This window comes from Nycticebus coucang, unplaced genomic scaffold (assembly GCF_027406575.1).
Source record: "Nycticebus coucang isolate mNycCou1 unplaced genomic scaffold, mNycCou1.pri scaffold_49, whole genome shotgun sequence".
NCBI lineage: Eukaryota > Metazoa > Chordata > Mammalia > Primates > Lorisidae > Nycticebus > Nycticebus coucang.
Genome location: NW_026515580.1, coordinates 371,594 through 478,195, shown reverse-complemented (window position 1 = coordinate 478,195; position 106,602 = coordinate 371,594). Strand labels below are relative to the sequence as shown.

The window sequence follows — 106,602 nt, the reverse complement described above, 5'->3', positions numbered from 1 at the left end:
TCTTTCATTTCTCAGTGTGGTTATTAGAGATCTTACTTTTCTGTTTCTAGACTAGCCAAAGTTTTATCAATTTTTTTATTTTTATCAATTTTATTTATTTTAAGGAACCAACTCTTTGTTTTCTTAATCTCCTGAATGGTTCTTTTGTTCTCAATTTCATTTTCTTCTGCTCTGATTTTGGTTCTTTCCTTCTGCTAGGTTTGGGATTGGATAGCTCTTTCTTTTCCAGTTCCTAGAAATGATGCATTAGATTGTTGATTTGGGCTTTTTAAATTATTGGCTGTGGGCATGTAATGCAATAAATTTCCCTCTTATGACTGCTTTCTCAGTATCCCAGAGGTTTTTCATCATCATTTTGTTAGACAAATCTAATGATTTTTCTCCTTTGTCTTCTCCTTGAAATAGTTGTCTTTCGCGTAAGATCATTTAGTTTTTATGATTTGGGGAATGAAAGGTTTTGTTGGAAATGAGTTCGACCTTGATTCCATAGTAATCTGTAAGCTACAAGGTATAATTTCTATTCTTTTAAATTAGGCGAGGTTTGATTTCTGTCTTAGGATGTGGTCAGTTTTGGAAAATTATTCATGAGCTAATGAGGAGAATGTGTATTTGGTAATATCGGGGTGGTATGTTTTGTAGAGTCATGTTAAAGTCGATCGTTTCTTTGCTCAGTTTGTGTTTGGAGGGTCTGTCCAGTTCTGTCAATAGGGTGTGAAGTCCCCAGAAATTATGTTGTTATAGGATATTATATCGTTCAGACTTGTTAGAGTTCATTTTGTAAATCTGGAAACATTTAATTAATTTGGGTGCATAAAGACTTAGGATTGAGATGTCTTCTGGTATTGTTCCCTTGACAAGAAAATAGAGTACTTTATTTTTATCATTCCTTACCTTTTGTGGTTTGAAGCCCAGAGTATCTTGAAATTGTGACCCCTGCTTTCTTTTGATTTCCATCTGCCTGAAATATTGATTTCTAATCCCTCAACCTGAGTCTTGTTTTGTCCTTAGCTGTTAAGTATGTTACCTGAGGACGGCATATAGTTGGCTTGTGCTTTTGATCCAGTCATCTGGTCTGTGTCTCATCAGTGGGTAATTCAAGCCATTCACTATGGCTTGACTATGATGGATTTGTGTTTGTCTTTTGTGAAGGTTGCCACCTACATTTATCACTTGTACCATTGAGGAAGTTAGGCTATGACCTTTAATTTCTGTGTGTCTTTGCTTGTGGTACATTGTTATGTTCGATGTGTAATATTACTCTGGAATACTTCCTGGACAGGTGGTCTTATAGTGGCAAATTTCTTCAACGTTTACTTGCAAGGAAAACATTCGATGTATCCATTGAATATGGAACTTAGTTTCATAGAATACAGAATCCTAGGCAGGGAGTTGTTGTGTTTGAGTATATTGAAAATGAGAGTCCTATCTATTCTAGCTTGTTGTTCTTCAGCTGAGAAATCTGCTGTCACTCTGATGGACTTGTCCTTGTAGGTCAACTGGTGCTTATTCCTGGTGGCCTTCAAAATTTTCTATTTCATTTTGGCCAAGTTTTTTACAATGTGTCTAGAAGATGCTCTGTTTGAATTGAGATAAACTGGGCTTTGATATTTCTCAACGGACTTTCTCTGAATCTTTGGTAATACTTAAACATTTTTCATTTATGATATCCTCCAATAGGTCTTCTGTGCCTATAATTTGTATGTTTATAAACTTTATAAAATCCCATAATTCTCTAAGATTGCTATTCTTTTACTCTCTTGGATTTGTTTGTTTTGTTTTTTGAGATAGACTGTCACTTTGTCACCTGGGGTAGAGTGCCGTGGTGTCATAGCTAATAGGAACCTCAAACTCTCGGGCTCATGCAATCCTCTTGCCTCAGCCTCCCAAGTAGCTGGGACTACAGGCGCCGGCCACAATGCCTATTTTTAGAGATGAGGTCTCACTCTGGCTCAGGCTGGTCTCAAACCTGTGAGCTCAAGCAATCCACCCTCCTTGGCCTCACAGAGTGCTAGGGTTACAGGTGTGTGCCATCACACCTGACCTTTACTCTCCTCTTTTCTGCCTCATTAAATAAGTGAGTTAGCTCAAGAGCCTTGTCTTCAAGTTCTAAGATTCATTCTTCTTCAAGGTTTATGCTGTTATTGAAATTTTCTGTTTCATTTTAAACTCCTTGAATGACTCCTTCAATACTTTGAACTCTTTTCTAATTTCATCATGTCTTTTGATTGTTTCTTGGGTCAGTTTTTTTTTATTTCTGTTTGGTGACTTTCCACTTGCCCTTTAATTCTCTTCATCACTTTGGACATCTGTAATCTAAATTCTTTTTGTCTTTTCATCTTTGACAGCAGCTTGGTAATCCCTTGCAGGATTGGTCTATTCTAGTTTTTCAAGTTGATATAATTTTTATTTGTTGGATCCTCTGCATGTGTTGTTACTTCTTGTTATTTCCTTCCCCTACTTAACTTTTCGCACTTCCTAGTTGTCCTGAAGCCTCTTTGTTTCTGTGCTTTGAGATTAAAGTTGTCTTTTGGGCGGCACCTGTGGCTCAGTGAGTAGGGCGCCGGCCCCATATGCCGAGGGTGGCGGGTTCAAAGCCGGCCCCGGCCAAACTGCAACAACAACAAAAAAAAATAGCCGGGCGTTGTGGCGGGCGCCTGTAGTCCCAGCTACTCGGGAGGCTGAGGCAAGAGAATCGCGTAAGCCCAAGAGTTAGAGGTTGCTGTGAGCCGTGTGACGCCACGGCACTCTACCAAGGGCGGTACAGTGAGACTCTGTCTCTAAAAAAAAAAAAAAAAAGTGTCTTTTGGTACAAGGATTAAAAAATGTAAAGGAAGGAGAGTGAAAGAATGAGAAAATGAGAGATAAAAAGAAGAAAGCTAATGATGATAATTGTAACAGGCCATGCATAGTGAAGCATACCAGCAATTATCAGTGATCTGGCGGCTCTAGGGCAGGTGTATTACCCAAAGTTAGATGATTCTGACCAGCCTTGTGGTCGGTGAACACATCCTGTATTATTTTATTTCTTTTAGTTTGTTAAGGTCTGTTTCATGGCTAGGGCGTGTCTTGATCTGTGTTCTGTTGAGTGTTTGGGAAGAATGGGCGTCCCACATTAACTGGACACAGCGACAGTGAGGCGCTCTTGGCTGGTGGTGTTACTGGTGTCTGTGTGTGCTCACTTTCTGACTTGATCTGTCAGTTGTTGTGAAGGGGTGTTCAGGTCTCCAGCTATGAAGGTGGTTTTATCTATTTCCCTTAAGTTTTGTTTCATGTATTTACAGTTCTGCTGTTGGGTGCATACACATTTAAGGTTTCTGTATCTTCTTGGTGGATCAGCCCTTTAATCATTGTATAATATCTTTCTCTGTACCTTATAGTTTTCTTTGATCTGAAGTCTGTCTGATATAAATATTCTTTCAATTAATGTTTGCATGGTCTGTTTTTAAACTTAATTTCAACCTCGCTATTGAGATATATTCGAAGTGAGTTTCTTTTCTTTCTTTTCTTTTTTTTTTTTTTTTTGTTGTTGTTGCAGTTGTCATTGTTGTTTAGCTGGCCCAGGCCAGGTTCAAACCTGTCAGCCTGGGTGTATGTGGCTGGCACCCTACCCACTGAGCTATGGGTGCTGCCCAGAAGTGAGTTTCTTATAGATAGGATAGTAGATCATGTTTTTAATCCACTCTGTCACTTCCATCTTTTATTTCACACATTTAAACCACTTATATATTATTTGTTTGTTTATTTACTTCAGTAATAGGGCCTCACTGTGTTGCCTATGCTGGAGTAGTGATCACTGCTTACTGTAGCTTCAAACTTCTAGGCTCAGGCGATCTTCCCACTTCAGCGTCCAGAGTACCTGGGACTGTGGGAGCATACCACCATGCCTAGCTAATTTTTTCTTTTTTTTCTTCCTTTTAGAGATAGGGGTCTCACTGTGTAACCCAGGCTAGTCACAGACTCCTGGCCTCAAGTGATTCTCCTGCTTCAGCCTCCCAAGTAGCTGACATTATAGGTGCGCACCACTGTGCCCAGCTACTGTTTCCATTTAATGTAATTATTGATATATTAGAGCTTATGTCTGCTATTTTATTTCTTGTTTTCCATTTCTCTAGTTTCCTTTACTTCTCTTCATGTGGGTTACTTGAACATATTTTACAGTTCTATTTTAATTTATCTATAGTATTTTTGAGTGTATCTCTCTTATAGGTTTTTTAGTTGTTGCCCTAGGTGTTACATTTTATATACATAATTTACCCTACATAGTGGTGTTGTCATTTTAGCAGTTCACATGAAATATAAAAACTTCACCTCTCTTTACATCTCTTTTCTGCCCCCATTTATAATATAAATGTCTTAAATTTTTCCTCTGCATACAATGAGAACCACTTCAGAGTGTGTTATAATTTTTGCTTCAGTTGTCAAACATAACTCATAATTATAAAACTCAAGAGAAGAAAAGTGTGTTGTATTTACCCATATTTTTACTCCTGTTATTCTTTTTTCCTTTCTGCTATTCCAATATTTCTTCTTTCATAATTTATTTTCTGTTTAGAGGATTTTCTTTTAGACATTCTTTTAGGGTAGGTCTGCAGGTTACAGATTCTTTTAGTTTTCCTTCATCCGAGAGTATCTTGATTTTCCCTTCATTCCTGAAGGATATTTTCATTGGGTATAGATTTCTGGGTTGACAGCTCTTTTTTTCAGCCCTTGAAGAAAACGTGTGCCTCTTCCTTCTGACCTCCATGGTTTCTGATGAGAAATCCACTGTCATTCAAATTGTTTTCTTCCTGTAGGTAAGATGTTGTTTCTCTCACTGCTTTCAAGGTTTTTTTTTTCTTTGTCTTTATATTTCAGAATTTGATTATGTTGTGTTTTGGCGTGAGTTTCTTTAAGTTTATCCTGTTTGGGGTTCACTCAACTTCTTGAATCTGTAAGTTTATGTCTTTTGCCAAATATGGAAAGTTTTCGTCTTTTATTTCTTTGAATAATACTTCTTCATCTTTGCCCCTTTCTCTTTTTGTTCAAGGACTCTGATGAAGTGAATGTTACATCTTTTGTTACAGAAAAGATGAATACAGGCCCCTGAGATTCTTCACTTTTTTCAGTCTATTTTCTCTCTGTTGTTCATATTGGATAATTTCTATTGTTCTATCTTCCAGTTCACTGATTCTTTCCTCTGTGCCTTCCATTCTGCTGTTGAGCCTATCTATTGAGTTTTTAATTTCAGTTATTGTGTTTTCTGTTCCAAAGTTTCCATTTGGTTCTTCATATCTTCTGTTTCTTTGCTGAGATTTTCTATTTTTCATTTGTTTTAAGTGTGTTTTTAATTATCTGTTAAGCATTTTTATGATGGCTGCTTTAAAAATCTTTGTCAGTTAATTCTAACATTTATATCACCTTGGTGTCTTGTGATTGTCTTTCTCATTTAAGTGGAGATTTTCCTGGTTCTTGGTGTGATGAGTGAATTTTGATTGAAACCTAGATATTTTGGTATTATGTTGTAAGTCTCTGAGTCTTGTTTAAATCCCCGGCTTAAGCTGGTCTGCCGTGCTTTCACTGCAGCAAGGGCAGTGTTGGGAGTTGCCCTATTATTGCCGGATGGGGTGGATGAATTTGACCTCCATCGACACTGAGTGGTAGGGAGGTCTTTGTTACCATTGGGCTCCCCAGGATGCCACTCTCTCAGTTGGACTGTGAGAGGTAGAAGTGCCTTGTTACTGCCACCAGTGTGGCTGCCACCCACATAGCAGGGTTGGCCTCATTCCCTCCAGGTAGTGGGGAGGGTGCTGGCTTTCCACTAGGATGTGCTGTTCTAAGTAGGGAGAAGATGGGTCATTAATGCTGGTTGCTCCCCACAAGGCCCTCTGGCATTGTGTAGGTCAGGGTCTTGCTATCACAGGGCAGGAATAGAAGTCCCTGCTCCCTTGAGACCAGAGACTTGGCTTTCCTGAGACCACCTCATTACAAATGGTGAGGGTGGAATTCTAGGCTCTGCACTCAGTCTCTGTTGAGGTAAGTGGAGGTTGCAGTGTCCCTGTGAAGCTTGGTTGTGGTGCCATGGTCATTGTCTGTGAGTGCTCTGTCTTGCTAGCCTTCCCCTTCCTAGTCCATTCACTAAGGAGATCTGATTTTGTTGTTGTTGTTGCAGTTTGGTCGGGGCTGGGTTTGAACCAGCTACCCTCGGTATATGGGGGCAGTGCTCTACCCACTGAGCCAGCCACAGGCGCCACCCAAGAGAGCTGATTTTTTTTTTTTTACTTTTACAAATTTGTGCTTGCTGGCATTTCTGAGTTGCCAGCTTCTCTGGCACCAAGTTGAGGGTGTATGGGGCATAAAAGAAAACAAAGAAAAGAAAAACTTACTGTTGCATTGTTCCTCAGGTCCCAAGGTCCCTGGCCAATCTGTCGCCTTCTTTCCACCTTTCAGAACTTTCTCATATTTGCCTTGTATGTGATATCCAAGAATCTTATACAGAGTAGCACCCTTGCCCAAGGGTTCACATTCCTAGGTTTCAGTTACCTGAGGTCCACTGCAATCTGAAAATGGCCATTATTAAGTAAAATGAGGGTTACTTGACCACAAGCACTATGATACCATTTCAGCTTACACGATAGCTAATGACTAGAGGTGATTGGGGGCAGAATGGAGTAGGATGGCATGAGATTTCATCATACTACTTAGAACAGTGGGCAATATAAAACTTGTAAATTGTTTATTTCTGTAATTTTCCATTTATATCACAGTGCCTATGATTCACCTCACTTGATCCTATTTCATAGGCATTTTATCATCTTACATCATTCATCATAAGAAGGATGAGAATAATACAATGAGATATTTTGACAGAGACCACATTTGCATAGTTTTTATTACAGGATATCGTTATAATTTTATTATAAATTGATATTAACCTCTTACTGTGCCTAATTTATAAGTTAAACTTTATCATATGTATGTATATATAGGAAAAAACAGTATTTTGAGGAAAAATCAGTACTATCTAAGATTTTGGTCATGCACTGGGGGTCTTGGAATGTAGTCCCCAGGGGTAAATGGGGATGACTGTATTTGCTGTGCTTAGCAGAGTGGATGAGGCAGTACTGTTGTCTTCAGAAGCTGAAGTCTTGAGTTAATTTTTATATGTAATGTGAGATAAAGATTGAAAGGGTTTTTTTTTCCCCCCCTCTAATGGATGTCCAGTCATTCCATTACCATTTTTTTAAAGGATTATCATTTTCCCATTTTATTATTTTTGGCACTTTACTTCAGGAAAAAATTCTGAGATTATTGTTACAATTGTTAGTTCCATTATGCTGTATTATTTTTGTATTTCAGACATTCCAGTTGTGCAAACTTTGGCTCTCTGTTGCCTGTCTTGTCTATAACTTTATTTCTGATCCTTTGGATAGCTCATTTCATAGTATCCTCTTGGCTCATCTCACACCTATCTTCCTTTTCTGTTGATAAACTTTCAGTCCTATCTGTTCTCCCTTGGACTCCTTGTTCTTTCTGAGATAATTTTGTCTTTCTCTTTAATTATCTTTCTGAGATGATTTCGTCTTCTTTAATTTCTCGTTAGTGCTCATCCCACATCTTCTAGTTGTCCTTCCATTTTATTTTGAGCTTTTGAATCTGATTTGTAGTAATCTTTCCTATTAGCACTGCTTGTTCAATTATATTTGATTCATATTGAAAAGTTATATTAGTTTTCCTCTACTTTACAGGGGGGTGTTTTGTAAAATTTTGTTAGCTGAAAAGCTTTTATCCTTCCTTTCTACTTTCTTCTTATAGAAGCTTTTTCACATAATGATAAACTGTGTAAATTTTCCTGGACCAGCAATTACATGTGACTTTGTGGAGGGTAGGGTAGAGGTCTGGGTAACTTACTTGCTTTCTAGTTCAAGAATATCCTCCTTTGGGGAAGGGAGTAGAGTCTTACTCTGTTGTTGTTATTTCCACACTTACATGCAGGCTAAAGCTTATGGTTTCTTGTTTCTCATATACTACAGGGATAGACTGTGGATAATTTTGTTCTTTCTCTATATTGAGAAATAGAGGGTATGGGGAGAAATTTGAGTGTAGGTAACTGCCATTATCTACAGGCACTAGTTTCTTACTATCTTTTTATTTTCTGCTGGATTTGTAGTATGGCCACTTATAATTGCCTTCTTACCTTTTCTCCCTCCCTCCTTCACTTGAAAAACTCTTTTCCCCTAATGATTTGTCAATTTAAACGGTTTACCAGCATCTCAATCTTTGTCTTTCTTGATCTTTTCTGTTGCATCTTTGTTTTCTGTTTCATTAGTTCTTGTTCTAATTTATTATTTCCTTTATTCTACTTACTTTATCCATACCGTAATATTCTTTCTCCAGTTCTTTATTTGAATATTTAGCTCATGGAATTTGAGGTGCGTTTAAAGCTTTAATTTTCACTTTGAGAATTATTTTAATTGCATATTATAAACTTTGAAATATTGGTTTCTTGTTTTAAGTCTTTTTTCCAAGTGTGATTATGATTTCTTAATTGATTTATGTGTTATTTATAAGTATGGTTTTGAATTTCCAGTTGACAGGTTTTTCTATGTTGATTTTTTCTCCCTTATTTTTGCTGTTGATTTCATTATTCCCTCTCATCTTTCATCACTTCTATTTCAGATCATCCAGTTGTTTTTTTTTCTTTCTTTCTTTCTTTCTTTTTCCCTTTTGCTTGAAGAACATCTTTCCTAACTTTGTTTAGATTGAGTGGTGGTAAGTTCTCTCATTTTGCCTGAGTGGTCTTTGCCACTGTTATTAATTCTACTTCACATGGAATTCTAGTTTGCTATTTTCTCTCAGGATATTGAGACCGTTCCACTGTCTTCTGCCTCTGTTGATTCCTTTGAGAAGCCATTGTCAGTCTGAATTGTTTCTCCTTTTTATGGCTGTGTCTTCTCTCTGTAGCTGCTTCAATAAACCATATTTATTGTGGAAGTTGAAATACATGGGGAGGCAGAGACAAGGGCAAGTGGCTTCTGCCTTCAGCAGCTGCCCACGCTTTGCCAATCTTGTTCACTTACACTTTCTCTTGCTTACTTGTGTATCATTTTTAGGTATAAATATGCCAGTAAGCATCTTTAATAATTATTAGCCACAGTAGCTCTTTCTTTTTTTTTTTTTTTTTTTTTTTCTGAGACACGGTCTCTCTCTGTTCTCTGTTGCTTAGGCTGGGGTGCAATGCTGCAGCCTCCAAATCCTGAGCTCAAGGGGTCCTTCTGCCTTGGCCTCCCAAAGTATGGGGATTTCAGCTCTGAGCCACTGCACCCGGCCATTTTGTTATTATACTTTACAATATTGGTAATGGTTCCTTGCTAACAACCAATCTATTCTAGGTTCAAACTTTACTGGCTATCTCAAAAATAACATTTTACAGATGGTTTGTTTGAATAAGAGTCCAAACAAGGTTTACTCCTTTGACTTGCTTCATTTTGAAAACGTCTCTTTTATGTTATGATGATTTTCTCTTTTCTTTATGCCATTTTTTTGTTGAAAAAACATACCATTTGTCCTGTATAATTTCTCACATTGTTGATTTGGTTGACTGCATCGTGGTGTCATTTAGTAAATTCCTCTGTCCTCACTATATTCTGCTACTGGTGATTAGACCTAGGACAGAGCTGCTGAGCTGTGGCACCACTGAAATTCTGTTGTTGGCAGCTGTCCTGAGCGTCTCAGGGTGTGTAACAGCAGCCTGGTCTGCACTCACCAGATGCCCCAGATGGTACCAAAGTCACCCATTTGTGAAGCGCAGATCTAGAGACTTGGTTAGAAAGAATTGAGGCCATTTCTTTTGTAAGCATCATAGGTGGTATTGTGCACTTGCTGTTGTGTTTGAAATGTGCAGCGTAGTATAAAAACAACCTAGAATATTACTAACCATCTATTATGTAGTATGTACATTTCTAAAATAGTGACTATGTGCTTCTCAATTTCTTTTGTAAGAGCTTATTTCTTGCTTTCTTTAAAAAGCTTTCTACTGGGGCGGCACCTGTTTCTCAAAGGAGTAGGGTGCCAGCCCCATATGCCAGAGGTGGCAGGTTCAAACCCAGCCCCAGCCAAAAACTGCAAAAAAAAAAAAAATAGGGCGGTGCCTGTGGCTCAAAGGAGTAGGGCATCGGCCCCATATGCTGGAGGTGGCAGGTTCAAACCCAGCCCTGGCCAAAAACTGCAAAAAAAAAATAAAATAAAATAATGATAGTAATAATAATAAATAAAATAAAAAATAAATAAAAATAAAAAACTTTCTACTGAAATATATATAAGCAGTTATCTTCTTTTTCTTTTTTTGTGACAGAGTTTCACTATGTCGCCTTTGGTAGAGTGCTATGGAGTCACAGCTCACAGCAACCTCAATTCCTGAGCTCAAGCAATCCTGCTCCTTCAGCCTCCCAAGTAGCTGGAACTACAGAGGAACTACACCACAACATCTGTCTAGTTTTTCCATTTTTAGTAGAGATGGGGTCTCACTCTTGCTCAGACTTGTCTCCAACTCCCGAGCTCAAGGAATCCTCCTGCCTCGGCCTCCCAGAGTGCTGGGGTTACAGGTGTGAGCCACCGTGCCTGGCCAGTCCCCTTTAATTCTAGTGATTTTTGTCTCAATGTGAATATGGCTCCCTGAGCTTTTTTATTTTAGGTAAGCATTTGCCAAGTATATATTTTTCCATCTTTTGACTTTCAGCCTTTATGTGGCCTTGTATTTTGGGCTTGTTGTTTGGAAACTACATATTTTATAACTGTTATTTTATAAAATCTTGCTGAATCTTTGTCATTTAATTGCCCAATTTAGTCTGCTCATAATTATTATGACTAGTAATTTACTTGGACTTTCTTCATCCATCTTAGATTATGACATTTATTCCATTTTTCATATGCTTTTTCCTTCCTTTTTAATACTAACTGATTTTGATTGTTTATTTGCTTACATGTCCCACTTTGCCTTCTCCTGGTTTAAAAACTATAGATTCTATTTCTGTTCTTTTAGTGATTAAATTTGTAATTTTACCTGTATTCACAGTAAAAATCTATAATTGTTAACTTCCCTTTTAATAATACTAAGACCTTAGAATAGTAACTTAGTCCCATTTTTCCCAACTTCTTTGTTACTGTTGTATAGCATTCCAGCTCTTTTTTAAAAATTCTGCACAGTAGAGGGCGGCGCCGGCCCCATATGCCGAGGATGGCGGGTTCAAACCCAGCCCCGGCCAAACTGCAACAACAAAAAAAATAGCCGGCGTTGTGGCGGGCGCCTGTAGTCCCAGCTGCTCGGAAGGCTGAGGCAAGAGAATCGCTTAAGCCCAAGAGTTAGAGGTTGCTGTGAGCCGTGTGACACCACGGCACTCTACCCAAGGGCGGTACAGTGAGACTCTGTCTCTACAAAAACAAAAAAAATAATTCTGCACAGTAGATACTATTATTGCTTTGTACATGATAGAGACCATGTTTATTTAGATTTGCCAGTTTTAGATTTCTCACTGCTCTTTGGCTTACCTTTTAGTCTTACAGCTCAAACCTCCATTTGCTATGATTCTCTTTCTTCCTAAAGTTCGGACAGTCCTGTGTAACCTGACACGTGCACTCCCAAAAATGCCTTGCACTAGAAATCGTAGAGGTGTAGGAAGAGTTGGGCCCAATGACTCAGGAGTTGTTTAACTCTTTAACCAGAAACTAAAAAACTGGAATGGTCCTGATAAAAAATAATAGCAAAGTTTAATTTATTTTTTGTGTGTGTGTGTGTAGAGACAGAGTCTCACTGTACCGCCCTCGGGCAGAGTGCCGTGGCATCACACGGCTCACAGCAACCTCTTAACTCTTGGGCTTACGCGATTCTCTTGCCTCAGCCTCCCGAGCAGCTGGGACTACAGGTGCCCGCCACAACGCCCGGCTATTTTTTGGTTGCAGTTTGGCCGGGGCTGGGTTTGAACCCGCCACCCTCGTCATATGGGGCTGGCGCCCTACTCACTGAGCCATAGGCGCCGCCTGCAAAGTTTAATTTCTATTAGCATTTATGGTCAGTGTCAAAATTTCTGCAGCCTTAAACGCTGAGACTCAACCCTGTTTTCCTGTGAGATGAGGATCCTGGTGGGCATTTGCTTTCAAGGAACAGCCTGGCTCAGTGCCATTGCTCAGTGGTTAGGGTGCCAGCCACATACACCAAGGCTGGTGGGTTCCAGCCTGGCCCGGGGTCTGCTAAACAATGACAACTGCAACCAAAAAGTAGCCAGGTGTTGTAGTGGGTGCCTGTAGTCCCAGCTACTTGGGAGGCTGAGGCAAGAGAGTCACTTGGGCCCAAGAGTTTGAGGTTGCTGTGAGCTGTGACATCGCAGTGCTCTACAGAGAGTGACAAAATAAGACTCTGTCAATAAAAAAAAGAAAGTTCAGCGTTGGCCTGAACTCACATAGCTGTGATGTGAAGGGAATTCTTGAGTCCCAATTGGGTCTTTTCTCCTGTTGTGCGTTGCTGTTATTGTGAAAGAAGTGTGGCTTTAAATAATAAGTATTCCTTACTTAAAGGTGATATGTAATATCCAAGCCCTTTGTGCTGCTTCTAGAACTCATGATGGTAATGCTGAATGTTTGCTGTCTAGTCTTCCATTGCCATGTGTCTGGGTACCCATTGCCCGTCTGCAGCTTTCTCTGTCTTACTGGTGCAGGAGCTGGGTCCACCATTATCCTCCCAGAACCTCCCCTTATAAGCATAAATAATATAAATGGGTACAGGATTCTGGCCACAGCTGTAGGCAGACTCAGCCTAAAATAAATCCCTGATTGAATTAAAGTGATAAATCCTTCATCCTATCTGCCTAATAGACAAAAGGGTACTTTCACTGGTGGAAGACATTATCTGGTATCATTTATATACCACGTGCAGCATGCAATAAAAAATTATGAGACATGCAAACAAGCAGGACAAAAGAAGTGTAATAAAACAAAAAGTATGGTCTAACAGCCCTTCTGAGGTCACAGCTAACGTTTTGGTGTTATTTCTCTCCTTGCATGGGTGTTATTTTCTACAGGTGGGGCTCATGTAGGGTATACAAGTATGTGGCCTGCCTTTTTCTTTCTTTTAACTTACCATGTCATAAATTTCCTCTTACATCTGTGAAGTCATTTTAAATTTAATCAATTTATTTATAGAAATGGGGTTCTCATTATGTTTCCCAGGCTAGACTTAAACTTGAGGTCTCAAGTGACCTTCCTCCCACATTGCTGGGACAACAGGTGTGAGTTTTTTTTTTTTTTTTTTTGTAGAGACAGAGTCTCAGTGTACCACCCTCGGGTAGAGTGCCATGACGTCACACAGCTCACAGCAACCTATAACTCTTGGGCTTACGTGATTCTCTTTGCTTCAGCCTCCCAAGCAGCTGGGACTACAGGCGCCCGCCACAACATTTCATATTTTACTTAGTCAAACTGTGGTTATATGTTTCATAACTTTTGTTACTGTAAAAGAACTTATAACAAAGTAAATACAGATTGCTGTGTGTATGCTTGATTGCCTTAGCGGATAATGTCTTAGATATTAATAGAGTATTTTAAGCTTTAATTAAGTATTGTCAGATTTCTTTCTCAGAGGTCTGTGTATTTAATAATTTATGTTTTCAGCAGAGAAATTTGATGATACCCATTTCATAAGTGGTCACTATAAAAATGCCTATGCCTGTGGGTAGGGGAGCTGGCTGCCTGGTGCCACGTCAGCTGTTCTCATATGCCACACAAGGCTCTTTTTTCTGGCCCAGCTATTCTCTGCAGGACTTCAGAGTGGTCAATGGCCAAGGAGGGCTTGGAGCTTGTTCTCTACAGCAGGCTGTAGGGATAAGCACCTTCATTTTTGTTCTTAATATCCTCTTTGCTTTTATGTTTCTTTAAAGAAGTAAAAAGGAGATACAGCAGGTGGCGGGGGGGCTCCAAGTCACTGTACTATCTTCTTTGGTGTCCCTCAGGTCTTAGGAACTCTGTCACCCACAAGAGTTGAAGTATATGTTAGGATAATTAAAGATGCAGAATTGTGAGCAAAATGCATGAATAGCAGGCTTTATCTGACATATCAGGTTATGGCCATCTCAGTCCTGGGCAGTTTGGTTTGTGGGAACAAAACTGGGCAGGGCTGGAGTACTCATTCAGCAAGCAGAGGGTGGGCCTGGGGGAGGTCGGGTGCTGAGTGGGGGCCAAGTGAGGACCCATAAGGACCCAAGGAAGAGCGAGCTGTGAGCAGAGACTGGTCAGCAAATCCTTCCTGGGTCAGTGGGTCCTTCTGACCTCCCTATCATTGTGGGCCCTTATCTAGAATCCTGAGGGAGAAAATGCCAGGTCAGTTCAGACTGGACAATGATGGTCAGGGAGCTCCTGTGGGCTTCTGAATCAGGGCCAGCCCTGCCTGTCCAATTTCACTGCTCCAAGGGTCCTGTAGAGGCCGTGGGGAGGGCTGGCTGGCTTTGCTCCTTTTGGAGCATGCACAGCCTAGTGGGCAGCACTGGGCTTGAATCTGTTCCCACCCCAGCCCTGCCAAATCAAGATGCAAGGAGAGGCCGGCCTATCAGAGTCTCTGCACACACAGCTCAGGGACTTGGTTGTGGCTGTGGCCTGCCGTCATCCCCTCAGCCATGTCTGCGAAGCCTGCCTGGCCAGGCCTTCCTGGTGGAGAGATCATGTGATGTGGGCTGTGTGCACACCACACCCTTACCTGGTGGCTCTGTACTCTCACAGGTGGTAACGTGGACCCGGAGAGCCAAGTGGAGGGGAAGAAGGAGGTGGAAGCCGATGACATGATGAGGAGCGGCCCCCGACCCATTGTGCCATATAGCTCCATGTTCTGCTTAAGCCCCACCAACCTGTGAGTCCCTCGTTGCCCTGGCATGTGGCTGTCTCTCTTTTCCATTCATCATGACCTGCAGAGACACAGGAACCAGCATGGCCTGTAGGTGCCCTGAGGGCGCAATTGCACCCTATGCTACGTGAGCTTCTTTGGTCACTGCCATAGTCCCTTGAGACACATGCCCATGACTTTTCATGTACACGAGGACACAGACGGTTCTGTGCTACGTGCCCTGATATAGCAGTCTTGGTGATGCAGGGTTTGAACCCAGCAGCTGTAGAGCTGCTGCTCAGCCCTGCATGCTCAGCCCTACATGCTTACTCTCCTCTGCACACATAAGCCCATCTCCCTGTGTGCACACAGGTTTCATGCACCCCCTTCCATTGCACCTGTCACCCGCATGTGTATGCACGCATGCAGTATCTGTTTACTTGTTCACCTGTGTGCCTTCCCATGTCTGTCCGGCATGCATTTGCCATCCACTCATCAGTCTGGTGCTCTCATCGGTCCAACTAAAGTCCACATGGTAGACAGCACTCTAGGCACTGGAGGTGCTCAGGACCAAGGCACTGTCCTTGCTGAGCCTATGTGCCTGTGGGAGTGACAGACACCAGGCACAACAAATAAGTAAAAGACGTAATAAGACGTCCAACAGTGCATAGTGCAGGAGGAAGCACAAAATGGGGTGGAGATGCTATCCAGGTACTAAGTTAGATGGAAGGTTGGGAGTGGAAGGGAGGGTGTACAGGGGGAGCAGGGGATGTAGACAGGCAGTCCAAGGGCAGCAAAGGCAGGTTGGCCTATACCCCGTTTGTTGCTGGTCTGCCCGGCCACTCCTGTCCCAGCAGCCAGTGGTGTCTGCACATGGCTCTCCAGCACCCAATCTCCCTGCCTCCTCCCTCTCTGTTACAGCTCAGCACGTGCAGAGGCATGGTCCCTGCCACAAGGGGCAGGGAACATCCAGTAAGTTCAGCATGAAAATATCTCAATGGAGAGATGCTGGCATTGGGGAGCAGGTGGATTGTTAGTAAAGCTCTCCTAGCAGAAGAGGCACCTGTGCCAAAACCCAAAGGGCAGAAGCTCTGGGGCGGAGGAAGGATGTAGGAGGTAGTGGGCTAGGACAGAGGGTGGACATGGGAGGCAGCAGGCTGCAGGCAGTATGGACAGCGCCAAGATGAGAAGGGCTTGACTGCTGGCATCCTTTGGGGATGGACAGCACTGAGAGGTGGACATGCTCGACCTGCACCTCAGCAAGATCCTTCAATGGGGAGAATGGACAGAGATGCCGGGTGGTTGAAGTGTTAGGAAGAAATGGTGGTGGTTTGACTGGAGTAGTCAGAATGGAGAGGTTTGGAAGTCAGTTCTTGGAAGAAATTTTGGAGGCATAATCTGCAGAATTTGATGACACTTGTACTATGTGGGAGAGGAGGGGTTGTTAAGGACAGCACCAATCTCTGCTGGATGCTGGGCAGAAGGTAGTGTGCTCACCAAGACTAGCAGTGCTGCTGAGGGTCTGGATGAGAAAACCTAAGGCAACTGGAGACATCTTGTAGCCAAGTAGCCCGGAGTCTAAGTGGTAGAAACCCAGACACAGGCTGCTGAATTAGAAGGAAAAGTGTCTCTTTTAAGGAGGGAGAAATGCCATGGAGTGAAGAACTGGCAGGCTGTTGGTAGACCTGGGGGGGGCAGATCCATGGGTGTGAGGGTAGGAGCCAGGTGAGGATAAAAAGATGTGGATGGGCTCCCTCCAGAGAAGAGAGAGAAGGGGGTCTTTGGATGGAAGGTCTTGGGATGTCAATGTTAGAGGAGAGACTAGAAGGGCTAGAGGGGCAGAGAGTGTGCCTGGGATGCAGGAGGTAGAGGTGGTGCTCCTAGAGCATGTTCCTTGTGTTGGCACGAGAGACAGTCCACTCCACCTAGCCCATCTATTGCTGCCCCTTCTGTCCGCTACTCAGAGATTGGCTTTCCAACCCCCTGAGCACTTGTCCGCGCCAGTCTCCTATTTCTGTCCACACTGTTTGCTGCTGTTTTCCTGCCAGAATGGGACTTCCTGAGGTGGAGGACTTGCCTGCCCTGTTGCTTACTATGTCCCCCAGAGTTCAGCACAGGCTGGCAGAGCAGATGCTTAGTAATGTTGCATGAGTGAGTGCAGGTGAGCAAGTGGGCTTGTGTTCCTGGCGGCCCTGGGAAGGTTCCTAGGCCAGGAGAGGCCTGCCGTCTGCCAGAATGCTAGTGCTGACATCCATCCTCTCTAGACAGCAGCCAGGTGGACACCAGTGGTTATGCTGTATGGAAGTGTGGCCTGTGAGCTGTAGCCTGTGAGCTGTGGGCTGTGCAGCCTTCCCACTCCTTGTCCTGGGCTGCCCTCATGAGTACCTCAGCCACCATTGTCACCGGGCTGCTGTGCCAGGAGAAGTGGAGAAGGCTCTGGTGCCTGTAGCTGAGCCAAGTGTGCCCAGCTTGCTCACAGCCTCCATGCTTTATCCCCACAGGCTGCGGTGCCTCTGCCACTACATAGTGACCATGCGCTACTTCGAGATGGTCATCCTCGTGGTCATTGCCCTGAGTAGCATTGCTCTGGCTGCAGAGGACCCTGTGCGGACAGACTCTCCCAGGAACAATGTGAGTGGCAGAGGGGCTGGCTTCTCCCCTAACATCCTCCCTCTCTGCTATGTCTCCTCCTCAGGGGTGCAGGGCCCAACATCTGAAGGCAGGAGTAGCAGGGGTTGGGGCTACAGCCAGGGGACTAGCCCAAAGGGATGGATGCATGTCTGAGCCCTGCCTCCTAATGCCCAAGCCCACAGCTCCCAGATTGGCTATCTGCCCAGTGACTCAGAGGAGCTCGGAGCCCCTGCAGCAGCCCTGGCTCAGGCCCCAGCTTGGTGTTTGGAATAACCTTCCTTTTGGTTTCAGGCTCTGAAGTACATGGACTACATCTTCACAGGTGTCTTCACCTTTGAGATGGTGATAAAGGTGAGCTGTGTGGCCATCCCAGCTACCTGGTGTTTTGCTCATCTTCCCATATGAGATGGGGCTAAGGCTGGAGGTTAAGCCACATTCCTGGTAGCCTCTGGTGAGGGTGCACAGTGGGCGGGTAAGCAGTGAGTATATGCATACGTGTGTGAGGACATGAGAGCACCTGCTGCATGCATATGGGGTGTGTTTTGAGAACAAGAGGCTTCGTCATTCATTGAGGACCCCTTGTGCAGGATCGCCTCCCCAGCAGTGCCTGGGTCCCTGCTGCACTCCACTCCTGGAACAGGACACTTTGGGTTCAGCTCCTTCCCTAGGGCTGCTGTGTGACAGGAGGCCAAGAAGCCTGGAGAGAGCTGGGGGGCCGTGGGAAGTAGGCAGTGAAGACACAAATTTAAAAGGGGTCTGGCATTTGCCTGGTAACAGGCTCAGGGTCTGCCGCCTCACTGCAGCCTTCATTTCTGTCTCTACGTGTGGATATGAGTGTTCCCTTATCAGTGTCTGACAGGCATGTACTCAGCGTGGTTGGATGTGCACACGTGTGTGTACACCTGTGACTTCAGCATGTGTGCCCAGTGCATACTCTCAGGGTGGCACTCGGCACATCATCATGTTTCATAAATGAGGAAACAGGCTACAGAGGTCCTGGCACCTGTTCCAAGTCCCCACACAGGGAGTGGCAGAGCCAGGCCACAAATGAAAGTCCTATAACCTGGACCAGCTGCTCTTCCTGCTGCATTGTGCCGGCCCTCTGAAGGTGTGGCAGAGCATGGCCCTGCAGAGCACATGGTGGCAGACCCTCCCAGTCTCATTCAGGCTTCAGGGTGGCAGGGAGCCCAGGCAGGGTGCCAGGCTGTCATGAACTGTGACACTGGGGTCAGTGACCTTGAGTCCCTTAGAGGGTATGACCTGGACTGTGACCTCTGCCCTGGGAGGGCATGTGAGCATGTTCCGAGGCTGCAGTGAGGTCACAGACGTGCGAACCTTTGCTGAGAGGGAGTGACCCTGTGACACCAGGACCTGGCTCTACCTCTTTTCTGGAACATTATATTCACTAATGTGTGTTTCTCACCTGAAGATGATTGACTTGGGACTGCTCCTTCACCCTGGAGCCTACTTCCGGGACCTGTGGAACATTCTGGACTTCATTGTGGTCAGTGGGGCCCTGGTGGTGTTTGCCTTCTCGTAAGTAACCATATTGGCTCTGGTCTGGCTGCGTGCAGCCCCCAGAACCGTGGTACAATCGTGTTAGGGTGGCCAAGGAGAAGACCTTGAGTGTAGGGGCATGGGGTGATGTCTGTGGGCCATATGGAACTGGTCCAGCTTCCTGGAGCTGGGCTCTATGGGGCCAGGGGACCTGAGGGGACCCGAGGCCTGTCTGTCCCTGATGTCCCACAGGTACCCGGTGGTTCTAGGACTGGGTGCAGCCCCACAGGGCCCATACGAGCAGCTTTACCTGAGGTGAGCATCTGGGCCAGTGCTGTTCCCAGCCAGAATTGGAGGTCATCTTACCCTCTTGGGGTATTGGGCTGTTCCTTCTGCCTCCTTTGTGGGAATACTCCCCCTGCTGGAGTGGGGCCTAGAGAGAACTCTGTCAGGCCTTGCGTGGAGAGTGTCAGGGCCTGGGGGGACCTGGTGGGTGCAGAGGGCAGCTGTGAAGTGAGAGCCAGAGACAAGGAAGGCCCCTGACAGTCGATAGGCAACACTGGGGGCTTTGCCTTCTCTGAGCCTACTGGGAAGGCTGCACCTGCACAAAGGCCCCTCCTATCCTGCCAGTGTCACTGACTCTGCTCTTTTTGCCTCCTTGTTGCTGGACTCGGTAGGAGCACCATGGGGTAATGCTTCACTCTCTCTCCCCCATGCATCTGGCATCACAGCTCCAATGGCCTCTCTCCAGACCATTTCATCACCAGCCTCGCCTCCTGCTCACCCACATTCCCCATCTGGGCTGCATGCTGCTAGGAGCCATGTACCCAAGCCCAGTGTTTCTGTCATGCCTTGGGTTGGGGCCTAGGGCTGGACATGGTCAGCCCTTGCTGCGGCATTTCCTAGAGATCAAGGTGTCCTGGTCACGTGCTAGAGGCTGAGAATATCAGCTGGAAGGCAGTGAGGTGGCAACTTCCAGCGGTGGCCATAGGCCCCAGGATGTTGGACCTCTTAAGCTGCTTCCTCTGAGGCTCCTTTCTTGAAGTGCAGCTTCCTCCCCACTCCTTCCTGACCACATCAGTGCCCAGCCATACCCAGCTTCCCCTCTGGGTGTCTTAATGAACCCTCCTTCCATGGTAAAGGGAACGAGAACTTTGCCAGGGTGTTGGGAGGGTCCTGCAATGAGGACAGTGAAGCCAGGGATGCTGGACAGTCCCAGAAGGAGGAGAGAGGTGAGACCCAGCCAGGTGGCTTCAGAGGAAGAGAATGAGAGGCAGCCCTGAGCTGGCTATTCTGCATGGATGCCAGAGGGCTGCTCCTTCCAGACAGGCAGTGTGGCCTTCCTCCTGCTCTGCCCCACCCCAGGCCAGCGTCTGTCCTCCCTTCTCTGTCTGGCAGAGGAGGGTGGTTTGAGAGCAGGTTCAGGGGCTTCTGCAGTGATGGAAATAGCCAACTTAGAGGGGCTGGGCTTTGCCCACCTGAAAACTCAGCATTGCAGGGGAGTTTAATTGGACTCTGGGGTGTAGGCTGCTGCTGGGGCAGCAGAGGACTGGGTATCCAGACTCTCCAGCCCCATGAAGGCCTGAGACACTCTGCCCACCCCACCCAGTGGGCCCAGGAAGACCCCTAAGGATAGGACCACACACACCCATGCAGGTCATTGCCCACTGAGTAAAGAAGCCAGAGCCCCAGGTATGAATGAAGCCCACTCCATCCTGTCCACTCCTGCCCCCATGGACTAAGGGCTTTATGCTTCTGATAATAGGCTCTCCATGAAGCCTGGCCTGGCCTCGCCTCAGGTGGAGTTGGTAGGAGGTCAGTAGGTTGGCCCCCAGTGCCTGCTAGGCCCAGTTCCTGGGGCCCTGGCAAGCAGAGGCAGTACCTAGGTCTGCTCTGGCTTTTCCTGCGAGAGTCCCTGATGTGGGCACATGAACCCTGGACTTCGGAGCTTGTTTCTGGTGCCTGAGTTTTCTTTTCCCTGACTTTCTCCCTGCTCCCCTCTGTGTGAGTTTCCCTGTCCACTGCTCTGTCTGTGGCTCCCTCCCTCCTTCCTCACTCTTGGTTAATGTATGTATCGTCTCTTTCTTACTTTCCTTCCCCACTTCCCTCTTCTTTTCTGTCAGCTTTTTGTCATCTGCAATAGTGTTAGGGTGGCCAAGGAGAACTGTAAGAAGAGGCCAGACACGGCCCCCTTACCTCCCTCTGCCAGGACTGAGAAAGCAGGGGAAAAGCCCTTCCAGAATGTTGCGGTACTAAAGGGCTACAGTACTGATACAGGCCCCCTGTCCTCTGCTCCTGGAAGCTGGCTCGGGGTGGCTGTCAGAGTGTGGTTGAGGGAACTCTGGGCTCTCCCTGTGCCCCAGGTGCTGCTGTCCTGGTGCTGGTCCCAGCCTGGCCCCTGTCCTCAGATGAGGCCCCAGGCAGGCAACCATGGGAAGAGCCAAGTGGCCTGTGGTACCTGCAGGGCAAGGCCTTCCTGCTTCTGGATACAGAGGGGTGTGAGCCAGACCCTGGGGGGCTGCATGGGTGCCACTCACAACTCCACCTGTCTGCATCTGTGGTTTCTCCCTTCTAGAGGATCCAAAGGGAAAGACATCAACACCATCAAGTCCCTAAGAGTTCTGCGCGTCTTACGGCCCCTCAAGACCATCAAACGGCTCCCCAAGCTCAAGGTTAGAGCCTGGACCTGGGGTTGAAGGGTGTGCTGTGCATGTATGCACACGTGTGTGCATATATGAGCATGCATTTACGTATGTCTACTCAAATCATACACCTGCATGAAGGAGATGGGCTCACTTAGCTGCAAAACCTTACCCAAGTAGACCTTGTTCCCAACATTCCCCTTCGTTAGCCCAGCACGACCAAGGGTTTTCTTCAGTAGCCACAGTGCAGGGCCGAAGGGGATGTCCAGAGAGGTGGAGGATCATAGAGAGGAGATGATGCTAGGACACAGGCTCCAGGAAGGTTAGGATTCAGGAGATGGGCATGGCTGAGGTTGTGGACAGAGGATGAGTGTAGCCCAAACATTTGGAATTGTGCTAAAATCTAATCTTGATGGAGTGTGTGCTGGACACTGTGCTAAGTACTCATTTAATCCTCCAAATTTTTTGTGCTAGTTCCTGTTATTAATAGCTTAGAAAAGCAAGCCATGGAGCATTAAGCAATGTAGGAGCAGAGAAAAGTTTACTTAGAACGCGTGAGCCCCTTGGCACTGCGGGCTGTAGAGGACGCACGGTACCTCGGCGTGGCCGGCGACTGCTCCTGGGCGTTGTGGCTGTGATAGAACGCACAGCTCCTCAGCGCCGCCCTTTGCGAGGGGACCAGGCCTGGCGACCACCTCAGCGCGATGCCCTCAGGACACCGGGGTTCTGCGATTCCAACCCTGAGTGCGACCTTCCTGTCCCAGCCCTGCCTGCCCAGGGGCAGCTGGTGTTCAGAGAACCGGGAGGGGGAGGTTCTGGGTTGAAAATGGAGAGTGCGCTGTGTCCGAGGTCCTCACACACCGGGCGCAGAGGCCACTGGGGTTTGGGCTGGCTCGGGCTCGGCTTGGCATGATGGGTGATGGGGATGGTGGCTGCAGAATGAAGAGCGTTCTGTCCCCTGGAGTGAGGGCTGGGTTCGTTCCTGACTTTGCCTCATGGTTGATGTCTGGGGGGCCTGCGGCATGAAGAGAGTTCAGGCCCCTCAGGTCAGGGCTCCGTTTTGGATGATAATTTGGTTCAGGTGAACCTGTGGGATAGAGGGTTTGGGTTCCTAGGTGTGGCTAAAGTTAGGGTCCTTTTTGGGTGGTAATTATGGTCAGAGAGACCTGCAAGATAAAGTTTAGGGGAGTAGGGTGAAGGTTAGGGTTAGAGATCCAGGAGGGGGTCTCCGTATGGAAAATGGAAACAGAGACCACACTGTCCACCACACCGAGGTCCTCCACACATGGGTTGCAGTGTCCGCTGGTGTGACATCCACTTAGTGGCTTTTCCACACTGAAGTGACATCAGACTGTTGGTTCCCCAGCTGTGCTGACCTGGATTTGGGTCAGGCTTGGCCTTTGCAACGAAGTTTGATGTCATCACTGCTTTCCTGACAGGGTGTTGACAAGATTGTTTGTAAAAGTTGTTACTTACTGGTGCTGGTGACAGATGCCGGTAGTCCCAGCTACTGGGATGGAGGCTACGGCAGGAGGATCGCTTGAGCCCGAGTTTGAGGTTGCTGTGAGCCATGGCACCAGAGCACTCTACCCAGGGTGACAAAATAAGACTCTGTCTCAAAAAAAAAAGTCTTTTACTTCCAATTATTTTATACTTCTAGGGAACTCAAAATAGCAGCACAACGTGTTCTTTATCCTGCCTTTCATTTGCTATGTGAGATTGGCCACTGCATAAAGTACTATCAGGTGTTGGACCCAAAGCAGAGACATTGTCCTAGGTGGCGGCCGTTGACTCCCAAATCGGGAAATATCCAGTTCCTATCTGACAGTTCAATCCTGGGGCTCACTTCGCTTCATCACCTGCGGCTGCTCAGGGAGGTGCAAGTCCCAGCAGTCTGCGTACACCTGCTTCTCAGGCTTGTCAGTGCCACTTGCTTTGCAACTGTTGCTTTGCCATTTGCTCCTGTGCGTGAGTGTGGCTGTTGTTGGACTAATGAGTCTGTCATTTAAATTAAATAATGGAAGAGTGGATAAGAGATAAAATATTTTATTTTTATTTATAGAAAAGTCAGTAATTTCAAACAGCAAGGATGTCTTTTTAAAGAGCTGTTCTTCTGGGGAGGGTGTTTGGAAGTTACTTTTTTATATATAGTAAAAGTAGAAGTAATGTTATTAACTAGCATAGTATATATTAAGTAGATCTCTTTGTCTATAGATTCTAAGGTTAAAAAAATTGTTTTTGTTGTTTTGGGTGGTGCCTGTGGCTCAAAGGAGCAGGGTACTGGCCCCATATACCAGAGGTGGTGGGTTCAAACCGGGCCCCAGCCAAAAAAAAAAGAAAAAGAAAAGAACAAAATGCAAAAAAAATTTGTTGTTGTTGTGTTGTTAAAGTGGTTATATTTCTAAAGTATTTTTATTTAGACTAAATTTATAGTTAATATTTTATTGCATGTATAGAGTGTCCTTTGTCTTTGGTATTATGGAGTCTACCAACTCTATGATAGTAGAGTTTGGAAGTGAATACATCATTTTTAGATAATGGCATGTAGGCTTATCTGATTTCATCAGGGCTTGTCTAGTAGTGTCTAGTATGTAGTGGTTATTTGGGATAACAACATCCATTATCGTTTTTTAGTTTTGTTTCTGGGTTTGTATGTATGAATTTTGGGGATTTTTTGACATGGGAGCAATGGCTATGATTTCACGTATTAATTTTGGGATCATTAGGTATTTTAGTTGGAAATTAATACAATGAGCAAAGAGAGAGGAGGGCAGGCATGTTTTGTATATAGTAATATAGATAGTAATAGGAGTAACAGGAGGAGCCCCCTTCCCAACGTGGTTATTGTGTTAGGACCATCGTGTTTGTATTTTAGTGTTAAAGCATTTTTTCCTTTGAGTTTTGTTTTGGTTTATAGTTTATATTTTTTAATTGACTGGGCATCATTAGACAAAATAATATGTATCTTTGAAATTTTGTCATTTATGGTTATAACTTAGTAAGGTGTTGTTTAGTGTACTTTGATCTTTTAAGTTTTTTAAAGTGGTCTTCATTTTGTATTAACAGTGTTTCTAGCTTGAGAAGTATGATTTAAGGCTTTTGTACAGGCCAAGTGGCTAATCTGAATATTAAGACTAATAGTCATAGCGGGCGTTATAAAATGGTTAAGAAGACATATTTGGTAGAAATGAATGGGTGTCTGTGACTATGGCAGGTATTGGGGAGATGTAGTTTTTGAGTATATTAGGTGTGTCTGGTGAGTGTTGTATGTTTTGTATATGGTTTATGAAAGGTACAAGATGTGTAATAGTGTAGGGACCTCAACTGTTAAATAAAATTTGATATATTTATTATTAGGTGAATTAAATAACTTTATACATTTTTATCCTGATGGGAGGGTAGAATGTCTATCTTTTGAGTAATTGTTACAGTCTCAGTTAATTAAGCAGATAGAGGGATTTATTGTTCTAACTGGAGTTTGCTGTCCTTTTCTCTCTGTTGTGGTCCACGAATCCCAGTCATTGACTGTTTTAAACATTTCTTGATGAAAAGGGGGCAGTGTGAATAGTGGGCTCTGTAATCAGTTCTGTGAGGGCAGAAGTGGATATTTGTTTAGAGCAGTGGTTTTCAACCTTCTTTATCTCGTGGTGCACATGAATCTATATTTAAACTTTTGTGGCACACTTAAATTATGTTGATCAGAAAAAGAGTAAAAAAAAATTGTACTTTGAACTTCTTTTGAAAATAATGAAATTTAAAAATTATCATGGCACACCTAAGATCCTCTCACGGCACAGCTGTGTGCCATGGTGAACTGGTTGACAATCACTGGTCTAGTGGTTGTTTTTATATAGGCATATGTTTTGTTTTTGTAAATGCAGATATCTTGTGGTGACTAGTATTTGTAAGTGGATAGTCTCTAAAGTGTAGATTGTGGTTGAAAGGGACAGTGAACTGGTCCCCTCTTTAACAAGTTTGACGATCCCTGAAACAGAAATTGTTTTACCACATAGATATGTGCACCAGGATGTTTATTCCAGCCCAATTCTTAACTGCGAAGTGGTGAAAGCAGCCCAAATGCTCATCAACCAACATGTGGATGAACAAATTGTGGTATACGTATACTATGGAATACTATTCATCCATAAAAAAGATGGAGAGTTTACATTTTTTGTTCACCTGGATGGAAGTGTAACACATTTGTCTTAGTAAAGTATCTCCAGGATGGAAAACAATGTGTCCAATGTACTCAGTACTATTATGAAACCAATGTATAAACACTTACACACTCATATGTGTGATAAAAGACAAATATAGTCTAGTGAAGGGGAGGAGAGAGGAGGGAGAAGGGAGGGGAAGGAGGGAGGGCAATTGGCCAGAGGAGGGAGGGCATTTGGTGGGAATCTCACCTAATGTGCACAATGCAAGTGTGTATTTCAAATTAACTAAGAGTGTATTTTAAATGTCTTAACTCCCCCCCAACAAACAAATAAACAAACAAAAAATCAAGTAAACGAGGTAATGGTGACGTTAATCAGTTTAAGCATTCCACATTGTATATCAAATCATGACATAAATGTATAGAGTTATGTTTTTAATTAAAATTAATTAAAAGAAAATTAAGATCAATGAAAAATAAGAATAAATTGACTAGTGTCTCTGGGCAGAGGTGTGTTGATTGTTTAGTACTTTGACTCATAAACTGTTAAAGCAATGAAGAAAAAGACTTTACTGTTTTGATAGAATGAGAAGCAAATGCAAGTTGTATTAGATTCCTAATACTGTAACAAATTACCACAAAATCTGTTAGAATTGTTATCGTTTTGGAGCTCAGGAGTCTAAAAGTCCAGGCATTGGGTCCCTTCCCTCCCCTCCCTTCCCCTCCCCCTTTCAAAATCCTTCAATTAATCAGGTATGCAAAGCTCCTCTCAACAGGTACAAGAACACCCACAGGATCTAGGGATTAGGACAGGGACAGCTCCAGGAGAGGAGTGTGGCTGGACTAGAACTGGAGCAGCAGTCCGGTTCCACTGCGAGGCTGTAAGGCCCGCCACGCCCAGCGAGGGGCGAACCACGCGTCCCGCCGGGGGAGAGGGCGCTTGCGTGGGACCACCTGGCGGCGCGGCCTCAGCGCGCCTGCTTGAGAGAAGCCTGGGCCCCTTGGCGCCGCGGGCTGTAGAGGACGCACGGTACCTCGGCATGGCCAGCGACTGCTCCTGGGCGTTGTGGCCGTGACAGAACGCACAGCTCCTCAGCGCCGCCCTTTGCGAGGGAACCAGGCCCGGCGACGCCCTCAGGACACCGGGGTTCTGCGATTCCAACCGTGAGTGCGACCTTCCTGTCCCAGCCCTGCCTGCCCAGGGGCAGCTGGTGTTCAGAGAACCGGGAGGGGGAGGTTCTGTGTTGAAAATGGAGAGTGCTGTGTCCGAGGTCCAGCATCGCTGCCCCACGTTCCATTTGCAGGTCAAGGAGGGTGGGCCCTCAGGCCAGGCAGGCGGGATGGACAGGGACTAGGATGCCAGCCCGCTGCCACCACAGCCGGGGCTGCAACTCATTGTCAGGTGCCTGCAGTGACTGTCCAGAAATCCCAGATCTCGCGACGCCCTCAGCAGCACCGATGCAAGGGCCGGGGGCCTCAGCCTGCGCCAAGCCGGGCAGTGGACCCGGCACTAGCAGCAGCACTCAGGGGCGGAACAGGCTGCACCGCTGAACCCTGAGGTTGGTGTGTCCAGCGCTCAAGGACTCGTGTCCAGCATGCGTCCCAAGGGCCCTACCGACTCCGCGGGCCAGCTCCTGCTGGGCCCATGCTGGGAGTATGGGGTCCGCGCCCACCAGGCAGTCCGGCTGAGCGGCTGCTGCCAGGTCATTAGCCAGGCTTGACTGCAACTGAGGTGTCAGGTGCCTTGTTCCTTCCTTCTTGGGGCGCGGGCAGGTTCCTAGTTGCAGGGCTGCTCCCCACAGTCCCTGGCCCTGTCCAAACAGCAGCAAGGACAGGAAATATCCGCCTGAGCTGAGAGGGTACAGAACTCCCTAGATCCCTCCTGCACGCACCATGTGCAGCAGGTGTGCCAGGCCTGGCGGGCAGTGTACGAGGATCCTGTGGACACAGGGAGCCCCAAGGTCCAGGTCTGTAGCCACGCCCTGCACGCCCTGGCACCAGCTGCACACAACTTCCGGACGCCAGCGCGGGTCTTCCTGCGCACGCGCACTGCGGTTGCTAGCCTTCGGTTGTACCGGTCTGACCACGGAACCGCCAGGCTTGTTTCCTGGAGTTGCTGCCAGACCTGGTTAGGACACCGTCCTAGGGCTACGCTGAGCGAGAAAGCGGAGGGGAGGGGGTGGGGGAAGGGAGTCTACGGAGCCAGGAGCTCTATCTAAAAGAAATTGTTAGCTGCAGGTGGAGATGGGCAACACAGCCTTGACCCCTTTGGTCCACCAGTACTGGGACCAGAATCAGGACCCAGTCTTCTCAACGGCCGGGTATGAGGTCAAATTTAAGGACCTCAAGACTCTCCACAGAGCTGCCTACGAAGGCGACCTCTACGACATGATGGACCTGGTCCATCTGAAAAGAAATAAGTTAAATGCATATGACAAGAAGAAGAGGTAATAGGAACAGGGAGCCGGGTGGCTCGGGCTGGGGCGGGGGGGGGCAGGGTTTGGGTGGGATGGGGTTGGGGGTGGCGGCGTGGGGGGTGAGAGGTGGGGTGACCAGGTGTGAGGGGTGAGGGGTGTGAGGGGGGAGACGCCCCCTTTCATGGGCTCCCTGGGCCAGCCCTCCTGTCGCCAGGGCTCCTTAGAAACTGAGATGGGGAAGTCTGGGAGAGGTCCCGCGCCCCACTCGGGCCACCACTATGGGCAGCAGAGCAAAAGCTGAACCTCATCTGGTTTCCATTCCACTCCAGATTCCCCTTATACAGCTCTGTATTGACCTTTTTTGTTTGTTTGTTTTTTGGAGACAGAGTCTCACTTTTTTGCCCTGGATAGAATGCTGTGGCGTCATAGCTCCCCAACAACCTCAAGCACTTGTCTTGTCTCAGCCTCCAGAGTAGCTGGGACTACAGGAACTCGCCACAACACCTGGCTATTTTTAGAGATGTGGTCTCGCTCTGGCTCAGGCTGGTCTTGAACCTGTGAGCTTAGGCAATCCACCCACCTCGGCATCCAGAGTGCTAGGATTACAGACGCGAGCCCCTGTGCCCAGCCTGTATTGACCATTTTAAAGTAATTTAACCAAGAAAATTAGGTATAACCGCATTTTATTTTTGATGTACACATTTTAGAACATAATGTTCTGTATATTATGGAAAAGTACATAATGAGAGAATTCCTACAATATGTCCACCTCTGAGCTAACACATCTTTAGATCAAGTCCAATTTCCATTTTATATCGAAGTGCAGCCGTGGGTTTGCGTTCTCTACCGAGGGGGTCTTAGAAAGCAATTTTAAAGTGGTAAGATGATTGCATGTGCTTGAGTAGGAAGACTTATTTTCCTGAAAATGTGAGCTCTTTCCATGTTTATTAATTTTAAATCAGCCAAATAAAAATGCCAAAATTTTTCAATTTTTGAGTTGCATATGGTATCCGTCTTTTGTTATTGTCATGATATTAAGAAACATTTGTAATGGTGTGAATAAAGACTTGCCTATTTAGATATCAAAATGTGCTATTAAGGTCCACAAATTTTTTACTAACATTTGAAAAGACACATGAATGAATGGCACAAAATATAAAATCCAGATAGACCAAATGTATAGGAGAATTTAGAACTTGATAATGGTGACATTTTATATTATTAGCGAACAATGAATTTTTCATAACTGAGGTGTCTATTAGCTGGAAATAAAGTAGATAGATTTTTAATTCACAAAAGTAAGTTCATGGCTGGGCACCGTCAGGTCAGTGGTTAGGACCCCGGCCACATACACCGGGGGTGGGGGTGGGGTGGGGTGGTGGGTTCCAAGAACAGCATGCTAAACAAAGACCACTACAACAAATATATAGTCAGGTGTTGTGGGGGCACCTATAATCTCAGCTACTTTGGAAGCTGAGGCAGGAGAATTGCTTAAGCTCAAGAGTTTGAGGTTGCTGTGAGCTGTGACCCCACGAAACTCTACCCAAGCCAACATAGTGAGAATCTGTCTCAAATAAATAAATACATAAATAAATGTATGTTCATAATAAAATACATATTGAAAGTTTTAAATATACCAAATGAGGAAAGTACTAGGAACAAACCTAAATGCCTATTGAGATAGATACATTTTTATGGTAAGAAGCCCTTCCTGAGAATGACCTCTGAAGCAAGCTTTCTGAAGATTGTTTCAGCAAAATAAACGTTAAAACCCTCCGTATATGAGGGGAAAAAAATTAACAAAACATGTTTACAAAATATTTGCAACACATCAAATGAAAATATATCTTAATTTGGGCAGCACCTGTGGTTCAAAGTGTAGGGCACTGGCCCCATAAACCAGGGGTGGCTGGTTCAAGTCCGGTCCTGGCCAAAACTGCAAAAAAAAAAAAAGAATTCTAAAATTCTGCAAAGTACATTTTTCTTTACTGATCTACAATTGATCTATGGACCTGGGAAAAACATTTAGTGTTCTTGATAAGACAAGGACCTTAAATTAAAAAGGGAATACTTTTTTTTTTCTATCCACAAAGTTTATAAAGATGCAATGTGGTGGTACTTATGCTTTTATGTACTTATGACCTTTTAGATAGACTCCAACAAGTCATAATAAAATATTTTTATGGAGTAATTAGAAATTCATAAAATTTGACTTTCTCAGCTCTGCTTAAAGTAACACTGTATTAAGGAGAACCTACATAACATGCCTGTGGCTCAGTGAGTAGGGTGCCGGCCCCATATGCCGAGGGTGGCGGGTTCAAACCCAGCCCCGGCCAAACTGCAACAACAAAAAAAAATAGCCGGGTGTTGTGGCGGGCGCCTGTAGTCCCAGCTGCTCTGGAGGCTGAGGCAAGAGAATCGCGTAAGCCCAAGTGTTAGAGGTTGCTGTGAGCTGTGTGACGCCACGGCACTCTACCGAGGGCAGTACAGTGAGACTCTGTCTCTACAAAAAAAAGAAAAAAAAAAAAAAAGAAACTTCAATGCATCCATAGGGTAGTACAATATGTGACAGAATCCTAATCTGGCAGAAGCAGCCACTTAGGTAAGAGTGGGATATGAAGGTGGCATATGAACAGGTAGGTGTCAGCTGTCATGTGGAGGTTGAACTTTTAAGATATACAGTGAGGAAAATGTCAATTTGCTGATATGTACACATGGACTATGGCAATGTGTTAGCTGAAAATAAGCAGTTAGTGTTAGAAATTGGTATACGACTAAGATTTTTCTTTTTTTCCCTGTGATTTCTGCAGTGAACCTGTATAAGTTTTAGTAGCAACTTATTATTAATGAAATAATCCGTTCACAAGGATTATGGGATATGAATCTTACACAAGAAAAATAATTTCCCACTTTTTATTAATTCATTTATTCGAATTAGTATCCTCTGCTAACTTGTAGTCTCTTCAAAATGAATCTTTTTACCTGTATCTGTGCATGTATATTTTGTTGCGTATACATTTTATTATGCACATTGTTTTCATCATATGTATTTATTATATATACAAATAATTAAAGATTCATCATTTTATTTGTGCCCTTAAGAAAATAAAGCTTGCAAATATAAATGATTATTAATCTTGCAAAAGTATTGCTTTACTTCTTGCGTTTTTCTTTTTTCTTTCAATTGAGCTCCCTATCCATCCTTTGAATCCATTTATTCTCCAAACATAAGCTGGAAACCTCTTTGGTAGGAGACATATACTATAGCCTTTCAGGACCGTTCCATCCTAAACCATCATGTTTACCTGAGCAGCCTGAGGAAGATGAGAGGTTTAAAATTGTTGCATTAGGACTTGATCTCACATGCAGTTTTTCCTCCCTCTTGTTAAACACAGATAAAAAGATTCCTTTACTTTTGAAAAGAATAAAAGTTAGCATAAAAATAATTCCTAAAGTTAAACAATTATTTAAAAAGATATTTTAGTGACCTTTGAAATTTTATAACAGTCTTCATGACTAATACTAATCACTGGAAATATCTCCTTTACATGTCAATCAATCTAAGCACTGAATAATGAGCCACACTTTCCATTTGAATTCTGCATTTCTTTTATTTTAAATATTTTTGAAATCAAAATGAGAATTAACTTTATTTTAGTCCCAGCTACTCGGGAGGCTGAGGCACGAGAATTGCTTAAGCCCAAGAGTTAGAGGTTGCTGTGAGCTGTGTGAGGCCACGGCACTCTACCGAGGGCCATAAAGTGAGACTCTGTCTCTACAAAAAAAAAAAAAAAATTGTTGTTAATTCAGCCATCTTTTTGTCCTAGTACATTTAAAAACTAAAATTTATTTAAATGTCATTCATATAAAAATAAATGCTAGAGACCTGTGTGTGCCAAACCTCACTCACTGTAAAGCCACCATGGAATGTGCTATGCCCCATTATCTTAAGTTCAATACTGTAATTTTTAAAATGCTGCCAATTATACTTATAATCATGAATTACAAGTGGCATTCCTAAATCAGAGATGTTATAATGGAAAAAAAAAAGAAACATTATAATACAGTTGTATTTCTAATCTTTAAAACATACCACTGAGTAGATATGATTGTATCATTTTACTTTAATCAGAATGTCATCTTTCTTAGCATTCATAGTAATAGTTATAATAAACAACAATTACTGAGCTGTTATTTGTGCCAGGAAATGTTAAAAATGGTCAGCATCACAAGGGTATCCTGTAAGGTGTCCTTACTATTTCTTTTTTTTTTTGCAGTTTTTGGCTGGGGCTGGGTTTCAACCCACCACAACCGGCATATGGGGCTGGCGCCCTACTCCTTTGAACCACAGGTGCCGCCTGCTCTTACTATTTTTATTTCCATTTTATCGATGAGGAAATTAAGACACAGAAAAGCTAAGCCAAAGTGTGTCCCAAACTGAAGTTACTAAATACAAAGGCCAATGTCTTTGGATTCCAATAGGCTGTTCTTTTGTTACACAGTGAGTGTTAATATCGTTCTATCTTCACAAGAAAATTAAGGATTTGTTCTGAAAACAGGAATAAATGAAACTTAATGCTTACAACTACGTGAATGATTACATGTTTTTAGTTAGTGTGCTACAATTTTTTAAAAAGGCTCTCTCAATTTTGTAGGAGTGCTTTGCATTTGGCTTGCGTAAGAGGCTATGCCAAGGTGTCCACTATGTTGATCGACAAGGACTGCGATCTGAACATCAGAGATGCTGAAGAGAGGACACCTCTGATAAAGGTATATAGTAGCCAGATTTCAGCTTGAGATGGATTTTATTTAAACCCATAGAATAAAAATGAATTTATCTCAATTGAATATAACTAATAAGTAAAATCTGTGAAAGGTTTATATTGCATTCCTAGAACTTATGATCTATTTCTTGGTGTAAAACTGACAGGCCGTGCAATGCGAGAGACGGCAGTGCGTCACTCTCCTCTTAGAACGTGGCGCAGATCCCAACATTACGGATATCCACGGTAACTGCGCTCTCCACTATGCTGCCCACAGCGGCAATGTAGAGATTGCAACAAAACTCCTTGAACATGGTGCCGCTACAGAGATAATGAACAAGGTATAGATTAACTGACTTTATTTTGAAAATATCAGAAATACATTTGTTTTAACATTGACATATGTAAGGGTTCAATTTTCCAAGTTTGGAAACTTAAGCATTCCCTAAAATAAAATATTTTGAAATAGCTCAATTGTCAAAGGTTTCTGTTTAAAAATTGGTACTTTTGAAGGAGCATGAGAGAGTACATCTTCTTTTATGCATTTATGTTAAATATTTGAGATAACACTGAATTTGTTGAAGGTTAAATTATTTTTTTCAATTTTTTTACCATTCTGCTGTTTCTTTCTAATTATTGTAAAATAGCACAGAAAAGTCAATTTATCCTAGAAATAGGCTTTATCTTAAAACTTCAACAAAAGGAATGTATTTTACAAGAAATAGAAATCTTGCTGTTGACAGGTTTCTTAAAAAATAATTTCTAGGAACATGATTTGCCTCACATAAGCAAGGGGTAAAGAGGAAAATGGGGAAAAGGGAAAGGAGACTGATCAGAAACACACAGGCCAGTTTAAAAACTGCATGATTGGGTAAATGAGGTGAAAGCTATGTTGATTAGTATGATGTAAGCACTTCAATTTGTTCAAATAATCAACACATTGAAAATGGCATAAATGTTTTTATGATCTATATACAAAAGACTTAATAAAAAATCATTAAAAAATACATAACTGCAGGAAATTCCAATAAGAGGGTGTTTTGCATGTTTTGTCCAGTTTTTTAACATTTAAACCAGAATCTCTTTATTTTGAGGGATAATAACTCTCAGTTTGAGAGAGTTAGTGAGAGGTAGACTTGTCTAGGCATCAATTTTAGGAGAACTCCGAGAAAACCAGATTGACAATGAGTATGATGAAGTAAGAAAGAAGGAAGAACAAATAATTAACTGATCATCCTAATTTGGCAGAAGCAGCCACTTTTAGGTAAGAGTGTAAACTCTACTCTCAAGACCAGAATGTCTTGATGGGAAGGTGGGGGAGAAGGACCTTTTCTGTAGCAAAATCAAGGTGCATGTTCAGTTCACTAGTCCCTGTTCTCCCCTTCCCTAGAAACATTAAATGGAATTTTCAGTAATGACTCCACCTCTTACTCTTTCTTCTTTTTATCCAAATTCCCAAGTGGTAACATAATTGTCCATGTAGGTAGACAATGAGACAAAAGTGGTTTTCTGTTGCATTAGTTCTCCACTAGAATTGTGCAACACAATGAACTGGGGGGAATGTAAAAGAATAATTTAGAAGTCTAGGCTCTGTCCTGAAGATTTTGATTCAGAAAATATAATAAGGTCCAAGCACGTATATTTAAAAATATTTCCTTGAAGGCAGGTACATGTTCGAGGGAGAGGGAGACTGAGGTAGGAAGGATCAGTCAATCTCAGGAGTTTTTTTTTTTTTTTTTTTTTTCTTTTGAGACAGAGTCTCATTGTGTTCCCCTGGGTAGAGTACCTTGGCGTGACAGCTCACAGCAACCTCCAACTCTTGTTTAAGCAATTCTCTTGCGTCAGCCTCCCAAGAAGCTGGGACTACAGGTGTCTGTCACAATGCCGGGCTATTTTTTTGTTTTTGTTGTAGTTGTCATTGTTTGGCAGGCCTGGGCTGGCTTAGAACCTGCCAGCTCAGGTTTTTTTATATGGCCAGTGCCCTAGCTGCTGAGCTACAGGCACTGAACCAACCCAGGATTTCTTGACACTTTCTCTGACACTGTCCCTAAGAACAACACAATTTCTTCAAGACTCTGATGCACTGAGCACTTAAGTGTAATTATGAATTCACATGTATCAAAAATGTAAGAAATTTCTAGAGGCACTACTTCTCTTTCAATCTCTGCTTTCCAGTAATATTAGACTGATGTTTATGATGTCTTTTACTGCTTAAGAGGGTAAAAGGAATGTTACTGGCAGTATCTGTTAGCTTACAGAGCAACTTCTTAACCTTTTCAACCATCAATCATTTACTGTTATTGAGAGGGATTTTAGAAATTTGCTTGTGTATAGTCTTTCAATAAGTGCAGACTGACCATTTTAGTATTTCCTCTTTGTTATCATTCAGATGATTAAGTCAACAAATGTTTTTTACAAGTAGAGTTTTCTCAATCAGAATAGTAGCGAATCCTTTACCTTTTTTTTTAGTTGAAGCTGTAATATGAACTGTCTTAGCACATCTTTTAGGGCCACAGAGCTTCAGCATAATCAGGATCTCAGTTTGAAATACTGAAAACCATGAAGTTAGAATACATATAGGAATTTTTTTAAAAAAAATTATATTAGTCCTTAGTGATGGGGTCATATCTTAGAACTTAAAAAATGGCTTTTAAAATCTCTTTGTCTTTGCATCTATCAAATAATTGTTTTCCTGTTACAAAACCTATAAGCCTTTTTAAGTTAATCATGGTTGTAGTTGGATAGATGATGACATATGTTTTGCCTCAGCACCATCCCTTAAAAATGAAAATGATTTAGTGCCTTTACTTAGGCTGTAAACAATACATGTAAGTCAGTATTAGAACTTCTATTAAGAAACCATTATATTTCTGCTTTATATTTTGCCAAAAAAAACATAATTTAAAGAGAAACCAGAAAAAAATGGATTAGAAAGTTAAATATGCATTAGATTTCCATATACCATTTTCATTGAGAATAATGTTTCTCAGTGAACTTTCTAACAGCTGAGATAAAAATCGGTAATCTTTTTTTGTTGTTGTTGTTTGTTTTGTTTTGAAACAGAGTCTCACTATGTCACCCTTGGTAGATTGCCATGGTGTCGCAGCTCACAGCGACCTCAGACTCTTGGGCTTAAGTGATTCTCTTGCCTCAACCTCCTAAGTAAAAAATTGATAATCTTATAACAGGAGACATCCCATGGGCCATTTAATGATAAGCAAGAAAAGTTCATTTGAAGTCTAGCTTTTTTTCACTCAGAAAACCTTAGTGAACCATTCGCAACAGGAGTGACAGACCAATTGGCATCTGGGGTCTTGTCACCATCGATAGAAGAGAGTCCTGAGTTGGTGTACCTGGTGAAATCCTCCCCCTTTGTTGGAAAGCTTTCAAGGATCACGGAAACTCTCATTTCTCAAATGTTAGGGTTTGCCCCAAAAATGTATTGCCAAAGAGGGTTTAAGCAAATTCAAGAGATTGCTTTAATATTGGATATATAATGGAAAGTTTGGTAATATTTGTTATGCATAGATGATCATGGAAACTTTGTGTTGGGGGTACATACTTGTAAGTAGTCTTTGAAATCCAGTGTAAGAAATACTGATCTAGGGGTAATAATTTAGATCATTAACTCAGTAAAAATACTGAAAATAGTTACTACTATATCTTAGGGTAGGGGGATATAGAGATATTAATAATAGATACTGCCTCTGCCCACAAGAAGCTCTTGGTTTAGATGAGAAACAAGAAAGTATTATACTGTGGTAAATGCTGTGATAGAAGCAAAGATTCTTCAAAGCATTAAATGTCTGAACTGAGTTTTGGAGGTAACCTGAGTTGATGTGAAGAGGCACATGAGAGGTGTTTCCAAGGGAAGGAGTTTCACATTGGAAAGCACAGAGTAATGAGAAGGAAGGGTCTACTTTTTATTTATTTTCTACCTTATGTCTACAATTTTAGGACCTTATATAAAGTTTCCCACTTATAAAAGTGTATAATTTTGTCCAATATTGTATTAATTGTTTTTGCTGTATTGCAGAAAGACACCACACCACTCTTCCTTGCTCTGAAGGAAACCCATTCAGATGTGGCGGAACTTTTAATTAAGCATAAGGCAAATATACATCTCGTTGATGGATGTAGGAGGTATAGTAATTCGTTCTGTTTTTAAAACCTGAGTGGTATTCTAGAGTGGCAATAGTATCTCTCCTCAGAAATGTTAAATGAACAATAACGTTACCTCATAATTGTTGTATAGTGAAAAATATCCACACAGATCTTCAGTTACGCAGAAAAGCAGTTATTTTGACTGAGAAATATGAAGGACAGTATACAGAAGGATTTACCTTTTTTTTCAATATTGACTGATATTTGTTCGTAATTTGGTGTTTTGGTGATATATTAGCTGATAGGCTTTAGTTAGTTGTATAAAATGTGGACTTAAACTTGTAGTTTACTTTATGACTTAATATGAAATTCTTCACTCTTTCATGGTATTTTTTAACAACTGTTGCTTATATGGTTTTCCTTTAGAATGTTCTGTGTCCCATAAATAGGAGCTGGGATTCATTTTCTCTTTTGAATGACTTAGTGAGTCTTTAAGTTGTTTTCTTTAAAGAATATTGACGTTAGATTATCCTTAAGTGACTATTAATTGCTATTACCAGATCCTGTGGGTTCATCAGCTTTTTTTCCATTTTTACTTCTAGTGTAGTTCGATGTTTTAGTTTTAATTGGCATGGGCAGAAGGATGAAAACTTTAACTGGATAAACTTTTCCTTGAATAAAATAAGCCATAGGTGGGTGATAAAGTGTAAACAGAGAGGCTTTAGATTCCCCGAAGCCTGGGTTGGATTCCTGGCTTTTCCACTTGCTAGGTGTGATGTTAGGAACATCATTTATCATCAGATGTGTTTTTTGATCTGAAAAGGAGCATAATCTGCCAAGGCTTATGGTGTGTAAAGTCTTATATGTACACACACAGAGACATATACACACATACACACAGATACATATATACACACACACACACACACACAATAATTTAATGCAGTTCCTAGCACATGAATATCAGCATCAAAATCTGTAAGTACTCTGACTAAAATTATTACCATTATTATTGTTATTGGAAGCCTGCAAGTAGCTCTTACTTATTTGACCACTATCTGACTTTGAATGAAAATATATTCTATTTAGATAGGGAAGGAATGGAGAATTCTACATCTAAATCTTGCACTATGTAAGATAAGTGATCTCAGCGTAGTTTCTTGACCATTAAAGCCCTATAAATTAGCAACTTGTACTGTGTTATACCAGTGGTTAAGAGGCTTCCTTTTAGCTTCAGTGGAAATTGGCTAAAATGAACATTTCAGTACCCAAGATGTTCATGTCTGTAAGAACATTCTGCACGGACAGGCAGGATATTGAATTGGTAAAGTATATCCAATTAGTACTATAAATAACTTTTTTCGAGTTTGTAAGTGTGGGTTATCTTTCTTATTTTAGAACAGCGCTCATGCTTGCTGTACTTTGTAATTCGGAAAGCTTAGTGGATCTTCTTTTGGAGCAGAATATTAATGTCTTTGCGGAAGATTTATTTGGACGGACTATAGATAATTTTCTTCTTCCTGACTCTGAAAGGTAAGTGTACACGATAAAAGACTAATTAATGCTGGGTGGCACCCGTAACACAGTGGTTAAGGTGCCAGCCATATGCACAGGGGGTGACAGGGTTGAACGGGGCCTGGGCCTACTAAAACGACAATGACAATTGCAACAAAAAAATTTCCAGGCATTGTGCAGGCACCTGTAGTCACAGCTACTCAGGAGGCTTAGGGAAGAGAATTGCTTAATCCTAAGAGTTTGAGGTCGCTGTGAGCTATGATGACATGTCACTCTACCCAGGGGGATAAAGTAAGACTCTGTCTCAAAAAAAAAAAAAAAAAAAAAGAAAAAGAAAAAAGACCAGTTAATGTTAAATTGAGGTGTAAAATAATTATAACTATTGCAACTTGTACATCAGTTGAAATTTCATGGTTTGTTTCAGAAAGTTTTAGAATGGAAATGAGATAGCCGGAAGAAATCCAAAGGATGGAGGTGTTACAAGTAGTAATGAGTGCAGGGTTCTTAAGACTTTTAAGACCTTTGGGCAGCGCCTGTGGCTCAGTGAGTAGGGCACCGGCCCCATATGCCGAGGGTGGCGGGTTCAAACCCAGCCCCGGCCAAACTGCAACAAAAAAAATAGCCGGGCGTTGTGGCGGGCGCCTGTAGTCCCAGCTGCTTGGGAGGCTGAGGCAAGAGAATCCCGTAAGCCCAAGAGTTAGAGGTTGCTGTGAGCCATGTGACGCCACGGCACTCTACCCGAGGGCAGTATAGTGAGACTCTGTCTCTACAAAAAAAAAAAAAAAAAAAAGACTTTTAAGACCTTTAACCTTACGGATTTCAGTTTTATTTTGTTTTATTACAAGTACAGCCCCTATGCGTGGGATAAAGACAGTGTCACAACTCTGCTTTTTCTGAGTAGTTATATGGGTCGTGAAAGGTCCACTTTAGTAGAAGCTGTTGTACCATTCCCTGTTGTACTGTTGTGCTCTAGACCTTCCTCCTTGAAATTTTCAAGAACTGAACAGGTTTTAAAGTGCAAGAAAGGCAATCCTCTTTTATAAGGCAGAAAGGGGAAAAGAAGGACTTTGTACTCATTCTGTTTCCCCTGATTGTGTTGCTGCGTTGTTGCCTGGAAACTGGTCCTGCAGTCTGGTAATTATGCTACTAGGAAGTCTTTGCTGATTCAGATGCCTCAGTCTCCATGGTCAAACACACTTAAACTTCAAAGTAATACTTTTTGTGGTTCACTTACATTTGCTTATATGCTTGTCCATTGTTCCCAAAAGCACTAGCATCGTTCTCTGCTCTGGCAGCTAGTCCTCTGTCCTTTAGCCACACAAACACACAGTGAGCAAAGAGATCCTTTCCCCTACTTATATAGAGCTTATATGGAGCTCACATTTTAGTTTAGACTTAGCCTAATCCTTTGTACATTCTCCTTTTTAAAGTCCTTTTGTCTAGCAAATAGTAGCTGAGATTGTTCTAAACTGTCAGAGAGTTCCAAATAATGATGCAGGAAAGGAATGGAGTTCCATTTCTTCTTTGTTACCAGATCTATGCCCTGAAGCCTACTTATAGCCTGTGCAGCACCTTTTCTTAGGCTGTAAAAGATCCCATGTCCTTCTCTAGTAGTGGACACCAACTTGTCCTTGGCCCTCAAATGATTTGTCCTCCATAATTATGAAAATCTTTGAAGCTACTTGGTTCTCTACCTCAAAATTTAAGAATGTTTTCAAATTCTATGTCAAATTCTAAGAATGTAGCTGCTGGATGTAAACCTCTGAATCTGAACAGGTTAGTTGTATTTACATGACAAATCAATACCAAAGCAAATAGACAACCTACCCAATAAGAAGATATATTTGCATATATTGAATTAGATAAAAGATTAATAACTAGGATCTACAGATAACTCAATAAACACAAAAGAACCAAGAATCCTTTACAACATAGAGCAAGAGAGATGAATAGAATCTTCTCTAAAGAAGACAGATGAATGGCTAACAAACATATGATAAAATGCTCATCATCCCCAATTATCCGAGAAATGCAAATCAAAACCACCCTGAGATATCACCTAAACCCAGTGAGAATGGCCCACCTTATAAAGTCTCAAAACTACAGATGCTGGCATGGATGTGAAGAGAAGGGAACACTTTTGTATTGCTGGTGGGACTGCAAACTAGTACAACCTTTTTGGAAGGAAGTATGGAGATCCCTCAAAGAACTCAAACTAGACCTCCCATTTGATCCTGCAATCCCATTATTGGGCATCTGCCTAGAAGGAAAAAAACAAAACAAAAACATCTATTTACTTTAAGGACACTTGTGCTAGACTGTTTATCACAGCTGAATTTGCAATTGCTAAAATGTGGAAACAGCCTAAATGCCCACCCACCTAGGAATGAATTAGCAAACTGTGGTATATGTATACCATAGACTACTATGCAACCACTAAAAAAGATGCAGACTTTACATCTTTTGTATTAACCTGGATGGAAGTGGAAGACATTATTCTTAGCAAAGCATCACAAGAATGGAAAAGCAAGAATTCTATGTACTCAATTCTAATATGGGAAAAATTAGTGACCTAGCACACAGTGTGGGGGTTGAGGATGGGGAGAACAGAGAAAGGAAGGGGGTGGGAATCACAGGGGGTGGTACACGTTTTGGAGGTGGAACACTATTATAGGAAGGTCTTTATCTGACAAAAGCAATCAATGTAACCAGGTTCTTTAAATCCTCAATGAAGCCCCCAAAATAAAAAAAAAAAAAGTTACATACAAAAGTAGAACATTGTGCTTGCTTTGGCAGCACGTATAATAAAATTGAAACAATACAGAGAAGATTAGCATGCCTCATGTGCAAAGGTCACATTCAGTTTCTTGAGACATTCCATATTTTGTGTAGTTCTTGAATGATGACTGAATTGTTTGACAAACTCTAATAGTGTGAGTCAAAGCAAAATGGGCAGCACCCAATAGTGAAACTGTGATGTTCTCTAAAAAAAATTTTGTGTAAGATGATCTATGAAATGAGCATGGAGCTGAATAACTCGTGGGATGTTGTGTGCAAAGTGTTGTTGATGTATTTCAGAAATGAGAAAGTATCAACATGGATCTCGCTCCTTCATGGAATTTAAAGAAGCAGAATTTTTTTGTCGTCTACATCAATTGGAGATGAGCATGGAGATTAAATACCATTCTAACAAAGATCTACTGGTTCAGAGTCTGACTAGGTACTAGGTAGAGAGAGAATAGTAGGAATCCAAACCAGGTCTTGACGTCTATTAGTTTTCTACCATTATAATGGGGGACATTTACTTTATGTTATCTAATTTAGTGGGCTAATGTCTTACAAATAAATTTTGTTGAAAACTATGAAACAGCTGAGATGACCTTGTTACTGGATGAAGAGAGTTTGGCCACCTGTCACTGTCAGCCAATATGCAGAGATGGGGATAGATGCACCAAACTTTATTTGTCAGAAGTCCATCAATTGTGGAGAAGATGAGAGTGTCCTCTCCAAGACTGTCCTGTTCTTCTATTTCCAAAATCACATTTTTTTATTGTTGGGGATTTATTGAGGTTCTTCATTCAAAGAACCAGGTTACACTAATTGCATTTGTCAAGCAAAGTTCCTCTTATAAATGTGTTCCTCCCCCAAGAGGTGTGCCAAACACTGTGACCTCCCCTTCTTCCTTCTCTCCACTCCCCCATTCTCTGACCCCCCAACATGTACTAGGTTATCAATTGTCCTCATATCAAAATTGAGCACATTGGATTCTTGCTTCTCCATTCTTGTGATGCTTCACTAAGAAGGATGTATTCCATCTCCATCCAAATTAGTACAAAAGATGTATAGTGTTCATTTGATTTAGTAGCTGAATAGTATTCCACGGCACACATATACCACAACTTGTTAATCCACTCCTGGGTTGGGGGGCATTTAGGCTGTTTCTCCATTTTTTTTTAATTGTAAATTGAGCTGCAATAAACAGTCTACTGCAAGTGTCCTTATGGTAAAAGGATTTTTTTTTTTCTTCTGGGTAGGTACTCAGTAATGGGAGGATCAAATGGGAAGTCTAGTTTGAGTTCTTTGAGGGTTCTCCATACTTTCTCCTAAAAGGTTGTATTAGTTTGCAGTCCCAGCAGAAGTGTACAATAACTAAGAAAATGTCATGAAGGCTACGTTGAACAGTTTGATGAGAATATTTCAGATTGTATATGAAACCAGCACATTGTACCTCTTGATTGAACTAATGTACACAGCTATGATGTAACAATAAAAAAATAATAAAAACAAGCAAACAAAAAAAGAAGTGTTCCCTGCTCTCCACATCCACACCAGCATCTGTAGCTTTGAGACTTTGTGATGTTGGCCATTCTCACTGGGGTTCAATGATATCTCAGGGTGGTTTTTTCTGCATTTCTCGAATAATTAGGTATGATGAGCATTTTTTCATATGTTTATTATTTTTCCATTCATCTGTCTTCTTTAGAGAAGGTTCTCTTCTTCTCTCTGGCCAATTGACAGAAGGGATTTTTGACTCTTTTTCTGTGTAGATCCTAGTTATAAATCTGTTGTCTAATTCATAGTATGCAAGTATCTTTTCCCATTCTGATGACTGTCCATTAGCTTTGGTGGTTGTCCCATTAGCTGTACAGAAGCTATTGAGTTTAATTAAGTCCCATTTGTTTATTCTGCTGTTGCAGTTGCCACTGAAATCTTCTTCATACAGTCTTTTCCCAGGCTGATACCTTGAAGTGTTTTACCAGTATTTTCTTTAAGGATTTTTATTGTTCTGTGCCTTAGATTCAGATCTCTTATCTATCGTGAATAAATTTTAGTGAGTGGTGAAAAGTGCAGATCCAGTTTCAAGTGTTTTATGTATGGTTATCCAGTTCTCCCAGCACCATTAACTGAATAGGGATTCTTTCCTCCAGTGTAGGTTCTTGTTTGGTTTATCAAAGATTAGGTGGCTGTAAGATGTTAGTTTCATTTCCTGGTTTTCTATTTGGTTCCAAAATGTCTATATGTCTATTTTTGTGCCAGTACCATGCAGTTTTGATCAATATGGCCTTGTAGTACAGCCTAATATATGGTAGACTGATTCACTCAGGTTTGTTTTTATTACTAAGGATGGCCTTAGCTAGACAGGATTTTTCCTGGTTCCATACAAAACAAAGAATTATTTTTTCCAAGTCTTGAAAGTATGATGTTGGTATTTTAATGGGGATTGCTTGAATCTGTAGAATGCTTTTGGAAGTACAGACATTTTAACAATGTTGATTTTCCCCAGCAATGAGCATGGTATGTTCTATCATTTGTTAATATCCTCTGCTATTCCTTTTCTTAGGGTTTTATAATTTTCTTTATAGAGATTCTTCACCTCTTTTGTGAGGTATATTCCTAGGTATTTCATTTTCTTTGAAACTACTGTGAGGGGAAGGGTGTCCTTGATTGTCTTCTTGTCTTGGCTGCTGTTATTGGTGTATACAAAGGCTACTGATTTGTGGAGATTAATTTTATATGCTGGGACCTTACTGTATTTTTTGATCACTTCCAGGAGTCTTGTGATTGAGTCTTTGGGGTTCTCTAAGTATAATATCATATCATCAGCAAAGAGGGAGAGTTTGACCTGCTCTGCCCCCATTTGGATGTCCTTTATTTCCTTCTCTTGCCTGATTGTATCGGCTAGAACTTCCAGCACTATGTTGAATTAGTAGTGACGATAGAGGACAACCTTGTCTGGTTCCATTTCTAAGTGGAAAAGATTTCAGTTTTGCTCCATTGAGTATAATACTAGCTGTGAGTTTGTGGTAGATAGCTTTGATCAGTTTAAGAAATGTGCCAACTATACCTGTATTCTTCAGTGTTCTAATCAGAAAAGGATGCTGGGCTTTATCAAATGCTTTTTCTGCATGTATTGAGAGGATCAGGTCTTTGTTTTTGCTTCTTTTGATATGGTATATTCCAAAATCAGTTTTATATGTAAATGTTAAAAGAAAGAATCATACTAACCCTTATATTAAACAGCAGTAATAATACTTATTTTAAATAACAATAATCACCATAACCAATGATCTGTAACAAACAATAATTGACATAACCCATGATCCATATAACAACATTCCAATCCAGAAGTTAATCTCTTTAATACATTGCCTTAAGCTATTCAGGATATACAATGTTAGGTTAAACCCATATTTACAAGACAACAAGGATGGGAGACATGAGGCAAAGGTCACATAGGACATACTCAGAGGTCACATAGGACCTAACCATCCAGACCGTCTGTGTCATCTCAGCCCTAGCCTGACTAACTCCATCTTATTCTCGCTTTGTGTGCTATCAACCTGATTTATAAGCCACACAGTAGAAAACAACCAATATCCAAAAAAGTAGGACTTAATGAACATGTACTGGAAAATGCAACATTAGAATATTACAACCTGTGGGGCAGCACCCATAGCTCAGTGGGTAGGATGCCAGCCACATACACCAAGGCTGGCCGGTTGGATCCCACCCAGGCTAGCCAAAATGACAGTGACAACTGCAACAACAACAACAATAATAGTCGGACATTGTGGTGGGAACCTGTAGTCCCAACTACTTGGGAGGCTGAGGCAAGAGAATCACTTAAGCCCAAGAGTCTGAGGTTCCTGTGAGCTGTGACACCATGGCACTCTACCCAGGGTGACTTAGTGAGACTCTGTCTCAAAATAAATAAATAAATAATAAAACAATTACAACCTGTGAAAAATGCAGATGGTATTTTATGTGGGATTCTATGACAGTTTCAATAATAAATTTTAGGAGCAATGTATTCCATTGTATTCCTGTTTCTCTGAGCAGTTAAAAATTTTGTCTCAGTAAAGCATCATAATAACCTAGTTAAAGATGGTCATAAAATCCTTATTTTTAGAAAAAAAAAATTAATCCTTAAAGAGGCAGTTTTGGCACGAACAATTAGCTATTTGTTGTAGAGGTAGAACTTATTCTGAGTTCAGGAAGTTTTCCATTTTTTCAAGCTAATTCTAATTAATGTAATGAGCTGTACTTCCCTCAATTCATGAGTACTTCACCTTGCTTTTTTTCTTTATTCTTTCGAAGCTGTATAATAAATTCATAGAGCTTACAAATTTGATCTGTATGGGATAACATTCTGATGTCAGCTCTTATGTTTTCTGAAATAGTCTAATAATTTAATATATGTGGTAAATATATTTCACATCAGTATTAAAACTATAATTCTATTTATTCTTTATACATAGCATTCAACAGAAAATTTTGGAATACAAGGCAAAAATTAAACCTATAACTCCTGCACAAGGTAAGACTTCTGGTAGTGAATTACTCTGGGTTGACCTATTATAGTAAGAGTAGTAAGTTCTGAACACAAAGGAGCAGTTACCAAAAAAATTGTAAATTTTATGTATTTTTTCTTCATTTGTTCCTTCCAGGCCTACAGTTCAGAATTGTTTATTAAGTCAGTTGCAGATAACTTAGAATCCAATATAATATTGTCCGAAAACAATTCATTTAATTAGTTATGGCCTCTAAAATCTTATATGAGATTTTTGTATAAATGAGAAAATAGATGTGCAAGTTGGAATGTTCAAAATGTCCTCCATCATCACACTGTAATGAGTTGAACTTGTTTATAAAATAAATCCTCCATTTACTTTTTGTAATAAGGGATTTACATTCATTTAAAGAATATTAATTACTGTTTACCCTCAAAAAATGTGTGGTTCGTAGTCAAACATTTACATACCACATTTTTTGGGGGGAGACAGGATCTTCCTCTGTTGGCCAGGGATGCATCAACCATAGCTCACTGCAACTTCAGACTCCTGGGCTCCAGTAGTCCTCCTGCCTCAGCCTCCTGAGTAGCTGGGAATACAGACATATACTACCATGCCCAGCTAATTTTTAAAATTTTTATAGAGTTGGAGTCTTGTTTTCTTGTTCAGGTTGGTCTCAAACTCCTGGTTTCAAGCAATCCCCCCATCCTTTCAAAGTGCTAGGATTATCCACCTATGTATAATGTTTGGCTCCCTACAAACTATTAATAGCCTATTGTTGACTGAAAACCTTAGTGAATGAAACAATCAATTACCACATATTTTTGTGTGTTTTATCTACCTGATTCTCACAATAAAGAAAGAATCTTGTATTCTTACAATAAAGATAGAGGAAGGAATTCATTAAGAAGAAAGAAAGAATTGAAAAGTATATTTACTGTTCATTAAGTGGAAGTGGATCATTGTAGAGGACTTCCACCTCCTGGTCTTCACATGGGCTGAGGAGGAGGGAGGGGAGAGATTGGTTTTGCTGTCTGCAGGTGGCAGAGGTGAAAGAAAATCTGCACGTAAGTGGATGCTGCAGGCAACACCCCTGTTGTTTAAAGGCTAACTGTATTACATAGTGCAATCTGTCTCTAAAGACATACTGTCTTTAAACCTGGGAACTCAACAATAAACAATACCTCTGTGGTACCATAAATAGGCATAAAACTACGAAACATATCCAGTGTGGGCTAACACCAATAAGTGAATATTTCTTAATGGTATCTTCTGAGTAGGCGAGTCAGAAGGGCAATCCCTGTTGAGAAGCACAAGTTATATATTCTTATACCAACAAGACCTTATTATTATTGACTTCATTAACCAAAAATTGTAATTGAATAAGATATATTTACCTGGTTAGAATAAGGTGTGTTCTTCTGTGTGCTAGGTAACTGTCATGGTAACCATAATTGTGGTAGAAGAAGATACTGTTACCATTCGCTAGAGGTTTTGCCTCATAAATATTCCAAATGCCCAACTCTGAGTAAACAAAGTATAATAAAAGTACAAAAATGTTTCATAGTAACAAAAGTGCTATTAGGCTACCTCAATGTGACATATATATATACAATCTGAAATATAATGTTGTGTATCTTTCTAAAAGAATTTCTGTATCAGGTTTCTCAAGTTGTGGAAAAAAAAGATGGAGTAGACTGGGCTCAGTAGCTCATGCCTGTAATCCTAGCACTCTGGGAGCCTGAGGCAGGCAGAATGAGTGAGTTCAGAAGTTCAAGACCAGCCTGAGCAAAAGCAAGACCCCATATCTACTAAAAATAGGAAAACTAGCTGGGTGTTGTGGTGGGTGCTTATAGTCCCAGCTATTCAGGAGGCTGAGGTAATAGGGGGAATGGAGAAAGGGAAGGGGGGAGGTGGGGAGAAGGAGGGGGCTTGGTGGGATTACACCTGCGGTGCATCTTACAAGGGTATATGTGAAACTTAGTAAATGTAGAATGTAAATGTCTTAATACAATAACTAAGAAAATGCCAGGAAGGCTATGTTAACCAGTGTGATGAAAATGTGTGAAATGGTCTATAAAACCAGTATATGGTGTCCCATGATTGCATTAATGTACACAGCTATAATTTAATAACAAAAAAAAATTAAATATAGGATGGATTGAACCCAAGCATTTGAGGTTGCTGTGAGCTACAACACCATGGCACTCTACCCATGGTAACAGAGTGAGACACTGTCTCAAAGAAAACAAATGGAATACACAGTTTTGGCCTGTAAGGTGCTCCAAATAGATCATTTCCTATTTAATTCCTGAGGTTGATGAACAGAATTGTTAAGGAAATAATCTTTATTCCTTTGCCCATTTAACAAATAACTATTAAGTGTTTTTTATGTACTAAGCATTTTGCTAGTGTTATAGAAGACAAATATTTTAAAAAATACTATCAGAAGCTAGTTGAAGTTTTTTTTGTTGTTGTTGTTTGTTTGTTTCGAGACAGAGTCTCCCTAAGTCACCTTGGGTAGAGTTCCGTAGCATCACAGCTCACAGCAACCTCCAATTCTTGTGCTTAAGCGATTGTCTTGCCTCAGCCTCCCAAGTAGCTGGGACTAAAGGCACCCACGACAATGCCCGGCTATTTCTTTGTTGCAGGTGTCATTGTGTAGCTGAGTTTGAACCCACCAGCGTCTGTGCATATGGCTGGCACCATAACCACTATGCTGTAGTGCCAAGTCAAGAACTAGTTATTATCATTGTCATTTTAATTATTTGCTACTATCTTCGGTGTTTACTGTGTGTGAGCACATGCTTATATCATTCCTTATGTATTTATTATGTTATGTTTATGCCAGCCACCTTAAGTCCATGCAAAGAAATTAAAGCTTTAAGGGAATGAATAGGATATAAGGTAAGCAGGTAGAGTGAACAGCAGTCTTCCAGTGAAAGAGGCAAAATACTGATGCTTGTAGAAGGAATATCTAACCAGATTACATATTTGTCAGAAGGAAGAGGAAGTGTAAAATCTGATGTTCATAAATGGCCTTGCAGGATTTCTCAGAGGTTCAGTTATGCTGGGAATGAGGTGAATACCTGGCTCACACATGCTCATGAAAACCTTTTTATTAGTATAGAAATGAGTAGGTCTTATTCTGTAGGTCATGGGCATTTTTTAAAAAATCATTGCTGTGTAAATTAATGCCATTATGGGGTACAATGTGCTGGTTTTATATACCATTTGAAATATTTTCTTTTTTTGTTTTATTGTTGGGGATTCATTGAGGGTACAATAAGCCAGGTTACACTGATTGCAATTGTTAGGTAAAGTCCCTCTTGGAATCATGTCTTGCCCCCATAAAGTGTGACACACACCAAGGCCCCACCCCACTCCTTCCCTCTTTCTGTTTTCCCCCATAACCATAATTGTCATTAATTGTCCTCATATCAAAATTGAGTACATAGGATTCATGCTTCTCCATTCTTGTGATACTTTACTAAGAATAATGTCTTCCACGTCCATCCAGGTTAATACGAAGGATGTAAAGTCTCCACTTTTTTTAATGGCTGAATAGTATTCCATGGTATACATATACCACAGCTTGTTAATCCATTCCTGGGTTGGTGGGCATTTAGGCTGTTTCCACATTTTGGCGATTGTAAATTGAGCTGCAATAAACAGTCTAGTACAAGTGTCCTTATGATAAAAGGACTTTTTTCCTTCTGGGTAGATGCCCAGTAATGGGATTGCAGGATCAAATGGGAGGTCTAGCTTGAGTGCTTTGAGGTTTCTCCATACTTCCTTCCAGAAAGGTTGTCCTAGTTTGCAGTCCCACCAGCAGTATAAAAGTGTTCCCTTCTCTCCACATCCACGCCAGCACCTGCAGTTTTGAGATTTTGTGATGTGGGCCATTCTCACTGGGGTTAGATGATATCTCAGGGTTGTTTTGATTTGCATTTCTCTAATATATAGAGATGATGAACATTTTTTCATGTGTTTGTTAGCCATTCGTCTGTCGTCTTTAGAGAAACTTCTATTCATGTCTCTTGGCCATTGATATATGGGATTGTTGGCTTTTTTCATGTGGATTAATTTGAGTTCTCTATAGATCCTAGTTATCAAGCTTTTGTCTGATTGAAAATATGCAAATATCCTTCCCATTGTGTAGGTTGTCTCTTTGCTTTGGTTATTGTCCATTTGAAATATTTTCATCAGACTAGTTAACATAGCCTTCAGCTCATTTTCTTAATTGTGTTAATACATTTATACTCTACACTTAGTAAATTTAACATGTACCCTTGTAAAATGCACCGTAGTTGTGTTCCCACCAATTACCCTCCCTCCATCCATGTTGAAGATGACCTAACCAATGGTGGCTACAACCACAGAAAACAGAGTTGTTTTTTTTGGGGGGGGGGTCAGTGCACATCCTCAGCATCCCCCTTGTTGTCCCTCTTTCTGCTGTGCTGTTGCTTGTGTTTTGTTCATGTCTCCTTTTGTGGTTGCCTAATTAGCAGTAACTCCAAACATTGTGTTCCCGTAAGGTGATGTCTCATGGTTGGAAGGCCTGCTTTTCTTATGTTTCAGTTAAATGGAGAGAAAACTCACATGCTTGCAGGGGACTTCCTGTTAGATTTTGTTGGCTGGGGTACATCATATGCTCATCCCTAAACCAGTCACTGGGAAAGCAGATTAGCTTAGAATAATTATTTCTGGTTTTGGAGCCTGGGAAGGGTTTTGGGTTGATAAATATCCAAATAGGATTGTGTTCCTCTAGCAAGAGGGAACATGGAATGGCTATTAGGTATGGAGCCAGTAAAGTTTGCTGTAGGGATTCATTGGTGAATTTTGAGCAAAGAAGTCACAGGTCAGATTTGAGTATTAGAGAGCTCTGTTTATGGGTAAAGCAGAGACTTGCAAAGTTTTTATTCAAAGGGCCACACAGTAAATATTTTAGCTCAGCTGGTTATCTCTGTCACATCTACTCAACCCTGTCATGGTTCTGTGAAAGCAGTCATCAGTAATATGTAAGCAAATAGATATGAATTTATTCCAATAAATGTTACTTATAAAGGCATGCCAGGATGAATTTTTATATGTTGTCTGTAGTTTTCTGAGGCCTCTTGAAGGGGATAGGAGGAAGGTAACCACATGAAGCGATTAGGAGACAAAGGAAGCTTTTTTGGTAGTCAAAACCACAGTTACCTTGGCACCAATTCTTGCTCTCAATCTATTATGAGGTTTTACCCATCTATGGTAAAATATAGAAAAATAGGGAGCTTAGTTGTTTTTTTTTTTTTATTTTAAGTGTTGGTCTTTTTCTTGGCATTATGACTTTTTTATTTGTTTGTCTTAAAGTATTTTTTTTCATTTATGAAATAACAATGATAGTTGGTAGTTTGTTTTCCCTATGAGAATGATGCATTGAGAGCACACGCTAAACTAGGAATTATCAGTGTATTTTAATGTATTAATATTTAACCCTGCAGCATTAGTAGAAATATGCAGAAGAAGAAAAGACATATAGTCAACATGATTTAGTGATTATTGAATGTGAAACTCTTAGGGGGCAGAGAGATATCTCAGATAATCCATAGATTTCCATGCTGTACCTAAATCTATTCAAGAGAATTTTTGAGTAAAACATCCATGGTATCACCAGAGATCCAGACATCTAGATACAAGATGGTCATCAAACTCTGGAAAGTCTCATAGCATATGCTACATCTCTGAGACACATGATAATCAACTTGGCCAAAGTCAAAATGAAGGAGAAAATTCTACAGGCATCTAGGTGTAATCTATAACTGACCTGCAAAGGAAAAGCCATCAGACTAACAACTTACTTATCAGCAGAAATCTTATGAACCAGAGGGATGGAGTCTTCTCTTTAATCTTTTTAAACAGAACAACTACCAGCCTAGAATCTGGTATCTTGAAAAACTAGGTTTCATATTTGATGTAGAAATTAAGCTTTTCCAGACAAGCATGGGGGGAATTTGTTACGACCAGACCTGCCTTGCAGAAAGTAGACAAAACTGCATTATACATGAATCAGCACAATTGATAGCCACCAATGTAAAATCACCCAAAAAAGTAAAGCTCACAACTCTTATAGAACAATAGCACAAAAGGGCAAAAAAGGTACAAGGTATTACCCAACACTATGAACAGAAGAGCATCCTACATATCAATTGTATTTCTTAATGGTTTAAATGCACCACTCACAAGGTGTAGTCTGACTGAATGGATAAGGAAACACAATCCAAGTATCTATTTTCTCCAGGAAACATATTGGAGCCACTGAGGATGCATACAGATACAATGTGAAAGTGTGGTAAAAAGTATTCCACACAAATTGAAACCAAAAGAGAGCAGGCATAGCCATTCTCAAATCAGATAAAACGGATTTTAAATTAGCAAAGGTAAAGAAAGCCAAAGAGGGTTATTTTAAAATGGTAAAGGGAGAACTTCAACAAGAAATTACAACAATCCTGAATACAGTAGAACCTCAGTGACTTGAACAGAACACCCAAGGGACTGTAAAAAACTGGTCAACTGGTCAAGAACTAGACCTGCTGTACTGACATGTACATGTGGTGCATGTCCAGTCTATGAAAATTAAGTCAACTTAAGGAGGGTCAGTGTAGGGAGTTGGTCAACTCTGATGGTTCTACTGTATGTATGCACCTCAAATAGCAGCTTCCATATAAATAAAGCAGACCTGCCATTGGATACTGCAATTCCTCTACTAGGAGTGTATCCAAAAGACCAAAGTAATTTTGCAAGTTACTTTGCAAAAAAGATATTTGCACCCGATTATTCATTGCAGCTCAATTTATAAAAGTCAAGTCATGGAAGAAGCCCAAGTGCCCATCGACCCATGAATGGATTAATAAACTGTGGTATATGTATATCATAGAATATTATGCAGCCTTAAAAAAGATGAAGCCTTTACCTCTTTTGTGTTTATATGGAGGGATCCGGAACATATTCTCCTGAGTAAAATGTCTCAAGAATGGAGGAAAAAGTATCCAGTGTACTCAGTACTTCTATGAAACCTACTTATATTTACTCACACTTTCTTTTAGATGGATAAAGGACTTAAATTTAAGGCATGAAACAATAAAAATTCTCAAAGAAAGCATAGGAAAAACACTGCAAGATATTGGCCTGGGGAAAGACTTCGTGAAGAAGACTGCCATGGCAATTGCAACAACAACAAAAATAAACAAATGGGACTTCATTAAACCGAAAAGCTTCTGTACAGCTAAGGAGACAACAACCAAAGCAAAGAGACAACGTACACAATGGGAAAGGATATTTGCATATTTTCAATCAGACAAAACCTTGATAACTAGGATCTATAGAGAACTCAAATTAATCCACATGAAAAAAGCCAACAGTCCCATATATCAATGGGCAAGAGGCATGAACAGAAACTTCTCTAAAGATGACAGATGAATGGCTAACAAACATGTGAAAAAATGTTCATCATCTCTGTATATTAGAGAAATGCAAATCAAAACAACCCTGAGATACCATCTAAGCTCAGTGATAATGGCCCACATCACAAAATCTCAAAACTGCAGATGCTGGCATGGATGTGGAGAGGAGGGAACACTTTTACACTGCTGGTAGGACTGCAAACTAGTACAACCTTTCTGGAAGGAAGTATGGAGAAACCTCAAAGCACTCAAGCTAGACCTCCCATTTGATCCTGCAATCCCATTACTGGGCATCTACCCAGAAGGAAAAAAGTCCTTTTATCATAAGGACACTTGTACTAGACTGTTTATTGCAGCTCAATTTACAATCGCCAAAATGTGGAAACAGCCTAAATGCCCACCAACCCAGGAATGGATTAACAAGCTGTGGTATATGTATACCGTGGAATACTATTCAGCTATTAAAAATAATGGAGACTTTACATCCTTTGAATTAACCTGGATGAAAGGGGAAGGCATTATTCTTAGTAAAGCATCACAAGAATGGAGAAGCATGAATCCTATGTACTCAATTTTGATATGAGGACAATTAATGACAAGGTTATGGGGTGGGGGAGGAAAAGCAGAAAGAGGGAAGGAGGAAGGGGGGTGGGGCCTTGGTGTGTGCCACACTTTCTGGGGGAAGACACGATGTCAAAAGGGACTTTACCTAACAAATGCAATCAGTGTAACCTGGCTTATTGTATCTTCAATGCATCCCCAACAATAAAAAAAAAAAAAAGAAAGAAAATGTTTTGACTTCAATTTAGCTAAAATTGTACACTGCATTTAAAAAGCTGTTTTATAACACAGTAAAACTGTGTTATAGTAAGTGAAGTCTGTCTTTGTCTTAATTAGCTTTTAACTAGTGTATTTCAATATTAATATGAAGTCAATACAGAGTTAGTGGTATGGTATGGTATGTTATGAACAAAAGAGATAGGGCTATTTTTAAAAGGAATTGTCAAGTAACCAGAAACTACATTTATCTGGAATATACCATCCCCATGGGTTCCAGAGAGCAGGAAGATTACTGTGGCAGGATTGTGTTTACTGGGGACTTTAACACCTAACTGTCAGAGATAGACAGATCATAAAAGCAGAGTATAAATAAATGCAGACTGTAAATCAAATGGGCCTAACGACATTTTCAGAACATTCTACCTCAAAACTATTGAATAAGAGATTCTTCTCTGCAGCGCATGAGATATTCTCTGAGATTGATCATGCCTTAGGCTACAAAAAGGCCTCAAGAAGTTAAAAAAAAATGAAATCATACTATGCATCTTCTCAGACCACAGTGGAATGCAACTAGAAGTGAATCACTAGAGAAATACTCAAACCTTTGCAAAGTCACAGAAATTCAACAACCTGCTGCTGAATGATTATTGAGTCAAAAATAAAATTAGGATGGAAATCAAGAAATAATTTGAAAAACAGGGAAACATAGGTCATTCCCTGTAGCCACTGCCAGCTGCCCCTGTACCTGCTGCTTGGACACCGTCTTGGGTGGCATCTCTGATGGGTGGGAGTGAGGCACTGATGACTACGTGGAACAGCAGCACCCTGGCTTGACCATGGGGCTGTCCCGTGGCACCTGGATGCTGTGAGAACATTTCCATTTTGATCTGAGGATGCACAGTGGGATTCTAAAAACACAAGGTTTTACTCCCAGGGACATTTGGGACCAAAAAATGTATGAGATTTCTTCTTCTGAAGGGAATAATGCATTCTATGTTGGGATTTTGGGGAAACCCCAAAAGTAGCGAAAAGCTTCTTCTTCTGTCACTCCGTTTTATGCAGTCAAATGTCATGACTGCAGAGTCATTGTGAAGATCCTCACTTCCATGGGGACTGGATCTGACTGTGCTAGCATGACTGAAATACAATTGGTGCAGAGCGTCATGTACCTCTAGAGAGGATTATCTATGCAAATCCCTGTAAACAAGTGTCTACAATTAAGTGTGCTGCCAATAATGGAGTCCAGATGATGATTTTGGATAGCACAGTCAAGCTGATGAAAGTTGCCAAAACACAACCAAAGCCAAAGTTGGCTTTGCTGGTTGCCACTGATGGTTCCAAGGCAGCCTGTTGACGCTGCTAAATTTGGTGCCATGCTCAAAACCAGAAGATTTCTTGTGGAATAAGAAAAAGCACTAAATATTAATGTTATCAGCATTATCTTCCATGTAGGAAATGGCTGTAATGATCCTGAGCCCTTCATGCAGGTGGTCTCTGGTGTCTGCTGTGTCTTTAACATAGGAGCCGAGGTTGGTTTCAGCATGTACTGCTTCATATTGATGGTGGTTTGCCTGAATGTGAGGATGTGAAGCTGAAATTGGAAGAGATCATCAGTGTAATCAGCCCAGTGTTGGACAAGTGTTTTGCATCAGACCCTGGAGTGAAAATCGTAGCTGAGCCAGGCAGATAGTATGTTGCATCACCTTTCATGCTTGCAGTTAATATTGTTGCCAAAAAAGTCATGTTGAAGGAACAGATAGGCTCTGATGACGATGATGATGAGTGCAGTGAATAAGTCTGTCTGTGTTATGTGAAGACGGGGTGTAGGGGTCATTTGGTAACATCCTAATGATTATGTGCATGGAAAGCCTCTTCTGCACAAGAGTCCTAAATCAGATGAGAAGTAGTATTCATCCATCTACTTCTGGGGATGGGTATGTGATGGCCTTGATAAGATTGTTGAGTGCTGTGACCTGCCTGAAATGCATGTGTGTTTTTGGATGCTCCTTGAAATCCTGGCTACTTACACTGTAGCTGCTGCTTCTACTCGACTGTCTACTATATGATGTCAGGACTGATATGGCAACTGAACAAATCCAGAACCCTGACGTCCTACCTGAAGTAGAAGAGAGGGATGTCAGCATTCTGTCTGTGTCTTGTACTTGGGAAAGTGAAATGAAAGGTCACCCAGCAGTGTGTCCTTCAGCCATTAATAATGTGTAGACATCATTCTGTAGCTGTTAACTGTGAGTTTAGCTGGCATTAGGGATTTGGGGGTACACTTAACTGAATCACTACTAGTTTTGAAATGTTTTTGTAAAAGTAGGGTTGGCACAGATGAAGCAATTCAGAGGATTAGGATATGGGGTTACCTTTACCTGTGTTCCTATAGAAAAAGTTTAAATATTTGTTTTATATGGACTTTTGTTCACATTTCAGACATGCTATGAAAGAGTGCCCTTCAGCTGCTGAGCCAGCATTTAGAGCTTGTACAATAGCAGAATGCACCAAAAGCTTGGTGTTGTGATCTACTTTAAAAATAAATTGTGAAATAAGGAAAAAACAAGGGGACACAAGCTTTTATAATCTATGGGACTCAGCCATAGCATTCTTTGGTGGGAAATCAATAACCTTAAAAGCCTAAATCAAAAAGACAGAATGATCACAATTTAATAGCCTGACCTTAAAACTGGGCATAAGGACGGAATAAGAAGTTTTTAGGTCAATAAAGAGGAGGTTACCAGGTATTGCCTTTACTATTCAACATAGTGCTGTTTCTAGCCAATCAGGCAAGAGAAGGAAATAAAGAACATCCCAATGGGAGCAGAGGAGGTCCAAGTCTCCCTCTTTGCTGACAATATGATCTTTTACTTAGAGCACCTCAAAGGTCAACCACAAGACTCCTGAAAGTGATCCAAAAATACAGTAATGTCTCAGGATATAAAACCAATGTCCACAAGTCAGTAGCCTTTATGTATGCCAGTAACAGCCAAGGTGCGAGGCTAATTAAGGACAGAACCCCCTTCACCATAGCTGCAAAGAAAATGAAATACCTAGGAATATACCTAACAAAAGAGGTGAAGGACCTCTATAAAGGAAATTTCGAAACCCTAAGGAACGAAATAGCAGAGGATATTAACAAATGAAAGAACATACCATGCTCATGGCTGGGAAAAATCAACATTGTTGAAATGTCTATACTTCCCAAAGGAATCTACAGATTCAATGCCATCCCTATTAAAATACCAACATCATACTTTCAAGACTTAGAAAAATAATTCTTTGTTTTGTATGGAACTAGAAAAATCCCCATATATCTAAGGCACCTCTTAGTAGTAAAAGCAAAGCTTGGGGCATCAGCATACCAGACTTTAGGCTGTACTACAAGGCCATAGTGTTCAAAACAGCATGGTACTGGCACAAAAATAGAGACACAGACATTTGGAACCGAGTTGAATACCAGGAAATGAAACTAACATCTTAAAGCCACCTAGTCTTTGATAAACCAAACAAGAACATACACTGAGGGAAAGAATCCCTATTCAATAAATGGTGTTGGGAGAACTGGATGAGGACATGTAAAAGACCGAAACTGGAACCACACCCTTCTCGACTCACAAAAATTGATTTAAGATGGATAATAGACCTAGTTTTAAGGCAAAAAACGATAAAAATCCACAAAGAAATTATAGGAAAAACACTTGAAGTTATTGGCCTGGGGAAAGACTGTATGAAGAAGACTTCTGTAGCGATTGCAACAACAAAGATAAACAAATGGGAGTTAATTCATCTGAAAAGCTAAGGAGACGACAACCAAAGCAAATAGACAACCTACACAATGGGAAAGGATATTTGCATTTTTTGAATCAGACCAAAGCTTGATAACTAGAATCTATAGAGGACAAAGGGAAGCCACAAGTCAGTCTGCTCCCTCCCCTGCTCAGTGTAGACCTGGTGTAGACCAGTGTGGGTGCACCTCAGAGTTAAGGGTGCTTCCCCACGGTGCCTGTTGTCTGTTGCATGGGTTCTGCACAGACTCCAGGCGGTACCCCATCTGTGCAGATAAGAGGTCTGTGAGGGTGTTGGGTGCCATCGTGCAGTTCAGGCCATGCTGTGCTGACATGATTCTTTCATAATCTAATCTATTCTTCCCCTCACATTCTCTAATCTTCTTAATGTGTCACCTATCACCTTTTCCCCCCACACTGAGTGTACCCTGTTCCTTCTCTGTGATTTCACAATGTGGCTTCAGAAACAAGTTATCCGTATGAAGGCAGCAACCTGCAACTCCACTTTCCCCGTGAGTGGCACATTTGTAGTCTGTCTCTAGTCTGCCCTGTAAATGTTTTCTCCTATATACACATATCTATGAAAGTTTATAAATTAGGCACAGTAATAGATCAACTACAGTAACTAATAATAAATGAATAATTTTAACAACGTGCTATACTGTAAGTGACGTGAATGTCATCTCTCAAAGCAGTTTATCATACTCTCCTCACCCTACTTCTCCTTGCGATGACAGGGGCAGATACAGTGAACGCGACTGGATGAGGGAGGTGGGTGAGGCCGGCATTGTGATGCAGTTTGGGCTGCTGTTTATGTTCCAACTGCACATTAGAAGGAGGAGATCATCTCCTTCCAGTGATCCTGGATCACCCTGCTGAGGGCTGAATGTGAGGACAGAGCATATCAATGGCCAAGGGAGAATTTGGGGTACAGCACAGACAGTGTGGTTATACCAGAAGAAGGATGATTGACATCCTGGGCAAAATGGAGCAGAATGTTTTGAGATTTTTTATCACACTACTCAGAAGTGTACATAATTTAAAACTTATAAATTGTTTATTTCTGGAGTTTTCAATTTAAGACTTAGACACCATTTTGACTATATGTATTGAAACCACAGGACACAAAGCCAAAAATGTGATACTTGATCTTGCACCCCATTTCCTGGCATACAACTTCTAAAATCCTTAGGATCTCCAAAAGAGATATCTTTGTGTGTGGTTGATGGCCTGATGTCCAGCAGTTCCTAGGCAGCTTCAGAGTAAGGCCTGGTCACCTGAAAGACTATGGTAGGATTAGAAGGTTGGGACTTCTAGACCCACTTCCCAACCTCCAGGGAGGAGAGAGAGACTGGAAGTTTGTTTGACACCAATGGCCAGTCCTTTAGTCAGGCATGCCAAGTAATGAATCTTTCATAAAAGCCCAAAGGACAGGGTTCAGAGAGCTTCTAGATAGCTGAATATATGGAAGTTCCTAGGGGGTGGTGCCCTTTGGAGGGCCTGGAAGCTCTGCATCTCTTCCCCATACCTTGCCCTATGTCCCTCACCATCTGTATCCTTCATAATCTCCTCCATAATTAACCAGCTGGCAGAAGTGTCTCCTTGAATTCTGTGAAACATTATACTGAATTTATCGAACCCTAGGATGGGGTTGTGGGAAACCCAGCTTGAAGGCTGTTGGTCAGAAGTTCTGGTGTGGGGAGGGGCAGACGAGCCCTGTGGGGTCTGATACTGTCACCGAGGAGATGGTGCTGGGATCAAAAGGGAGGACACCCAGCTGGTGTCTACTGAAGAATCGATTGTGGGATTTTTGGAGTGAAAAAATATTCCCACACATAGGTCACATAAATCCTCTGTGTTGATTAGTGTCGTGGTGGTGTGAGGACAAAGAAAAAACAGGTTGAGTGTGTTTTTTCTCACACAAGTAACAGATAAGGGGGAATGCTTTATACTGTATTCTAAGTGCTCCTCATCCATTTCAGAAATCAATCTTTTTAAGTTTGAGACTATACTCACGTGATACTGATTCTGCAAATGATAACATTTTCTGTCAGTATGGTAGGGTTTTTTAGGATTATGATTATTGCAAATAGTAGCTCCTTACAGGTATCAAATAATTTTGATAGATCTTGTTCTTGTTTACATTTTATAAACAAAGGAAGGGAAGTAAGAGTTTCTTTCTGCAGTAATAGCCCACCAATAGTATGACTATTAATTCTACTCTGGTATTCAAATATGATCCCAAAGGAATACTTTGTAACAATGTATCAGTCTTCGTTTTTAGCAAATTGTAAATCATACACAAAATGTGCATTTTTTTCATGATCTATCAGCTAGACAGCTATGATTTAATATTAATAAAAAAAGAAACTAGAATAAGAGCTAATGAAACTTAAAGTGACCAAAAGAAAGGAAATAAAAATTAGAGCCAAAATCAATCAGAATAAAAAGTAAAAAAATCAAAATCAATGAAATCAAAATGTGCACTTTTTATTGTTTGGAATTCATTAAGGGTAAACAAAGAATTAGGTTACACTGATTGCATTTATTAGATAAAATCCCTCTTACACTTGTGTTCTGCCCCCAAGAGGTGTGCCACACACTGTGTCCCCCACTCCCCTTCTACCTCTGCCTCTCCCCGCTACCTCGTTCTGCTACCATACCCCTTGAATTAGATCATGTATTGCCTTCATATTAGAATATAAATATGCACATTGGATTTTTGCTTCCCTGTTCTTGTGATAATTTACTAAGAACAATGTTTTCCATCTTCATCTGGGTTAATATGAAAGATATAAAGTCTCCATCTTTTTTAGTGGCTGAATAGTATTCCATGGTATATATGTACCACAGTTTGTTGATCCATTCCTGGGTTGGTGGCCATTTAGGTTGTTTCCACATTTTGTGATTTTAAATTGAGCTGCGATAAACGGTCTAGCGCAAATGTCCTTATGATAAAAGGATTTCTTTTTCTTCTGGGTAGATGCTCAGTAATGGGATTGCAGGATTAAATGGCAGATGTAATTTGACTTCTTTGAGGATTATCCATACTTCCTTTCAAAAGATTGTATTAATTAGCATCCCCAGCAGCAGCGTAAAAGTGTTCCCTTCTCTCCACATCCACACCGGCATCTGCCGCTTTGAGACTTTGTGATGTGGGCCATTTTGGGGCTAGGTGATATCTTATGGTGGGTTTGATTTGCATTTCTCTGATGATCAGGGATGATGAGTATTATTTCATACGTTTGTTAGCTATTCATCTGTCTTTAGAAAGGTTCTATTCATGTCTCTTGCCCTGTGATATATAGGATTCTTGGATCTTTTCTAGTTGATTAATTTGTGTTGTCTATACATCCTAGTAATCATGGTTTTGTCCAATTCATAATATGCAAATGTCTTTTCCCATTCTGAAGGCTGTCTGTTTGCTTTGGTTATTGTTCCCTTAGCTGTATAGCAGCTTTTCAGTTGAATTAAGTCCCATTTGTTTATTATTGGTGTTGTGGTGATTGCCACAGAAGTCTTTTTCATAAAATCTTTGATATCTTCAAGTGTTTTCCCCACACTTTCTTTGAGGATTTTTATTGTTTCATGCCTTAGATTTAGATCTTTTATCTATCCTGAATCAATTTTTGTAAGTGATGAGAGATGAGGGCCCAGTTTCAGTCTTTTACATATCGTTATCCAGTTCTCCCAGCACCATTTATTGAATAGGGATTCTTTTCCCTAGTGTATGTTCTTGTTTGTTTTATCAAAGATCAGGTAGCTGTAAGATATTAGTTTCCTTTCATGGTTTTCTATTCAGTTCTAAATGTCAGTGACTATTTTTGTGCCAATACCGTCCTGTTTTGATCTTTACAGCTGAAAGTCTGGTAGGGATATGCCCTGGCTTTGTTTTTATTACTAAGAATTGCTTTGGCTATAACGTTTTTTTTTTTTTTTTTGGTTCCATACAAAATGCAGAATTATTTTTTTTCCTACATTTTGAAAGTATGATGATGATATTTTAATGGGGATTGCATAAAATCTGTAGAATGCTTTGGGAGTATAGAAATTTTAATAATGTTGTTTCTCTCCAGCCAAGAGCATGTTATATCCTTCCATTTGTTAATATCCTCTGCTATTTCTTTTCTTAGGGTTTTGTAAGTTTCTTTATAGAGGTCCTTCACCTCTTTTATTAGGTATATTCCTAGGTATTTCATTTTTTTCTGAGGCTACTGTGAAGACATTTGTGTCCTTGATTAGCTTCTCATCTTGGCTGTTATTGGCATATACAAAGGCTACTGACTTGTGGAGATTAACTTTATATCCTGAGACCTTAGTGTATTTTTTGATCACTTCCAGGATTCTTGTGGTTGAGTTGTTGGTGGTCTCTAAGTATAAGATCATCATTGGCATAGAGGGAGAGTTTGACCTCTTCTGCTCCCATTAAGATGCCCTTTATAGCCTTCTCTTGCCTGATTGAATTGGTTAGAACTTCCAGCACTATGTTGAATAGTAGTGGTGGTAGAGGACAACCTTGTGTTTGTTCCAGTTCTAAGTGGAAAAGTTTTCAGTTTTACTCAATTTAGTATAATACTAGCAGTGGGTTTGTCATAGATGGCTTCAATAAGTTTAAGAAATATGCCACCTATGCCTATATTTTTAAGTGTTCTTATTAGAAAAAAAGATGGTGAATTTTATTGAATGCTTTTTCTGCCTCTATTCAGAGGATCATATGGTCATTGTTTCTGCTTCTGCTGATATGGTGAAGTACATTTTTTGTTTACTGGGCTTGCATCTCTGGGATGAATCCTGCGTGATTTTGATTTTATTTTTTAATGTGTAGCTGTAATTTATTGGGTAGGATTTTATTGAGAATTTTTGCATCTATATTCATTAGTGAAATTGGTCTGAAATTCTCAATTTAGTTGGATGTTTTACTGGTTTTGGCATCAGGGTAACGTTTGCTTTGTAGAACGTGTTGGGGAAGATTCCTTCCTTTTTCCTCTCTTTTTTTTTTTTTTTGGAATAATTTCTGCAATATGAGTATAAGCTTTTCCTTGAAGGTTTGATAGAATTCTGGTGTGAAGTCATCTGGACCATGGCATTTTTTGTTGGGAAATTTTTTATTTTTTCTTCAATCTCAGTGGTTGAGATTGGTCTTTTCAGAAGATCTATTTGTTCTTGTTTAAGTCTAGGGAGAGGATATTATTCTTGTTATCGATCCATTTTCTCCACATTATACAATTTCTTGGCATAGAGTTTCTTGTAGTACTCAGAGATAATCTCTTGTGTCTCTGTGGCATCTGTTGTTATTTCCTGTTTATTGTTTCTGATTGATGTGATTAGAGATTTTGCTTTCTGTTTCTAGTTAATCTGGCCACAGGTTATCAATTTATTTATTTTTTCAAAAAATTAAATCATTTGGGGGGGCACCTGTGGCTCAAAGGAGTAGGGTGTCAGCCCAATATGCCAGAGGTGGAGGGTTGAAACCCAGCCTTGGACAAAAACTGCAATAAATAAATAAATAAATAAATAAATAAATAAATAAAATAAAAAATATTTTTTGTTTCATTAATTTTTTGAATGATTCTCTTGTTTTTAATTTCATTAATCTCTAATTTAATTCTGGTTAATTCTTTCCTTCTGCTGGTTTTGGGATTAGATTGTTGTATTTTCCAATTCCATAAGATGGTTCTTGAGTTTGTCAATGCACTCCCTTTCTGTTTTTCAAATGTGGGCATCTAATGTAATACATTTCCCTCATAGGAGGGCTTTCACTGTATCCCACAGGTTTTTAGAACTTATTCCTTCATTGTTGTTATGTTTGAGGAATTTAATGATTTCCTCTTTTATCTTTTCTTGAACATAACTCTCATTTAGCTAAAAGTTACTTAATTTCCATGTCTTTGTGTAGAGATGTGCATTTTAGTTGGAGTTGAGTTCCACCTTTATTGCCTTGTGATCTGAGAAGGTATAAGGTATACTTTCTATTTTAATTTTGCTGAGGTTTGATTTATATTCTAGGATGTGGTCAATTTTGGAGTATGTATGATGGGCTGAGAAAAATGTATATTCTTTTGCTTTGGGATGTTGTGTTCTGTATATGTATATTAATCCCATTTGTTCCAGGGTCATATTTAAGTCCCTTGTATCTTGGTTAGTTTCCATTTATAGGACCTGTCCAGTTCTGTCAGAGGGATGTTAATGTCCCCAGCTATTATGGTGTCTTTGGGATGTCATATAGCTCAGACCCTTCACGGTCTGTTTCACAAATATGGGCATATTAAAGTTGGGTGCATAAATATTTAAAATTGATATGTTTTCATGTTGTATTGTACCTTTGACCAGTATAAAGTGTCCATCTTTGTCTTTCTTTTTTATTTTTATTTTATTTATTTATTTATTTATTTATTTTTTATTGTTGGGGATTCATTGAAGGTTCAAATAACCAAGTTACACTAATTGCATTTGTCAGGCAAAGTCCCTCTTATAAATGTGTTTTTTCTCCAAGAGGTGTGCCAAACACCATGACCCATCACCCCCTCCCTCCTTTCCTCTCTTCCATCTTTGTCTTTCTTAATTTTAGTTGCTTTAAAACTGCTTGTATCTGAAATTAAGATTGCAACCTCTCCTTTGTTCTAGTTTCCTTTTTCTTCCTTTTCCGTTTCTTTTTGGGTTTCCAACCCAGATTTTAAAAGTCTATAGACTGCTTCTCAGACATGTAAGGAAAATTATAAGCTTTTTGAAGACTGTCTCTTCTTCTGTTATTTATTGATTATGAACTACCAATATTTTTATGTATTCTTTACCTTGTTTTTACTGTAGCAAGAGCAACTTTGGTTAAGGAAAGGCGTTCTGTTTGTCAAAAAGAAGAAATGGCTGAAAACCATTTTTCGACCTTCACTTTAGTACAGCCATTCATACCAGGTCCTCGAATGGCCTTTGTCAACCATTGTGATACAGAGGTAAGTTGTCTTCATAAAACCTTTTTTAAAGGATATTTATTTATTATTAAATCATACCTGTGTACATTAATGCATTTATGGGATACAATGTGATTTTTTTCACATACCATCCCACTGATTCTCATAATAATAAGAAAGATCTAACAAAAAAAGTCCTCATAATCATAAGAGAAATCATATATGGTCAAGCCAGAGATGTGCTTAGCATTGAGCATTAGGAAAACTAGTGGAGCAAAGCTTAAGCTTATCATTATGGAAGGAAAGTACTATAAAGCAACCAAAAAACCCCAGCTCAACAAACATGGAGAGGAAGAGAGTGATGAAGGGAAAGAATTGCTTGAGGAAGGGCAATATAAATATAAACATTGAGTAAGACAGTCCAAATGAGGGAGATTATTATGAAAACACAACAGATAGCCAGGTGTTGTGGTGGGTGCCTATAATCCCAGGTACTCAGGAGGTTGAGGCAAGCGTATCGCTTAAGCCTGGGAGTTGGAGGTTTCTGTGACCTGTGATGCCATGGCACTCTACCATGGGTGAAAAAGTGAAACTCTATCTCTAAAAAAGAAAAGTAATAAATAAATAAATAAAAACACGACAGAAATAGTGGAGTTAAATGGCGGCATGATCTCTGTATAAGATATAATAGAAATTATTTTAAACATAACTTAGAAAAAGAAAGCCAGGTAATGAAAACGTGTTCAGATTTATCTGAATGACTTATAACTGATGTTAATAAGGAACATAAAGAAAACTTAATGATGGCTATAGTAACATTGATCTTGTATACATTTACAAATAACTAGAAGATATTTCATAAGTTCCTAGCATGAATGAAAGATAAATATCTAAGGTGATGGTTCCTCAGCCACAGGCTGGGAGGCCATGATTGGGAACCCTGGGTTAGGGTCCCTTGTGGATGATGGCCATGGCTGGACAAGCATTAAGGACGGCAGTGATGAGAGTGGCACAGGCAGGAAGGGTACTAGAAGGAAAGTGGACACAGATGCAGAGGGTGTTTGGAACCCAGATACTGAACAGCGCTTAGTATCTTAGTATCTCAGAATATCTAAGATATTCAGATACTTATCTCAGATATCTTAGTATCTCAGAAAATCATCTTGTCCTTTGAAGGCAAGATGTACGGTTAGAATGAAATGATTACCTGCTACATCAAGCTAAGATTGGAGAAGGTCTGAACTTGCATCCAGGTCTCTAATCTCATCTAGGTTTCAACTTGAAAGTAATCAAGAGAAATCTAGTCCAAGCTAAAGGACCAGGTTTCCAAGAACAAGGCTTTCTGAACCATGGCTACCACGTCGTTGGCCCAGCACACCAAACTGGGTCCTGGTGGTCCTCAAGCCTCTGAGCTTTTCCAGTTTTGGCCTGGGGCCCTAGACCCCTGTGCAAGTTTGAGATGTGAAGCCATTATTCTTGTCATTGACTCCCCCATCTATTGACCAGGGTATGGGTTCACTTAACCCCTCTCACCCCTGTCTGTACTTGCTCCATTATTTCCAGCCTGGCAGGCGTGGGCCCTGGGCTCTTCCTGGTTGCAGCTAGTAGAGTTCTCTGCCTATGTGGAGCTGTCAAATGCAACTGGCTCATACCAGAGGCACCTGTTTGTACACATCAGCCAGCACTTCCCCAGCCCTGGAGTACCCCCACTCAAGAGTGTGGATGTCCAGCAGATCAATTACAAATTCTCTGAGAAAAGGGTGGTGTCCAGGAACTGATGATCATGGCCTCCTCCCCCTGTCTTTTTCCTGTTTAAGTTTTTGGCAGAACTGAACTGGGGCCCAAGTGGTGAGAAGACCAGGGCTAGCAGTGGTGGAAGCAGCAACAGTGGTGCCTTATACAGAGTGAGCAGCCAGTATGAGAGCCTGGAGCACATGACCCTCATGTGCTCCTCCAAGGCCTGCTCCTTTGGCAAGTAGGTGGTGGAGAAGGTGGAGACAGAGCGGGCCCAGCTGGAGGACGGAGATTTGTGTACTGCCTGTTTTGCTCACCCCTCTAGGAGTACCTGGTGAATTTCCTGCACAAGTTGTAGTAGCTGGCTGAATGATACATGATGAACAGCATCCTTGAAAACTCCACCATCCTCCCAGTGGTGACAAACAGACACCCAGGAATTGCCGGGTGTCTTATTGGAATTACTGTCCTGCCTATGTCTTTGAGGTCTCCACCAATGAACACAGGGCCCAGCACCAATTTAATTCATGGTCTGGGACTGAGGGGGGACCCCCAAACTGGCTGACCCCTGGAATATACTCCTGGCAGGAAGGACCCTTGAGGTCTCCTCATGCTTTGTATTTAAGGAGAGGGCTGTAATTTAAAGGGGATGACTTCAGAGGCCTAAGCAATAGGGGACACCAAAACTTGGTTGGTGATCTAAATAGGTGGGTTCCAAGAAAATAATAGACTCTGAGAGTGGAACAGGGGGGTGTCTGAAAGGACAGATCACTCAAGAGCATCAGGGATTGAGGACAGGAGTGAGACTACCTCCAGGTACACTTCTCAGCCAATGACAGGGCCCCCTTGCCCCTCTCTTCTGGATGTTTGGGAGAGCCTTCATTACACATTGGGTTGTCTTACAGCTGCCAGCCCCCAAATTTCTGCCCCCAAAATATCACCCTTTTTACTACAGTGATTAATCCTATTTGTGTAGGAGCAGAACCGGGTGGGCCCTGGAAATATTTTTAATATAATGATCTATTTATAAGGGTTATGGCTTTATCTCAGCTGCACGAGAAATGGGGGAAGGCTTTGTAACTCATCCTCCTCCTTCTCAGTGAGCAGCGGGTTCTACTGTTGTGTTTCCTCACTTGCCAACACCAAAGTCTGTTGGTTTGTGTTATGACAGAGGATAAAGCTATTTCCCCCCCAAAAAAATGTATATATAAAAATGTATATGTTTACATATTTAAGATGATGAATATCCTTATACCCTGAGTTGATGATATGAATGTGTGAAATTATCATGTGTACTCCCCAAATATGGACCCCTATTATGTATCAATTACAAATATTAGAAAATGGCTGGACACCCGTACCTCAGTGTTTAGGGCGCATGCCACATACATCCAATCTGGTAGTTTCAAACCTGGCTTGGGCCTGCTCAACAATGACAACTGCAACAATAAAATAGCCATGAATTATGGCAGGACCTGTAGTCCCAGCTACTTATGAGGCTGAGGCAAGAGAATCGCTGATGCCCAAGAGTTGGAGGTTGCTTGGAGCTGTGACGCCATGGCACCCTACCTAGGGGGACATAGTGAGACTCTGTCTTAAAAATAATAATAATAATAATAATAATAATAAAGGAGTTTTATTTTATTTTTTAGAAAAAAACATGTTTATTCTGTGTGGTTATCTTTTCTTTTTTCGGGTATTCCATTTATGAACAACCCCCCAAAGTTATCTTTTCCTTTGATTGCTTATGACAGCCTGAACATCAATCTTCTTTTTAAGGTCTATTCTCCATTTTTTGGTAGTATTTCTAAGAAAGGAAATTTAGTCCGTATTATTTCTTTTCAATTTAATGAAATGTCATCTCATATTTAATCTAGTCAAACCTATGCTTACAGATTATACAAAGTGAAACCTCTTTTAGGCTCTATTAGAATTATTAAATGAATTATTAGTATTTGGCTCTTCTGGCTTTTGTTTAAGTTTTCTAACAGTGTTTAGTATATTCTCAACTTAACTAATTTATCTTACTATTTGATGTAATTTCTTGGTAGCTGAACTTTTTGAAAATAAGGCAAAATAAATAAACATTTATAGTTTTGTTAACTAAAATTAAAATTTATGTATCCATTAAATGTGAAAAGATATTTTAAATTCAAACCTCTTAAATTAGTCAGTTGTGTGTTTTGGTGTTTTTCTCATTCATCTTGTGCTCAAGAAATCTCTGTAATGGACACAGATGTTCACACATCCAGTAAATGTAGTCAGATTTGATTAAAGAATCATCAAATAAACTACACAAAGTTATAGAAGCATTCGGCAGTAAAGACTGCCAAATAGTATACAAAATTATCTCTGGAAGGTCATTTCTTAATTTGACAAATATGTCCAGAATGCGAACGTTTTATTATTCTAAAGAAGCATTATTAACTTTAGTATTCATGCTTGTCAAACCTTGTACACAATATCTTTTATCAGTAAAACACAACAGTCCTGTGGGCCCGATATTTTAGTCCATTTCTTCTTACCTCATGTGAGTATTGGGTCCTGCTGGACAATCATGGATATACAGGGAGATTTCTAAATCTTCAACATGTATAATCATAGGGTTTTTTAAATTCTAGATCCTTTCTTCAGTTTTTTTTTTTTGTTGTTGTTGTTGTTGAGGTTTCCTTGAGGGTACACAGATCCAGCGTACATTGATTGCTTTGTTAGATAAGAACCCTTGTCCCCCTATTCTTAGGTTGTAACTGGGTTATAGCTTTCATGTGAAAGCCCTAAATTAGTTTCATAGTAGGGCTGGGTACATTGGGTACTTTTTTTTCCATTCTTGAGATACTTACGGGGAAGGGGGAAAGGGAGGGGGATAAAACAAGGGGGATAGGTGGGATTATACCTGTGGTGTATCTTACAACGGTATATGTGAAACTTAGTAAATGTAGAATGTAAATGTCTTAGCACAATAACTAAAAAAACGCCAGGAAGGCTGTGTCAACCAGTATGATGAAAATGTGTCAAACGGTTTATGAAGCTAGTGTATGATGCCCCATGATCATATCAATGTACACAGCTATAATTTAATAGTAATAAAAAAGAACCCTTGTCCCATCCATAAAAGACATACCACACCCCTTTTCTTTAACTTTTAATGACCATTCTATCAGGTATCAATAGACAGAGTTATTAGTACGTTGTTGACAGAAGAATAAGAAAACCATGTGAAATTCAAACTAGGGTTTTACATTTCTTTCTTACATCATAGTTGTACTTAAAATGCCCTCATAATTCTCTAATCATAACAGTATTTTTCTTCTACAAGTTAAAATTTGTAGGGATAATTATTGAGTTTTCTTGTAGCATCTTGAATTGTTTTTTTTTTTGAGTTAAACATTTTCTTCAATTTTAAAAATGGACACAATAACAAGAAATAAATATTTGCATATATTAATGAAAGTATATTTTTCTTCAAAAATGTTAAAATATAAAATTTGAATCCTATGGTTTTATTTTCTTCTCTTGTTCTCATTTTCCAAATGTCAGAGTTCTGTTGGATTTGCATTACATAGGTGTGCCAGTTTAGAATATCTTACACATACTTATGTTCTTAACACCATATTCCTTTCATGAGTAAGTAATCTCTTCCTAAAGTATGTATCCAGATTTATCTCCTATGTCCTTGGGTGCTTCATAATTGACATATTGGACTTTAAGGACTGAAGACACTGTCCTTATCCCTTCCCTTACTTCCTTGACTCTTGGTGCCCTATTTTGTCATCTGATTTTTCTTTTCTAGTGAATAACATCTAGTAAGTAGCACTGAAACATTAAGTTAGTGTAAATCTTGTACGTTATCTCTCCTGCAGATCACCAATCCAGTCACTCACCATTACCAGTGTTCATAGCTTGTTACCATAATTCTCTTTCTGATCTATGATTTTGAAAAGCTCTTTTCTGATTTTGTCAGGTGTTCATCTATTTTCACATTGCTACCAAGGTGACCTTTTGAAAATATGTTTGTGGTGGCCTGACTTAACTGCTTATTGAGTGGATCCCATTACAGGATAGAGAAAGTTTGCACCTCTTCTGCCACCTGTCTTTGGTAGCTTGGCCTGATTCTCCCATTTCATCTCTGAAACCTGTTCCTTATCACAAGGTTGCAGTTTTACCACATTACCTTCATAGCCCTCATATGCCCTGTGGTTCCATTCCTCATCCTTTTGCCCCTTCTCCCTTGTCCAAAAGCCCTTCACACTCTCACTGCGCACATCGTTGTCTTTGAAAATACGCCTCTATATTTGCTGCATTTCCTAAGCTTCCTGGGTAGAACTGACTCTTCCTCCATTGTATCCTTTGTGTAATTAATTTACTGTAATTACAGACTCATGAATTACCTTTCTTATTTGTTTCCATATGTCTTTGCCACACCCACTTAAATATAGGACAGACTCTGTCTTCTGTTTCTATATTCAAATTATTCTCCCAGGTAGTGCGTATGCTTGATAAACATAGTGAATGTGTGTTGTTTTGCTAACAGATTGATGTGTGAGTGAATCAATACATTTCCTGAAGTTGACTTTTCTTTTTCTCAATAGGAAGGAGCAAGAGAGTCAGAAGTTGGAGACAATACCAACACGATTGGTATTGTTGAAAGTGCTACACAAAAGCAAATAGGTAATGACAATTTTATTTTTGTGAAAATAAATTATAAGAGGTGGTAATCTTATAATTAGGGGAAACATCTAAAATTTTTAATTACATGCTATTATGAAATAAAAACCAATAATGGGTATTGGTTTAATTTCCATTCCTTTGATTTATTTTATTGTTTTTATTAAATCATAACTATGTACAGTAATATATTTATGGGGTATGATGTGCTGATTTTATATACAATTAGGAATGCTTAAATCAAGCTGGGTCACATAGCCTTCACCTCACTTACTTAATTGTTGTGTTAAGACATTGATACTCTACACTTCATAGATTTGACATGTACCCTTGCAATATGCACCATAGGTAAGGTCACAAGTAGATAATGTCCATTCCTTTTAAATATACTGTCCATTCCTTTTAAGTACGTTTCTTTTGCCATCTTTTTTATACTATAAACTTTCTCCTGAAACTGCTTTAACCTTCTGAAATTCTTTTTGCTATGAGTTTTATTTTACTGAAATAGTCACAAATGGAGATACATTTGTATATGTTTTGAAAATGCAGTAATATTTTTATCATTAATTTATCTTTAAATGACATTTTATAGATAAAATCTCTGTACTGTTATCAGGACACGACAAACCAAAAGAACCAAGTTTGTATTTGGAGGTACTGTCTTTTCTTATCATTACTTTAAAATATAAGCATTGACAACTTTAAAACATAAAAGGGATGCTTTTAATTACCTTTTCTCAGCTGTGTATGTGCCCACAAGGAATTATTTTCTTAAATTATCAGGCCATAATTAATAAAGTAATTATGTGGAAATAATGAGCTGCTGAATAGTAAAATTCTGCTAATTTGCAAGATTCCTTTAAAAAGACAGTGTAATATAATACAAAATGATAAGGCTTAGAAGTTATAAGAATACCATTTGGCTTTGAAGTTAAGTTTATTTAAAAATTAAAGAATTATTCCAGATTCATCTATAGCCAAATGCATGGATCTGTGGTAAATATGGATGTGTAATAAAAGGCCTAATGCAGTTTGGAGACTTGATTTTTATAACTTGGAACATGTAATGAAAAAATCTGGCACTCAAAACTGTTACTATGTTTGAATTGACCAGTCTAGATCATCAAGGAACATTTTAAGAGAAAAAAAAAAAATCATGGGGAGTAAGTGAACATGTTGGGCTGTAATAGTAACAATTTGATTTAGTGGAGTTTTAATAAACAAAAATAATTTTCTAAAATAGAACACATAGAATACTTTTGTGGCAGCCATGCTTCTGATACACTGTAGGTATGAAATACTGACAATTTATTCGGAAGCAGAGCTCAGGTAGGAAGACATGGGAAAGGCTGACCTCTTGGAAGCAGTGGTTGGGCAGCAGCACCAGATTCAAATGGATGTCAAAAGACATGTTATTCTGGATCTTTCACTTTCTGTGGAAACTGAGGAAAATTAATTAATTAATTTTGAATGTCTGTGACCTAATTCATAGACATGGCACTAATATCAACCTCTTAGGTATGTGTAATGAACAAATATAGTATGAAATCTGGAAACATTTTTATAGTCTGAAAAGTATGCATGCAAATGCAAGAAATGTTCACAGTTTTATTTAATGATTTAATAAATATGGGAAGTAGTTCTTTTTAAAAAAAAATCCTTCAGACAGTAGTGTCAAGGAAAAATGGAAAGTTAAGCAAGTTAGAACTGGCATGAGCCTTTCTAATTTGGGGTATAATAAGTTTTGGGAGACTATTGTGGCAGATATCCTGTAAGAATAGTGATTTTGTGCTTACGACCTTCCCATGAGATTTGTACATGTTTGACCTTGAAAAAAAAATATATATATATATATATTGAGATAGAATCTCATTCTGTGCCCTGGGTGGAGTGCTGTGGTGTCATAGCTCACAGCAACCTCAAACTCTTGGGCTTAAGTGATCCCCTTGCCTCAGCCTCCGAAGTAGTATCTTGTATTATGAGTACTAATTATGTGCTAAGTAGTTAGACATTGAATGTACAATAGGATGACTTACTTTATTGTAGTATCAATAGAAAGCCAAACAGCCAAAAAATCCAACTTACTATGTGGGCTTCATATAAATATTGTAGTATCAACAGAAAGCCAAACAGCCAAAAATTCTGACTTACTATGGGGGCTTCATATAGAGAAAACAGAGAATATCAGGTTAGACAATATAGAAGAAGATTGCAGTTAATGCGGAAAGGACTGGGGTGGAAATCTATAGTCAGGAAAGATCTTTCTGAGTGTGATTTTCAAGCTATCAGCTAAAGGATGAGAAGGAGCCAGCCATGTGAAATTGTGGGAGAAAGATAGGAAAGAAAGCAATGGATCACATATGTATCATTTTTTACTCTAAACATCCTGTTAACACCAGGAAGCAGAAAGTAGGGTAGTCATCATCATCGTCATCAGTCCATTTTATTTTTATCATTATAATGCATAGAAATGAAAATGTGCAAATACATGTCTGGGATACCTTAGATGCTTCAAAAATAAATGTTTGTATTCTTTTATATCGAGGTTTTCTATAGTTCCGAATTTGCTTTTTGTTAGTAAAAAGTTACATACTATATCTAGTGTTTGTTTGATTTTATTTAAACATGACAAAACAGTTATTTTTAACTGTGGTATCCTTTTATTCAATCATAAGTAAAAACTCTACAAAACATATTTTAGATTTTTCTAACCTTTTGTTTACCTAAATAAAGCAGCTTCAGAAATGTTCTGTTTAGGTACACTTATGTTAATATGAAATAAAAATGAATGTTCAGTTTATGCCCAATATGACATATACAAAGTTTATTAGAATTCTGTGTGTCAAATTTTCATGCTAAAATTCCATTAAGAAATATTTTATGTGTTTAATCGGTAAGTATTAGAGCAAGTGTATTTTGTTTTAAAAAAAAGTTCTCTTATTCCTTGTGGTGAGTACAAAGTTATCGGTTATTTTCAAGCTTGTTCCATGTTGAAACATGCACGAGTTCATATTTTTTTGTGAATATGATTCATTTTGGCCTTTCATGCTGTGTTTACACACCGACATGCACATAAAAGTTGAGCTTGAGCTAGAAGCATATATGAAGTTCTGTATTGAAGTGTTTTGGCTTTCAATACATGTTTCTCTTAGTTTTATATGTAATTGCTTTTACCAAAAAAAATTCAGTTGTTTTTGAAGAAAATGATTAGCAAATATTGATGTAACTTATTATTTTTAACTTAACTCATATTGATATTAACTTTAACAGAGTATTTCAGAGACTCTTTCAGAGAAGGATCTTAGTCATTCATCTCAGGATGCCAATCAAGAAGAAAAAAACAGAGTAAATGCACAAGTAGAAGGTAAGAATTGTATTTCCCTGTAAAAGAAAATTTTTACAGATGGGATTTTATTCTTGCTCAGGCTAGTCCTAAACTCCAGAGCACAAGCATCCACCTGCCTTTGCCTCCCAGAGTGCTGGGATTACAGGGTCGAGCTACTGCTCCCTCGGGACTCTGTGTTTCTAATATGTTCTCAGGTGACTCCAATGCTGCGGGTTCTTGGACCACACTAAGTAACAAGACTATAGACATCCCTGTAGAGAAATATATAGGAAGAGCTATTGGAGAACATTTCCAACAGAAGGATCAAAGGAGGGCATTATTTTGCTTTTACATGTATTTCTGAACATGTTCCTAGCCAGATGGGATAAAGAAAAAAGTGAACAATTCCAAATTATAGATATGAACTATTACTACTAATTGAAGAGGAAATAAGTGGCATAAATGATCCCTGAAAAGAATGGTGACAAGAGATCCAAAAAAAAGGTTCATGAGCAGGGAAAGAGGGAAGGAATAAGTTATACCCGTAATGTTGCAGTTAACGATGAAGAAAACCGAGAGAATGCTCTTGTATCGATTCAAGAAATTTGCATTTACACAGAAGATTAAGATTATTTCTGCCACAGAGATCACTGGAAGCAAGAGAGTGTGCTAGAATTATAACGTGGAATTTGGAAGGATAGGATCCAGTATTTGAAACTATTTCTGTTTGAATTCTCCAGTCTGGATATTCAAGGAACATTTTGGGAGAAAAAAAAGAATTGTGGGTAATGGTGAATCTGTGGGGCTATAGCAGCAATGCATTTCTCCTCCTGTAAGTGTTAGGCATCAGAGATATGTGCTATATGTATATTAATTCATAAAAATAGATTAACTTGAATATAAAAACACTGGTCATTTTTAAAAATATTCTTTATTAAAATAGGTGTTTTCTAAAATCAGATTAATGTAATATCCCCACAGAAAATATAGTCAAAAACCATAAATTTATAGAGCCCATTCCATGACTTTTCTTAATATTTTCAATGAATATGACACTGATTTTTAAATGTAAAAATTAGTTAATATGTTATAATGATGAGGTGAATCAATTTGTTTCCTTTTTTATAAATATGTCATATTTAGAGTGAATATGCATAATTACTTAGATGTATCTTACAAGGCTTTTGAATGAGTGGAGGAAGACATATTAAGATGGGAAAGCTAGAGGATACAGTGTACACCTAATCTGTAGGCCGCAGGGTGCTCCATCCCGTCCTGCTCTCATTTTTTCTTGGCCTCTCCAACTTTTCACCTTGCTCATCGCAGCCTTTCCTTCTCAGCTAACACATGAGCTCTGGAAATGCCAACCTTGATGCATCTTATTCATTTTCCTTTAACTGCATTCCATAATTATCAAGTAAAATAGGTAAAAACTGTTTGCCAAAGATGTTATGGAATATTGTGAGCCTTGAGATCTGGGGAATAGAAATGGAAATAAATAACTTACAGTTGAGGTGGGGAAGTTGCAAAGGAGAAATCCTTAGAGTATTGAGGCCTTACTGAGGGAGGATATGCCTGTTTATCCAGGGAAAGAGCCATAATGAATGGAGTCCTCACGTAGCAATCTGTGTAAAAAAAAAAAAAAAGGAAAGAAGATTGTCAGCATATGAGCAGAAAGCATTTCACATATATATCACCAGGCATACACTGATGAAGGTATAAAAAGTAACAACAACTTGATGATTAACATGTGCAACGCGTTGAAGGTTCTAATAGGAGGTAGACAGGAGTACATAGGTTACTTGATATGTTTTTCTGGATTGATAAAATTTTCTTTGTTTATGATGGCTTTGTCATTTATGTTGTATGGAAGAATTTGTGAGTGAATCTGTGATCTTCGTATGCCTTCTACCTGGTGACATCTAGCAGCTCCTTCTGAGTGGTTTTTCAAGTATTAGATGATTAGGAGTAATTTTTAAAGAGGTATATAGTTTGCTAAAGACTTAACTTCATCTAAACTCTCAATTTATAAGATAAAAATAAATTTAGGTTTGTATACATTTTTATAAAGCTGAGAGATTTTATCACATCATTCTAAGCAATGTCATTTAACTTAATATATGAAATTTACAGGACACAAAATTTTATCAAAATCAGTGAAAGAGGAAGAAGAACCTAAAGGAAGTGAAAATAACCAGCCACAGGTATCAACAAATTTAAATTTAAGTTCCTGGTTTAATGTTGTTTTCTTTCCATGAATGATGTGACGTAGTCCAAGGGACATTTCCTACTGGAATGGCATTTTAGAATTCATATGTGGTTAGCTAATATTTAATTTTAAACAGTTTTTTTTAAGTAGTTATAAAACTTAAACCTTCCTAAAGTAAAGAGTGACTTACAGCTAATCTTTGTCCTTGGAATCCAGGCAGATGATTTTGGTGTTTTTCTGGCTCTTCAGTTTTGTAACCTTACATGATAAGGATGGTAATGCCAAGTACAGAATCATATTACTAAGCAAGAGAAATTACCAGCAATTTCATCATGATGACCACTGAGTTGGACTCATGTTCAAAGAGTCATCATTCCCAATGTACCAAACCGTAATGTAGTTTTTATACTGCACATCAGTCGTGCCAGGTAGAGTGCTTCTTCCACCTTGTGGCCTCTAACTCAGTTCAGTGTGTGTGCTGAGAGAGGGAATTAGGTCATTAGACTGTGCCTATGTAGGAAATCCGACCTTGAAGAAAGAAGAAGTCGGAAATCCGACTTTGATGTGATTGTAGAGCAGCAAGTTGTAACTGACATAGTTTCAGGAAATTATTAAACGGTACCAAGGTTCCCTCACTCACTGTCTTATGAGGACATTAGAAAATATTAAATGTGGGCTTAAGCCGACAGTCTGTTTCAGAAAATAGCACTGTCATATTGTGCTATATCATTTAAATTCACATTTTAGAATTGGCTTTTCTTTCTGATTGCTACTGATTTTGTCTTGTGATAATGTAAAATTTCCCAGGTTTCAGTTATCAATTTTTAAACACAGAACGGAAATAAGCACGTTAATAGTGCATGTGTTGTACTCATGCTACCTGAAGACAGACTCAGGTATACCCACTCTAGGTATAAATCAGATAGTGATTTATTACACCCACGCAGGCCTGTTTTTGTCCAAAGGGCAAACGGCCCCAAGGCGAGGATCAAGCTGATTTTTATACCATTTTTGTGCTATGTGGCAAGCCAAGCAAAAACAGAAGCCAAACATGGCAGGTGGTTAGCTCAGGGGCGGGGTTACAGAGTTGGCTCAGGGGGGCAACAGCATGTCAGTTTTCACAAGGGTGGGGTTACAGTGAGTCAGGGGTTTGGCACTGGTTACAGTGAGTCAGGGGGTTACATTCTGGCAGCTGGCATGGGGATAAACTTGGATTGGGAAATTTTACTTGAGTAAGCTTTCCATCATTGTTTAGCCATTGCTAGGGGGTTGTGGTAAGTTGCACCATTGTTTTACCTGTGTCTAAGAATCTTTGGGCACTAAGGGAACTTCCTGTTCTATTCTGAAACCTGTTTTGGGAATTAACCCAAGAGGGGGTTTAGATGTGCGGGGAACTCAGGGTGAGACAGTTAGGGGCCTTTAGGGGTTCTTCGAATGGGTACTACACATGTTTGCATATGGAAACATGTCTTCTGACTGGGAATGAATGAGGACTGATAGAATGTATCTGTACATTCAGAACTTCCTTGCGTTCAAAAGTATAAGCAACTGTGCATCAAACAAGGCAAAGTGGAATGGGGAAGTAAATAAAAACACCTGAGAAATGAGTTGAAACAGAGTTCTGGTTAAAACTGTGAATAATACAAAATTTCTGCTTGTCCTTTAGTTGAGTTAGTGTAAGGAAGGAGCAAAGTTCTGAAAATTCACCATCTAATGTAACAAATAGTATACCAGACTGTGAGGGGAAAGATGTACCTGGAGTGTCCACTCTTTAGTGTTTGAGGCATTTTCTCAATAAAAAAGGCCTCAGTCACAAAAATATGTCCCATCTCATGCCTACTTTGTGTTCCTGAAGTATAATCTCTACTCACCTCCTAAAGTTAATTTAAATGAAAGAAAAAGGTATACTGTAAAAATGCTAACAATGCACACGGACACTCGGCATGCATTTGACACAGGTGAGTAGAAATGTGAAGATAATACAAACACAAAAACAAGCAAGGAAGTCAGAAGTTATTGTCGAAATAAAGGGACACTGAGAGTTTTTTTTTTATGAAGTTCTTATTTTTATATCATAATTTTTTTATTGAATCATAACTGTACATTACTCCTTTTATGGGGTACAAGGTGCTGATTTTAGACATAATTTGGAATGCTTACATCAAACTGGTTAACATAGGGTTCACCTTACTTAATTATTTGTTAAGATATTTATACTGTACTCTTAAAAGATTTGACATGTACCCTTGTGATATGCACTATAGGTGATGTCCCACTGTTTACCTTCTCTTCACACAGCTTCCCCCTTTCCCTATTCTTCCCCTGTCTTCCCTCTTTCATTCTGGGCTATAGTTGTGATTCATCATTCATATAAAAGTATGGGGGATTATATATTTGTTTCATAACAGTACTGAGTATAGTTTTTCTTAGATTCTTGAGATATGTTACTAAGAAAAATATGTTCAAACTCCATCATGTGAACATAAAAGGGGCAAAGTCTCCATCTTTTTATGGCTGCACAATATTCCATGGTATACATATACCACAATTTGTTACTTCATTCAGGGGCTATGGGCACTTGCGCTTCTTTCATGACTGGGCAATCATGAACTGGGCTTAATAAACATTCTGGTGCAAATATGTTTGTTTTAAAATGATGATTGGTCATCTGGATTTATTCCTAGCAGAGGCATAGCAGGATCAAATGGTAGGTCTACTTTTAATATCCTAAGTGTTCTCCAAACCTCTTTCTAAAAGGGACATATTAGACTGCATTCCCACCAGCAGTGCAGAAATGTTCCCTTCTGTCCACATCCACACCAAAATCTGTAGTTTTGTGATTTTGTGATGTGGGCTACTCTTCCTGGAGTTAGATGATGTCTCAAAGTGGTTTTGATTTGTATTTCTCTGATGATTAAAGATGATGAGCAGTTTTTCATGTGTCTGTAGGCCATGCGCCTATTTTCTTCAGAGAAGCTTCTGTTCAATTCTCTTGCCTAAAATGAAATGTGATCAATAGTTCTTACCTTACTAATTAATTTGGGTTTTCTGTTTAATCTAATTATCAAATCGTTGTTGGAAACATAACCTGAAAAAATCTTCTCCCATTCTGAGGACCGTGTGCTTGCTTTACTTACTTTGTTCTTTGCTGTGCAGATGTTTTTTCGTTTTATCAGATCCCTGTAATATATTTTTGGTGTTACTCCAATTGCCTGGGGACTGGGGTCCTCCTCATAGCATATTCTTCCAGGCCAATTTTTTCAAGTGTTTTCCCTGTCCCCGCTAATAGTATTTTTATATTTTTTTGTCTTAAGTTTAAACTGTTTATCCAGTGAAAATCAATTTTTGTTAATGGTGAAAGATGAGGGTCCTGTTTCAGTCTTCTACAAGTCGCCAGCCTATTCACCCAGTACCATTTGTTGAATAGGGAATGTTTTCCCTATTTATGTTTTTGATACGCTTATCAAAGATCAAATGATAGTAAGTGCCCGGCTTAATCTCTTGGTTCTCTATTCTGTTCTATACATTTACCTTGGTATTTTTGTGCCACTGTCATGCTGTTTTGATCACTATAGATTTATAGTATAGACTGCAGTCTGGTAGGCTGATTGCTACTGCTTTGTCTTTATTTCTGAGTAATGTCTTGGCTATTCAGGGTTGCCTGCATTATAGATGACCATCCCTTCACCCTGAGTCTATATTTATCACTTAAGGTAAATTGAGATTCTTATATGCAGCAGATATATGACTTAAATTTGTATATCCAATCAGCTAAACTGTGCCTCTTTAGAGGACAATTTTAGCCATTCACATTAATTGAGAATATTGATAAGCCTGGTAGTATTTTGGGTATCAATTTTTTTAAAGTCCAGTAGGCATTTTTAATCCTTTTGCAACTGTGGAAGTTGGATTTTGATCAAAAGTTTCTGAGTGAGTTGACTTTGCTGGTAGAGGATTGTGCTGGTCACTATAGAGGATAGGATTGAGAATATCCTGGAGAGGTGGTTTCTTTAGGGAAAATTTCTTCGACATGTGAATGTCATTAAAGTATTTAACTTCTCCATCATAAATGAACCTCAGTTTAGCTGGATACAGGATCCTGGGTTGAAAGTTATTTTGTGTTAGGAGGTTAAAGGTTGATGACCATCCTCTTCTAGCTTGAAAAGTTTCAGTAGAGAGATCTGAAGTCATTCGAATATTTTCCCCCTTGTAGGTTATGGCTGTCTTACATCTGGCTGCTTGCAGAATTTTCTCCTTCATGTTAATTTTGGCAAAGTTAATTATTATGTGTCTGGGTGATGCTATATTTGGGTTGAGTCATGCTGGGGTTCTGAAACTGTCTTCTTTCTTAATTTCAGAATCTCTTGCCATGTTCGGTAAGTTCTCCTCATTTATCTCTTGCAGAAGAGCATCTTGGGGCTTTCAAAGCAACCTCATCCCCTTCAGGAATTCCTATAAGGCAAATGTTAGTTTGCTTTGAAGTGTCCCAGACCTCTCTGAGAGAATGATCCATTTTTGCTCTCCCTTTCTCTTCCACGTTGAGCATTTGGAAGCATTCAAAAGCTTTGTCTTCATTGTCAGAAATCCTTTCTTCTGCCTGCTCCATTCTGTTACTGAGGGATTCTACTGTATTTCTCAGATCTTTGAGGGCTTCAAATTCTTTCCTCAATGTGTCAAAACTTTGTTGATTTGTCTTTTAATTAATTGAATTCTTGAGACAACTCAATTCTCACAGAATTTGCATTTTGTCCTGGCTTTATTGCTCTATGAACCAGGCACTATTTGAGTTCACAGAAACTATGGCTCAGTCCCACCCTGTGTTGTTGCTGCTGCACCTATACTCATGTAGCTGGCATCTCTGACTACACTGCACTCTATGGTGGGGTGGGTTCTCTTAGAGCTCATAAATGCCTCTCAGTTTCAGCCCTTCCATGGGCTGATGCTGTTGCCCTGCCTGCTTTTGTCCCGGCTAAGCTCCTGGGGAACACTTGCATCTTGGGATCACAAATGTAGCATTTCTGACTCAGCTCTGCCCTAGGAGTGTGCCGTCTCTGCATGCACGTGGATTCTGCTCTCTGTTCCTGCCATGCCACTCCACGGCAGGTATCACCTCAGGCATATCCTTTGCTCAGGGGGCCTGTGTGTCCATCCCACATCTGTTTCACCCATGGCCGCCACCAGAGCAGAGGCCCAGCTGCCTCTGCTTGCTAAGAGAGGTGGAAAATGTTTCTCCAAAACATCACCAGGGGCATGAGCCCTATTGATCCCACCACTGCAGCTGCTGGGCTACCATGTGGAATGCCATCTCTCTCTCTCCTGTATGGCTCCCATGATCCACAGTCCCCAGTTTCCACCCATGCCTCCATTTCAGCACAGACTTGTAACAGCCCACACCCTGTCCACACCTCTCGAGAAAATGCCCAAGAATCTGGACTCCATGGGAGACAGACTTCCAGACCACAGCATGAGAGTGGAGGGGAGTGCTGGAAGTTCAGAATTGCAGGTAGAGTCTATGTTCAGTTTTATGCCTGGAGGGAGAGTGCCATGGCACACTAGTGAGTCCTCTCTTGGGAAGGAGTTCTGGTTTATAGAGTGTCTCTCCCATGTTATAAAATAGGAAGAGCTATGAACCCTGCTTGCTTGCTTGTAGAAGGGATGCTTTGATATGTTCTCTTTAGTCTTCCCTCTTGGCTCAGCTCTAAACCATCAGCTTACTTACTAAACTTCTGTCCTTTAACTCTCCTTCTGGACGAGTGCCTCTGTGGAAATCTGGTTCCAATCAGCCATCTTGCCTCCTCCCCCACAGTGGATATTTTCAATCATTTCACCATTGTGGATATTAGGTTTTATTCATTTTCTGGGTGAATTTACTTTAGTGGTAGACCATTAAGCTGATCATGATGGAGGATGAGTCTGAGAATTTCCTGGATAGCTGGCTTAGTTATGGCAAATTTCTTCCACATGTATATGCAGGTGAGGTATTTGATTCCTCCATCACAAATGAAACTCAGTTTAGCTGGATACAGGATCCTGGGCTGAAAGTTCTTTTCTTTTCAGAGATTGAAGGTGAATGACCATCCTCTTGTGGCTTGAAAATTTTCAATAGAGATATCTACAGTCATTCTAATATTCTTCCCCTTGTAAGTTATACTTTTGTTATGTCTGGCTGCTTGCAGAATTCTCTCCTTCATGTTTACTTGGGTATAGTTAATTACAACATGTCCAGAAGATGCTTTATTTGGATTGAGTTGTACTGGTGTTCTGACACTATCTACTATCTGAATTTCTGTATCTTTTGTCATGCTTGGCAAATTATCCTCCGTTATATCTTGGAGTAGAGGATATAATTTGGAATTATCCTCTTCACCTTCAGGAATTCCCATTAGGTGAATGTTTGGTCTTCTGAAGTGGTCCCACAACCCTCTCACCAAGTGATCCATTTTTGCTCTCTACTTCTCTGCCTCTTTGAGTGTTTTAGAGCCTTCCAAAGCTTTCTATTCAACTTTGGAGATCCTTCCTTCTGCCTGCTTCACTGTATTACTGAGGGATTCTACTGTATTTCTCAGTTCATTGAGGTCTTCATTTTTTGTCCTCCTTATGTCTAAATCATTGCATATTTTGTCTTTGAATTCATTGATTTCTTGAGACAACTTTTGAACTACTCCTTGTATTTCTAATTCCAACTTCCGTTCCATTCTATTAATCTTATTTGCCATCCATATTGTGAATTCCTTTTCTGACATTTCAACCATTTGTTTATGAATGGCATATTCTATTGTGTCTTTTTTGTCATTCCATGGGGTTGTTAATCTACTCTGAGTATTCATATTAGCAGAGTATTTCCACTGGTTCTGCCCAATGTTTTTTTTTTTTTTTTTTGCAGTTTTTGGCCATAGCCAGTTTTGAACCTGCCACCTCCAGTACATGGAGCCAGCATATACTGCATATACTTGTCCTTGAGCCACAGGCGCCACACCAGCCACTGGTTATTTTTCACATTTTGCCTGGAGAAGCTGCTAAAGTGAAAATGGTTTGAGGGATCCCTGAGTTGTAGTTCACCATCCCTTTATGAAAAAGTTAGAACTAGTGACTGTGGCTTTTTTCCCTACACCTTTACAAAGGTCTCTTTCCACCGTGCATCCTGAGAGTCTGGGGACATGGTAGGTGTGATGGGGCTAGGTGGCTTTGTTTTGTATTCAGCCAGCCTTTATCCAGTCCTAGGGAATCAGTGGCTTTTGTCTGAAATCTTAGCTGGGGAGAGATAAAAGCAACTAAGACACCACACTCCCAAGCAGCAACAACTTGAAGAGGAGAATCAGTCTCTCCCATTTCAACCCTACCAGGGTTCAACCTTGGAGCATCCCCAGGTAGCCAGCCCAGGTCAGGAGTTCTAAACTAATTGTCCTGGGCAGCAGAATTGCTGTTCATGTGGGAGAGTTGAAAATGTCTCCAACAAGCAGACAGCAGGGGTCCACTGGCAGTTCAAATATGACTTGTTCTGGTACTCCATGGAGTCAGAAAGGCCTACCCAGCAAATGAGTTAGTGCAGGGAGGTTGGAACTCCTTCCCCACTTTTCACATCTGCCACGAGCAGTCAGTGTTAATCCTGACGGTCTGTTGCCGAGTTCCCTCCAATGAGCAAATGTGCCAGGGTTCTGCGCCTGCCAAATTCAAAGGGGAGTCAATGATTCCTTAACCAGGCCGTTGCATTCTGCCACCAGCACACAAAGGGAGCTGAATCCTGACACCCTTTGGTGCTCATTGGAAACTGGGTCATGTTTTCCCTGAGTCTGCTCCAAGGTGGGGGTTGACTCAGTGTGTGTTTTACTCCCTCAGAGAATGCAGCTCTCACACAGCCACACTCCTCCTCTGGTACCGCTGTGGGGCGAGGTTGGGCTCCCTCTAGTGGTCCATGGAAGTGGTGAGATGGCTTCCCAAAATTTTACCATGGAGGGAGCAGGGTACCTTCACTGCTGCTTTTCCACCACATAGGTCCCCAAGCATCTGCCAGCCGCTACTATGTACTTGGTGGCACTGGGCCAGTCCTCCTCCCCTTGTATCTCTCCACTTCTTCTCATGTCACATTTTTAGCGCGCCTGTCCCATGGCCCATACAATGCCCAGCCCTAGCAAAGAACCACCAGAAACTCTGAGCTCTGCAGGGGTTAGACTTCCAGACTTCTAGGCCCGGGGAAAAGATGGACTGAGAGTTCAGAATAGCAGGGAAAATACTTGTCCAACTTTTATGCCAGACAAGAAAATGGCCATGCTCATAGGTTTATTGGGTTTGTTCTGACTATTATCATTCTTTCTTTGTGGGAGCTCATGCTGAAAGCTGTCTCCGTAGAGAAGTGGCAGGAAATGGGAACCCCAAAACCATTAATGTGAAAATAGATATCAGAACAATGCTTCAGTCTAGTGATGCAAAATTTGTAACTTGATAACAGCAAAGAAATGAAGTGTGCCTCATTCAAGCAAAAGGGCACACTGCTTCTGCTGCTATGGGCACTTATGATGAAGGAAAAACAGTACATGCTGAACATGTTTGTGAGGCATTAGATGAGTTCAGCAAATCTAAGAAGTATAAATCATGAAACCTGAATCAGAAAATGTGTATTTCTCCCCACCACCTAGAGACAGATCATCAAAAGCATATGTGTTTATGAAGCAAACAATAGAGCAAATTATGTAAACTAATCAGAATGAGGAAGGCCGGTAGAACTCTCACCTTCCAAAAAGAAAAAGTTCAAGTTCCAAACGAGGTAGATGGTTCCCTTCCCACTGCTGCTTTTTCCTTTGTCAGTTGTCTGGTCCATTCTGATTTTCCAATTTTGTATGTTTCGTTAATCACAGTTATTCACCATTTTACTCTTACCTCCTACAATGAACAGAAAACAGAACTGAGGGTCACCATCTTCATCATGATTTTTATGTTCATTAGTATAATGTGTAGAAAAGAAAATGTACAAGAAAGTGTGCAGAACACTTTAGGAGATTCTAAGAAATGTCTTCTCTGTTTTCATCCTTCACTTTTTATTTTATTTTTTTTGTAAATGATTTATTTTATTTTATTATTTTTTATTGTTTTTTAATTTTTTAATTAATACTAAATCATACCTGTGTACATTAGTGTGATCATGGGGCACCATACATTGGTTTTATGAACAGTTTGACACATTTTCATTAGACTGGTTAACATAGCCTTCCTGGCATTTTCTTTGTTATTGTGTTAAGACAATTACATTCTACATTTACTAAATTTCACAAGTACCCTTGTGAGATGCACCACAGGTGTAATCCCACCTATCACCCTCCCTCCGCCCATCTTCCCCCCTCCTTCCCCTGCCTCTCCCCATTCCCCATATTCTTAGGCTATAACTGGGATATAGCTTTCATATGAAAGCCAAAAATTAGTTTCATAGTAGGGCTGAGTACATTGGATATTTTTTCTTCCATTCTTGAGATACTTTACTAAGAAGAACATGTTCCAGCTCCATCCACGTAAACATAAAAGAGGTAAAGTCTCCATCTTTCTTTAAGGCTGCATAATATTCCATATTGTACATATACCACAGTTTATTACTCCATTCATGCATCGATGGGCACTTGGGCTTTTTCCATGACTTAGCAATTGGAATTGGGCTGCAATAAACATTCTGGTACAAATATCCTTGTTATAATGTGATTTTTTGTCTTCAGGGTATAAACCTTATAAACCTAGTAGAGGAATTATAGGATTGAATAGCAGGTCTATTTTTAGATCTCTAAAGGTTCTCCAAACATCTTTCCTAAAGAAATGTATTAATTTGCATTCCAACCAGCAGTGCAGAAGTGTTGCCTTTTCTCCAAATCTATGCCAACATCTCTGGTCTTTGGATTTTGTGATAGGGGCTAATCTTACTGGAGTTAGATGGTATCCCAAGGTAGTTTTGATTTGCATTTCTCTGATGATTAAAGGTGATGAGTGTTTTTTCATATGTCTGTAGGCCATGCCCCTGTGTTCTTCAGAGAAGTTTCTCTTCAAGTCCGTTGCCCAGCCTGCGATGGGATCACTTGTTCTTCTCTTGCTTATACGTTTGAGTTCTCTGTGGATGCTGGTTATTAAACCTTTGTCGGAGACATAACCTGCAAATATCTTCTCCAATTCTGAGGGCTGTTTGCTTGCTTTACTTACTGTGTTCTTGGCTGTGCAGAGCTTTTTAGATTGATCAGGTCCCAGTAGTGTATTTTTGAAGCTGCTTCAATTGCCTGGGGTGTCCTCCTCATAAAGTACTCACCCAGACCGATTTCTTAAAGAGTTTTCCCTGCACTCTCTTCTAGTATTTTTATCGTCTCATGTCTTAAGTTTAAACCTTTTATCCAGTGAGAGTCTATCTTAGTTAATAGTGAAAAGTGTGGGTCCAGTTTCAGTCTTCTACAGGTTGCCAGCCAGTTCACACAGCACCATTTGTTAAATAGGGAATCTTTTCTCCACTGAATGTTTTTAACTGCCGTGTCAAAGATCAGATAATGGTAAGTGGCTGGATTCACCTCTTGGTTCTCTATTCTGTTCCAGACATCTACTTATCTGTTTTTGTGACAGTACCATGCTGTTTTGATCACTATCGATATATAGTATAGTCTGAGGTCTGGTAACGTAATTCCTCCTGCTTTGTTTTTATTTCTGAGTAATGTTTTGGCTATTCGAGTGTTTTTTTGATTCCATATAAAAGTAAGTATTATTTTTTCAAGATATTTAAAGTATGACAGTGGGGCTTTAATAGGGATTGCATTAAAATTGTATATTGCTTTGGGTAGTATGGACATTTTAACAATGTTGATTCTTCCCAACCATGACCATGGTATGTTTTTCCATTTGTTAATGTTTTCAGCTGTTTCTTTTCTTAGAGTTTCATAGTTCTCTTTATAGATATCTTTCTCGTCTTTTGTTAGATATACTCCCAAATATTTCATGTTCTTTGGCACTGCTTTGAATGGAATAGAGTCATTAACTGTTTTTTCAGCTTGACTATTGTTGGTATGTATAAAGGCTAATGATTTATGAGTGTTATTTTTGTAACCTGAGATGCTGCTGTATTCCTTGATCACTTCTGAGAGTTTTGTAGTAGAATCCCTGGTGTTTTTCATATATACAATCATATCGTCTGTGAAAAGCATAAGTTTGATCTCTTCTGACCCTATATGGATACCCTTGATCACCTTTTCTTCCGTAATTGTGATGGCTAAAACTTCCATCACAATGTTAAAGAGCAGTGGAGACAATGGGCAGCCTTGTCTAGTTCCTGATCTGAGTGGAAATGATTTCAGTTTAACTCCATTCAATATGATATTGGCTGTGGCTCTATATGGCCCCTATCAATTTAAGAAATGTCCCTTCTATACCAGTTTTTTAAAGTGTTCTGATCATGAAACGATGCTGGATATTGTCAAAAGCTTTTTTCAGCATCAATTAAGAGAATCATGTGGCCTTTGTTTTTTATTTTGTTCATACAGTGAATTATATTTATAGATTTATGTATGTTAAACCAGCCTTGAGACCCTGGGATAAAACCGACTTGGTCATGATGTATAATTTGTTTGATATGTTGCCGGATTCTCTTTGTTAGGATCTTGTTGAATATTTTCGCATCTATATTCATTAGTGATATTGGTGAATAATTTTCTTTTCTTGTTAGGTCTTTTCCTGGTTTGGGGATCAGGGTGATGTTTGCTTCGTAGAACTTGTTGGGTAGTCTTCCTTCTTTTTCTACGTTTTGGAACAGGTTGAGTAACATAGGTACTAGTTCCTCTTCAAAGTTTTGGTAGAATTCTGACGTGAAGCCATCTGGTCCCAGGCTTTTCTTTTTAGGGAGATCTCGTATGGTTGATGCTATTTCAGAACTTGATATTGGCATGTTCAACAGTTCCACTTGATTCTGGCTAAGTCTTGGAAGATGAAGTGCTTCCAAGTATTGGTCAATTTCCTTCAGATTTTCATATTTCTGAGAATAAAGTTTCTTGTAATATTCTTTAAAATCTTTTGAATTTCCGAGGAGTCTGTTGTTATTTCGTCTTTGTTGTTTCTGATTGATGAAATTAGAGATTTTACTCTTTTTTTGCTGGTGAGGTTAGCCAAATGTTTATTTTATTGACATTTTCAAAAAACAACTTTTTGATTTATTGATCTGTTATATAATTCTTTTGTTTTCAATTTCATTTAATTCTGCTCTAATTTTGGTTATTTCTTTTCTTCTACTGGGTTTGGGGTTGGAATGTTCTTCCTTTTCCAGTTGCTTGAGATGTCCCATTATGCTGTTAACTTCCTCTCTTTCCGTTCTCTTGAGGAAGGCTTGAAGTGCTATAAATTTCCATCTTAGGACTGCCTTTGCGGTATCCCAGAGGTTCTTACAGTTTGTGTCTTCATTGTTGTTTTGTTCCAAAAATTTGGCAATTTCCTTCTTAATCTCATCTCTGACCCAGGTATCATTCAGCATAAGGTTATTTAACTTCCATTTTTTTATATGAGTGTGCAGATTCCTGTTGTTACTGAGTTCAACTTTTATGCCACGGTGGTCCGATATGATGCAAGGAATAAGTTATATTCCTTTAAATTTACTTAGGTTAGACTTGTGACCTAAGCTGTGATCGATTTTGGAGTATGTTCCATTGGCTAATGAAAAGTATGTGTATTCAGTTTTGTTGGGATGAAATGTTCTCTAGATGTCTGCTAAATCCAAATGTTGGATGGCTGGGTTTAAATCTAAAATTTCTTTGCTCAGCTTCTTAATGGCGGATCTATCCAGCACTGCCAAAGGAGTGTTGAAATCTCCGAGTATTATGGAGCTGGAGGAAATCAAGTTGCTCATGTCTTTTAGAGTTTCTCTTATAAATTGAGGAGCATTCTGGTTGTGTGCATAAATATTCATAATTGGAATCTCATCATATTGAGGATTACCTCTAACAAATATGTAGTGACCATTTTTATCTTTCTTTACTTTTGTTGGTTTAAAGCCTATTGTGTCAGCAAATAGAATTGCAACACCTGCTTTTTTCTCATTACCATTTGCCTGAAATATGGATGACCATCCTTTCACCCTGACTCTATATTTATCTTTTAAGGTAAGATGTTACACTTATATGCAGCAAATATCTGGCCTGAGTTTTTGTATACAGTCAGCTATACTGTGCCTCTTTAGAGGACACTTTAAGTCATTCACATTAATGGAGAATATTGATATGTCTGGTAAAATTTTGGGTATCAAGTTTTTTGAAAGTCCAGTGGGGGTGGCGCCTGTGGCTCAACGGGTAGGGCGCCGGTCCCATATGCTGGAGGTGGCGGGTTCAAGCCCAGCCCCAGCCAAAAATAAAAAAAAAAAAAAAAAAAAAAAGAAAGTCCAGTGGACAATTTTAGTCCTTTCTCCACTGTGGAAGTTGGAGTTTGATCACAGTTTATGAGTGAGTTCTTTTTTTGGTAGAGGATTGGGGTGTCACTATGGAGGATAGTTCTGAGAATATCCTGGAGTACTGGTTTGGTCATGGCAAATTTCATCAACATATGAATGCCATAAAGGATTTAATTTCTCCATCATAAATGAAACTCAGTTTATATGGATACAGGATCCGGGGTTGAAAATTATTTTGCTTTAGGAAATTAAAGGTCGAGGACAACCCTCTTCTGGCTTTAAAAGTTTCAGCAGAGACATCCTCTGTCATTCTAATATTCTTCCCTTTGTAGGTCATAGATTTGTTGCATCTAGCTGCTTTCATTATTTTCGCCTTCATATTGACACTAGTGAAGTTAATTATGACATGCCTGGGGGATATCTTGTTTGGATTGAGTTGTGCTGGGGTTCTGAAACTGTCTGCTATCTGGATTTCAGAATATCTTGACATATCTTGAAAATTCTCTTTCATAAATTCATGGAGAAGGGCCTCTGTGCCTTGCAAGACCTCTTCATCACTTTCAGTGATTCCAATCAGGCGGATTTTAGCCTTCTTCAAATTATCCCAGAGCTCTCTGAGAGAATGATACATTTTTGCTCTCCATTTCTCTTCTTCTTTGAGAGTTTGGGAGTGTTCAGACACCTTGTCTTCAATGTCAGAAATCCTTTCTTCTGCCTGCTCCACTCTGTTACTGAGGGATTCTACTGTATTTTTCAGATCTTTGAGGGCTGCAAATGCTTGCTTCAGTGCATCGAAATCTTTGGTGGTTTTTGTCTTTAAATTCATTAAATTCTTGAGACAATGTTTTAATTTCTCCTCAAATTTCTAATTCTGACTTTTGAATTGCTCTTCGGATTTCTAATTCCAGATTTTCCTCCATTCAATTAATCTTGTTTGCAATCCAAATTCTGAATTTTATTTCTGACATCTCAGCCAGCTGTTTATCAATGGGATCTTCAGCTACATCTGCCATATCTGTCCTTTGGGAGTTGTTGATCTATTCTGGTTATTCATGTTACCAGAATTTTTCCGCCAGTTGTGCCCCATGATTACTTTACACCATTTGATTTTTCCTCTGGAGCCTTGTCGAGGACCCGTGCAGTGCTACAGCCTGAGATGTTGGGGATCTATTTGATGTGGTGGGACTAAGTGGTTCTGTCTTGTTTTCAGCTGGTCTCTGTTCACCCCTAGTGAAACAGTTACTCTGGGTTAAAGTATCAGCTGTGGAGTATTACCAGCAATTAAGTCACCCTGCCCTCCACAGGCAAGAATTGGAAAAGAAAATCAAACTTTCTTACAACCACACACCCAGGGCACCATTTGAATAGTCCTCAGGCAATTGGCTCAGTTCAAAAGGTCCAAATCAATTGTATCAGTCAGCACCTGCCTCAGGTGGGAGAGTTTAAAAGGTCTCTGGCAACTGGAACGCAGGGGTCTGGTGACAACTCAAATATGACTTGCTCTGGTGCTCCGTGAATTCTGGAGGACCCACCCTTGCAAACAGATTAGTCTGGGAAGTTTGATACCTTCTTCCCCATCTTGAAGTTCTGTCACACCCAGTCACTGCTAGCCCCGCAGGGCTGTGACCCAGTCAGTTGTCTCCAGTGAGCAGATACTCCAGAGGTTTGCACCTATCTACATCACAAGGAAGTCTGTGTCTGCTCAGCCAGGCCGCTGCTCTCTGCCTCTATCCATTAGGGGGTGGTGAGACCTGTCAAACTTGGGCGCTTGATGGAGGCTGGGGGGTGTTCACTTTGTTCCAGCTGCGCGCTAGATTAATGTTACTGGCCTAACAGAACAACCTTGTTGGAGTTTGTTTCTGTCCCAGCTAAATTCCTCTGCAGAGGAGGGGCTGATTTGAATTCCCAGAACCTGTGCCTCAGACCCTGTCTTTACTCCTGCAGGTTTTTATTCGCAGCACCGTCAGCTGTCAGCTCTAGCCTCCTGTCCTCCTTTGTCTATAGGCTGATGATCCCCTGAGGGCCGGGTGCATCTTATGCTCAGTAGAGTGGTCCTCTTGGTCAGCCCGCTCTGGGAGTTTCCTTGTTCTGCGCATGCTTTTTCTAGTCCTCGTGTTCCACCCAGGCCAGTACCGCCTCAGGCAAACCCTTTACTCATGGGGCCTGTGTTTCAGTCCCAAATCTGTTCTGTGGTGGTTGCCATCTGAGAAGATGCCTGGCCTCCTTTGGTTGCCCAGGGAGACAGGGGGAGTTGCTTTGGGAAATCTGGGGGTTTGCCTTTTTGTTGCTAAAGATGACTGCTGCTCTGTGCCTCGGGGCACTGCCGCTGCGGCGTGATTCCCTCTCAGCTGACCATCGTCTCCTCACTCCCATGCCACAGAATCAGCTCTGACCAGCTGCAGTCCAGGTCCTGTCCACACCCCTCGAGAAATCACACAAGACTCTGGACTCCTGGGGGACAGGCCTCCAGACCTCAGAGTGAGAGTGGAGGGAAGTGCTGGGAGCTCAGAATTGCAGGTCGTAACACGAAACTCATTGAGACCAAATGATCACATAAACATATACAAAGGCTACCAGACACATGAGCCCGTAGATGCACAGACAGAGATAGATAGACATACAGACAACACCCACGACAACAGCGACAAAAAACAACTACAATAAAAATAGTGATAAATGTAAAATAGTTGGAAAAAAGTGGTGTTCATAAAAAAGTTAAAGAAATAAGAAAGGAGAAATTAAAATTAGAAAAAAAAGGAAATAAAAATATGTCTATAAAAATCATAAAAAAATAATAATAGTTCCTCCAAGAGAATGGTGAGGAAAAAAACAGAACAAAAAAAAAAAGAGAAAAATAAAAAAAAGGCACCAATCACAAAAATATTATTCTTGTACATATGTAGAAATATACATCTGTATGTATGATGTAGGGATCAATTTTCGTAGGAATATATTTATAATGCAGTATACTTTCTGGACACCAGGAGGCACTGTGAGTAGTTTCCAGGCTTATACCTGATTCACAGTTTATACTGTTACCACGTAAGCACCCTACCTGGCCGATCGCCATTTTGGAGTTTTGGTCAAAGTTTGTCACCTAAGTATTGCACAACCTTAGCTGCTCTGTTCCAGATGGCACTCCTGTCTGACCTCCCAACTCGTTGCAGCAGTCCACGCTTCACAAATCTTTCCACTCTGCTCCGATGTTCTTCTACAAACTGGCGACTGCAGTCGGCTGTGGGGAAGGGTGTTGACTGCTGGTGGCTCCCGTGGCTGCTGACAGGTCCCGTGGCTGGAGCGCTCGGGGACCTTATTCTCAGTTTTGTGGTTCAGAGTCTCCCTTTTGAATTGGGACTTTTGAGTCCAGCCACCTGCCAGTTTTCCATGCAGCCTGAACTCCCAGCCCCCTCCAACATTCCCCACCAGGGATGCTCTGGTCTATTTAATCCCTCCTGTTGTTCTGGGGGAAGGCGTCTGCCATTTTGGATAGTTCAAAATGTCTGTTTCCCGGACGGTATCCCTTCCCTTCAGTTTTCCATTGGGCTGCCGAGCTCTCTGTGGTTTTGAGTGGCTCTCCTTTCGGGTGTCATCCTTAGCTCAGGAGTACATTTTCATAAGTTGGATTTTGCCAGTAATTGCAAGCTGCTGTCCCCCGTAAGGGAGGGGCCTGCCAGCCAGCATGGCCAAGCAGGGAAAAATCTCTAAAACAGTCTGTGGTTTTAAATTACCCCTCATATACAGCAATCTGCCAATTCGCTGAGTGTCTCCAGCTGTCCGTCCACACCAATAATCCACGCGTGGGAAAGGTCAAGACCACTCTTCCTCTCACCTGATGACTTGGGAGAGGTCGGCTACACGTCCGTCCCATCTGCCATCATGCTCCGCCTCCATCCTTCCCTCTTTATTAAGGCTTTCCATACTTTCTTGAAGTTGTTTCCTAATTGGGAAGGATTTGCACAGTGTATGTCCTGTTTACTTGCTTTTACTTCAACATAAACATAAGGCAAGTTGTTCTTATCAAAGGATATCTTTTTCTTCAACAATTTTTTCTATCAGTAAATATTTTATCACAAAACATTTTGATGTCTTCAAGGCCTTGTTTAGCTAAATGAAGCAGCATTGACATTTTTGAGCTCATACTCGACATGATGTACTCCCAAGTTGCCCATTATGCCAGTATCTAGTGTTACCACTGACATATTTCTAGAGTGAGAAATATTTTAAGGATGTAATGCCAGAAGTATGATATCCCATGTATTATATTTTTCACAATGTTGATCTGTGTTTGGTGGAGAATGCAAAGTAATGTTATGGAAGGTGTAGTAAGTTCCTTGTTGCTATATAACATGAGTTAATGTTTTGTCTTCGAATATGTTTCCTTTGGCTGCGTATGCTCAATTTACAGAATCAATAGCCATACACAAGTGGAAGGTAAGGTTCATCTCGAGAGCATATGTATAGCTGCAATGCTTTGGTTTTCAAGACATTCTTCTTTCTTTAAAGGTTAAAAAACTTTGATCTTAGAGTAGATAATTAAAATATTTTTGACAAAAATGATTAGGAAATGTTGATACCACTTATTTGAATTATAAAGTACTTTAAACTCAATGTTGATGTTAATTTTAACAGAATTTATCAGAGAATCTAACCAAGGAGGATCTTAGTGGTTCTTCTTGGACTGGCAATTCAAATGGATACAAGACAGTACCCAAACAAGTAAAGGGTAAGCACTACAACTTATGAGAAATGTCATGTGAAATAATGTTTATTGAAGAACGTGAGCACCAAAAACCATCTTGGCTTTTAGATATGTATGGTAGAAAAAAGAAAAGATGAAGCAAAACAGTGATAAATTGTATGTCTTCTCAGGTGTCAGCAACAGATGATGAAATCGAGAGTATCACTTAAGGAACTGAATCTTTAGTCCCATCTCAGTATAGTGCTAGAGCTGAGCAAAGGCAAGAAATCAGGAAGAGGACAGCTTTACAATAGGGGATGAAGAACTGGGAAAGCAGACAGTACAGAGAGTACATGGAGAGAAAAGGAGCAGATGGATGTAATGTCAAGAGTGGTACAATAAAATACTTCTTAAGTAAAAGGTAGATAAAAGTGTTAGGTGGGAAGAATGTAGTAAAATGAACTTCCAGTGCCAAAATGAGTGAGACAAGTAGCACCAACATCCTTGTTCTCCCTGTGTTTCTCACTGTTTGGAAGCCATTAAGGGCTGAGGCCCCTGTTCATGCAGAGCTGTTTGATGGAGTGTGGAGCTGTTACGTGTATGCAATTTCATGTCATATAAAGTGATGTTTCTTCATAGCATATGGTTCAATTTTATGGAAGTGGATAGAAGACAATGGGGTTATTCGTGGAGAGGTCAGGAAAGCTGTAGCCCAGTAACATTCCATTAGAAACATGGTGATTTTAAATGCCATTTCAGTGTGGAATATGTGATTGGGAGAAACTGGAGGCTGTATTCCAAGAGCTATTTTTAGGTAAAGAAATGTAGACTAATACTCTTTAAAACCAGATATTCTCAAACATTAAGAAATCAATGGGGACCATGTTAAAGATGCACATCGTGATTGAGCAGGTTTGTGATTCTACAGTCGTAATTCATTCTCATTTGTTTCCAGTACTGTTGGTCCTCAGAACGCCCTGAATAACTAGGGCGTAGAGTTCTCTGTAGAGAAATGTGTAGGAGGCGCCATTGAAGAGCACTTCCAACCTAGAATCAAGGGAAAGCATTATTTTGTTCTTATTTCTGAGCATTTTTCTAGCTGGAGGATAACACTGAATGATAGAGAAATTGAAATACTAGATATATGATGTTTTGCTAAATAAAGAGGAAAGAGGTGGTGGAAATAATCTATCAAAAGAATGCAGATGGCAGATTGCAAGATTTTTTTTTTTTTTGGCAAAGGAAGAGGGCTTGTGAGTGGGCATAGAGGGAAGAAGTTTAGCGAGGTAATTTCTCAGTTAGTGATGAGCAAACATGACAGAACTCAGTTCAGGTGGCTTCAGGAAATTTGCACACACAGAGAAGATTGGATTACTGCAGCTCCAGAGATTACTGGAAGGAGGAGGAAGTGCTGGATTGGGGCAGAACACAGGGAGGCATTTCTTTTCTCCAGAAGGATCAGGCATCTGAGATATATGTTGCATTGATACTAGTTAATCAGATCAGGTTACTTTGAACAAAGATGGCTGGCTTTTTTTGCAAATGTTATTTTTTTTTTCTATAAAGTAGTTGTTTCCTAATTCCCTTAATGTGAGATCTTCAAGAACACTAATTTTAGAAACAGTACACTTAGCATTTGATTCAATCTGTATAAAAGTATGCAAGCAAAATATGTATCCCCAAATATTCTGAAAATTTAAAAAAAGCCTAAAAGCTTATTTTTGCCTCTTATGAAATTTAATGTCATGTTCAATGAATATTCTAGTGATTTTTGAATATAAAAATTCATTAACATCTAGTAATTCTTTTTTAAAAACATTTTAACTTTTTTTTTTTTTTTTTTTTTGTGGTTTGTAGGTCCAGGGCTTGGTTTGAATCTGCCCCCTCTGGCATATGGGGCCAGTGCCCTACTCCTTTGAGTCACAGGAGCCACCCAAGATCTAATAATTATATGGCCATTCAGTGTTTCCTTTTTGATAAATAGTTCACCATAGATAGCTCAGTATATGTAATTTCTCACATACCTCTTATATGAATTGAGAAAGAAAATTAACAGCACAAAAGTAAGAGAACCTAAGAAATATTGGTATAATTGCGTCTCTTGTGGGTATGGAGAAGATCAAATTTTTAAAACTGCTATTCTACAAGGGTCTAGCCATGCAGATCGATTGAACCCTTTCTCTAATGAGAAATGGACTATGCCCTCATCTGAACTGTCATCATAGCTGTGTTTCTTCCTAAATGACGTCCACAAACTGAAGAACTTGGCAGTTAATTGCAGCCTATTGTACAAATGATGTTTTGGGTTGTAGTAAAGGCATGCTGTAAGCTTCTGCCATCGGCCTTGCCTTTTATGCTCTCTGGGTCATGATTTGCTCCTTCAAATAAAGACCACTCTTCACTCTTCTGTATGTGCACTTTTCTATATGAGTGATTTTCATTTGAAACATAATCTCACTTTTGAAGTTTTAACTGTATATTATATTAAACTTGTATTCCTATTGTCTTCAGTTTTTGTCTGTTATGCTCCTGTCTGCCCATAAATCAATCAATCCACCAATAAAAGAGAGAAAAAGCAGCCCGAAACCTAAAGTATTTATTTTCTAAGCCCAGCTTGGGGGTTCAGCTCAATAGGAACTCTCCTCCACTGTATGTTTGGCTTTGTCATATTTACATTTACACTGATTTCTATGTTCTCTTTGTTTTCCAGTGCATGTTAAGACACAACCTCAGTATCAGGTAACAATATTCATTCAGGAAATTTGCACACACAGAGAAGATTGGATTACTGCAGCTCCAGAGATTACTGGAAGGAGGAGGAAGTGCTGGATTGGGGCAGAACACAGGGAGGCATTTCTCTTCTCCAGAAGGATCAGGCATCTGAGATATATGTTGCATTGATACTAGTTAATCAGATCAGGTTACTTTGAACAAAGATGGCTGTCTTTTTTTGCAAATGTTATTATTGTTTTTGTTTTTTTTTTTCTATAAAGTAGTTGTTTCCTAATTCCCTTCATGTGAGGGAATTATTTTCTGTACATTGTGTGAAATTGTGCTTTACTTATGATACAATTTGTTTCAAAGCTCACTGGGCGCGATGCTGACATAAAACCTCCTACTCCAAAAAAAGGAGTACAAAGGATTAAAGTTAAACCAGCTGCAACAGGTAATTTTCTTTTGTTGTTGTTGTCATTCTGCCTCCCATTGTTCTCTGATTTGGCATCCCTGTCCTTGTTAGGGAAATGACAGAGGTGAATTTGGTGACTCCACAACTTTCCAAGTGCTTCTTGGAATTCAAATCTTTACGTAGAGGAGCACTTCATGTTAACATCTCAGTCATGTTTAACTTTAATTATTCCATCTTACTGATTTTACACTGATGATAACAAAGGAAGTCAGATGATCCAATTAGTAGAGTATATTTGTGTGAAAGGGTATCCTTATTAGTAAAATAATTAATCACTCCTTTATGAATTTTTTTTTTAGTTCTTAATTTTTCATTTATTGAGAGACTTTTTTTGGTATTACATATTTATTTTGGTGAAATATATAAAGCAAGTCTGGCAGAATTGTAAGAGAAAGTTGCGGTCTACAAACAAAGTGGGAAACTTTTTTAAATGAATTTTCTTTTTTTTATTTTTTTTGTTAAATCATATCTGTGTACATTAGTATGATCATGGGGCACCATACACTTGGTTCATAGACCGTTTGACACATTTTCGTCACACTAGTTAACATAGCTTTCCTGGCATTTTCTTAGTTACTTTCCATTATGAATATTTGGTAGACACAGTCTTAAAACCGTGATCCTGAAAGGTTAATAGTACAAAATAGTCCTTCCGTACTATTTACGGAATATTACACAGAAATAATGAACACCTGGAATTGTCTGTACATTATTTCCAAGGACTTTCAAAGTTTTGACAATGTATGAGTCTGGTGATAAATATTGCTGAGAATTAGTTTCTGGGTCATAAAATTGCACACAAATGGTATACATTGTATATAACATTCAGAAACTTCTTCATTTGCTCAATATTACATTTTTTTGGATCTGCTGAGAATGACACTAGTATCCTTGTTTAGTTTAAGCTCTCTATGCCATTCCAACATATGTGTACCACACTGAACTGAACACTGAATGCAGATTAAAAATGTAAATGTGATTGGGGATCCATAGGATCTTTTGTATACAGTAGGTTGTAAATATTAAAACTTACTATACTAAGCATTAAAATGGAAAGAATTATAATGCAAAACCTAGATTCTTTTATTTATTCCATAAAAATCTATATTACACTTGGGGCTGACACTTTGTGAATCATTTCTGGAACCATTCATATATTTCAGAAGTGCATTTATTTTGCAATATGGCCTGTAAGTCATCTTCTGTTTATTCATGTGTCCCTGGAATTTATCTTCCCTACAGTATTCACTGTGGTCCCTCTCCAGGGCCATTAGGATGATTAAGCGGTCCTTGAATTGGTAATATTGTAGTACCTTAGGTCTCACATGGGGCTTTCACAGTCTGACTTTTTCTCAACTCTCCATTTTAGCCCATACCCTGTGTGCCTGACTTTTCACTAGCATTACTGAAATACCTCTGGGAGTGCCCTCTGAGCCAATTCCTCTTTTTTGGACAAATGCACATCCTCTTTCAGGCTTCTCTTTCCTCCTGCTGCTTCCTGTCCTGCTCTCCCTTTCTCCTGGCCTCTCCATCTTTTCACCTTGCTCATCTCACCCTGTACTTGTCAGTTCAGACATGACCTCTAGAAAAGCCAATCTTGATGCATCTTATTCATTTTCCTTTAATCACAGTATAATTATCAAGTACAATAGATAAAAACTATGTGCCCAACAATGCTGTGGAATATTGTATCCTACAGCCTTTGGATCTGGGGAATAGAAATGGAAATAAATAACTTACAGTTCAGGTGGGGAAGGTGCAAAAGAGAAATCCGTAAGTGCTGAGGATGAGAGTAGATTCAGTGAGAGAGTAGATTCCTGTTTGACCAGGGAAAGAGCTGTAATTAACAGAGTCTTCACATAGCAATCTGTGTCCAAAAATAAAGAAGGAAAGAATGAAAGAAGAGAGAAGATTGAAAAAGAAGAATAAAAGAAGAGAAAAGAAAATTAAAAATTGAATGAAGATTGTCAGCCTATTAGAGGGAAAGCATTTCACACGTAAGTCACAGGGCATACACTGATTATGGTATGAAAAGTAACAGCAACTTACAGAATAACATAGCAATGCTTCGCAGGGTTTATTAAGAAGGAGACAGGCGTACACAGGGATACTTGATATGTTTTTCTGGATTGAAAAATTTTTCTTTGTTTATGATGGCTATGTCATGTATGTTGGGTGGATGAATTTCTGCGTGAATCTGTGATCTTTGTGAGCCTTCTACACACTGATGCCTAGTAGTTTTCTGAGTGGTTTTTTAAGTGTTAGATAATTAGGAATATTTTTTAAAGAAGTATATAGTCTGCTAAAGACTTAACTTCATCTAAACACTCAATCTATAAAATAAAAAGAAATTTAGCTTTCTATCCATTTTTATAAAGCAGATAGCTTTTACCACATCATTCTAAGAAACTCATTATTAGATTAACTAGGAGTACTTTTTAAGGAAGTATATAGTCTGCCAAAGACTTCATGTAGAAATTTAATTTATAAAATAAAAAGAAATTTAGCTTTCTATCCATTTTTATAAAGGTAATAGCTTTTACCATCATTCCAAGCAACTCATTATTAGATTATTTAGGAGTATTTTTAAAACAAGTATATAGTCTGCTAAAGACTTAACTTCATCTAAACTCTCAATTTATAAAATCAACATAAATGTAACTTTCTATCCACTTTTATAAAGCTGATACCTTTTATCACATCATTCTAATCAGCTCATTTAAATAAATTTATGAAATTTACAGTATACAACTTTGTTACGTCAGAAGAAGAGGAAGAAGAGCCTGAAGGAGTTGAAAATGACCAGCCACAGGTATAAACAAATTGACACTTATGTTCCTGGTTTAATACTGCTTTTTTACATGAATAATGTGGCATAGTCCCAGGGACATTTCCTATGGAATAGCATTTTATAATTCATATGTTGTAAGCTAATATTAAGTTTAGGAAGTTTTTTAACTAGTTATAAAGCTTAAACCTTCCTAAAGTGAAGAGTGACTTATAGCTAATCTTTGTCCTTGGATTCGAGGCAGAGAATTTCTGGTGTTTTCCTGCTTCTTTAGTTTTATAACCTTACATGATAAGGTCATGCCAAGTACAGAATCATATTTCTATGCAAGAGAAATTACAAGCAATTTCATCATGATGGCCACTGAGTTGGACTCATATTCAAAGAGTCACCATTCCTAATGTCCCAAACTGTAGTGTAGTTTTATACTGCCAGTCATTTGTGCCAGGTAGAGTGGTTCTTCCACCTTGTGGCCTCTAACTCGGTTCGGCCTGTGTGCTGAGAGAGGGAATGAGGTCATTAGACTGTGCCTATGAAGGAAATCCGACCTTGCAGAAAGGGACATTGATGTGATTGTGTACAGCAGCAAGTTGTAACTCACATAGCTGTATGAAATTATTAAATGGTATCAAGGTTCCTTTACTCACTGTCCTAAGAGGACATTAGAATATCTTAGACATAGGCTTAAGCGGATAGTCTGTGTCAGAAAAATAGCACTGTCATATTCTGCTATATCATTTGAATTCACATTTGAGAATTGGCTTTTCTTTCTGATTGCTATTGATTTTATCTTGTGATAATGAAAAATTTTCCAGTTTTCAGTTATCAGTTTTTAAAAACAGAATGGAAATAACCATGTTAATAGAGCATGTTTGCATATGGAAACATGACTCCTGATTAGGAATGAATGAGGACTGATGAAATGTATCTGTACTTTCAGAACTTCCTTGTGTTCAAAAGTATGAGCAACTGGGCATCAAACAAGGCAAAGAGGAATGGGGAAGTAAATAAAAACACCTGAGAAATTAGTTGAAACAGAGTTCTGGTTAAATCTGTGAATGATACAAAATTCCTGCTTGTCCTGTAGTAGAGTTAGTGTAAGGATGGAGTAAAGTTCAGAAAAAGCACCATCTAATGTAACATAGTATACCAGACTGTGAGGGGAAAGATGCACCTGGATTTTCCACTCTTTAGTGTTTGAGGCATTTTCTCAACAAAATGCCTCAGTAACAAAAATATTTTCCATCTCATGCCTACTTTGTGTTCCTGAAGTATAATCTTCACTCACCTTCTAAAGTTTATTTAAATTAAAGAAAAAGTTACTGTAAAAATGCTAACAATGCACACAGACACTCGGCATGCATTTGACACAGGTGAGGAGAAATGTGAAGATAATACAGACACGAAAACAAGCAAGGAAGTCAGAAGTTATTGTCAAAATGAAGGGACACTAAGATTTTTTTTTCTGAAGTTCTTATTTTTATATCGTAAATTTTTTATTGAATCGTAACTACATTACTGCTGTTATGGGGTACAATGTGCTGATTTTAGACACAATTTGGAATGCTTACATCAAACTGGTTAACATAGGGTTCGCCTTACTGAATTATTTGTTGTGTTAAGACATTTATACTCTACTCTTAATAGATTTGACATGTACCCTTGTGATATGCACCATAGGTGATGTCCCACCATTTACCTTCCATTCACATGGCCTCCCCCTGCTCCTACTCTCCCCCTCTCTTCCCTCTTTCATTCTGGGCTATAGTTATGATTTATCATTTGTATAAAAGTGTGGGGGATTATATATTCATTTCACAATAGTACTGAGTACATTGGACAGTTTTTCTTCCATTCTTGAGATATGTTACTAAGAAAAATATGTTCCAGCTCATTATGTGAACAAAAAGGGGCAAAGTCTCCATCTTTTTGATGGCTGCATAGTATTCCATGGTATACATATACCACAATTTGTTACTCTGTTTAGGGCGTCTATGGGTACTTGGGCTTCTTTCATGACTGGGCAATCATGAATTGGGCTGTAATAAACATTCTGGTGCAAATATGTTTTGTAAAATGATGACTGGTCATCTGGACTTATTCCTAGCAGAGGCATAGCAGGATCAAATAGTAGGTCTACTTTTAGTTTCCCGAGTGTTCTCCAAACCTCTTTCTAAAAGGGACATATTGACCTGCATTCCCACCAGCAGTGCAGAAATGTTCCCTTCTCTCCACATCCACACCAAAATCTGTAGTTTTGTGACTTTCTGATGTGGGCTACTCTTCCTGGAGTTGGATGATGTCTCAAAGTGGTTTTGATTTGTATTTCTCTGATGATTAAAGATGATGAGCAGTTTTTCATGAGTCTGTAGGCCATGCACCTATTTTCTTCAGAGAAGCTTCTGTTCAATTCTCTTGCCCCAAATGAAATGAGATCACTTGTTCTTTCCTTGCGAATTAATTGGGTTTTCTGTTTATTCTAGTTATCAAACCTTGGTTGGAAACATAACCTGGAAAAATCTTCTCCCATCCTGAGGACCGTGTGCTGGCTTTACTTTGTTCTTTTTACAGGGTTTGATCAGATCCCTGTAGTACATTTTTGGTTTTGCTTCAATTGTTTAGGGGCTGGGGTCCTCCTCATAACACATTCTTCCAGGCCAATTTTTTCAGGGGACAAGTATTTCCCTTGTCCCCTCTAAAATATTTTTTATAGTTTTATGTCTTATGTTTAAACTGTTTATCCAATGAGAATCAATTTTTGTTAATGGTGAAAGATGAGGGTCCAGTTTCAGTGTTCTACAAGTTGCCATCCAGTTCACCTAGCACCATTTGTTGAATAGGGAATCTTTCCCCCAATTTATGTTTTTGATATGCTTATCAAAGATTGAATGATGGTAAGAGTCCGGGTTAATCTCTTGGTTCTCTACTCCGTTCCATACATTTACCTTGGCATTTTTACCATGCTGTTTTGATCAATATAGATTTCTAGTATAGGCTGAAGTCTGGTAGGTTGATGGCTATTGTTCTGTATTTATTTCGCAGTAATGTCTTGGCTATTCAATGTTTTTTTCTGATTCCATATAAACAAAGTACTAGTTTTTCCAGTTGTTTAAAGTATGATAGAGGTGCTTTAGGGATTGCATTAAATTTGTATATTGCTTTGGGTAATATGGACATTTTAACAATGAAGATTGTTCCCAGCCATAAGCATGGGGTATGATTTTCCATTTGTTAACATCTTCAGCTTTTTACTTTTCTCAGAGTTTCATAGTTCTCTTTATAGAGATCTTTCATGTCCTTTTTGAGGTAAATTCCCAAATACTTCATCTTCTTTGGTACTACTGTAAAAAGAATATAGTCCTTGACTATTTGTTCAGCTTGACTATTGTTGGTATATGTAAAAGCTACAGATTTGTAAGTATTGATTTTGTATTCCTAGATGTTGCTGTATTTTTTTTTTTATCACTTATAAGAGTTTTACAGTTGAGTCCCTGGGTTTTTCCAGGTAGAAGATTATATCATCTGCGAAGAGTGAGAGTTTGTCTCCTCTGACCAAATTGGAATACCCTTAATCTCCTTCTTTTGCTTGATTGCAATGGATAATACTTCCATTACTTTGTTCAATAGCAGTAGAGGCTATGAGCATCATTGTCTAGTTCCAGATCTGAGTGGAATTTTTTTCAATTTTCTTCCATTCCATATGATATTGGCTGTGGGTTTACTGTAGTGAGCCTCTATCAGTTTAGATATGACCCGTTTCAGCCTATTTTCTTAAGTGTTCTGATCATGAAAGGATCCTGGATGTTATCAAAAGCTTTTTTGCATCAGTGGAGAGAATCATATGGTCTTTGTTTTTTATTTTGTTTATGTGATATATTACGTTTATAGAGTTAGTCATGTTGAACCAGCCTTGTGACCCTGGGATAAAACCAACTTAGTCATAGTGTATAATTTTTTTGATGTGTTGTTGAATTGTTTTTGCTAGGATCTTATTGAATATTTTTGCATCAATAGTCATTAATGCTATTGGTCTATAACTTTAATTCTTTGTTGGGTCTTTTCCTGGTTTGGGATCAAGGTGATGTTTGCTTCCTCAAATGTATTGGGAAGTATTCCTTCTTTTTCTGTTTTGAAGATGGTTATGTAATATAGATACTGGTTCCTCTTTAAAGGTTTGGTAGAATTATGATGTGAAGCCTCCTCTTTCTGGACTTTACTTTTCTGGAGATTTCATATAGTTGATGGTATTTCATTGCTTGATATAGGTCTGTTCAACACTTTCAATTCTTTCAGCTATGTCTAGGAAGGTGGTGTGCTTCCAGACATTGCTATTTCCCCCCAGATTTTCCCATTTCTGAGAATAGAGTATTCTGCAGTAATCATTAAGGATTTTTTGCATTTTCTGAGGTGCCTTTTGTTATTTCTTTTTTATCATTACTGATTGATGATATTAGGGATTTTACTTTTCTGTTTCTGGTTTGGTTAGTCAAAGTTTTCTCAATTTTGTTAATCTTTTCAAAAACCCAGCTTTTTGTTCGTTGATCTTCTGAGTGATTCTTTTGTTTTCAATATCATTGAATTCTGCTCTAGTTTTGGTTATTTATTTTCTTCTGCTTGATTTGGGGAAGGGATGTTCTTCCTTTTCCAGTTGCTTGAGATGACCCACTAAGTTGTTGACTTCCTCTCTTTCCAGTCTCTTGGGGAAGGCTTGCAATGCTATAAATTTCCTTTGTAGGACTGCTTTAGAAGAATCCAACAGTTTTGATAATTTATGTCTTCATTGTCATTTTGTTCCAAAAATTTGGTAATTTTCTTCTTAATCTCGTCTTTGACACAGCTATCATTCAGCATAAGGTTATTTAGTTTCCTTGACTTTGTTCCAGTATGAAGATTCCTGCTGTTGTTGAGTTCAACTTTTCTTCCAGATGGTCCGAGAAAATACAAGGAATAATTTATATTCTTAAATTTGCTAAAGTTAGATTTGTGACCTAAGATGTGATCAATTTTGGAGGATGTTGCATGGGATGATGAGAAGAATGTGTGTTTGGTTTTATTACAATGAAATTATCTGTAGCTGTCTGTTTAGTCCATTTGTTATAGGACCAAGTTTAAATCTATTATTTCTTTGTTTACATTCTTCTTGGAAAGATCCTCCTTCTTGGAGGATCTATCCAACATAGCCAAAGTTAAAATCTCCACTGTTATAGTTCAGGATGATATCCAATTGTTCAGTGTCTGTTAGTGTTTTCCTTTATAAATAGAGAGGCATTCTGGTAGGGTGCATGAATATTAATAATTGAAATATCTTCATATGGAGTGTTTCTTTTCCCAAATATGAAGTGTCCATCCTTAACTTTCCTTACCTTTGTTGGTTTAAAGCCTATTTGTATCTGCAAATAAAATTGCAACCCCTGATTTTTTTCTGATTTCCATTTGCCTGAATTATAGATGTTCATCCCTTCACCCTCAGTCTACTTTTGTCATTTAAGGTAAGATGGGATTTTGGAATGCAAGATATATCTGATCCGAGCTTTTGTGTACAGTCAGCTAGCCTGTGCCTCTTTAGAGGAAAATTTAAGAAACTCAAATTAATTGAGAGTATTGATAAACATCATAATGTTTGGGATGCCATGTTTATCAAGTGTCCAGTGGATATTTTCTTTTTTTCTTCTTCTTTTTTTTTTATTAAATCATAGCTGTGTATATTAATGCAATTTTGGGGTACAATGTGCTGGTTTTATATACAATTTGAAATGTTTTCATCAAACTGGTTAAAAAAGCCTTCACCACATTATCTTAGTTATTGTGTTAAGATATTTATATTCTACTCTTAGTAGATTTAACATGTACTCTTATAAAAT

At 39.7% G+C, this 106,602-nt stretch overlaps 2 protein-coding genes and 1 non-coding gene across 4 annotated transcripts; all 3 read left to right on the top strand.

The window, feature by feature from the left end:
- The first annotated feature begins 14,762 nt into the window (after positions 1-14,762).
- On the top strand, positions 14,763-25,754 carry LOC128579383 (voltage-dependent N-type calcium channel subunit alpha-1B-like). Of its 2 annotated transcripts, none has more exons than XM_053581512.1 (6): positions 14,763-14,866; positions 17,341-17,470; positions 17,762-17,821; positions 18,900-18,974; positions 21,543-21,639; positions 25,623-25,754. In XM_053581512.1, exons 1-6 carry the CDS (start codon positions 14,799-14,801, stop codon positions 25,673-25,675), a joined length of 483 nt encoding a protein of 160 aa, XP_053437487.1. In that variant the 5' UTR covers positions 14,763-14,798; the 3' UTR covers positions 25,676-25,754. The 2 variants fall into 2 exon arrangements, with proteins under 2 accessions (XP_053437487.1, XP_053437486.1); XM_053581511.1 differs by having other exon boundaries at positions 18,900-19,006.
- Positions 25,755-27,977: 2,223 nt separating this feature from the next.
- On the top strand, positions 27,978-97,692 carry LOC128579380 (putative ankyrin repeat domain-containing protein 20A4). The gene is made up of 13 exons (XM_053581508.1): positions 27,978-28,215; positions 32,841-32,955; positions 33,116-33,289; positions 36,985-37,091; positions 38,451-38,585; positions 45,827-45,885; positions 64,677-64,816; positions 71,098-71,176; positions 71,766-71,827; positions 74,444-74,537; positions 76,632-76,702; positions 94,718-94,811; positions 97,477-97,692. The coding sequence occupies exons 1-13, from the start codon at positions 28,013-28,015 to the stop codon at positions 97,665-97,667; spliced, it is 1,524 nt and encodes a 507-aa protein (XP_053437483.1). The 5' UTR covers positions 27,978-28,012; the 3' UTR covers positions 97,668-97,692.
- LOC128579388 (U6 spliceosomal RNA) lies at positions 41,348-41,454 on the top strand. The gene has a single exon (XR_008378135.1). It is a non-coding gene; the product is annotated as a U6 spliceosomal RNA (small nuclear RNA).
- Positions 97,693-106,602: the final 8,910 nt, after the last annotated feature.

What these genes read in the sequence shown, in the direction of transcription:
- LOC128579383 (XM_053581511.1), top strand. Translation starts at nt 14,799, where the DNA reads ATGATGAGGAGCGGCCCCCGACCCATTGTGCCATATAGCTCCATGTTC. An exon ending in TGCTTAAGCCCCACCAACCT is followed by an intron (nt 14,867 to 17,340) that starts GTGAGTCCCTCG and finishes TTATCCCCACAG; the next exon opens with GCTGCGGTGCCTCTGCCACT. An exon ending in AACGGCTCCCCAAGCTCAAG is followed by an intron (nt 21,640 to 25,622) that starts GTTAGAGCCTGG and finishes TTTACCACATAG; the next exon opens with ATATGTGCACCAGGATGTTT.
- LOC128579380 (XM_053581508.1), top strand. Translation starts at nt 28,013, where the DNA reads ATGGGCAACACAGCCTTGACCCCTTTGGTCCACCAGTACTGGGACCAG. An exon ending in CTCGTTGATGGATGTAGGAG is followed by an intron (nt 37,092 to 38,450) that starts GTATAGTAATTC and finishes TTCTTATTTTAG; the next exon opens with AACAGCGCTCATGCTTGCTG. An exon ending in AACCAAGTTTGTATTTGGAG is followed by an intron (nt 71,828 to 74,443) that starts GTACTGTCTTTT and finishes TAACTTTAACAG; the next exon opens with AGTATTTCAGAGACTCTTTC.